Raw genomic sequence first — 144179 nt, 5'->3', positions numbered from 1 at the left:
TTCATTTTTAATCGTAACAATTAATCATGATAAAATGTTATTATTTTTTCTAATGAGTGAATACCATAACTTGTCCTAATTTTGCATGTAGAGTAACTTGTGTTTCTGACCACATCAATCTTAAAAACATTTAAAAGCAAAACGATATTCATTAAAAACAACAAAGTAAGAAACATAATTACATATAATTAATATTACAAAAATAAGAAAAGGCATTATAAGATAAAAATAAATATTAAAATGATAATAATTAAAAGTAAAAGTGTAAGATAATTTTTTATTAACATATTAATTATAGACTAAATCAGAAATATTTTTTTCGGTATGAATAAGTTAAAAAAAATTGGGGGATCAACTCAGTAACAAACATATATAATAAATAGTAAATGAATTAATTGTGTTGAAACTATATATTAATAAAATCTGGTAAATAAATAAACCAAAAAATATTTTTTTTGGTAGGAATAAATTTACCCTTTTCATTATGATAATCTTTGTTGTCGTAACATTTTTCCAAATATATATTTTTTATTAAATTAATTAGACTTTTTTTTAGATTAAGATTTAAATAAATAATAATTTATTTTCAGCTTAATTACAATAATTATGGCTTAAATTGTATATAAGGGGTGACAAAATAAATGTAGAATATAGTTAAATGCTAAAAGAAATTTCAAAGTAATTTCATCACAACTCAAATGTCACATACAAAATGTTAGATTTCTAGTGGCTATAAGGAAACTTTTAACTCCTCTTCTCCATCTAGAATAGAGTCTGAAAGGACTTGTTTTTCATCTATATAAACTTGAAGAATCTCATTTCCTTTCTCCTTTTGGTCCTTCACTATTTCTAGTGCCGAATTCTTAGCAGAGACACTGCACCACACTCTCAAATGAATGGATTGTAGTGTGTTTATATCTCCGATGCTTAAAGGAATCTCTTTCAATCTCATCATCTGATATAGATAGAGCCCATGCAGATTTGGGAAATGGGTATCCTCTGCTTCCCAATGCTCCAATTCCAAACTCTCAATGAACAACACTTTTAGCTGAAGAAATTCCCCATCATTTGGACTCCACTTCGGCCCCATAAATGCATTGTTCAATTTAAGCACTTCAAGATTGGGTAATGAAGAACCAATTATTGTCATCTTTCCCCAAGGAATTTGGCAATACCACAAAGTCAACTTCTTCAGTGAAGTTGGGAAGCCTATGGCCTCCAAACTAGAAATAAAGCATAAACAGAGTGATTCAAGCTTATTGAGCTGCGCGAGAGAATAATCACCTGATAACCACCTAATAATACTTAATTTTTTTAAATTTGGAATTCTTTTAACAACCTCCTTGCTACAACAAAACTCACCTATCCAAACTGTACTTAGGTTTTCCAAAATAGTAGAATCTTGCCCCTCCACTGGATAAGGAAAGCTACCATTATAAACACTGAGATGCCTAAGTTTTGGCATCTCCCAAACTTCAGGCAACCAAAGTGTCTTTGAAGAACCAAGATCCAAAATTTGTAGATTCCAAAGTAAGGAAATTGTACCGGAAATTATAAGTTTACGATTCTCCTCGGCGTGGTCATATCCTTTAACCTTAAGGTACCGCAACTTTGTGTGTAGAAGAGATGTTACATCATGTACCGATTTGAATACCTTCACCCATCTTAATTTATTAAGATTTTGATACATATTACTACAAGCCTCGCATACTGATGGACTGGCAACTATTGTTGATTGCGAGCCAACACCAACTTCTTGAAGATGTATCTTATTCTGTCTGTTCACCTTATGACCACACAGAAAGCAGAGATCACCGTCATTCGATACTGAAACACAAATCTTTTGTGCTTTAGGGACACGAATAAGATGTTCTCTCTTAGATTCTCTAAAACATAGCTCTCTTAGAATATCATGAATGCCACATGCTTTTATTTTCCCACGACGCGTCCAATCACGAATCAAAATCAGATTTCTGTCAGCAAGATCGTTCAAGTATTCCTTTGCGACTTCTTTCACACTTTTACCTCCTACTGGTTTTAGAAACCCCTCACCGATCCATAATTTTATCAACTGAGAGGCTTTAATCCGATCATCTTCAGGAAAAACTCTCATATAAAGAAAACATGGTTTAAGATGAATCGGCAAGTTGTTGTAACTCAAAGACAATATCTTTAAACAATGATCATCATCTCCAGAATTGACAAATGAGGTTACATTCTTTGCAACAAACTCCCAATATTCTCGTGTATGATTGGATTTTGCAAGGAGCCCACCAATTACAACAATTGCCAGAGGAAGCCCGCAGCAACATCTAGCAATATTCCTTCCAATTTCTTCCAAATGTGGATAAGGGCAACTTTTTTGTGCAAAAGCTTTTTCACATAGTAAATTCCAACTTTTATCGTTGTCTAAAAAGGTCATTGTGAAATAATGATTGTCAAAGCCTAAAGAACGAGCCACATCCAACAACCTAGTAGTCAACAAAATTCGACTTCCATTTCCATTATTTGGAAAGAATAACTGAAAATCTTCCCAAGCTTTGATATTCCACAAATCATCCAACACAATCAAATACCTTTTACCAAATAAAAATTTGTGAAGGCGTTCTCCTAATTTAGCTAGGTCTAGTTCATCTGCGGCACTTGCTTTGATCTTTTTGTCATTTATAAGGTACTTTAGAAGAACTTCTCGAACACTATATTGTTGAGATATTGTAAACCAAATGCGTTTATCAAAGCGATCCGCAATAAGTCGATGGTTAAAAACATTTTGAGCTAGAGTTGTCTTACCAATGCCTCCCATCCCGACGATTGGGAGGATCTGAAGATCAGATTCATCTCTAGTAAGCACATCCACGACCTGAAGCAAGCGTTCATCAAATCCCACCATAGTATTCTTGTCATTGGAAGAAGGTGTGGTAGAACCAATAGACGCAGAAGCTATAGGAGGCCGTTCTTGGATGTCAACCCGTTCCTCTTGAACCATCATCAACTTTTCAGTGATGGAATCAATCTTTTTGATAATTTTGTCCATATCTTGACAGAAGGATGAGAGAGCAGCCATATGATGAGTTTTATCTTCAGATCTTTCAAGAAGTTGATTCACGACGTGGAAGTCAATGATATCGTCGGCTTCATCGGCAACAACAGCTAGTTGCCTGGCCAGATCTTCCATTTCTGGGCTAATTCTTTGGGAATGAAATTCAAGAAAGTGCTGCAAGAACAGAACTCTTTGGTGCAAGCTCTGGATCTGTTCCTTGTCCAGATGAAGCCGATGACAACGAGAAGGATGTTGAACATTGTCGAGAACATCTGTGAGAGAAACCAAAGACGCATAAGCTGCCACTGCCATTTGAGTGTGTGATTGATTGTTGTTTGTGTGAATGTAGTCAAAGATAAGGAAGACTACAGACTACAAGTTGATTTTTGTGCACACACAATAATTGAGACAACCATAAACTTTGTAACCTTTTTTGACCAAAGACTTTTGAACTCCTTACACACAACTAACCAAATTCTTGGTACATTAATCACCATTGAATTATGGGATTAAGCTAATATTTATTATGATTGAAAAGCTAACGGCTAAGCTGTGTTGAATACTAAATAATTGTACTTAGAGTGTATTATTAAGTGAGAGTACCCTTTTAATTTATTTTTCTATTTATTAGTTAAGTTTTTTTTTATTATCTATTTCGCACTCTCTCACTATCTTTTGATAGTATCTTCTTCTTTTTTTTTTTTTTTTTTCTGTGTGTTTTGCAGCTTTTTTTCTCTAATATTATATCATTATTTTATTACTATTTTCTTATAATCTAATCTTAATTTATTATTTTATATATATTTTACTAAATAATAAAAATATTAATATCTTATTTTAAATTATACTATTATTTTCCCTAGGCAGATAACTAAAAAGATGCTGGAGGAAACAGTAAGATACACTGAACTCCAAGCACCTATATAGGTACGATATTTTATTATTTGCACAAAATATAGGTATGCATGAACAGATGTATTTTTATACTCTTTTATAATTTTTTTATTTTTCTTATTTTAATTGGTCTGTTATTCTTTTTCCACAGTCTCTCTACAATTTTTACTTTCATTCTTTTTATCACAAAATATTTTTTTCAGCATTATTAAAAAATTTAAGATAAAAAGTTAAAGTTAAAACTATGCAATCACTTTTTTTATGATTTAATTAATTATATGAATATAAAGGTATTCATTAATTTATAGAGGAAATTATGTTTCTGATAGGGGGTCTAACAAGTTTACACTATGAGAAACTATCCCACAAGTTGCAATTCTGTTAATTTCTACCTAAATATAATTACTTGTAAATTAGTTATATACAATTAATACGTTTGCTCATTATTAATTTTATCACATGTAATTTCTAATGTTTAGTAGTTATTCCTTATATGATCTCTGATATATGCAATACTATAACATGTAATAATTATCATATTTTAATCTTTATTTAATATTTAATTTATTATTAATTAATAATAGGTTAAATAAATCTTTTTATAATCAAATTACTCTCGTACATCTTTTTACTTAACCTAACTAAGCAGACTGGATCAAAAATTGCATGTTCCAAAATAAGCTTCTAAATTAATTAGTCTTCAACTAATTATAATTTGTCTATATATATATATATATATTGGTTAGGTAAAGCGTGAACAAAAGATTCACACATAACCAATCAAATTCTTGCTACATTAATCACCATTAAATTATGTGATTAAGCTAATATTATTCTTAACTTTTCGACATCAAGTTGAATATTAAATAAATTTACTTACATTGTATTAATGTGTAATAATTGAGCAAAGACGACTAATTAATCTTCAAATCTTGATCCAGCCCACCTACCCGGATTCCGATTTAAGGAGCAGCAATTCTTGATCAGAGAGATGGCAGTAGCAGCTTATGCAACTTTACGCTCCCTCTCACATGTCCTTGACAATCTCCAGCTTCCTGCTCGTCTCCGTCGGCTTCATGCCGACACAAATCGAATTCAGAGCCTGCAAGAAACTGTTCAGTTCTTGCTAGACTTTCTCGAAGCTCATTCCCGAAGAATAAGTGAAGAAATTGGAGTTGTGGGGAGGCAAATTGCTGATGCTGCTGCAGAAGCAGAAGAAGTTGTTGACCGCCATGTAGTGGATCAGCTTCGCTTTAGATCTGAGGAAGAAAGCCACTGTATGGCAGCCCTCTCATCTTTCTCTCAAGATATAGACAAAGTCACTGGAAAGTTGGATTCCCTCGTAAAAGAGTTGACGAAGATGGTGAAAGAAGAATGGGCAGTCGACGCCCAAGAAGAGCAGTGCATAGTGTCTTTGCCTGTCAAATCACCAAAAGTGCTTCCTTCGAGTGGCAAGAAGACTACTGTGGTGGGATTTGATGAACACGTGGAACGAATCGTGGATAAGCTCACCAGAGGTGAACCTGATCTCCAGATCCTCGCCATTGTAGGGATGGGAGGGATTGGTAAGACTACTTTAGCTCAAAATGTTTTTGATCATCCATATAATGTGCACTATTTTCCTAAAAGAATTTGGCTCACAATATCTCAAGAATATAGTGTACCGGAAATTCTTTCATCCCTTCTTCATAATGGAAAAAAGCAAGAGACTAGTAAAACAGCGGCCGAATTAGGACAACGATTATACCAAAGTTTATTCGGGGAAAGATATTTGATAGTTATGGATGATATATGGAGTGTAGAGGCTTGGAATGATTTAAAGTTGTTCTTTCCAAATAATGGAAAAGGAAGTCGAGTTATGCTGACTACTAGGGAGTCAAGCTTGGCGATTTCTTTAGGTTCTCAGGAATCTTATTCGTTAGATTTTCTAAATGAGGAAAAAAGTTGGAATTTGTTTTGTCAAGAAACCTTTGCACAAAAAGATTGTCCATATTCGGAATTGGAGGAAATTGGTAAGAACATTGCAAAGAGTTGCAATGGACTTCCCCTAACAATTGTTGTACTCGGCGGGTTGCTTGCAAACTCCAACATGACACGGGAATATTGGGAGTCTGTTGCAAAAGATGTAAGCATTTTTCGTAATTCAAAAGATTATGAGGGATGCCTAAAGATATTGTTTTTGAGCTATAACAATTTGCCAGTTCATCTTAAACCATGTTTTCTCTATATGAGTGTTTTTCCTGAAGATTCTAGGATTCGTGTTTCCAAACTAACCAAATTATGGATTGCTGAAGGATTTCTAAAACCAATAAGAGGTAAAAGCTTGAGAGAGGTAGCAGAGAAATACTTAAGAGACCTTATTGATAGAAATCTATTTTTGAGTTTTGAATTTGGGTTTGGTGGGAAAATAAAACAATGTGGAATCCATGATCTTCTAAGAGATTTATGTTTGAGAGAATATGAAAAAGAACATTTCATTTATGCCCCCAAAGTGCAATATGTTGATGTTAGCTATATGAAGGAAATGGAGGACTGGTGCTTCATATGTCACGGTGGGACCCAACTACAAAGGATAGATTTAAATGAAGTGCATGATGCCTCACAACTGACATCTCTTGCAAGTGTTTTGGTCTGTAACACCTGCAAAAATAAGTATTCGCGTCTTAATAAAGCAAGAGTAGTGAGGGCAAGATTAGTGGATAAGTTGGGGCATTTTGCTGAACAAGAAACTCTGCACCCTACTAGCTTGCGGGATCTTGAGATGTGCATTGATTACGAGTTTTCGTTTCCATCTACGATAGCGTTACTCTGGAATCAAATGATTTTTAGTCTTACCATTTGTGTCCATTTCAGAACAGAAATTCTCCCATATGTAATGTGGGGCATGCCACAGCTTAGGGAATGTCGTAGTTTAGATTGTGATTTTGTTTTGCCTGAGGAAGCGACTGCTCAAGATTTCGTTATTATGGAAAACCTACATACGCTTTCTAGTTTGAGAAACTTTAGGTGTACAGAGGAGGTCCTAAGAAGAATACCAAATCTGAAGAAACTACTTATTGGTTATGATAAAGGGAACGAAATAGAATGGACGTACTATTGTCTCTACAATCTTGTCCGTCTGCAAAAACTCGAATCACTTTCTATCGAAGCTTACAAACTTCCATTGGAGAATCTCACCTTCCCGACTTCACTTAAGAAGCTGCACTTGGAACGTTGTAATATTCCTTGGGAAAAGATGATGAGTGTTGGTTCCTTATTGCCTAATCTTGAAAAGCTTGTATTGGAACTTAATTACTTTGAGGAGCAGGAGTGGAATCAAGTTGAAGGCGACTTTCCTCGACTCAAATTCTTGAAAATTTCTTGCAATTATGAACTGAAGCGATGGAGGGCAGAAAATATCCACTTTCCTAATCTTGAGATCCTCTTTCTAGAGCGCATGTGGTGTTTGCAGGAGATCCCTGCAATTCTTGGAGACATACCCACACTCCATTCCATTTATTTGAAACTTTGTACCGATTCTGTCATCGATTTGGCAAAGCAAATAGTGGAAGAACAATATAGCTATGGAAATGAGATTCTTCAACTTTATATAAATGAAAAAAGGTATCAAGTTGGTAGTTCCTAGCCGCTAGGACTCAAACATGATCACTATGTTTGGATTAATGTTTTGGATGTTTTTGTTTTGGTGTTTTGGAGATAGAGAGAGAAAAATAGAGATAAGTAAATATGTGTTTTGAGATAGATGATACGTTTGGATTTGTATTTTGATATAATATAAAATAATGTAAAATAAGTGGTGTATGTTTGATGTCGGGATTTGAGAGACAGGAGTTACTGTTCATTGTCAAATCATGTCTTTTAATATATATATATTTAGTAATATATGTGTATGTATATATAATATTTTGTTTGTTAGTGAAATATTATATATATATTTATGTTAAGAGAAGAATAAAAAATAATAAAAAAAAGTAATAAAAAAAATTAAATTACAATTGCACACCTAGTGAAGGTGTGCAAAACACAAAAACAAACAAGGTCTCTTTACGGGAGGTCTCTTGTTTGTCTTCACTGTTGTCTGCGCGTGTCGGGTTTTTATTAAATTTTCAGTCTAAATTGTATAAAAGGGGTTACAAAATAAATGTAAAATATAATTTAAAAAATAAAGAAATTCAAATATCTAGTACAAAATAATTCAACGAGGAATATAGTTAAATGCTAAAAGAAATTCAGAAATAATTTGTGGATATAATATATATGGGGAGTTCCTATCAAATTAATAGATATTGGTTAGGTAAAGTGTGAAGAGAAAGTCAAAAGATTCACACACAACCAATCAAATTCTTGGTCCATTAATCACCATTACATTATGTGATTAAGCTAATATTATTCTTAACTTTCCGACATCAAGTTCAAAAGCTAACGGGCAATTAAGTAATTTGACCGGAGCACAAGAAACTTACATTGCAGTTGTCTTCTTGAATTATCGGAGAAATTACTATAAATAAAAAAAAAATTGATTTATTTTCTATACTATAAATTACTATAGTTTTAGATTACTATTATTTATTACGATTGAAAAGCTAACGGCTAAGCTGTGTTGAATACTAAATAATTTTACTTACAGTATATTATTAAGTGAGAGTACCCTTTTAATTTATTTTTCTATTTATTAGTAAAGTTTTTTTTATTATCTATTTCGTACTCTCCCACTATCTTTTGATAGTTACTTCTTCTGAGTTATTTATTTTTTTATTATAAAAAAATAAAATTATATTAATATAAATTTTTTAAATATATTAATAATAATGTAACGAGTCACAATTTAAAATCATGACTCGATTAAAAAAATTATTTTTTTTAAAGATTGGTGCCCAAGTCGTGATTACAGATCACGACTTTGGCAATTTTTCTTTTTTTTTTATTTAATTATATATAATTAATATATTAAAACCCAAAACATTATAATATTAAAATTATATTAATTTAAAAAATTATAATTAAGTGTACAAATGTAATAGTGTATATTTTTTTTGTACAATTGTAAAAAATACAATGAAGTATACAATTTGATAATTAATTATAATTTAATTAATAATAATATAACGAATCGCGATTTTAAATCACGACACTACTATTCGCATTTTTTCGCTCCCTGGTCGAAATCAAACATCACATATTAGCAACAAGATGGATTGAGCGCAAACGCGTGCAAGGCAACAATCCCAACAAAGAAATTCTTCTACATAATCAGATGGGTTGTCAAGAATAATTGTATACTTCATTGTATTTTATATAATTATACAGAAAAATATACATTATTATATTTGTCCACTTAATTGTAATTTTTTAAATTAATATAATTTTAATATTATGTTTTTTTAACTTTAATATGTTAATTATATATATATAATTAAACAAAATTATATAATGAATTAATACAAAATTTAATTAAACAAAAAAAAGAAAAATTGCCTAAGTCGTGATTACAAATTACAAGTTGGGCACCAATCTTTTAAAAAAAAAAAATTAATCAAAAATTGCTACTCGTTATATTATTATTAATATATTTATAATAAAAAATAAATAACCCTACTTCTTCTTCTTCTTCTGTTTTTACCTTTTTTGTGTGTTTTGCAGCTTTTTTTTCTCTAATATTATATCATTATTTTATTACTATTTTCTTATAAATCTAATCTTAATTTATTATTTTATATATATACTTTACTAAATAATAAAAAAATATTAGTATCTTATTTTAAATCATACTATTATAAATAAAAGAACAAATTATAGTATTATAAATAAATTATACTATTATTTTCCCTAGGCAGATAACTAAAAAGAAAGAGTTGATCTGCAGTCTATTATATTTTTTATGACTCCAAATTGATGATGATTTTATTAAGAATAATTAATGAATAAAACTAATTTATTCAGTTAATCACTTGTAATTTGGTAATTAATTTTATATTCAGAAAATAATAAAAATGATAAAGGTATTTATTGATGAGATCAATTATTTATTTAAATAGATAATCTTTAACTATTTGGAGCCCCTAGTAATTAACTTTAATTAATTCATCATTTTTGTTTGAAGTTAATTTGATTATTCAGTAAGCTTGATATTATAATAAGTAATATCATTTTATTTTTTTTCATTAAATGCATTTCCTTTATTAAATGTAAGGATATGATATTCTTTAAATTTAAAATTATCGTGTTCTCTCTACATGAGAGAATTTGTTCTGAAAATTAATTAATTACTTTGATATCATTTTAATTGTTTCTTATTAAATGTACTTCCTTTATTATTTAAAAATTATATTTAGCACATCTAAGATTTGCTTCGTCTAACAAATAAGTCCCTCCTTTAGTCAAAATCTCACCGAATTTACTGATATTAATAAAAAAAATTAAAAAAATATTATATTTTTACTCCCAATTGACTTATTATTGACTTATAGTAAATCAAATGAATCTTTTTATGATCAAACTACCCTCATACGTCTTCATACTTAATGCATGTGCGGCGGTATATGTTCACCGTTATAAGAGTATTTTAATCTGGAAAGAATTGTTTAACCTGTACGTAATAAGTTAGTTTTATGTCAATTAAGGATAAATATCAATATTCATTCAGTTTTTTTTGTTAATATTAGCAAATTCGGTGAATTTTAACTACTAGATGGACTTATTTGTTAGACAGAAACAAAACTCAAATGTGCTAAATATAATTTTTCAGATTATAGAGAATTTACGTATAATTATACCAAATCTGATATGAAAAAGAATGTAATTATCCGATTAATTTTTATATTAGGTTGTAATTTTTGTGAGTATAATTAAAATATTTTATTATAGTTAAAAGTCTTTTGGTATGATTATGAAAGAGTTTTTATGATAGTAATTTAAATTTTTATAGTAATTTTTATTTAATCATAATTAATAATAATTATTTAAATACAATTTTAATTCATAGTCAAATAAAGATAGCTAGTAATAATTTTATTTTTCTAGTGAAAACTTGCATATACAACACACTAACACTCTTAACCCTCTCTAAATGCCACAACATCAACTCTTAAATAAATCATTCCACTAAAAGATTCTATCTCAACTATATATGTGATATTTTTTTCTAAAAGAAAAAAAAATTAAAATAATGTAACAATTGACTCGTATAAATTATTTTTGGATTAATTACACTTCCCTCCATTGAATTTAGTGTAATTACAAATAAATTTTTTTTAATTTAAAAAATTACATCTAGCACTTCTGATGTTTGCTTCCATCTAACAAACAAATCCCTCCATAGGTCAAAATCTCACCGAATTTACTAATATTAATATTTACCAATTGACTTATTAATATAAATTATTTTTTCTTTGTAATAATATAAATTCTTAAATAATGGGGTTGTTTGACACGTTATTAAAATTAAGCAAAATATAAGGTTTCAAATTCGAACTTGATTTTCATATACAGAATTTGTACGTTAAGAACAGTAATATTAAATAATTTTTGTTTCTAGTAGTTCTAAAATTAGAACTATTACTATATAATAAATTATTTTAGTCGACTTTTACAATACAACAGTATGAAAAAATTGAAAAAAATAAATAATATGGCACATGATTCATTCCGAAAAACTTTCAAAAAATTCGATACTGGAACGAATAAAATTTTACAATATCAAAAAGTTACAGCAATCTTTTGCATCTTCTAACAACGTAAAGGATAAAATATCAAAATAGCAAGGAGCACATGATTAATCTCGAAAATTTTGCAAGATTTGACATCGAAAAGTTCAAAATTGTGAAATATCAAAAAATTACAAAATTATGTTACAACCCTATATTTCAAATCATCCATTCAAATCTTTATTAATTGTAAAGTTAATATATGGTTTTATTGGTAGGTCAATTATTGTTTTTTAATTTGTCTATTATTTCTGAAATATTTTTTTATTTTGATTTGAGTACCATGTGATGTGACACACAAAATATTTACAATTTTCTAATGGTCAATTCATGTGATGTGCACACATAAATGTTACCACCTCACCACACCGTATAAATTATTATTGTCTGTCTTTTGAATTTGAAATTTAAATTTGATTTTGATCCGCGATAGAACGGGTCCGTTGACTCCATCCATATTATGTCAACTCTCTCGCATAACCTATCAAATAATAATAAAAATATAATATAATTAATATTATCTGAATAAATCATGTGGCAAGTTGCTGCTTTGTTAATTCACATAAATCTGCCGGCAATTACTAAGCACATGCAATGCTGGTTCTCTTAGTAACAACGTATTTTTTTTTTCTTTTTTTTTTTAAAAAAAATATATACGCAACGCTATTTAAGCGATGAAAGTGCTAATATTTTATAAGTTATGGAAGTAAAAATACTACTCGCATAGCGAATGGAACCGAAAATGCTATTTCCATTCCTCCATACTATAGATACAATTTTTGCTACCCTGTTATTATTTTCTTACAAACTTCAATATTGTCTCTAAAAAACTACTGATTTAAGTATCGAAGGGCTATTAACAAAATTTTTTCAATAAAGTTCCAACCGTAATTTGTTTTGTCGGATCGTCTTGGATTAATTGATAAGTACCGAATTCCTTTTTAATGTAATTTACCTTCCGTAAAAAAAAAAAAAAAAAAACGTATAAAATGAATAAGAATATTTATTAGTTTAATCCGTATTTTAATTAGAATACAGCTAGTTTGTTGGATCCATCAACTCCTGAGAATCTTTTGATTTTTTCATTGTTTCACATTATACCTGTTTCCAAAACAAAAATCTTATTTTTGAATGATTATAACTCTTCAGTTCAAATGAATATGTTTCGAATTTGCAATACAAGACCTACAAGTACACTATCGGTAGAACCACATGGAAAAAGTCCCGAAAATGACCATTTGACGCTTAAAAAGTCCCGATAATAAGTATTTGATGTTTAAAAAGTCCCGACGATGACCATTATTATTTATGTCTTCTCTCATCTCTCTTCTCCATTTTAAATCACAAAAAAGAAAACGTCTTTTTATTTATACCTCTACATTTAAAATTTGATATAATTATACATAAATCTCATATAGTTTGAAAAATTATATCTAACACCTCTCAGGTTTGCTTCCACGTAATAAATAAATTTACTTGCTAATTAAAATTCATTGAATTTGTCTATATATACCTTCTATTGACTTATTACTAACTCATTGCAAGTTAATCAATTTTTTCTCAATTAAAATACCCTTATAACGGTTAAAATATACCTTCTCATATATATTAACATATGAAAATGCATGGGGTTTGATCATAAGAAGATTTATTTAACATGCAATAAATCAATAATAATTCAATTGGTGGTAAATATAGATTTTATTTTAATAATTTTTTTATTAATATTAATAAATTTGATCATTTTGACTGACGTCAAAATTTATTTTTTAGATGAAAATAAATCAAATAAATATCAAATGTAATTTTTCGACCCACGGAACCAAACCTCATGACTAACGCATAGACTTACAAATTAATTAAGTACTAAAGCAATTCTTGAAAATGCAATTATTTGAAAATATGCACAATACTGTCTGACCATTACAAATTTGAGAAGCGGTTTCGAGGCCATTGGAATCAATGGGGGAGAAACCAAAGAGAGAGAGAGACGAGGGAGAAGAAGAGACAGAGAGGGAAAAGACGGCTGAAATAATGTATAGTTCTTTGTTTGGTAAAAAATAATTTGTTCTCCAAATTTATCATAATTATAAATACGATCACCCATTTTTTGAAAAATTATAAATACCCTCTTAAAATTAATAGACATCTAACAAATTATACTCCCATAACAGCCCAAATATGACTCATATAAGTTTCAGTTTTTATTGTAGTTCACAATAAATTGGCCCAATATTGTTTATTATTTTGAAGAAGTTTTATAAATCAAAATATTTTGAATTTATAGTTACACATATATCAGTAATTACTACATATCAGATCGTAAAATATCAAATAATTAACATCTTATGATTGTTTAAAATATTTGTTTCTAAGTTATTTTATATTTTTTTTATGAGTCATTATAAGAAAACTTTAATATTGCCCATATTTTAATAGTTATGGGCTAAAAGTTATTAACCATAAGTTAATAAAATTAATGCAAAAATATAGTTTATCTACGATACAAAATATATTTGTCATTCTGCTTGTTGAGATCGGAGAAATAATTTTAAAAATGTAAAAAAAAAATTATAGAATTGGGGTGAATTTGAATTTGTTATAGATATAGGCAGCACCGTGTTTATAAAACACGATGATGGCCCTATCTGCTAATTATGACCCTCGTTTTCTCAAAAAAGAAGACCTTGTTCCTCAATCCTCGGAGAATGCGGCGTTGTACTATTGTAAGTTTTCTGTTCCGAACTAAAAGTAGACGACAAGATTGGATGGACATGGATTTCGTCAGTGTCAATAGGAATGAATAGAAAAGTGTCATGCGCGAGTATCAATTCTCGTTTCCCTACTTTTACGGAATCAAGCCGGGTTGTTTCAAAACATTCTTTAATAAAAAGCAGTCAATCCACTGAGAGAGACTGCCTCTACGCCTTCCATTTCCACTTTCGACAGCAAGACTACATACCTCGGCATTTTGCGCCTTTCCCGGAGTAGTACCTTAAAAGGGGCTTACTTTATGACCTACTTCAATAGAAACTGATATTAGTATCGACTGCCTAAGCTGTAGGGAATTAGCTAATATAATAGAAACTCTCGTACTAAGGAGGGAAACTAGCCTTGACCGACATCGAAATAAAAAGAAAGAAAAACTTCCACAGACTCAGAGATTGATAATCCAAAAAAAATAAATTTCATGCTACCGCGATTTTAGATCACGGTGACACTTTTTGTAATATAAAAAAAAAAATGAGTAAAAAACGATTACTTAACAAAATGTGGTGCTGCCTGTATCTATAATAAATTCAAATTCACCCCAATTCTGCAATTTTTTTTTTAATATTTTTAAAATAATTTCTCCGATGAAATCGTAGAGAGGCAGCACAAAAGACTAAATGGCAGTTGAGTCAATCCTTGTGGAAGTTGCCACCCTTTCCAGTAGGGAATGAACAAAAGTATTTTCCATCTCCTTGAACCATTTTGGATATATTTGAATTGGTAGAATCCAACTCCTTATGAAATGGTTAATGATACAATCAACCAATGAATTGTGACTTAATTATTCCATTGATAGGATTCATCCAGTCGAAGTAACTAAGAACTTCGAATTTAAGTAATACTATTATTGAATCATCAGAACTACTTCGATATCTCTTTTTTGTTTCTATCCCCGGAAATTTTTTGTGAATCCATAGAACTTTCGTTCTTCTATTTCTTCATTCCGAACTGTTATTTCAATTCTTCCATTTTTTTCTTGATTTCATCTCTTTATTCAGTTAATTCACAGTCACAACGATACGAAAGGACTTCTATTCAAACCCACACAGTAGTAGGGCAAATGAAATATATCTTTAATTCATATATAACTAGTCAATATCTAATATCACATATACATGCCTTTCTTTCATAACGTAAACCATTAGATTCAATCGGATTCGAGAATCAATCCATTTTTGTAGGAATCCTATTTTTTGTAAATTCTTTTCTCCCTTCCGTTTTCTTTATCATTATTTCAACCGAATACAATCTAAATGGGCAAACTTAATTGATTAGGGCGAATTATTGAATAGAAATATCATTATTTGATTGATCGAAGTTCATGCAATTTATTATTTATTAATATTTTCTTTTGATCAATTATTGAATAAAATCAACTGTAAGGTAGATGAATTAATAATGTAAACAAGTAAAAATAATTTAATAAGATTTTCCCCAACATTGGTAATTTAATAGATGGGCAATTGAGGAATCATATTTGATTAATTTATATTTACATATATAATAAATCCACAAAACCAACATATTTTGAATGACAAACTATAATTTATCCAAATAAAAATCATGTCACATATATATATATATATGTAATGCCTCGGAATTAGACAGTAACTTGTTTTCCACCTACATAAACATAAAGGCTCTCATTTCCATTTTCTCTTTGGACATTCAGTATTTCCATTGCCGAATTGATGACAGACTCACTGCATTTATCCAAATGAATGGATTGTAGTGTGTTTATATCTCCAATGCTTAAAGGGATTTCTTTCAATTTACGAATCTTTTCGAGAGAAAGGCTCTGGAGATTTGGAAAATGGACATCCTCTGCTCCCCACCGTACCAAATAACAATCCCAAATGGACAACGTTTTCAGCCGAAGAAATTCCCCTTCAATCGGATTCCACTCTTGCCCAGTGGTGGCATCATGTAGTTTAAACACTTCAAGATTGGGCAACGAAGAACCAATTATCGTCATCTTGTGCCAAGGAATAGAGCAGAAGGACAAATCCAACTTCTTAAGTGAAGTCGGGAAGGCTATGTTCTCCAAGTGAGAATAGTAAGCAACATAGAGTGATTCAAGTTTATCAAGACGCGCAAGATTGTAAAGAGAGTAGCGATTATCCTGAGGGAACTCCATATAATTAGCATGTAGTTCCCTCATATTTGGGACTCTTTTAACAACCTCCTCAGAACACTTAAAAGCCCCTGACGAAAGAGTACTTAGATTTTCCAGGACAGTTGATTCTTGTCCTTCCAATTGATTAGTTAGTGGATCAGGCAATCTATGAACTCCAAGCTTGAGATGCCTAAGTTTCGGTATCTCCCAAACTTCAGATGGCACAACTAACATGTCAAAAAATTCATAAACTAAATCGACATCCAAAATCTGTAGATTCCAAAGTAGAGAAATCGTACTAGCAAGTAGAAGTTCTCCTGTAATCCAATATTCATCATGGCAACGATAGTCATTAACCTCAAGGCACCGCAACTTTGTGTGGTGGGGAAATGTGAATGATTGATTATAAATAAGTTCAAGTGCCTTCACCCATCTTAAGCTATTCAGATTTGGATACACATTATTACAGGCCTCGCATACAGATGGACTGGCAACTCCACCAAAAACTTGTTTTATCTTAATCTGCCTGCCCAGCTTGTCACTACACAGGAAGCAATCATGACTTTCTTCGGGTTCTCTAGGAAAAGAAATGTATTGTGTTTTAGGGACACGGATGAGATGTTCTCTGTTAGATTCCATAAAACATAGCTCCCTTAGAATGTCATGAATGTTGCATGTTTTTATTCTGCCGCTGCGCGTCCATTTACTAATAAAAATCAGATTCCTATCCGTAAGATCCTTCAAGTATTCCTCTGCAACTTCTTCCAGGCTTTTACCTTGTACTGGTTTTAGAAACCCCTCGCCGATCCATAATTTGATTAACTTGGACGCTTTGATTGTATCATCTTCAGGAAAAACTCTCATATAAAGAAAGCATGGTTTAAGATGAAGAGGCAAGCTGTTGTAACTCAAAGACAATATTTTTAAACAAGACTCATCATATCCAGATCTGACGAATGAGGTTACATTATCTTCAACAAACTTCCAATATTCTGGTGTTTTATTGGATTTTGAAAGAAGTCCACCAATTATTACAATTGCCAAAGGAAGTCCGCGGCATCCTTTCGCAATTTTCCTACCCATTTCTTCCAATTCTTGGCGTGGGCAACTCTGTTGTGCAAAGACTTTTTCACATAGTAGATCCCAACTTTTATTCTCGTCTAAAAGGTTCAATGTTAAATAATGATTGTCAAAACCTAAAGGACGAGCCACATCCAACAGCCTTGTAGTCACCAATATTCGACTTCCATTCCTATTATCTGGAAAGGACGATTTGAAATCTTCCCAAGCTTTGATACTCCACAAATCATCTAAAACAATCAAATACCTTTTACCAAATAAAAGTTTGTGCATATGTTCTCCTACTTCAGCTAGGTCTAAATCATCAGCAGCACTTGCTTCGATATTTTCGCAATTTATGAGATACTTTAGAAGAATTTCTCGAACACTATATTGTTGAGATATTGCAAACCAAATGCGTATATCAAAGCGATTGACGATATATGGATAATCAAAAGTATTTCGAGCTAGAGTTGTCTTACCAATACCTCCCATTCCCACTATTGGGAGGATCCGAAGATCAGATTCATCTCTAGTAAGCTCATCCACGACCTGAAGCAAGCGTTCGTCAAATCCCACCATAGTATTCTTGTCACCGGAAGGAACCGCAGTAGAACCCACAGACACCGAAACCATAGGCTGTTGTTCTTGGACGTCGACCCATTCTTCTTTAACCATCATCAACTTTTCGGTGATGGAATCAAGCTTCTCGATGATATTGTCCATATCTTGACAGAAAGATGAGAGGGCGAGCATATGAAGACTTTGATCTTGAGATCTTTCACCGAGTTGATTCACCACGTGGAAATCAATGATGTCATCTGCTTCATCAGCAACAACAGCTAGTTGCTTCGCCAGATCTTCCATTTCTGGGCTTATTCTCTGGGAATGAAGTTCGAGAAACCCTTGCAAGAACTCCACCTTTTCCTGCAAGCTTTGAATTTGATCTGTATCTAGATGAAGCCGATGACGACGAGCAGGGTGCTGGACATTGTCGAGAACATGCCTAAGAGAAACCAAAGATGCATAAGCTGCTACTGCCATCTGAATTGGTGCGAGTTCAAAGAAGAAACAAATACAAGATGTGTATATATGATGATCAGTTTCAAAGTAAACAAAGAAGCTTTGACTATATATAAATCCCAGACAATAATTGTGTGTTTTTCCTTAAACTATATTTTTTCAGACAGAACATTTGTCATCCCAACTTCTTAATTGTTTTCTGATGTTCAGCAGCACACTTCACAACGGTGACTTATTAAGTTGGGAAAGCTAAAACCCATCCATTGAAACAAGAGAATGTATTTGTATAAAGTATCCCACAAGTTGCAAATCTGTTAATTTCTACCTAAATATAAAGTTATATACAATTAATACGTTTGCCCATTATTAATTTTATCACATCTAATTTCAAATGTTTAGTAGTTATTTCTTATATGATCACTGTTATATGCAATACCATAACATATAATAATTATCATATTTTAATCTCTGTTTAATATTTTAATTTATTATTAATTTATACCAGGTTAAATAAATCTTTTTATAACCAAATTACTCTCGTACATCTTTATACTTAACCTAACTAAGCAGCCTGGATCAAGAATTGCATGTTCCAAAATAAGCTTTTAAATTAATTAGTCTTCTACTAATTATAATTTGTCTATATATATATATATATTGGTTAGGTAAAGTGTGAAAGAGAAAGTCAAAAGATTCACACATAACTAATCAAATTCTTGCTACATTAATTTTAATCTAATATTCAATACCAATCAATTGGGCAATTTAATAAAATGAGTTTGTAATCTTCATATTTTATTTGTTTGTTGTCGTAATCTCAGCCCATATCCACATAAACACAAACAACAACATGGCATCTTAGTCTTTTCAAAATCAGTAAATGTGATACGCCGTATTTCTGCACATATATATATATCAAATAAATCAAGATACATGTTTTAAAATTAAAAATTGTGATTAATATGAATAAATAATGTATGGTTGATAAATATTAAGGATAAGATAGGTTAAAAAATGAAGTAGGCCATTTAAATCAAATAAGTAATTATATTTACATAAATATTTTAAAATTTAATGTTGTTGTGTAACAGACGACCAGTGATATTTTTTTTTTAAATATAGTGCGGACAATTATAAATAAAATATGAATTATTAATTATATAATCAAAGTGGCCCACCAATAAGACGTAGTCCAATCGATAATTAATTTAATCAACTTTAATTAATTTAAATGTTGTTCTCATAAAAAAATAAAAAGGCGACGGGTAAACCGTCGCTATTAGTGGGCGGGTGAGGGGAGGTATTTGTTGAGAGATCCGATGGATATTCCCCACATTTATGGTTTCAATTGGTGAGCATTAAGGATAATAATTTGTACTACTTGATTCTCATGCATCATCCATTTCTATTTAACATTAAATATATTTTCTTCTCAGATTTAGTGCAATCATACGTAAATTTTTTGTAGTTTGAAAAAATTGCATTTAATACTCCTAAGTTTATTTCTATATAACAAATAAATTTCTTAATTAGTCAAAATTCACTGAGTTTGTAGATATCAACAAATAAATCAGAAAAAATCTATATTAGTCCTCGATTGACTTATTAACTTATTCCAAATCAAATAAATTTTTTTATGATCAAATTACACTCATATGTGTTTTCAAGCATTAATGCATACTGAAGAGGTATATATGACCAAATTATTTGACCTGCAATAAGTCAGTAATCAGTCAATCGAGAGTAAATATCAATTTTCATTCAGTTTTTTTTTTATTTATATCAGCAAATTTAATAAATTTTGACTAACAAGAAACTTATTTGTTAGACGGAAGCAAACCTCAGGGATGCTAGATATAATTTTTCAAACCATAGGGATTTATATATAATTACACCAAATCTCAGGGGAGGAGAGTGTAATTATCCCTAGCATATATTACTATTTTTCATTATCATGCCATTAATATTTAGTTGACTTTTTTTTTAGTGAAAAACGATATACTATTAAATTTTTTGAATAAGTTGATTACAAATTATCAATATTTAACAACTATCAATAACAATAACAATCATATACGATTCATCAATATCATACACTTATATTTAATCAACACCTATTATTAAAGTAAAATTATACCTATCAAAATCTATAATAATATCCCACACGTTAATGGAGTTCGAACCCACAATATCAAAATCGTGGAGCTCAAGTTCGCCAATTATATAAATCGGACCTCATCAACTAACATTTGATTAAATTTACATCAATAAAACAGTAATTAAAATTATTATATTAATATTTTAACAAATTAAGCAGTGTATCAGGTTGATCGATACGTTAATATAACAAAAAATAATAAAATATATTATAATAAATTCATATAAAGTGAGACAAATATTTATATATTTAATAAAACTCTAAATTTATGATTTCAAACTTATTCATAATAATTCAATTTTAATCCCTAATCTAAAGACATAATTATACATAGGGTTTATGGCTATGCCAAAATTCTTTCTTTAATTTACTTTTATAAATGAGGAGTACCTCAATTGGTGAAATTGAAGCATCATAACTATAAAATCATGAGTTCGAACCCCACCAACGTGTAGAATGTTAATTATTCTATTTTAGTAGAAGTTGTTAATTAGATATAGTAATCTAATATTAACTAAATGAAGGGACTTATTTATTAGACGGATGCAAACTTCAGGAGTACTACGTATAATTTTTCAAATCACAAGAGATACGTGTAATTACACCAAATCTTTAGGGAGGAGAGTATAATTGTCCCTTAAAAGTAACATGAATTTTAAAGTTAATGAAGAAATTATAGAGTTATTTAATGGATATAATCACACGTAAACTTTTTGTAATTTGAAAAATTACATTTAATACTTTTAAAGTTCTGTCTTTGAAAATTGTTCCTAAGGTTGAATTTGTCCAAAAAAAATTTATTTTCTAAATTAGAACGACTAGGGGCGGGTTTTGGAATGGATAAATTAATTTTCTCGTGGAACTTTTAGAACGGACTTTGTAATACTCGTACCTGAAACTGTTTTTATTTGTAATTGGAATAAATTTAGGAACGGGTTTTGGAATAGTAATCTGACACGGGTTTAGGAACGGTTTTGCTTGATTAGGAACATGTTTGTAGAACTATTTTAGTAATAGTATTAGGAATAGTCGTTCTTAATTTGGACCACATATTAAAAAGTGGAATAGCAATGGTATTTGGAACGGCTATCCACTAATTTGGAACACTTGGTTGAAATGGTTTTAGCGACGATATTTGTAACGGTTATTTACTTAAATTTGTATCATTTTCTTTACCATTACTAAAAACTTCATAATTTTTGAATTTTATAATTTTTTATAATTTATTAATATATTTAATCAATTTAAATAAATATATATTTTAATAAATTTTCATATATAATAAAATTAATTTAACAAAATTTTAAATAATTGTATTCATAAATTTGATTAATTGAATAAATATAAAATAATAGAATTTAAAAAATATTATGAAATACAAATATAAAATAATAGATATGTAAATAAAAGATACAGTAGAATTTAAAACGAATGGCACATGACTGATATATAAATACTAATCCAAACTTCCAAAACTAAAAATCAATTTTATTAAGTTATAAGTATGGTTCAAAATTTTAAATCAAGTGGTTTCCAACTAATAATTTTATTTTAATATTAATATTAGATAATTATTTTTAGATTGTAATTTTTTCATAATATAATGGATCTATCATTTTGATAATACTAATAAGTGCAATTTACGATTAAATATAAAAAATAATGAGAAACTCTTGAGTGTTTATTCCTATTTTGAAAAAATTTCCGTACCCTTAGTGGGGTACACTTTTAAATTGTACCTTACTGGGGTATATTGCTCATTGTTTATTAATGAAATTTTTTATAAAAACAATCCAAAAGAAGGAGCTTAATTTGACTAATATTTTATTTTACTATAGAATTTTTTAACATTATTATTTTTCTTTTCATATTAATTGGTTTGATACAAGATAATATAATATAATCATTAGCAAATATGAAGTACAAAATTTCAATTTTAAATATTTTTAAGGCTAAAATACACTTTGCACCCTAAATTATTATTGATGGAATATTTTTCCCTCTGAATTAATAAATACAACACTTAACCTCATGGTTGGACAAAAATGGCCCTCGTGTCTTGAATAATTATATTATTCTTAATATATTTTAGTATTTTGCACATTAAATAATTATCAAATTATTTCTTAATTAAATACTTTTATTATATGAAGAATTTAAATTAAAAGTCCAGTATAAATTAATACACAACAAATATAATACAATTAACAACTCATATATGCTTTTTAAAATAAATTGACAAATATATATGCTTAACCAAAAGTTAAACATTTGTAGGAAAAAATAAATAAACAAATAAATGTATTTTATCATATTTTTTAAAGAAAATATATTCAAATAGTCGATATGTAATTATTCACTTTTATCTAAAATAATATAGTTAATAACTTAATTTTATTACCATATTAACAAAATCTTTTCATGATTTTTTTTTTTTTGTATTTATTGTACTCGTGCATTAATTAATTTTGAGTATGTAAAATATAATACAATTTAAACTATTTAACTCACTCATTATATTTTACTTAATTATAATTAAAAGATATTTTCTCCAATTAAAAAATAATAATTAAACTTAAAATGAAAAATTATTTAAAAAATAGGGTATGGATGAAAAATGTTGGTGCAAGCAAAAACAATATACACATTTTTTTCAAATTTTGTCCCTCATGTATTTTTTTAGACTTATAAAGGGATAAATATAATATATATATACATATATATATGAATGATGTTAAGATCTTTACCTTTTTTTCCCTCCTAAGTATAAAATTGTTATAAGAAATTGTAAATAAGGGAAAAAATTAGAATTTTATGCAATTGATTTTTTGCTAATGTCAGCATTTTTCGTTTAAATTCTAACAAAATGGATTAGGTGTAAACAATGAATTTTTTTTAAAGGGTTATAGGTGTGATTTCAAATTTTTTTTGGGCGAAAATGTAATTCAATTTTTAGAGGAGGTCTAAGTGTAATTAACTCTAAATAATATCATGTCCTTAATATTTTTATGGCTAACTATAAATAATATAATTACCTCTAAAGATTAGTTGTAAATGTGCATTGCACGTCATGCTTCCTAGTATTTATAAAAGTATGAATCAGCTAAAAAAATTTATTTTTTTATTTACTTAAATTAACCTTGTACCATTAATTTTTAATGATAAAAATATAAATAATATACTTAATAATTCTTACTGATGCCCAAAATTATTGTACCCAACCTAATTAAGTGATCTAGTCACTCAAAGTTTCAATTTACACAATAAAAAAGTCTGGAGATACCCAGGGCCCAAGAGGGAATGACCCCTTGATGGGCTAGATCCCAAGCAAGTGGGTTTATTAGAGATGGGCTATGCCCTAAATACACTGGCCCAAGACATTTGGTGTTTATAAGGCAGCTGAGTTGACTATCATTCTTGAGTGACGGATAGCCATTTGCACGCATCTAGTGGGAAGGCGCCCACATGAATTGTGATAAGGACGGGAGGATATACCTCACCCCCTAACTGTCTCTAAGAATCTCAAGGCGCATCCCTCAGAGAGCCTATCACCTGCAGCCCTCCCCCGCAACCAGAATGCCACAAAGGTTTCTACTAACAATTCCAGACCCTAAGGAAACTAATCTATAAGCAACCGCCAAGCGGAGTCCTCCAGGAACTTGCCTCTTCATCCGTTAAACTGACCACTATAAAAATAATTGCAAAATATAACGTATAATTCTATTGAAATTGTGTTTTATTTAATTATTGATTATATTCATTAAATAACTCTTTAATTTCTTCATTAACTTTAAAATTCATGTTAGTTTTACCGGACAATTACACTCCTTTATCCTAAGAGTTGGTGTAATTATACGTAAACTCCTTGTAATTTGAAAAATTATATGTAACACTCTTGAAGTTTGCTTTCGTCTAATAAATAAGTTCCTTCCTTTAGTCAAAATATACCGAATTTGCTGATAATAAAATCAGGAAAAAAACAATCTATATTAACCCCTTGTTGACTTATTACTGACTTATTATAGGGCAAATAAACATTTTTACAACTAAATTACCCTCATACGTCTTCACGCGTTAATACATTTGAGGAGGTATATTTTCATCGTTAAAATAATAGTTTAGTTTGAAAAAATTATTCGACTTGTAATAAGTCAGTAATTAGTCAACCGAGGGTAAATATAAATTTTCATTCAACTTTCTTGTTAATCTCATCAAATTCAGTGAATTTGACTAATAAAGGAACATATTTATTAGACGGAAGCAAACTTCAAAGGAGCTAAATGTAATTTCACAGATCATAAGGAATTTACGTGTAATTACACCAAAACCTCATAAAATGGGGGTGTAATTATCTCTAATTTTAACATGTATTTGAGGTTTGTTTGCCATGAAATCAGGACTTTGGTTCTTGCAAGCTAATGTAGTGTCAATAGATCAAGATTTTGGTTCTTGGCGGACAGTGCCTTTACAATCTACTGTATTAATTAAGTCATTGCACTTGTTCAAGCACAATTGTCCCTGTTTGGATCATGAATTCACATCCCTAATTTTCCATTTTTATTTATGTAATTGAAACAATTAAAAAAAAGGAAGATAATTACATTCACACCCCTAATTTATAATTTATTTACATAAATTATTCATATCTTTTACAAAGTTATACATACAGTCTCAGAAATTTCAACATCATTTATACAGATCATCTCTATTTTTTAAAAAATTACAAACACAACCCAAAAATATTAACATTATTGGACAAACTACCATACTTTTTTACTGTCAAGAGTAATATTTGTAATTACACAAAAGTTAGGATTGATTTGTGTAGATAAATCACAGATCAGGATTTTGTAAATACAATGATCCCAAAAAACCAACAGTTATGAAAAAAAAAAGTGAATCTATCATAAGAAAAGTCCAAAAGTTTTACCAAATTCTCGAAAGTATAAAAAATCGTCACGATTAAATCTATTTTTTTGAATGCATAAAGCTCTACAAGTACCGTCTGCCTCAATAAGACCTGTTCCGATGGATTTTCTATTACACTTTGATCACTTATTCTTCTTGAAACTATACATTACTACCATTCTGGTGTGTTAACGAGTTTTAGAATGAAGTTCAATAAATCATTATTATCCAACTTGAATTTTTCATAGGATTTCATTATTTATATATATATAAATATATATATAATAATACATATATATTCAAAACATAATAAAATATTTATTGATGATATTATCCATTATGATGAACCAAAATAATGGGATATCAATCAAACTATTTGTCATCTGCTACCTTTATGGGTTTTGGGGGCCCAAAATAATTCAAAAGCCCAATCTAGAAAAGATATTAAATAGGCCCAATCTGTCCAGCCCATATAGGTTTTGATCCAATTTCAGATAATGAGCTCAAGTAAGCGCCTTTATAGATTTATATGCCTTAAAATTAAAAAGCGCACGACGTAGAGTTTGGTCCTCCTGAAACAAAAACTAAAATCGTGTTTACATCAAATCCCTCCATTTCATCTTCAAGATCTGAAATACTCCTCAATCATTCTCTCTCTCTCTCTCTCTCTCTCTCTCTCTCTCTCTCTCTCTCTCCCCGCTTGAATCTTCGAAGGTGAAATCTCTTCTCAGTTTGTTTGAAGACATCTTTTATTGTTTCTGCTTATTTGCAATCTAAATTTGGGTTTTCGTACAGTTGTGAGGTTAAATGAGATGATAAACGGGGAGGGGGCTGAGGAGAAACCAGCCTCTGCGGTCGCCTCTCCGTGTGATCCTCCCGGCGATCAGGACTCGGACGGTGGGGATGATTTGTCGCACTACTCCTCCTGCGGAGGGGAATCGGAGTACGAGAGGTACTGTAGTGCCAGCTCGGTGATGGGTACCCCTAGTTTTCGTAGTAGCTCATTTCAAGATTCTGATTTTGGGTCATTCAAAAGCTTCAAACTTGGAGGTGAGAGTACTAGTTTTAAGAATCTTGGGGCAGAACGGGTATTATCGAGTTATCAAGAATCCAAGTGTGGAAGTGGCTCCAGTAAGGGGGATGAGTTTGATTGTGATAAGGGTAACGGGACGTTGAATTTGAACGGGAGGATGGAGAGCTTTTCCGTGAGCAATGTTGATTTGCAGGGAAATTTTGATGTGGATGGTAATTGGGGAAATGAGGTTGTAATAGAGAATGAAAGTAAGGGAAACAGTGAGGGAACTGCGAGAGTTTCAGCTGAGTTTGTGGAGTTTGGTAGGGAGTATTGTTATAGGAGTGTGGAGAAAGGGTGTGATAAGGGAGAGGGGTTGGAAATTGATGGAGGTGAGGATGGGAACTTATTGGATGAAGGTGACGCTTCTTCAAGGTATGAACACTCAGAGGGTGAGGATTCGATGTTTGGATATGGTAGTGATGATGATAGGAAGATTGATATCTATTACAGGAAGAATGCACATCTTTTTCACGGTGAAGAAAGTGGGACAAAAGAAAATCAGCTAGTTATGAATTCCACAGTGGCCTTTGGTTCCAATGATTGGGATGACTTTGATCAGGAAAGCAGAGAGACTCCTATTGGATCAATGGTTTGGGATGAAATTCAGGGCGGAAGACAGACTAGTCTGCCAAGTGGTATTAGCTCCTTAAGTTTTGCTACTGCTAATTCTGTTACATATCCGAATATGCTTTTGGAAGAACGACATGATGAAGTCCGAAGTACTCATGCAGCTCCTAACCAATTTCCTGCTGGTGGTCAACTAGTAGAATCTAATATGAATGCTTCATCCACAAATACCAATCTTTTGAAACTTGACAGTCGATTTGAAGATGTAAAAAGAGTACTTGTTTCAGGTAATCAAGTTAGTGATATGGACGAATTGTCTGAGTATCTTGGACTTAGTCCTGGTCACAATATATTTCCAACAAATAAGGATCCACCAGCAACAGAAGCCCTGGAAAATGAGGAGTTGGAAATTGGTGAAACTGAATCTGTAATGAAACATCAAGACACGGCCACCAGTGAGATCACAGCCATTCGTCATGATATTGTCTTAGAAAATCGGGATTTAGAGGAAAAAAAATTGGACCCTCTTTCTGAATGTGCAGTCAATAACCAGAATCTGCTTCCAACAACAAGTAAGGAAGTTAGAGAGGCCAAATTATCTGAAGACAACAGTTCCTTTGAAATGTCATCGATTGCTGATACTACTATGAGCACCACAATGAAGAAAAACTTTTCTTTTGCATTTGATCAAATTGAAGATCATTTTGTGCCAGCAAAGGTAAGTTATCTGCTGAGATTTTTTACTAAAAATTTTGATTGGGTGGTCATTCTCTCAATGTTAAAAAGCATAGTATTTTAATTTTTGTCATTTGATATCTTGCAGAGTAGGGGTTTCGAGTTAAATGATTTCTATGATGAAATTGTTAATGATATGGAAGATATACTACTAGACTCAGGTGATCCCCCTGGGTCTAGGTTCGCCCATGGTGGTAGGATATATCAAACCCAATTTCCTCAGCCATCGAGAGATGGTGGCTCTACTGCTTCTACATCTGGCACAGATTATGCTTATAATTGGAGTCAGCAACCTCTTAAGATTGATAGAATTGAGGTGGTGGGTGCAAGACAAAAGAAAGGTGATGTTTCATTCAGTGAGCGGCTGGTTGGAGTCCAAAAATACACAGTTTATAAGATAAGAGTTTGGAGTGGGGAAGACCATTGGGAGGTGGAGCGCCGTTATCGTGACTTTAGTACTTTGTATTATCGGTTGAAGAAACTATTTGCTGACCATGGCTGGATCCTTCCATCACCCTGGTCTTCTGTTGGAAGAGAATCCAGAAAGCTTTTTGGTAATGCTTCGCCCAGTGTCATTGCTGACAGAAGTGTTCTTATCCAAGAGTGTTTACAATCTGTTATCCATGCTAAATTTTCCTCTGGCTCCCTCAATCCGCTCATTGGTTTCCTCTCTCCATCGGAAGGGATGCCCGATTCTCCTGCATCTGATTCTAATGCATCTCCATCACCATTTTTCAACAGAAGCACACAGATGGAAAATTGTTCGACCTTAGGACAGACTGTTTCCCTTGTTGTACAGAGTCGCCCTTTGAAATCAATGAAACAGATGCTAGATTCACAACATCATAAATGTGCAGGATGCCACAGAAACTTTGATGATGGAAGAACAAGGTTGCAGGAATTCGCGCAGACACTAGGTTGGGGCAAACCTCGTCTTTGTGAATACAGTGGCCAGTTATTCTGCTCTTTGTGCCATAACAATGACACTGCTGTCTTGCCTGCCAGAGTTCTGCATTATTGGGATTTTACTCAATACCCAGTATCTCAGCTGGCTAAATCATATTTGGATTCTATTAATGACCAGGTAATCAGAATTAGTGCTGAAAGAATTGTAGATATGTTGTACTTTTATATGAAGAATCAACGTATGAAAGCTAGCATCAATAACTATGTTTGGACTAATATCCACTCAATTCTTGATATCCCTTTCACACTTCTCGCATTTAACATTAATTTGCTTTATACATTACCTCAAACTGGACCAAGTTGAAGACAGCAACAATTTGTCGACTCTTTTCACTTTGTCTACCTGCTAAACTGACTTGTAATCTAAGGTTGCATTGCATGGAAATTTATTAGATTTAATAATGATTTCCAATTTTTTTTCTTTTCTTGCAGCCAATGCTTTGTGTCAGTGCTGTTAATCCTTTGCTGTTTTCAAAAGTTCCAACATTGCAGCATGTGGCAAATCTCAGAAATAGAATAAGAGCAATGTTGCCATATGTCCGCTGCCCTTTCCGTAGATCCGTCTACAAAGGTCTTGGATCTCGGAGATATCTTCTTGATAGCAACGATTTTTTCGCTCTAAGAGACCTGATCAATCTGTCCAAGGGGGTGTTTTCAGGTGAAAGTTGAACGCACATACTTTGTTCTTCTAATTTGAGAAGAGAATTGAAATTTATTTGAGATGTGTTTGATTCTCCTGCTAATAACATGAAGGTAATATTCTGCATAACCAGATGCTGACATGGTGACATTATATTTCTTCCTGAAATGGAAAATAGGAGTAGATCTCAACTGATCTTTAAGAGGATTTAACAGTTTGCAATGGTGCTTGTTTCAGTGTTTGATGGTTGTTTGTTGGGTTGTTGAGGATGATGTTAGTGTGGTGATTCTTTGGCTGGTAGCTATAGTGGTGGAAATGTAGTGGATATGCTGGAAGGGGTGTATATGGTGCTTGCCATGGCTGGAGGTAGGCTTTGATGGTACTCCTGTAGGCAGATGTGACACCCCATCACAGATTGGCTGTTGGTGGGTGGCTAAAGTGAATGGTTATAAGGCTATAACTATCTCCCACTTGTCATCATATGCCTTACATTATGAGCCAGTTCCCTAGTGCCAATGAAATTGGCATGGCCAGGAGTCTACCCTAGATCCTTGTAGGAGGTGTTAGGTCTGATTCCATGTGTTGTATATTTGGGCCATCCTGCATTTTTGAGTGGACAATTTGTGCGATAAAAAGTGTTTATAAGGCCTTGGTTTTTTTTTCCTGGTCAATGTGGTATTAGCATTTTGAATTATTTGTGGTTGCCCAACAGTGGATTGGTGGTAGGATTGCAATCGAGGATCAACTTATTCTCTTTTCTTTTTCTGTTTCATCTTATAGTCATTGTTGGGCTGGACTGTGGTCCTGCTGATGGAGATAATGGTTCTCTTTCTGGGTCATATGGAATAGTGGTACCCTTTAAGTGTATGGTGGAGGTGGGTGCTTTTAGAGATTGGTCTTTGTTTTGTCTTCTTACTAGAGGTGCAGTGGGTAACTGCATATTAAGAGTTATGAGGGGAAGCCGGGAAGGAGAATTTTTGGGAAGTAACAGGATCTAGAATAATCTGCAGTCTAAAACTTTAGAAATGAACATCTAATTTATCCCATTTTCAAATAGGATAGGCCTTGGATTCCATTCTAAGAACGAATACTCCAGTTCCTTTGTGGACGAGTAAAAGCAAGATTGCTTTTGCACTCAGATGGTCCGAATATAATCCCATCAGCATTAATTTTTCTATGTATTTCTGTATATCATTTTATCAATTTTTCTATCTGGCCTCCCAATTCAAGCCTCAGGAAGTTATCTTCAACATCCATTGTTACTACTTTGTTTCGGTTGGCAATCAGGCTTTACTAAGAATAGCTAAAGAATTTCTTTTGTTTTTAAATCTTATATCATGACATTTAATTTTCTCATTACAGCATTACCCGTGATGGTTGAAACTGTCTCTCGTAAAATTGAGGAACATATCACCGAGCAATGCCTTCTGTGCTATGATGTTGGTGTCCCTTGTAGTGCTCGACAAGACTGTAGCAATCCACTTTCCCTCATTTTTCCTTTCCAGGTTGGTGTTATGTTCCATTCTTCGAGAGACGCTGTAAACAATAGACACACTAAGAGTCTTAATTCATGTCCGTATTAATGTGAATTTGCCTTCTCACTGGCCAATAAAGTTGAAGTTATATAACCACATACTATAACCCTGGGATTGCTCCTGACCGACAAAATTAAATGAACAGGAAGGAGAGGTCGGAAAGTGTAGATCTTGTGAATTGGTTTTCCACAAGAATTGCATCAAGAAAATAGCAAGCTGTCCTTGTGGTGCTCGTTTTAAACTGGAGGAGATGAAGCAAAGTGCCGATGGAGTAACCCGTAGTGCAAATAGCAATCTAAATTTACTGGGAGGAATGGCAGAATCGAGTACTGGACTTCTTTCTGGCTTGTTCGCCAAGGTAATTCCAGGAAGGTCTCAGATTCTGGGGAAACAAGACACGAAAGGCGTTGATAACGTTATTCTAATGGGTGCATTGCCGAACACCTCCCTCTGAACTCTATCATGGGCTTGTTATTTTCGCTGTTCAATCCAATAAATGGGGATTGCCATTGTTAATCCTGGAAGATCCTTAAGCCTTTTTACCTCCCATTTCTTCTTTTTTGAACCTGAGTGTATTCTTTTGTTACATATAGTCTCAGTTCACTCTTGTAACCAAGTGTATTCTTTGTAATGTAGTTTCAGCATAGGAGTGATGCATATATTCGTTCTTCCACTCTGTAGATATGATTTTTCACATTTTTACATATAAATGATTTTCTCAAATATTTTGGCTCAGACGAGACGGGCAACTTATGTTCGTTGGAATTAATTAAGTCAAGCATTCTTACGATGCCTGCCGACTGTGGGGATTGAAATTTGTGGCTATGGTAGTCGCCTAACAATGTACAACGAAATGGATTTCTCAGTTGTGAACTTGAAAACAAACAGCTATCATAATTCAAATTGAATTTTACGAGCAGCTTCAGATCAAGAAATACAGAGGCTAATGCACTGAAGTGAACACAAAAATTAAGAAAGCAGTCATGAATTCTAGTTGGTTGACAAAAGCACATCTGAAAGCAAAAAAAATAAAAAACCAATGAAGGCATGAAACTGGAAGAGAAAGCCAGGGTTACAGAAAATTTTTTACTGTGTATCTTTTCCTTTGAGATCTATATATAGTTACAAACTTACAACAATTATGGCTTCAAACTTTAATGATTCTATCATCAGAGTCAGTATCATCTGTACATGTCCCAAAACGTAAGTCGATTTCGAACAGAATTTGCTTCAGATACTAATGACATGAGATCCAGGAGATCTCCATAAGGGATATAAATTACCGGCGTTAATCTGTGTTTTTGTTAGCTATTGACTGGTATCGTTCATCGTTTTCCTGTACGAGAGTTGCACTGAGCAGAAAAAGCAGGCCGTTTTCCTTCAGAAGCATCGGCTTGCGCCTAAAACTCATCGTTTATTTCAGCAAGAGAATTACTGCAGACACCTGTAAGACTGAGGAAACCATTTTGACAGCAAACAATGCTTTGCCTTCATTATTAGAACGAATATGCCATAGCACGGTATGTGCATCAACGCCACAGTTGAATACCTGCAAAGTTCATATTGAAGAGGCCCTCCATTAGTTTCTATTGAAAACAGAGGGACATACAAGAACCAGACAGTATTCCAGCATGGTATCTGATCAAACATAAATATGACCATGTTGTAGTATTTGCTAACACATTAAAATTTTAAAACTTTCAGCAAGATTATGTATCTATTCACAGCCGGAAATTAGGAGGATGAGATTTTTTCTGGTTACATTTACGGTACATAAGATCAAAGGAGGCGAAGGCTTGCAGCTTACCATAATGGAGCGTATGAAGATGACAAATCAAGAAAAGGATAAGGCCACCTGATTCAGAAAGACTTCTGTTACTAGTGCGGCAAATGCATTTGCATTTAACTAAGAGGACGAGAAAAATGAAACATTACCAGATCGCGATGCAGGCATGGACAATCCATTGGAAAAGAACATAAACGGCAGTCCAGAGGAAAAAGTATCCGATTCTAAACCAAGGGAACCGCTGCAATAATGTCCGCAATGTCAAGAAAACAGTTTATGATAATGGGCTTAAAAATGTGAGATTGTATTAGAAAGCATAAGGGGCTTCTGATTTACCAAGCAATTTAAAGCAGTTTCTCCGAGGAGAAAAACAGCGTTGATTGAGTGCATGTTTATAATCAACTGCAGGGGAGGTTTTATACATTGATCAGAAACCTCAGAAGCAAAATGCTAGCTGGAAACATGAGAAGGCAGACTACAAAACAGAACATATGATACTTACAAAATTCAGATTGTAATCTTTAATGGCAAGAAATGGAACAAGTATGAACCAGAAGACGGTATCTGTCAGAATTACAGCTCCAGCATTCATCTTTGGACAGGAAGACAGGAAAAATTGTTAAAACTTCATTAAGAAAAGAATGTGAGAAACTGTATATCACTGAGATTTACTTGGAAAATGATTTGGAAAACATATGCCAATGATCCAGCTTTTTGGCGAACGACAGGTTCTTGATTGAGGTTCATGGCTTTTGTTGCATTATTCTGTGAAGTTGTAGAAGGCCCATAAGATCCACGTTCGGTGTCAAAATGCTGGTCGCCTTCAGTTCTGTTCCTATACCGACAACATCCGTGTATCGACAGCAAGGATCCGAGCTACAATAGAGATTTTAAATGTCAAAAGAAACAGAAGAAACATAGAAACAAATAGATTAGAGTTCAAACATGGGATAGACATTTACTCACCGCGAAATAAATGGTAATCAGCGTAAAAGTCCACCTGTTCAGCAACATTATGAATTACTACTCAAAACATGACTAATCAGATTAATTCAAATCAAGGAAAGACGACAACTTACTGAGTGTAGAAGTAAAATATGCTGCCTCCATCAACAGCTACATTCAGGATAAGCATCAGCAGAAGCACGAAAAAGGCGAAAACTCTGTATGTAAGCAGCCAACCAGGATGGATGCTCCGGAGACACGGCCTCCACACTTCATCCTCATATACGATTCCGGCCGGCTCTTCTTGTTGCTGGTTTTCTGTACTTCCTTCTTCTGAATTTCGTCGGCATTCATGCTTCGATATAAGAATCGATGCGAAAACCATCGACATTAGAACCCATATGGAACAGAGCAAGACCCTCCAGTTCAGCCAATAAGAAGCAGTTGTTGTGTCAACTGTCATGGCTGGCTGCCATGATTTTGTGGATCCTGTTATAAATGTCAAGAAACTCATGCTGTTCTTCCAGCTCTTCTAGTACTACTTCTGTCTTAATCCCAGTTCTGAAAATTTCCCAAATTCCAATCAAAGAAGTATGTCTGAGGTAGTAAGAATAGAAGCAAAACCTCCTGCCTAAAAAAATTGCCCAAGGTATGAAAGAATTGAACAGAACACAAAGAATAGAAGTTCTTGTTTCTCTAATAAGATGAGCAAGAGCTCTACAACTTCAAAAGACTTCCAACCGTAACGAAGACAGGATCGTTTGAAACAACTGAAACCTCAATTTCAGACAAAATTTTGAATAAAGAATGTGTTAGAAAACTCAGGATGATATAACCCAAAGATGGAAGAAACGAATTCAAGAATCGAAGAGGTTTATGTTATGATCTGTAGCCTATTGAGGTAATGACAACGACGAAAGCACGCAAAGCCGAATGCTCCAAGAAAGAATCAAATTCTTATGAAAAAGCAATGTTCCTAAGGACTTAAAAGAAACCATGAATGCTGAATTAAGACATCAATCCCATAACACAACTGTAGGATTACAACAAACTTGAGGGAGCAATAAGACAGCTGGTCCAGCCATATTAATAACAGCAATGGCTGCTGAAAAACAGAAGATGATGTTTAAACAAATGAAGCAGCATATGAAATTGACCTACATTAACATCTGAAAGCAAGCAGAGATTCCAAACTTTGAGGGGCTATTTGCACAGAAAGATGGGAACAAAATACTATAACATATGTATTTAAATGAAAGATGGAGGAAAAGATGGCAAAGAGAGGTTCTTAATTGTAAGCAAAGAAAGGTTGGAATACTTACAGGAGAAACCTATACTATGTGGAGGTGTGTGGGGAGAGATGCTTTGCTTCATTGAAAAATCTTAAAAAATTAAAGAGGAGAGAGAAAGAGAGAGAGGAGAGAGAGAAAAGAACGGTGTGCTTTGAGCATAAGCTTCCACTTTTTTTTAATATTTGTTATCCCCATAAGATCTTGCAACAGGGACTGGTCTAAAACCTGTTTGCAATAAAACTCTATATTCCCATGCACATATAAAAATACTCAAAGACATGTTAGAAATGTAGGACTTGTCAACTTTTCTTGCACAGTTTTTTGCAGCCTTGATTTTAGTCTTTATGGGGTGGGGGGGGGGGGGGGGGTGGGGGTAGGGGGGTGTTAAAATGTTTGCTTATGTGGATTTTGTGTTGGATTGTTTGTAGATTCTTTTATCAAGAGATAAAAAATTATGCTTCTTGTTCCTCAACTCCCATTAAAGGAATAAAGCAGCTGTAAGAAAGAAGAGCATAGTTTAAATTCAGGCACCCTACTCAATAATCTTCAACTTTTATATGTAGTTTTAAGAATAAAGCACATATATAACATACCCCACCCAAAAATCACCACATCACCTCCCCCCCCCCCCCCACACCCCCCACCCATTCTGAAAAAGAAAAAAATACCAAGTAGTTCAAATATTGTCTACTTATCTCAAAAAGAATAAGTAAAATTGGGAGGGGAGGGCCAGTCTTGAGGTTTTTGGTCCAAACAAAACTTGGGAACATCTTTTAACAAATTGGCCCTCTTTCTTATGTAAAATTGGAAAAGTGGTCCACTCTAATTGTATGACAAGACATTACTCTTGGTTTCTTCACATTTATGTTTTTTTCCCTTCATTTCATGAGATTTTATCCTTTCTTGTAATTTGCCACCTTTTGGGACCAACAAACTATTGACCCACACCAACCCATGATGTCCTACTCCATTCAAATTGAGGTTTTATGAACAAATTTTTAAGGTTGTGTTTGAATCTTATCAGATGTATCGATATTTGTTTCACTTTATATTAATTATTATAATCTGCTTATTATTTTTAGTTAGGGTGAACAACAATTTATCCCCCTGTGATATTTAAAATGAGCACATTATCCCCCTATAAAAAAATTATAGCAAATTACACCCCTATACTTTTTAAAATGAAGCAAAATACCTCCCTATACAGGGAGGTAAATTACTTCATTTTAAAAATCATAGGGGGGTAAATTGCTGTATTTTAAAGAAAATAGGGAGGTAAATTACTATTTATTTTTTTATAATGGGGTAATTTTCTCATTTGTCATATCACAAGGGAGTTGCTTGTATTTTTTTCTTTTTAGTTATATTAACGTATTGCTTAATTTATCAGGATTTTGATGTGGTATAGTTATTACTTAAATTAAAAATATTGAGCCACACCAATATTGGGAATGTAAAAATATCAATAGAAATTTTGGTCTAAAATGGCAATTAAATTTCGAATTTTTGGAAAATATTAAGACGAAATTTCGTGTAAAATAGTGTTGATATTCTGATGAGACACAAATTTTTTTTCGATAATATATTGTCGATATCTAAAAAACTATTTATAAAAGCATAAGTCATACATTGGAACAAACAATTAATGAGTAATATTTCTACATTTATCAACAAATATTTATGGTATTCATTTAAAATTGAAAAGTACTTCAAAAATTATTAATTTTTATTAATCCAAAACATCGTGTAGACAAAACGCATAATTGCTAACGATTTAATTTATATAAGTTATTAACTATCACTAAATATTTTTTCTCAAAATTATGTAATGATTATAAAGAAAATAAAATAACAAGTACAAGCATGACATATAAAAAAAAATAAAAGCATGACATACATATATAAAGAATATTTTTCCGTAAGCATTAAATGAATTCGTATCTTTTTTTTTTTTTTTGGTCAGAACATCAAATAAAATTTTATAATATATTATGTTAATATGTTAAACATTAACTGATATTTTTCTCTTATAACTTAAATTTTCGACGAGATAAGTGCACATTAAAAGGGTGTTTGGTTAAATTTATTTGAAACATCTTATAAGATATTTCAAGAGTCTGAAGATGTTAAAGTTTATTTCAGCAATAAGATCTTAAAGGGGTGACTAGCAATTTACCCCCTTGTGATATTGAAAATGAGCACATTATCCCCTTATTAAAAAATATTTCATTTTAAAAAACATAGAGAGATAAATTATTGTATTTTAAAAAATACAAGGAGGTAAATCGCCATTTATTTTTTCATAAAGGGGTAATTTGCTTATTTGCAATATCGCAAGGGGGTTACTTACATTTTTTCTAATCTTAAAGTATTTGCATAAATAAGATGTCAAAACTTATAAGATAATGGAATATTTGACATAATAAGTTTTTCATACTGTAATAATGACAAAAAACTCATTAAATTGTTGGAATTTAAATTCGATAATTTTGATTTGGGATCGAGGAAAAACAGCAATTATATTTAAAACTAAATTAATAGCTTATAATACAATATATTTAAAATAAGGCGAGTGAAGTTAACTTGTCTTCTGTAAGGTCCAAAATATCTTATTTTGAAATTTTAAAGCTTTTCAAAATAAATAGATCTATTACATTGACATTTTTTAAAGTTAGATTTAATTACATAAATACATCTGCCTTTTGTAGATTTACAAGTAAATATATTGAGGTTGTAATTATAATTACAAGTACATCCTTTATTCAATGGTGAAACTTTAAACAAACACCCCCGTTACACAAACCTTCTAAGGGTTATATTCGTAATTTTTAAAGGATAGGGAATGATTGTGTAATTAGACCTAATTTTAGGAGTATCGATGTAATACATAAAAAAAGAAATTAGTTTGTCGAATAATTTTCTTTTTATTTTTTTAAAGAGAAAACAATGAACTATTATTATTATTATTTTTTTAGTAAATCAATTACAATTATTAATATCAAATATCTATATCTAATAACAACTAGCGACAACTATAACAACCAATTATCAATATGAGATAACTATATCTAATCAATAATTACTATTAAAGTAGAACGACAATTACTATTAAAGCAGAATAGCACCACTCACATCGATGAAATTCGAACTTGTAACTTTATAATCAAATGATTTTTAACAATTTGTACACTTTAAATATCTTATAAAATATTTTAAAAAATTTATAAGCTCAGCCAAACGCCTCCTATAATACTATGTAGAGAAAAATTAGTGAAGAGAATGGGGGAGATTGAGAGGGGTGGGGCCACCGACTAATGGCAATTTGTGAAGGCGTGACGTGAGGGCTAAGTCAAGACTCAAGGGCGAAGGGTTGGACGTGGCCGCGTGACACGCGACGACAGCGTTTTCTCCTTAGGGTTGGACATATTAGCTGGTCACGTGATTGCTCTTTCCACATAAATCGCATACCCTTACACGACCTCTTTATTTATATTTGATGATTTTTATACAAAAAGTCGTACTTTGGCTTTGATGATGAACAAACACATGAAGATGAAAATGCGAGTTTTTGGATAATAAGAAAGTTTTTATTTTTTTTTAATACGGATAATAAAAGAATTGAAAAGCAAAATATATATATATATATGTGAAGGGGCCCAAATCCTTCAATTTTGATCAAATGGTGAATTCTTAGATTTAAATTATAAAAATAATTAATTCATAGATAAATATTAATGGTAAGTATTAATAGCAATATTAATCATTTTTTAAATTATAACATATATATTCACCACCAATTATATTTGTGGTAATAATTACTTTTATTTTAATTTTTAAATGAATTTTATGTTTCGAAATTATTTTTAATTGAAAATTCACCTTAGGTAGCCATATATTTTCAATAGAATCAAAATTACTTTCATAAAATTAATTTTTTTAAATATAATTTAAATTATGATTAAATTAATTCATACATGTTTTATGATAATAATCAAGCTAGTAATTTTTAATTTTTAAAACATAAAAAGAATATCTAATAAATGTATATAGTGATTTAATAAATATTTATGCACTTGGAGGATAGTAACATTATTCGGATGATCACATTTAAGGTTTTCAATTTTTCATAAAATTTTATGTTTTCATTAAATAACAATTTATCTTATTTCGTATAATTTCAAAATTCTACTAAAAAAACGATCTAAGGTGGCATTATCAACGGAGAACACATCACAACGTATGATATTTTATGAAGATGGTTATTCTTTTTTAATTTATTTATTTTATCTATTTATCTCTTCACATATATGCTTCTAATTGTAAATTCCGACAAATTTTATTACTATTGATGTATTATATTCTTTTCCAAAAAAATAATTTTATTTAAAATATTTCTTCATTTAACTTTCCCAAAATTTAAATATTTATAAAATATAATTTTAAATAAAATTAAATTAAATCCGTACATAACACAAATCACACGTTGGTATATATATATATATATGAATGAATGATGATGGCAATCAAATCAATCAATGAATCAGCTTTGTGCTTGCATTGATTTCTCTTTTGCTTGCAATGATTGGTCGTAGATTGAGTAAGCTGATGCCATTGCTTGTTTTAGGGATTGGTTCTTGAAATTCCTCAAAAATACCATTTTATTTAAAAATTTAAATTATTAAAAAAAAATTATTTAATATTTAATATCTTAACATATTTTTTTATACTCAATAAACAGATGAGACATTTTTTTTATGAATAATTGATAATGATATTCAAATTTACGATTTCTTATTTAATCTGACTCTAATATCGTGTTGAAGGACTATCTCATAATAAAACATTCCGTATCAACATAATTTATATTTTTTTATGGTGCAAAAAAATTGTAAATAAAAATGACTGTAATTGTTCATCCATCATCATTCATTCATTAGACAACCAAAAATTAAAATTAAATTCGAATCAATTGTTTAAGTTTATTTGAATTATTGTTCCAATTTTGAAAATTATGTTTCCATTTGATTTGATAATTAATCAGATCAAACTCAAACAAATTTTAATTGGAGCAAATATCAACCGAACTCGAGTAACTAGATATTTTTAATATCATTTATTATTTTTTGCAGTAATTGAATCGAACTCGAGTCGTACTTACAAATTTATCAAATAAAAAACTTTGTTCAAGTTAAGTCTATTTGCTTTAAGAAATTAAATTCAAACAAGTTTTCATTAATTGACTTTAACCGAATATTGAATAATTTCATTTATTTTCCAACCCTGGCAAAAACACTGCAGACTTTCTTCAAATGGGTAGGGAAAAACGTTATTTTATTGAAATTCATCAGTCAATAGTGATCTATTCAATTTCGAACCCTTACCCATTATAACATCTAGTATATGTCGCCTCACTGATGAATCTGTTCATAATTAATTTTAAATTTTAGAAAATAATTATTATTTTTAATGTATATTAATTAAATCAATAAAAATAATAAAATAAATATGAGAAATTATTAGAAAAAGAGTGAGAAAAATGGAGATGTGAAGTTCTTAATTTATAATATTCAAGCACAAAACTAAAGTTCGAACACAAACCCTCCCATATAGAAATCTCATTCCTAAACAATTAGGTTGTACCAAGGAAGGGTGAAATGACATCGATGTCTATTATTGAATTGACCTAACCTAATTCCTATTAGAACCGTCCAATGCCAAAATCACTTAATGGGTAAGCCACCAATCTCTGGACTATGTAATGCACGTTATCCGTTGGGTGACGAACGGACATTATAACGGATATTTTACCAGAAGTTTCTAATCTACCCTTGTGTGATTCCTATGAGGCATATACCCTAGAGTGGGTGTAGGGGTTTGGGAGAAATGTAAAAGTTTAAAAGAGAGACAAAAAAGAAATTGAAAAGAAAGGAAAAAAATAAAAAATAAAGAAGGTACCAAATATTTTAAAGACACAAAAGAGTACTCTTCAATTACATAAGACTATATTTGAATTAATAAATTTAAATTTAAAAAAATATATTTAAAAGATAGTTTCGAAAGCCTTCGTATAAAAAATAAAATAAAATCCATCAATATCCCATGTAGTTCAAAACTTAGAGCTGAATGATTTGAAATTTCTTAAATTTAAGATTTTTCAAAAAAAAATATTTTAAAATTTCGAAATCCATAACTTGCAAAACCTGACTAAAGTTCTGCTTTTCTTCAATTAATCAAGATAGATTGTTAAAAATATTAAATTCTTCAATTAATCAAGATAACTTGTCAAAAGAATTATATAAGAAAATATAACTTATTTTGCAAATGTATATATTACATAAAAATTAAATTAATTAAAAAATTTATAAATATTCTTCGGAAGGGTTCAGGGCGAGCCTTGAACAAGGCCTAAAAACCCACCTCAAATCCGACCGGATCCATAACATAAAGACCTGTCCCTGAACCCGAAATCAGAACGCTAACTCGTTCCATTACGGACGTGTCCAGATCAGAAACTATATCACTCACACTAGAAAAGTTAGAGGAGGAGAAGATGAAGAAACTGCAGCATCATGTTCAATTACGTAAGGGAAGAGAGTAGTAGAGTTAGTTATAGTAGCAGAAATGCATGAACCAGCGCATGGGAATCCAACACTCAACTACACGTCAGTGAAACCATCTCAATACGATTTCTGACTCTAGAACAAGACAAACGGTGTTTCAAGATAGTCATGAACAGAATAGGTAAGAAAAGGAAAGACCAAACGTCTTACACGAAGCACAAGAATGAAATACGAATGTCATCAGTGAATGAAATCTCCAAAACAGATGAACTCTGCCAATGGCAATTAGCATCAATGCCAATTCAAATATACTGCTCCTATTTGCTTATATGACTGAACTTTCATGCAAGGGCAGAGGGAGTTCGACTGACGGATGCAGACAAATGCCTTACTGACAACCAAAATGCTTAGTGATGTGATATTTGGCCAGATATACAAGGTACAGGAATATATGCATTTGGAAAAAAGGATAAATCGGAGTTGCGTTAATAACAGACTGGATGTGATTTCCGAGACATGAGCCAGTTAAATCAAATTTCGAGTGTGTAATGTAGAACCTTTCACAAGCATGACATGTTAATGCTGTAATAATTCTAACTAAAGCAGTATCTGATCCATTATGATCAAGCACACCAAGGATACAAACATATATTCAGAGAGTGGAATGAAAATATACAAGGAAACAGAGGCAATATAGATACAGAAAATGAACAACGGGTAGAGAACGCACCTTTCATTAGAAATATCTTTTGAACCTTAATGAAAGTCCTCCTGAAAGATCTAGAAATATAAAGAAACAAGTGTTGAATCTTGCATAGCATAAGAAAAGTGTGACTGAAGATATAACTGCTCTCAAGTAGTTCAATAACGTGATATTGGGAAAACCTTCATGAAGTTGGGCTGATTTAGACTAATCATTCAGAGAATACTAACACGTCTATATCAACCTTCGCAAGAAACAAAAGGATAGTAGCTCATTACGCAAGTACCCTATCAAAGGTTTATAGTCACTTGCTTCCTGCGACACCAGAATTACATCAGACTTCATGCATTATACACAGTAAATTCACAACAAAAATTGGTTACAGGCTAAGTCATGGCAATGTATTGAAAAAGAAATTGCACAAGGTGGGAATTATATAGTACATACTCTAAATAGTCACACTATCTATACATTTATATTTTACAGTTCACTCCATTTATACATTGACTATATCAACTCATTTAAAAAGTCTGATTAGGCATGCTTACTAACTGCATTCCTGATAGTGGTGAAGAATTTCTTACACTACGATGGCAAGATACATGGGCTTACAACGTCTTCAGAACTGTGCAATTGGTCATCAGGAAAACAATTTCAGTAGCATACAATATAATCGAATTGACACATCTTCCTTGTATATCTAGGTTAGTCTATCAAGTGGTATCAGCGCCATCTCCAAACGTGGACAAAGCAAAGGGGGCAATAGCCACGTTGAATGTTCGAGTTCCTACTTTGTCGATATGCTTCATCTCAAAGTCACCCTCCTGATAAGCAAATAAAGTGAAATAACTCAAATAAGTTATAGTTATTCCACTCCAAGAAACTATATAAAGGACCCCTCATACACGGTTATTTTCAGACGAAAACAACCAACATATCCTAAAATATGTTAGCAAGTCCATAGTTACAGAAACTCATCTACATAGCATAATTATGGAGAACAAAGGATAATTCACTTGCTACTTTTAACACCATGAATTGGATATAAGTACAGCATATGTGACTTCAATTTCAACTGATGTAACATTTGATGTGAACTGAAGGAAAATTTTCCAGCAAAGCTTTCCAAGGGCTCTTATTCAAGCAGAGCAGTAAATGTTTAAAATTGAATGTTTGTTCCAGAAATAACGGGAGGAAACCAGTGACATGTCACCATCATTGTGATTTTGTGTAATAGGAGAGTAAAGTTTGATAAGAAGAGGCAATCAATGGATCAAAAAGCTGCCTCGGTTGGCGGGGCAGGGGTTTCCTATGTAAATGAAATATAATTCACCATCTCACCATTCTGCCACTAGATGTGCTCAATGGACAGGCAGATGAATACTCAAAACCGGTTTTGGGAAGTATCACTGGTTGTTCACCTATAACTCCGACACCCCTGGTCAAAAAGCAGGAAGTTCAGTCACTGGAGAAAACAAATGAATCATCAACTAAATGAAAGTGATGCTGAAAATGTTGAAAAGGTTAAAATGACATACACTTTCAAGAGACTATTGCAATACTATCTGTAGCAACAAAGAAAAAAATAAAAAGGTAAAGTGTAACAACTTACTGGACACTCTCTGTTTTCCCATTGGCATCAGTTATGATCCAGTGCCTTCTAAGAAGTTGTACAGGACGATCTGAGTTGTTGGTGATTCTGATTCTATATGCAAAAAAATAAAGGCCTTTCGAAGGCTGGCTTCTACCTTCAATGTACACACTCCTAACTTGAACTCTAATACCCTGGAAAAGTGCATTAATTAGATAGATATCCAGACATAACTTTCTAACACACACACAACCCCAAAAGAATAAAGAAGAGAGAAGTTTTCAATCCAGCTATTGTGCTCATCCAAAGACTAGCTTAAGCTAAACTGATTTCAGGTGAAGAATCAAGATTCACAATGTGAAGGTGAAAGAATTTTGCGTAGCCAGATTTCTCTCTCTCATAGAGCTCGGGATTCACTGACCATAGTCAATGAGATGCAATTGAAGCTTGATGGCGTCAACTTAGCTAGTTGATTAAACTAGTAGAGGCGGGCATTAACCCGCAAGAAGCACATGCTGACACAAAGTGTATCTCAGATATGGTTACCCCCAACATGATTTATGAACTAGGTCAATAATAGTTTCAGATTACGATCACAGTTGTCGTACCAGTAGAAAGCATGACAGAATCAAGTTAGAAGTATCAGTTGCAAGAGCTGTGATTAAACTGAAAATGGACTCAGTAGATTTATGATGCTCGACATACCAGGGTTGTAGCATCACTTGAGCACTTCAAAAGACAATGAGGAGCAATTTCCTTTAACTCATCACGGTACCTAGCTGCATCCTGGTGTCATAGACAAATATACAAAAAGAAAGGACATCAACAAACCTGTTTAGTTAGAAGAAAAAGAAAGCATTAGACAAATTGGTCAGTCAGAACCAGAGTATCATTAATTTAACTGATGTAAAAAATCAAACAAAGCAGACTTCTTTCTAATTGGTATAGCAGCACACGCAGTTTTATGTCGAGACACTTTTCCGCAAGCAATTCAACATGTTAAACAGTACAAATTGCCAAAGTTTAAGATTCTCAAAACCTGAGTCGATCTTCTATTGGTCAGGGAGAGGCTAGCCATCGCATCCTCACAAAGGGAATTCCTTGCTATAAGCTCTCAGAAAAATGAAGTTTGGGGTATAATGCTTCGTCCAATGAAAAACACATGCCCAATTTTGTAAGCATTTGAATCATGATACAAAATGGATATTGAACTAAGTCTGCCATATGACAGTTTTAAAGACTGCCATGACGTACACAGGCAATCAGGAAAGAACAAGTTGAATAACCATAAATTCCTAAATAAGCATAATCATTTAACTCTTAAATATGCTAATTCAGTGATCCAGAAACTTCAAAAGCAAAATCAATCCAAAATGATTACTCATCTGTCACCATAACCTTCAGAAAATTCAATAGAAAATATAGCAAATAAGAAATGGAAGAAGCATACCTCAAATCTTTCCTGTGCAATAGCCTCTTTCAACAATCTCTGAAGGCGCAAAACTGGCTCCTCCTCCTCAAAGACTCTCAATGAATCACGAAGTCTTGCAGCTTCCTTGTAATCCTAATGCAATTATCAAATGGAAAAATCAATCCGAAGACAAAAAGCGCAACTAAACCAGCCAACACGTTTCAGAAACTATCAGTATAAATGCACAACCATACATAATGTTCTTGAACTAAAGATCTATTAAATAGAATGCTACAACTTTTAATCAAAACATCTTCCTCCAAAACTATTAGCCGTGTCAGCCAGTCTCTAGTACCAACTATCTAAATAACACGCCTCCTTCATACCAAAAACATTCCCAGCACATTACCCCCACACGCCTCAACAACAGCAAACTGCATATCCCAAAACAAGTCTGAATCGAAAATTTCAACTAATACACCAAATCCAATCCTTACCAACAAATTCAAACGAAAAAGCACAATTCGCACAGAGAGAGAGAGCAAGCAATAGTACCTCAGCTTTTGCAGCAACTTCCAGCTGCTGCTTCAGCAAGGCATACGTCTCAGTCCGGGAGAAAAACGGGCTCTGACTCGACCCTTGAACCGGACCAGTACCCGAACCCGAACCCGGCACGCTGCAAGCAACGATTCGATTAACCCGAAAACTGCAGTCTTTGACGCCGCTACTGGCCCGACCCGGCAACGACAGAGAGTGGAGATTCGCAACAGCCTTCAGATTCAAGCAATGCATTCTGCAAAAATTTATTGGGTATTATCCTTCTTGCTGTTCTTCAGGTTGTTGGGGTGCTATTATACTTACCTCATGGAGGAAAATTGAGCAGGTAAAATTACGATAATGGGCACGGAGGTGGGGCTGGATTGACCCGGGTGTGTGAGGGCGATATAGGGAATTCCATCCGCCGATGATTTCTCATTTTTCAGTGGCTTGGAGCCATTCGAGAGAGAGGTGGAGGAGGTGAAGTGAAGAGGCGGAGATTTTTGCGGTCCAATAGTATTGAAACTTGACACGTGTACGGTTCCTATTTTTTTTAATTACTTCATCATCCAACAAATTTATTTTTTAGAAATTTATTTGTTTCCGCTTCACAAATAGATTTCTCTATTAATTAAAATATACTTATAAGAGTGAGAATAAACTTCATAGAAGGATATTTTAATTAACAACAAATATTTATTTAAATATTAATTTTTATTTTATTTATATTAATATTAATAAATCTAGTAAATTTTGGCTAATAAAAAATTTTATTTGTTTGATGAAAAAAATATTAGGGTACTACATATACATTTTTAAACTATAAAAATATAATATAATTATATCAAATATCGAAGGAGGACGATATAATTATATCTTTTTTTTTAAATCCATAAGCATGTCTGCATTATATATCGGATAAATTTAAATGACTAAAATTAATAGCTTTCAATATAAGACTCATGAAGTTATAGATTACTAATACGCGGTTGACTGATAGACTTAATGTGGCATTGGCTGTATATCACGGATACCGACTGCTTTGAAATCTTTCTTGTATTACCCACTATCCATGGTGGAGTGGACTGCAGGACTTGGAGATCACTCTGTACTCCTACGACTGCTTGCATCCTTTGTATCCTGAGACCTCAGGGGCGCAAAGTAGGCTGGTCTTCACTACTCTTAGGTCCGTTTCGAATTCCCAAGCATGTGTTTGTCCTTTGGTTGGCTATTTTCGAGAAACTCTCTACTTGGACAAACTTTGGCTCCTTCAGCTGGGTAGTTTGTGTATCTTATGCAATGATGAAACAACGAAAACACATACACACCTATTTTTCCATTGTAGGTATTCTCGGAGGTGCTTAAGGGTGATCTGGCAGACCCTTAGATTTGACTGGCCTAATCGTGATTGGCCAATGAATGTTTTGTGGGCAGCAACGAAATGAAAAGGCGAGGATTTCATCTCTGCATCCTACCGCACCCTTGTGGCTGCAGCTGTCTACCACATTTGGCGTGAATCCAACCTTCACCGATTTGACAAAGAGGAACATGATCTATCAAGTTTTGCTGCTATCATCATAGGAGACGTGCGACAGAGAATCCTTAGTGCTGACTTACTCTATTCTATTAGCTCATATGGACTTTATAGTTTATGGCGGATCCCTTGGCCTGTCGAATGAGATGCCTAGCTTTAAAACATATTGTATTGTACCTCTGTACTCCTTTTATTTAATGAAATTTATATTTATTGAAAAAAAATTATAAATTAGATTTATCCTTAAACTCAAATACAAATAGGCAATTATAAATTTAGATCGTTTCTTTTCTCTCTTTCTTCTACTTTCAGTCGACTTCTGCCTCGCCTTCAAACCCTACTTCCTTTCGAGCCCAATTTGAAAGGAACCATACAACCCAAGAAGCGTCGAGACACAGCGAGAACGAAATTAAACAACGGGTTGGCTCAAAGCATCCGTCCAGCACATTCAAAAAAAAGAAAATAAAATTATGAACAATTGATTTAAATTTTAAGTGTGTAACTTTTTTGTGAAGCATTGAATGAATAATTTAGGCTACAAGGTTGGAAATTTTGAATGAAACTTTTTGATGAAAAATGCAGGGTATTGATTTTGATTTCAAATAAGATCTAATTGATAATAATATTTATGTATGATTGAGGAATATTAATGCCAGACCTCTATAGAAACTACATTACTACCAAGGCCTAAAAAAAGTAATTGTATTGGGCTAAGCTAATTGGGCACCAAGGCCCAGCAAGTCGAAGTAGGGCAACCCCTTGCATCGCCCTACACGTGGCAGAATCCCACACCCCCCTCGTGTTCGAATGATTGGGCTAAACCTATAAATACTTCACTTTATTTTATTCAACCCTCATTCGTAAATCGTCAGTTGATTTGAGAGTAGAAGTGTCACGATTATGGAACCTGATTATCCCATTTTTAGTGTCTGTAGAAGGATACCTAGGAGGAAAGACTAGCAACTCTCGATTGAGACCATAAATAAACACAAGATTGAATCAAATGCCCCACACTTATGCACGACCCATTAGTTGGCTCGGGTGTTGGAATGCCCTCTCTGGGACAACCCGACTACCACATTTTTGGTGTGTGCGAATTATTTATGGAAAGCACCCATGGAAAAGCCAGTGACCGTCAACTATGATCATTAATAAATACAAGATTGAGTCAGATGCCCGACCCGTATTCACAATCCATTAATTGACTTAGGCCTCGGAATATCTCTACTGGGGCAACCCGACTATTCCCATTTTCATTATTTGCAGCTTGTTCTTGAAGAGCACCCATACCTGAATACTATTGACCCTCGATTGCAACCACAAACAAATACAAAATTGAGCCGAATCCCGACCATTATTCACAACCTATTAATTGATTTGAAAGTCAGAATATTCTTATTGGGCTACCCAAAAATCCATTTCTTAATGTTTGCAAATTATTCTAAAAAAAATATCCAAAAAAAAAATCGATAACTCGATCATATATAAATAAAAAATCAAGTCGAATAAAACAAAATAGCCAGCCGAATTCCACGAGATAAACGAATACAATAAAGAAAGCATATAACTTGGATCTAAACATCAAACTATGGATCCCCAAGTCTCATTCAATGTCGACATGGCCATTCATGCTACCCACCCACCCACGCCAAAGCCAAAGGCAAACACAAAATTGCAAAAGGCACGTGGGGAGTCACATGAGGAATCCCACATGAAGAAGAGTGAGAACTGCAACAATGCCTAATTATGCCATCTCATTCCTCGTGATTCTTCATTCACTTTTCTCGTTTTTCTTCTTTCATATTCTTTTTCCTAATTTGAATCATTTCTCCATTTATGCGTGTCAGGATCAAGAGTTCTAAATAAGTTCGATGTCATAAAAATTTAAATTTTATTAGATATATGAGTATTCGTTTAATTTTATAGAAGTGAATGAATATTACTCAATATATCAAGAAGAATTATTATAATTTATTTATCGTTATTAATAAAAAGAATACTTTCTTGAATTATGGCTTTGAATTTTCACATTTATTTGGGTCGTTGGAACGGAACTGCGTGGATTTTCAACTGAATTTGAGATTTATAGATAAAAATTCATTCGATCTTAATTCGTTACGCTCAATAAACCAAGTTTGACGATATTTTTTTATTCCCTATGCTTTTAAACTCGACTCCCTCTCGATTTTATTAGTAAAAAAATTATAAAATTTATTAGGGGCTATACAATATTATTCAAATTTTACATAAATGCCTCCAAACTTTCTAGTAATATCAAAAAATGGTTAAGACCCTCACATTTCTTAATTTGGTCATGACAGCCTGATCATTTTTTTTAATCATAATTGACGTAAAATTATACAGTTCTTGAATATTTATAAATACCAAGCATCAAAACTCCCAGTACACAATTTTTGCTACACTTAGTGTTCTTACAACCTTTATACTTTCACTTCTTACGACCTTGTTAACTTAGACATTGAGTCAATAAAACTGGAATGTTCCTTTCTCATAGGCCTCGCAATAAAATTTTCAGCTTTCCCAAGCACGTTTGGAGTATTCCCAAATTAGATCTAACCTTAAAAATTATTGTAAATTAATACGAAAATTTAAATTTTGATCACGGTTAATCAACAGTCATTATAATTTTACCTATGATCAAAATATTTGCTACAATTATTAGCTGTGACAAATGTTTTGGCCTTATTTCCAAAAATAATGGTTATTAGTCCTTGCGTCTGTGTGGTTAATTAGTATCTATCATGATATTTTTACTTTTAACCATGATAATTAACTGTCGTAAAAAATTATATTTTTTTCTAGTATTACGTGTAGAATTTCTGGACAACGTATATTTACTTAATTAACAATTAGTTGTAAATTATTTTTTATTTTCAAAAATGTTTTTTTTTATTTTTTTTCATTAACACGATTTTTAGGTAAAGCTATTGGCATGTAGCTAATGTCTTTGATTAAACCGAGGCACAATCTTTAAAAAAACATGTTATCATTTCAAATTTCTGTACAAACCTCATGGACAAAGAAACAAAATCGCCACTTTCTCACCTCATCGTGTTTCACGACTTTTTCCTTTTCTTTCTCAACAATGCATGCATTGCATGTACCCATTTTTTACCTAAATATAATCCCATTTAATTCAAGAGAATTGCTATTATTTTTTCATATGCTATTTTTATTTATTTATTTTTACCTTTACATAATTTTTAGAAAAAAAAAAAATAGTGATCATAAAATCAATTTTAGTAAATCGTTGTTATAATTTTTTTATTTAATATGGGAAGAGGTGTAAAATTAAGAATGACAATGGAGCGGGTCAGAGGCCGGCCCAAGAGTACCCTACTTAATTTTATGGGATAATTGTATTTATACCCATAATTTATGGTCTGTTTACATAAGCCGTTCATGCATTCTTGCATAATTATAAAAATCACCACTGACAGCTAAAAAGTAGGGACAGTTTGTGTAGTGATATTGACGCTTTTGAAGGGGTGTACGTATAATTTTTTAAAAGGATAAAATGCACTTTGCCCCTCTAAATTGTTTGTTATGTAACAAATTACCCCCTAAACTACAAATATAACACTTACCCCCTATAATATAATTTTTAGACAATATTATCCTTATATTATATATATATATTTAGCTCAATTTTTTTTAGTAATTTTGTGTTTTAAATTTACTTAAAATTTTCTTAATTAAAAAAATATCTTTACTTATAATAAAGTAAAATATAATTAGTGAGTTAAATAGTTTGAATTTTATTCTTTTACATACTCAAAGTTAACTAATAAATGAGTACAATAAATAAACAAAAAAAATTTATAAAAATATTTTATTAATTTGATAAAAAAAATTAAGTTATTAACTATTTATTCTTTTAGATAAAATAAATAATAATATGTCATTTTTTAATATATTTTCTTTAAGAAGAATGATAAAATATATTTATTCATTTTTTTTGTAAAAATGTTTACTTTTTGATTAAGCATATATATATATATATATATATATATATTTGTAAATTTTTTTTAAAAAGCATATATAAGTTGTTGGTTATATTATATTTATTGTGTATTTACTATATAAATATTAATTTATACTCTACTTTTAATTTAAATTCTTCACTTATTAAAAAAATAATTTGATGATAATTTAATGCGTAAAATACTAAAATATATTAAAAAATAATATTATTGTTCAAGACTTAAAGGGCATTTTTGTCCAACTAAGAGGGTAAATATTAAATTTGTTAGTTTATAGGGTGAATATTACATGATGAATAATTCAGGGGAGCAAAGTGTATTTTATCCTTTTCTAAAAAGTAGGAATGGTGTTTGTAATGCTATTGACACTTCTGAGTTCTGCATGTATAATTATTAAAAGGTGGGAATAATTTGTATAAACATACCATACATCAAAGAACGTAAATATAATTATCCTTAATTTTATTAGACCCCAAACCCACCACAATCCGTCACAGACCCATCTTGACCCGACTCACATCCGTTGTAATCAGACTTAGGACCCAATTTGGCTTGCCTCAAACTCGTCCCCTACGGTCGACACGTGTCAACTCTAGATCTGGTGGGTCTAATTCATAAAACTTAGTTAATTTTTTAAATCAATTAAACGATTTTTCTAGAAGGCATAAAATTATTACTTATAAATATTAAATAAAATATAATTATGTTAAAAATATAATTTATTGTATAACTATATATATATATTATATTATAAACAAAAAAATAGATATATTCTTAAAATAGTTTTGGGACGGATTTGGAGACAGATGTCAGATCAGCCCCAAATTCTACCAAATCTATAAAATCAAAATCTGACAGCAATTCGGCGGATTGTTCGGTTTGAATGGCCTAATAGAGAGTGGCCACGGGACGTTGAGTTGGCTGCAAGAAAATGGAGAGAAAAACACATCATTAACTTGGCTTATCGTGCACTTCTTGCTGCTTGCATTTACCACATTTGGAGAAAACGAAATTTGAGACGCTTTGAGCATACGAAGCGACCACCGAGCATTATAGCCACCATCATTGTGGAAGATATTAGACAGAGGATTATCAGTGTTAATTTATTTCGTTCTGTTAGTTCATGTGCGTTATATAGATTATGACGTATCTCTTGGCCTGTCGAGGGAGAAACCACCAGTTGAGCACTGTTGTACTGTATGATCTTGCTTTATTAATGGAACTTACATTTACTCAAAATTCATTTTCAAATTTGAATCCAATAACCATTCTTATGTAAAATATGAATATTAATGATATCAAGTGACATATAGTATTAAATATAATTAAATAAGCACTATATCAAGTATTAAAAAAAATGAAATTATTGCATTAAATTTAAAAATAACGTAATTAATAATATTACCCCACCATCCCCAACCATCACATTACCCCGGTCGATGCATGGTTGGTGTGTTGTGCAACCTAAATACAAGATCCAACAATCACGTAACTTTGAAAAATAATTATTATTTCAATATTTGCCTATCTTTTTTAATTTTTTTGGTGAAATTGATTTCACTAAAAAATTATATATATATTTTTTTTGGGTAGGGAGGAATTTGATCGGCCCAAAATTTTTATATTTAAAAAATTCAAATTATCATTGTATTTAACGATATTATGCCTTTTCGCATCTCTCAAACTCATCTTGTCTTCAGATGTTAAATAAAGAGTAAAATTAAAAATTTATGTAATTTTTCTTTTTTTTACTAATATCAGCATTTTTCGTCCGAACCATAACAGAAGTAGATTGGGTGTAAACATTGAATTTTCAAAAGCGTTGTAAGTGTAATTTTAAAACTTTTTTGAGAAAAAAAATAATTTGATATGTAAAATTCTGAATGAGCTTTTTTTCTTTTTCATATAAAATTAAATTGATAATATGATACAATAAATTCACAACTTATTTTTAACACTATAGTGTAAAAATATTTTTTTAAATTCAAAATTTGTGTCCGATTAAATCACTCACATAAATTTAACCTTAATTTTGGGTATGAGGTGGTAGAAATTCAATAAAAATAAAATAATTAGAAATATGAACAATTACATCTACACTTCAAAATTTATGGACTAGTTACATAAATTATTCTACTTTTTAAAAAAGAAATACATATATATTCGTCAGAAACGACAACATTATTTACACAAACCACCTCTATTTTTTGAAAAATTACACGGATGACTCCCAAAAATATGAACAATATTATACAAACTATATTTATTTTTTAGCTCTAATGGGTGGTTTCTATAATTACGCAAAAAATAAAAATAATTTATGTAATTGTTTCCTACGAGTATAAATATAAATATATATATATATATATATACTTAGTTTTTGTAACCTTAAAAAGGAAAAAGAAAAATTCAAAATAGTCTAAAGAGAGGGGAAGAGGAACCAGTAATCCGTAGCCAAAACCAAGAAAAAGTAAAAGAGACGGATTTCAGTGGTTGGGGAAAACGAAAAGGGAGCGGCCGTACAGTCAGACAAACAAACAAACAGTGAAAATGAATGAGAGAGAGAAAGAGAACAAAAATTTAGGCCAAAATATGGAGAAGGTGGGGAAGAAGATTTCTTCAACAGCAACGATTGATTAGTGAGTCAGTCACTCCTCACACCAACTACAAGAAATCATCAATACCAACAGAATGGAATCCGTCTCTTTTCCCTTTTCTTTATTTCTTTGCCTTACCCCAAACAACATCCACAGCAATAACAACTCTTCCCACCACCATCTCCACCACCACCATCCACTTTCATTATTATGCCAATTATTATTCTTATTCCCATTCTTTCTCTCTCTCTTTCATTATTGTTCTTGCCTACCACCATCTCTTCTTTTGCTGCCCATTTCCCTTGAAGCAAGAGGAATTTTTCTTCCTTTTTCGCTTTTTTTGAGTAAATTAAACGGTAATCTCCGGGGGGTATTTTTTTCTTCCTTTTTCTTTTTTAATTTAAAAAAAAAATTCTAGCCCGGATATAGATTATCTGAATCTGAGCTGATTTTCGGTAAGTTATTTGATCTTGTTTCTGGGTTTTTTTTTACCCCTCATATGATTTGTGTGAATCTTGGGATTTCCTTTTTATCAGTTGGTTTTTGGTTGGGGGGTTGATGTTTTAAGGAATGCTGATTTTTTTCTATGGGATATTTCCTATTTGGGATTCCTGGAATAGGTAAATATATAAGGTTTTTGATGATTGATTGATCAGTAATTTCTTTGTGTATAGGAGTATTAGAAAGTGGAGAAGAGATAGTAGTGGTAGTCAATTGCATCACGGTGGTGGGATGTTTTCTGGATCTTGATAGGATTAGTAGCTCGTGTTTGTATGTGTTATATTATGATTACTTGTTCTAAGTTTATGTAGATTGTGTTTCCTTTAAAGTCCTACATGAGCTTTTTCCTGCTAAAAACTCATCTTTTGTCTCTTCAAGATTGATATATTTACATTATATAAGTTGCTTGAATCTGATGCATTGGGTTATGATTTTCAGGAAGATGTTAGGAGGAGGTGGAAATAATAGAAACACAATGTTCCCTGGTTTTATGGAGGAAAATCGTGTTCCGTATGATAACAATACATTGCCTCAACTCCAGTTGTTTGGGCATGGTTAGTATATTTCTGGGCTTCTGTTCTGTTAGAAATATGGTTCTTCGTACTGAATCTGCTTCCTTTGATTCTTTTAATGCTATATGTTATCGATGCTGCTCCTGTGATTGTCCCTCGAAACTCTTACATTGTAGCTCACATCTTGTGCACAGGACAGATAGCTTAAGTTTTTCCGAGAATACACGCTCGCATTGTACATTAGACATCTAGCTGAAAGATTTCCAGCTTTTGTTTTTCTTCTTATCGTTTCTTTGCCAAGAACAGCATAAAGCTGTTATATTTTTGTTTTTCAATATGTTTGGAACTTATTCATATAGTCGGATTTGCATAAGCTTCAGTACTAGTGGGTTAGTTTCCGAATTATATCTGAAAAACCGTACATTTGTTGCTTACATTGTTCTGGGCGGTTGTAAATATACACGGCAATCGTGATATAACTACAGGACAGACATTTCAGTGCTAAGTGAAAAGAGTAAAGGAATTACCAATTCATTAGTTGTTTAATTAATGTGAGGTTCCATTGTATCTACTTATCATGATCATACTTCTGATTTTGTTTTCTTGCTGACGGTTAGCTTGTTTCTCAACTCCTCCTTTTCTTGCTAATAATTTGTTTCTTGGTTTTGAATTATTTTGCAGTTCCAATAGGTGCTGCTGTTGGCACTGTAAACTGTATGGGTAACGGGCAGGCACCCACTGATAGTCGCCCAATCAACAGAGTTGGGGAAGGGGATACTTTGTCTATGCAGCAGAAGCTTCACATATCTTTGAATAACAACTTTTGTCAGGATGAAGCTGGCAATATTGGAACTGTTTTAAATCCTAATCCCGTTTCAACTGGGCTCAAGCTTTCTTGTGAGGAAGAAGAGCGAAATTCCTCTGTTACTTCAGCCTGTGAGAATATGAAAAACAATCTTCCTGCTGTGCTTTCCCTTGGTAACACTATCAAAATGGAGATAGATCGACAGACAGAAGAATTTGGCCGATACATTAAACTTCAGGTATAGAAAGTGTTAAATACTTCGAGTTAGGAATCATCATATACTGTATCGGGATTCATATCCAACAATATTAACATTGCACTCTTAAACGATTCCTATCTTGAAATCTATGGTGTTTCAGTGTTGTTATGTTGGCTTTGTTCTCAATATCCGATTATTCTTGTCTTTGTGAACAGGAGGAGAATATCTTGAAGGGCGTGAGAGAGATAAATCAACGGCACACCGTCTCTTTACTGAATGCTTTGGAAAAAGGCATCAACAGGAAATTGCACGAGAAGGAGCTCGAAATCGAGAGTATGAACCGAAAGAACAAGGAGCTGGGAGATCGGATAAAGCAGGTTGCCATGGAAGCCCAATCGTGGCACTACAGAGCAAAGTACAATGAATCCGTTGTAAATGTCCTCAAGAGCAATATTCAGCAGCTCTTGGCACAAGGCACGGCCCAAGCTCGTGAGGGTTCTGGAGACAGTGAGGTCGATGATGCAGTTTCTTGCTCGAATCATCAGAGAATCATTAGCGGCTCTGGAAATCAAGGGCTCCAAAACCATCCACCGAAATGCAGAGTTTGCAATGGTAAAGAAGTCTGTGTCTTAATATTGCCTTGCCGGCACTTGTGTCTGTGTATCGATTGTGAAGGTTTCATCGACGTTTGCCCTGTGTGCCAGGTAATGAAGACTGCAAGTGTTCATGTATACATGTAATGCAAGAACGTATCGGAGCACTTGCAGTCGTCATTACAGTTCTTCAAATGAGGTTTGTACAAACTTCTTGTGAAGAAATTCTTACATCAAATGGGGTTGATTCATAAGTGTAGTGTTTCTATCTGTTTATGTCGGTGGATGTTCTTCTTGTACCTGTTGTTCTTGGGCATGGAATATAAAATCTGCAACTTGCCTAAGCCCTACTCAAGACACAATTTCTTCTGCAATATAGTCTTAAGTTTTATCCAAATTTCAAATCCATCTGCCTTTCCGAGCATTACATCGATTAAACCAATATATTAATAGACTGAGAACAGCAAACATCAAATTACAATAATTGATCGATTCAACCATTACATCATGATGACGGTAAAGAAATTACAATAAGACAAGCATTCACATAAAGGATTCCTGATGTTTGCTTTTGTCTAACAAATAGATCTTTCTATTAGTTCAAATTCACAAAATTTCTTGATACTAGCAAAAAGAAAATAATTAAAAATCTACATTTACCTCCGATTAACTTATTATTAATTTATTTACATATCAAAAAAATCAATTTATTTGTGTTTGATTGTAATAATAGATTAGCGTAGGTTATATCTACTACATTCTCTGAGATCAAGTCTAATTATACAAATACTTTTTATTTTTTAAAAAATTATAAATAAACTTTCTGAGATTTTATTTGTAATTATAAATAAATCCCTTCTTAGAAGCATAATTTAACAAATACACCCCTAAGTAAAATTACGTTAACGCAATCTTAAAAAGTATACTTATAATTATACAGAACACAAGGAATGTTTGTTAAACATAACCTCAGGGTACCAATCCATTGGGTGGGGTCCGAATAAAATTTATGAAATATTATTACAAGTATTTATTGGGTAATCCTCTTGGATTAATACAAAATCTTCATCCGTATTTTTCATAATAAAAAATCTAAAATAGAAAAAATGATAAAGAAGCATCTTAGCCCATATCTTTCGCAATCAAATTATAATTCGTTGAAGACTAATTAATTTAAAAGCTTATTTTGGAACATGCAAGTCTTGATCCAGTCTGCTTAGTCGGGTTAAGTATGAGATGTACCAGAATAACTTGATCATAAAAAAAATTATTTGACATGCTATAAGTTAGTAATAAATTAATTAGAGATAAATATAGAAATTTTTCTAATTCTTTTGTTAATATCAGCAAATTTGGTGGGAGTTTGATTAGTGAAAAGACTTATTTGTTAGACGGAAGCAAATCTTAGGGATACAAAAATTACAAAGAATTTATGTGTAATTATACTAGACATCAAACCTCAGGGGTGCGAGTGTAATTTTTTAAATTACAAAGAATTTACGTATAATTATACTAATCATCAAAGGAGGGAAATGTAATTATTCCAAAACTAATTAATACGAGTCAATAGGTACGTTATTTTATTTTATTTTTCTTTTAGGAAAAAATATACATGTATAGTTTATTGAAGTGGTCTAAATATTGGACTTAAACTTAAAACTATTTGAAACTGTTAAAATTATTTATAATGAACGATTGTTTTAATCCTTTTTTAGATTAATTTGATTTCTTAATAGGAAAAAAAATTAGAATGTAATTTTTGTTTGAAACTTTGAAACAGAAACTATAATACAGAATGTTAAAATTTGAGTGAAACAAAAAATTAAGAATTATAAAGTCCGAATATTGAAATTTATATGAGTTGTAGTATTAATTAAGAAAAAAGAATATAATTAAAATTAATTTGAATTTAATATATAAATAAAATTTCTCAATGTGAGGAGTTCAAAAGTGTTGGTCAAAAAAGGTTAGAAAGTTTATGGTGGTCTCAATTATTATGTGTACGCCAAAATTAATTTATAGTCAGCTGTAGCTTATCTTTGATTACATTCACATAGACAACAATGGCGGTAGCAGCTTATGCATCTTTGGTTTCTCTTGCAATTTCTGCGTCTATGGGTTCTACCGCTCCTTCATCCAGTGACAAGAATACTATGGTGGAATTTGATGAACGCTATCTTCAGGTCGTGGATGAGCTTACTAGAGATGAATCTGATCGTCGGATCCTCCCAATTGTCGGGATGGAAGGCATTGGTAAGACAACTCTAGCTCAAAATGCCTTTAACCATCGACTTATTGTCTATCGCTTTGATATACGCATTTGGTTTACAATATCTCAACAATATAGCGCTCGAGAAGTTCTTCTAAAGTACCTTATAAATGCCAAAATAATCGAAGCAAGTGATGCGGGTGAACTAGACCTAGTTAAATTAGGAGAATGCCTTCACAAACTTTTATTTGGTAGAAGGTATTTGATTGTTATGGATGATTTGTGGAGTATCAAAGCATGGGAAGATTTTAAAATGTACTTCCCCGAATGGAAGTCGAATTTTGGTGACTACTAGGTTGTTGGATGTGACTCGTCCTTTAGGTTTTGACAATCATTATTTCACAGTGAACTTATTAGACAACGATAAAAGTTAGGATTTACTATGTGAAAAAGCTTTTGCACAAAAAAGTTGCCCTTATCCACATTTGGAAGAAATTGGAAGGAATATTGCTAGATGTTGCTGCGGGCTTCCTCTAGCAATTGTTGTAATTGGTGGGCTCCTTGCAAAATCCAATCATACACGAGAATATTGGGAGTTTGTCGCAAAGAATGTAACCTCATTTGTCAATTCTGGAGATGATGATCATTGTTTAAAGATATTGTCTTTGAGTTACAACAGCTTGCTGATTCATCTTAAACCATGTTTTCTTTATATGAGAGTTTTTTCTGAAGATGATCGGATTAAAGCCTCTCAGTTGATAAAATTATGGATGGGTGAGGGGTTTCTAAAACCAGTAGGAAGTAAAAGTGTGAAGGAAGCTGCAAAGGAATACTTGAAGGATCTTGCTGATAGAAATCTGATTTTGATTCGTAAATGGACGCGTAGTGGGAAAATAAAAGCATGTGGCATTCATGATATTCTAAGAGAGCTATGTTTCAGATAATCTAAAAGAGAACATCTTATCCGTATCCCTAAAGCACAAAAGATTCATGTTTTAGTACCGATCAGTGATGATACCTGCTTTCTGTGTGGTCATTGTGGGGAGAGCAATACGATACATCTTCAAGAAGTTTGTGTTGGCTCCCAATCAAACAAAGTTGTGAGTCCATCAGTGTGCGAGGCTTGTAGTAATATGTATCAAAATCTTAATAAATTAAGATGGGTATCAATACATGATCAATCCGATGTAAGATATCTGCTACACACAAAGTTACGGTACCTTGATGTTGAAGGAGATGATCGGTTCTACAAGAACCAAGCAGTTATAGTTTCCAATAAATTTTTCTTACTGAATCTACATATTTTGGATCTAAATTATTTAAAAACAATGTCATTGTCTAAAGTTTGAGAGATGCCAAAACTTAGGTATCTTAGGGTTTGTAATTACAACTTTCTTGATCCAGTGGAGGGGCAATATTCCACTATTTTGAAAAAACTAAGTACACTTGAGACATCTAGTTTTGTTGTAGCGAGGAGGTTATTAAACGAATTCCAAATCTGAAGAAATTAAGTGCTTGTTCTGGTGATTATTCTCTCGCACAGTTCAATTAGCTTTAATCACTCACTTCAACGTGGTTAGATAATTCTCGGTTGGAGGACATAGGCTTCCCAACTTCACTGAAAGAGTTAAGTTTGTGGAATGGCAAAATTCTTTGGGAAAAGATGACAAAATTGGTTCTTCATTAACCAATCTTGAAGTAGTTAAATTGTATAATGCATTCAAAGGGGCGGAGTGGAGTCCAATCGAAGGGGAATTTCTTCGGCTGAAAGTGTTGGTCATTAGGAGTTCTGAATTGGAGCATTGGGGAGCAGAGAATATCCATTTTTCAAATCTACATGGGCTCTATCTAGAAGAGATGTATGAATTAAAAGAGATCCCTTTAAGCATTGGAGGTATAAACACACTACAGTCAATTCATTTGAGAGTGTGGTGCAGTGTCTCTGTTATGAATTCGGCAGTAGAAATAGTGAAGGACCAAGCGGAGAAAGGAAATGAGATTCTTCAAGTTTATAAAGATGAAAAACAAGTCCTTTTAGACTCCGATGGAGAAGAGGAGTTAAAAGTTTCCTTATAGACACTAGAAATCAAATATGATGTATGTGATATTTGAGTTGTGATGAAATTACTTTAAAATTTCTTTTAGCATTTAACTATATATATTCCCCATCCAATTGCTTTGTATGAGTATTTAACTATATATATCGATGAATTTCAAATTCTTTTTGAATGGAGTCATAATCTCCAAATTTTTTTCTTAAATTCAAATATATCAATCCAAACTTACATAAAAATTTATATTCGGTAAACAGTCAAATTCAATTCGAATTTAACTATTATATTAGTGATGCAGATTTATTTAATTTAATATCAATAGCTTCAATTAAATGAATATACAATTGAATTATCTATAATATATTTATATAAAATTGAAAGTTATATAATATATTTTATATAGTATACATATATTTAATCAATTTAATATCTTAGTGTAATTGCCATTAAAATAATTAACAATCAATTTTAAATATTTCCTATTCGAACTTACGTCAAATTTGACTAAAAAAAAGTCATCTATATGGGTTCTTTTACGACTAAATTAAATTATTATTAAAATTTTTCACCTATTTCTTCTATGTTAATTATATTTTACAATAAATATAGAACTGAATTATATATTATATATTTATATAAAATTAAAATTTATATAATATATTTTATATAGAGATCATATATATATATATATATATATATATAGAGAGAGAGAGAGAGAGAGAGAGAGAAACAGGGAAGGGGTAGTAACTGATAATGTTTTCGCTCTTGCCATACAGATTTCACCGTTATTTTAGAAATTTAGGGGGCATTTATAATTTTTCAAACAATAAGAAAATAATCTTAATTATCCAAACTTCAGGGGATATAATTGTAATTTACCCTATAATTTCAATAATTTTCCTAATTAATCATTGTTTTCTAAAATTTGTACTAAATCCCACCAATTTTCCTAAATTTACTAAAATCCAAAAAATTGAAAGAAATATAGAAAACTCACATTTTCATAACAGAAAAATAAGGAAAACTTACAAAAAAATTCTGAAATTTTTCAGAAAATTACGGAAAAATGAGAAGAATAAAAAAACTACTCATAATTTTCAAAAAATTGCAGAAAAATGAAAGCAAAATTCTGAATTTCTTTTCAGAAAAATATAACAATATACTTTCATCATAATTTTCATATAATCAGTTTAGAAATATTGAAAGAAAAGTACAACAAAATAATTTTGATATAATTTAAGAAAATCCAACAAATCATCCCCATAACCATTTCAGAAAATGAAACTAATTAATTTCAAATAATTTGTTTAAAAAAAAGAGAAATATGATTTATATATAAAAATTTTTGGAACAAAATAGCTGTTTTAAAAACAGTGACAAAAATACTCGACGTTGTTTTAACATCAAAATATTGATATTTATATATAGACGCATGTCTAACCATTCCAATACCCACCTCAAATGTCGATGCAATAATTTTGCATAATATTTTTAAAATTTTGAAAAATGACATCATTTATGTAAATCGCTTCTTAACCCATTCCAAAATCAACATTTTCGTTTAAAATCCCATCTCATATATAATAAATAATTATTCTTAAAATATTAAAAAAAATATCCATTCTGTACACATTAATGTTACATATAACTAATTAGTTTGTGGAGTAACACAAATAAGTATGTCAAAAAAATTTAATTGTCCTAAATATATGTTCACAAAAATAAAATAATTTCATATATTCATAATGGTAAGCCTTATATGGATGTTACTGTCATCCTATATTATTGTATTGTATCGTTTAATCAGACCATTCGATTTTAAATATCATTTGATATGATCACTGACAAAATCAATCTTACATGCGATGTAGTTTGGAAAAATTCGGTTACACGATTGTAGAGATATCATATCTGAAATATATAATTTCTTTGAGACTGGTGCATCGTTGAATCAGACCATTAGATATGATGAAATAGACACAATTATATATTTATCGAAATTTGGTACAAATCCGGCTAACTAATATTGAGATATCATACTCGAAATATAAGATTAATAAGTTTGTCGAATTTTGTAATAGGTTTTAATGCAAATTTTGCAACGAATTTTTAATTTAATTTTGTAACTTGGTAGTTTTGTGACGGCCATTCAAAATTTAATATTCCATCAATGTTTTAAATTTTGGACAATAAATATACATTGATATGTTTTTCGTGATGGATATGATAAAACAATTCACGACTAAATTAAACTTTCACAAATATTTAATTTTTTGTCAAATACATTTCAATTTGATGCGGACTTTCTAATTCAGACAAATTAGGTAATTAATTATGGTCTATATACTTTTTATTTATATCAAATTAACTTAAATATACTTTTTTTTATAAATAACCCTTAAATAGAAATAGGTGAAAAAAAATAAATGTCATGAATGTTATTAAACCAATTTGTTAAACACAGTAAACAATATTTAATATAATAATTATTATATGACCCTTCAATGACCATAATAAAACAATTCCTCTTTTCTCATGTTTTTTTATATTACTGATGAATCAAAGTGAAAATTGTTGTTGTCGTGCAATTAGCTGCAATACATATAACCAATAAATTCTAAAAATAGTTTGGGCATTTGATGTAGCTATTCTTCTTACATAAACTGTAAATTAAATGTAAAAGTCAAATAGTATTACTGAGATGATGTGTTGACACCTGGGGACTAAGGAACATTGACTACTTGTACTTGATTTACATAAAGTTGGAGGGTCTCATTTCCGAAGCTTTGTTGTTCCTCCAATATTTGCTTTGCCGAATTGACGGAAGAATCGCTGCAATCCTCGAGATGAATTGAGAGGAGCGTGGGTATATCTCCAATACCCCAAGGGATCTCCTCCAAGCACTGCATAAACTCAAGATGAAGTCTCTCAAGATTGGGGAAGTGTAGACTTTCTGCTCTCCACCGCTCTAGGTCATTGTACCATATGATTAGCACTTTCAATCGAGGAAATTGCCCTTCAACTGGACTCCACTCAGGTCCTTTGAATGCATTCCGGTACAATTTAAGCTTTTCAAGATTGGGCAAAATAGAACCAAAGACCGTCATCTTCTCCCAAGGAATACAACAATTTGACAAACGCAATTTCTTGAGTGAAGTGGGGAAGCTGATGTTTGCCAATAGCGACACATTTTTCTCGAAAAGATAAAATGATTCAAGTTTCTGTAGGCGAGCAAGATTTTCTAGACCACCTAGACCACCGCTGCCTTTTTTAATGTAAACAATTCCCAGTTTCTTAAGATTTGGAATTCTATCAAGGACATCAATAGTACACCTAAAATCTCGAAAATCAGCAAGCGTCTGTAGGTTCTCCATGATCACTGAATCCTGGGTAACTATTGGGTGAGGTAAAACAATATCTCCACTTCCAATTAGATGCCTAAGTTGTGGCATATCCCAGATTTCAGACGGGAGTACTCCGGAGGAAAGACTCAAAGTTAAAATTTGTAGGTTCCACAGCAAAGATATTGTAGACGGAGATTCAAATTTCATCTTAAGGTAGCACAATTTAGTGGGATGCAGAAATTCCATATCGTCCACATAGGCTTTCACCCTCAATAATCTCAATCTAACCAGATTCGGATACATAATCCGACAGCCGTCGCACACTGAAAGGCTTGCAAGTGATGTCGACTGTGAGGTAACCTGAACTTCAGGAAGATCCATCCTTTGATCTTCATCGAGCTGAGAACTACATAGGAAACAAAGGCAAATTTCCCACCGGGGCTCAAAAAAATCAATACGTTGCGCTTTTGGTACACAAATCAAACATTCTTTTTGAGATTGTCTCAAGCATAGGTCCCTTAGAAGATCATGAATCCTGCATGTTTTAGCTTTCTTCCCTCCATAATTCCATTTATGAACCAAAATCAGATTCCTGTCAATAAGATTTCTCAAGTATTCCTCTGCAACCTCTTCCAAGGTTTTAGCTCTCGATGGTTTCAAAAATCCTTCGGCAACCCATAATTTTATTAGCTCGGAGGCTTTAATCTCGTCATCTTCAGGAAACATCCGCATATAGAGAAAACATGGTTTAAGATGAATAGGTAAGTTATCGTAACTCAAAGACAATATTTTTAAACAACGGTCATTGTATTCTAAGTTAGAAAATGAGTTTATACTTTTGGCTACTGACTCCCAGTGCTCCAGTATCCTGTTGGAATTTGCAAGCAATCCACCAATCACAACAATTGCTAAAGGAAGTCCATTGCACTTCTTTGCTATAGTTTTACCAATTTCTTTCAATTCCGGATATGGACAATTGTCTTCTCCAAAGGCTTTTTGACAAAGCAAATTCCAACTCTTATCCTCATCTAGAAAATCCATCACATAAGGGCTATGAGAACCTAAAGAAATTGCGACATTTGAAATCCTAGTGGTCACCAGTATTCGACTTCCATTCCTATTATTTGGAAAAAACAAACTTAAATCATCCCAAGCACTGATATTCCACATATCATCCATGACAATCAAATATCTTCTACCAAATAAACTTTTATGCAATCTTTGTCCTAATTCAGCCAAAGTTTCTCTACTTTCTTGGTCTTTTCCATCATTAAGAAGGCGCGCAAGAATTTCCCGAGCACTATATTTTTGAGATATTGTAAACCAAATACGTTTATCAAAGTGGTTCACAACATATGAATTGTCAAAAGTACTTTTAGCTAGAGTAGTCTTACCAATACCTCCCATCCCAGTTATTGGGATGATTTGGAGATCAGGTTCATTTCTAGTGAGCTCGTCCATGACTCGAACCAAGTGCTCATCAAATCCGACCATGGTACTACTCTTGCCACTGGAAGTAAATGCTGTGGATGAACTATCAGGCACAGATACTGCGGGTTGTTGTTTTGAGACATGGGTGCAGTCCTCTTGGATCATCCCCAACTCGTTCATGATGGAGTCAATCTTTTGGATTACTTTGTGTATATCTTGATAGAAAGATGAGAGGGCGGCCATATCCTGACTTTCATCCCGACATCCCTCACCAAGTTGATATACGACATGTAAGTCAATGACATCTTCTGCTTCATCAGCAAGAATAGCGATCTGTCTTGCCAGATCTTCCATTTCTAGGCTTATTCTCCCAGAATCAACTTCAAGAAATTCCAGCAAGAACTGAACTTTTTGCTGCAAGGTTTGAAGTTGGTTCCAGTCTAGATGAAGGCGAGTCCGGCGAGCAGGGTGCTGGATATTCTCCAAGACATGCGAAAGAGAAAGTAGAGAGGCATAAGCTGCTACTGCCATTCTGATCTTTGTTGCAATTGCTGGACGAGTTTGAGCAAAGAGATTACAGAGAATGTGAATGATTATGGTTTGTGCAAGTCAGCTAGCAACTTGGCCCTGATTGGGTGAGTGTGAAACGACGAAAAAGTCAGAAGATTCCCTCCAAATGGATCCAATTAATAATGTTCTTATCAAATTAATAATTACTTTTTACATGATTTTGTGTATTTGTTGTACTAATTCGTTATTATTTGAACTGCTTAACTTGAGAATGATATTTTACTTTATTGTAATCAAAACATACATTTATCCAATCAAGAAAAAATTAACATAATTTAAGATGAAAATATGTAGCAAAAGAAAAAAAAACCTTCGTACTATATAATATAAGGGCAATTGTTTTCAAATATTTAATTCACTACAAAAAAAAAAAATTAAATTATTTCCTACACTATAAATTACTACGCCTTACAAGTGATGATAAATTAATAATATCTACAACAGTCAGACAAAATCGAAGCGAAAACTTAAGTTGGACCATGCATGGGTAATCAACATTAAACATAATTTTACCTGTGGTTAAAATATTTGCTATTGTTCTTAGTTGTAGTTAATATTTTAGCATCTCTTGTTTAAAATATCAGCTGATCAAAGCCATTGCACAATCTTGACTAATTGGTATTCACCATATTTTTTACTTTATAGCCATGGTAATTACTCATAGTAAAGAAATTGAGAAATAAAGAAATACTTATGGTGAAGGTCAAGTGGAGTCATCACTCTCCAAGGGGTTAGTTGAGCTGGTATTTATTCTTGGAAGTTGAGGAGAACATGAAAGAAAAATACCCATATTTATTACCTGAGCTTGTAAGTTAGTTAAATTTTTAGGACAAAATTTTTATTATGAGGGGAGAATTGTGACATTCTAAAGATTATAATACATAATTATAGGATTAATTGGTAAATCCTTATGAAACTTAGTGATTAGTAAATAAATTATACGTCACAATTAGAACATAATAATAACTCACATGGATTAAATTGGAGTTCGTTATAATATTTAGGTACAACTTATATTAATTAAGAAAATTCAGGAAGGACGTAATTGATATTTTGAGAAAAATCTAATTAAATAAATAAAATAAAATAATAATATTATTTATATATATATATATATTAGTATATATATATGAAAGAGAGTTGAGAGTGGGAGGTGGGGGCCATCAACCCCCACCGCCTCAACACTCTTCAGTCTTTTTCTTTCTTCTTTATACACACACATACACAACACACACTGCAGAGCACACAATTGAAAAATTGCAATTCTCTGTCGCGAAAAAAAAAAAAGGAAGCCGAGGTATGGAAATTATATTTTTAATTTATATTAATGTGTATAATTATAATATTTAATTAGTTCATTTATTAAATGTTGTTTATATTGAGCGATGTACTATTTAATTGGAATATTTTATGAGTCTGGCTAGTCAAATTAGTGTAGAATTGAATATCAAATCAGATATAAAAATAATATTTTTGGTTCATTAGATTATTAAATTTGTTAGATTTAAATATTACTATTGTTAATTTATACAATTCCATCGGAATTATGAACTAAATACGCAATTCTACATATTATTTTTTAATTAAATTATATAGTAGCGAGGAATTGATAGAAAATTCATAGAAATATTCCAAAAATTGTATTTAAGAATATTATGTTATTAAAGAAGAAAAATGAGGTTTTTAATGATAACCTAATTTAGGGATGTTATTGAAAACGATAGTTATAAATATATACGGGGTTTGGTTAAACGAATCCCTACGAATTAAATGATAAAGTATAGGTATTTTTATGAAGACTAGAGTGTCTAGTTATTAAGAAGAACTAAAGCGAAGATTTATATTTCGGTAGAAATAAAATATAAAAAAATTATTAGAAATTGTGCGAATAATATTTAATATTTTATTTAAAAGAAATTATGATATTCACAATATATTAATTGAATGCGTTATAACTCACTAAAATACGGGGGTAAAGTGAAAGGACCAAACCATTACCTATTGAGTAGATAAAAGAATTGTAAAATCGAGGTAAGTAAATAATTAGTATTACCTATATATATTTTCTTTATTTGTGATATTGTTGTTATATAAATTTGTGATTCATGCTGAAGTCGGTTTATCTGAAATATATGAGTGGTGGATAATTTAATTTGATGGACGATATTGTATACGTGAAATGAGAATATACAATGGTATTATGTTTGTTGTATGATGTGTTGGGGGTGTATAAAAGTGAGAATATATTGGTATAGTTGCTTACAATAATGGTGATATATGAAAACGGGGGAATAGTGAAAATTGAATATAATTGTGATGTGAATACCTCTTGATATTGTTGAAAGCCTGTAAGGCAAAATGAAATGAAAAGAGCTGTGATGCGATATGAGAAAGAAATAAAATGAAAAGAGCTTTGATATGATGTGAAAAAGATGTGATATGAAAAGAGCTATGAAGCGATAAGATTGTTGAGCTAGCTGTCAAGGGGATTCACTTGAACAATATAATAGTGAGGTTGAGTTGATGGGAAAAATACGATATCACCTTTTGATAAGCAAATTAGGAAAAAAGGGAGTTTAATTGGTTGTTTTATTGCGGGTTAGATATGTGGTGCAATGAAGCTGATTATGTTAGAATAAAATTGATTATATTCTATGCATGTTGCCTACTTATCTTGTTTAGGGCTATATTTGATATATATATATATATATATATATAGATAGAGCTGGTTATTTACTTACTGAGTGGCAGACTCATTCCTCTACTGATATTTTTTTCAGAAGTAGACTTTGAGGTGTCTGCCTGTTGAAGGCTAGGTCCAAACACTATATTCAGTCATGTTAGGCCAGTATGCAGTTTTTTCCTCATTGTTGGTTAGAATACAAATCACATTTTGTTTGTGTAAAGAGAACGTAAAAGCATGGGGATTACATATGCATATTGATTAGATAATTATGTGCATATTGATTAGATAATTATGTGCATATTTATATATATGAATACAAGGTTACTTTAAGTATAACGTTTAAGAAAAATTTAGCCCTAGTAGCGATAGAGGGTTCTACAATTATACTATATTATTATTATTATTATTATTATTATTATTATTATAAATAAAAGCATGAATGGCCCTAAAAGTTTTTTTATTTTTTGATTTATTTAAATTAATCTTATAATAATATTATTCCTAAGGATAATATACTAATTACTTCTTATATTTATTATTTACTCTCATTAACTACTTTTTTCAGGGAAAAATATATTTTTAATCCGTTAAATACGTCTAATTTTGATTTTAATCCTATAAATATGCCCAATTTTTATTAACTCCAATAACTTACAAAATTGTTTAGATTTAGTCTGTTTGAGGGTTTTCTACTTTTTTTTGGCCAAAATTTTAAATTTACTTGGAACTTGCCAACGTGTAAATTAGTTGGTCCAATTTCCGATCAATTAACCACGTGTAATGCCACATGGGAGAGTACGTGGCTTGTATGCTAACTGGGCAGACCCTTCTCTCTATACAAAACTAAATTCATTCAAAAAATTTGAAAAAAAATTAAAAAAAAAATATTAGGAAAAAAAGTGAACTTATTACCTTGTAATCTTGACAGGAATGGAACCTCCTTCTTGGATTTTGATTAGTCCAAGAAGTCTGAACTATTGTCTTTTTTTCACAGTAACAAAAAAGTGGTCCTTCCATGGAAGAAGACATTGGAGTCGAGAGATAAAGGAGAGAAATGGGTTTGTGCAAGCATGGAGAGAAGAATATATATTTTGTTGGTTAGGAAAAGTATTTTGGAGGGAAAAATCACATTTCTTCCTATCGAAAGATGGCTAACTTGTCTTCCACCTAATGATTTTAGCCATATAGGATTATAAATCAACAAAAACGCATCTAGGTGTCTAGCCATATCACTTTTTCGGCACAAATTATAAATCCAATCCATCGAAAGACTAAATGTAATCAATTTTATAAGTTACTGAAGTTAATAAAAAATGGACATACTTATAAGACTAAAACTAAAACCGAGCATACTTAACGGACTAAAAAATTATTCTTCCCTTAATTTCACATTATTCATATTTACTCATTAATTTCTTGTCACATTATACTTATTTACTCATACTAATCTATTTTTTTATTATATACATAATATGATAAACCTAGATAAATAAATATCCTTATGATATATCACGAAATAACTAAAAAAATTCATGAAAATTGAAAGGATTAATACATTGAGAAATTTTCTAGCATAAATATAAATGAGAATTAGTTGGATCATTTTTCATATTAAATAGGTTAGATGATAAAATAAATATTTTGAAGAGTAAAATAGGTTAAAAGAAAAATGAGAATCAACTCATTTTATGTAAAAAGCATTTTTTGTAGTAAGATCAACTAAAATATAATTTAAACATTTGAGATGTAATCTTTTTCATTCATCTATAATATAATAGAACAAAATGTCAGTGTACAAAATTTAATGTACGCGAGGAATTTGATTTGTACAAAAAAAAAATATCAAGACTTAAATGTTATTCCTTAACAATCAAGTTATTAACAGAGATATAAGAACAATCGACTTGACACATATTAAAATTTAAATGAAGTACGATTGACCAATCATTTTCAAAAATAATAATTCAAATCAAATAGACTATCAAGTAAATTTATAATTTGAACTTAAAATAATTTTCAAAAAATATTATAGATAATATATTAGTATATTAAGTAACTCAAGCCAAAAAATATATAATAAATGTATGGAAGTTAAGCACGGACTTCCTTTTATAATATATTTTTCTTTTTGCATTTATAAAGATAACATTTATCAAGCATCTAAAGTAAATATTAAATATTTGTTAGTTTACATTATAAAACTTACTTAGGGGCAAAACACTTTTCATGATTTTTAACTATGATTAATATTTTGACTTCGCTTACTGAGATCACTGCTAATGGTTATTGTATAATTGTGCATAATGATTATTTACTACATTTTTTTTTTTGGCTATGGTGATTAGCCATGACAAAAACTTGTGTTTCTTTTAGTGACGTCAACCCAACTTTTTGTAGTAATTAATGACATTGTATGAATTATATTTGGTTTCTCTTGTATTATGGTGAAAAGATATTAATGTTGTGCAAATAAAGAATAATATTAGTGACATCTATCCTTGAGTACACAAACTTGAAAAAAAGATGTAATAAAACTGGTGCAGATCGCATCAGTGACATGTTATAATAAAATCATAAAAGATACAAAATAAATAATAGGAACATCAAATATTGAATCAACTAAAGGGGGAAGAAATAATTAAATATAGAAAAAGTTGCCAATAAAAGTTTTAATAATGAAGGAAGATCAATGAGGTCATGTGGCAAATAAATTAACATTCAATTGTTATTATCCCCCTCTTTTTCTAAAAATTCTTTGTGAGCTAAGTCGGGTCTTAGTGACCGAGAGTGTGGAATTTTGTAATCTGAAAAATCAAGATGTTGTTGAGGTTTGTGGTGGTGCAACTGTGCGTCAGTTTGCTTGTGGGTGCGATACCTAGTGACGGTGTTTCCTTTAAAGGTTTTGGTTCTAGTTATTATGAGCCTTTTTCATTACTATATTGTTCTTCTCATTATTACTCTATTTTTGTTCATAATATTATTGAAAGTTTGTAATATTGGTCTGTAATATCTAAGGAGTTTTGTACTCCATTTATGTAATAGTTGATAGGTAATTTTGAGAAGAAAATACCACGATAAGTTTCTACTCTCTACAGTCTATATATATATATATATATTTTTTTTTTCTTTCTATCAAATTAACTCAAACATACTATTTTATAAATAACCCTTAAATACGGAATAGATGAAAAAAGTTAAATGTCATGAGAGTTAATAAACTAATTTTTTAAAAACAGTAACAATATTTAACATAATAACTACAGTAGCACATATAACCAATAAATTCTAAAAATAGTTTGGGCATTTGATGTAGCTACTCTTCTTACATAAACTGTAAAACTGAAATAGTATTACTGAGTAACTCTGACTACTTGTTCTTCCTCTACATAAAGTTGGAGGGTCTCATTTCCGAAGCTTTGTTGTTCCTCCTATATTTGCTTTGCCGAATTGACGGAAGAATCACTGCATTTCCAGAGATGAATTGAGAGGAGCGTGGGTATATCTCCAATACCCGAAGGGATCTCCTCCAAGCACTCCATAGACTCAAGATGAAGTCTCTCAAGATTGGGGAAGTGTATACTTTCTGCTCTCCACCTCACCAGGTCATTGCATACTATGATTAAGACTTTCAATCGAGGAAATTGTCCTTCAACTGGACTCCACTCAGCTCCCTTGAATGCATTACGGTACAATGTAAGCTTTTCAAGATTGGGCAAAACAGAACCAAAAACCGTCATCTCCTCCCAAGGAATACAACAATTTGACAAACTCAATTTCTTGAGTGAAGTGGGGAAGGTGATGTTTGCCAATAGCGACACATTTTTCTCAAAAAGATAAAGTGATTCAAGTTTCTGTAGGCGAGCAAGATTTTCTAGACCACTGCTACTTTTTTCATAGCGAATAATTCCCAGTTTCTTAAGATTTGGAACTCTATCAAGGAAATCAATTGTACACCTAAAATTTTGAAAATTAGCAAGCGTATGTAGGTTCTCCATGATCATTGAATTTTCGGTAACTACTGGGTGAGGTAAATCAAAATGTCCGTCTGAAATTAGATGCCTAAGTTGTGGCATATCCCAAATTTCAGACGGGAGATTTGCTCCAATGGGAAAACTCAAAATTAAAGTTTGTAGGTTCCACAACAAAGATATTGTAGGTTCAAAGTTCAACGGCATCACATTGTTCATATAAAGGTAGCGCAATTTAGTGGGATACTGAAAGTCTATATCAACGCCCATATGGGAAACTGCTTTCACCCTCAATAATCTCAATCTAATAAGATTCGGATACATAATCCTACAGTCGTTGCACACTAAAATGCTTGAAAGAGATGTTGATTGTGAGGCAACCTGAACTTGAGGGAGATCCATCCTTTGGACTTTGGCACAAGAACTACATATGAAACAATCGTCATTGACCTCGCCCTCAAAATCAATACATTGCGCTTTTGGGACACAAATCATACATTCTTTTCGAGACTGTCTCAAGCATAGGTCCCTTAAAAGATCATGAATGCCGCATGTTTTAGCTCTCTTCCCTACATCCTTCCATTCACGAACCAAAATCAGATTCCTGTCAATAAGGTTTCTCAAGTATTCCTCTGCAACCTCATCCAAGGTTTTAGCTATCGATGGTTTCAAAAATCCTTCGCCAACCCATAATTTTATTAGCTTGGAGGCTTTAATCTCGTCATCTTCAGGAAAAATCCGCATATAGAGAAAACATGGTTTAAGATGAATAGGTAAGTTATCGTAACTCAAAAACAATATTTTTAAACAACGGTCACTGTATTCTAAGTTAGAAAATGAGTTTATACTTTTGGCTACTGACTCCCAGTGCTCTAGTGTCCTGTTGGAATTTGCAAGCAATCCACCAATCACAACAATTGCTAAAGGAAGTCCATAGCACTTCTTTGCAATAGTCTTACCAATTTCTTCCAATTCCGAATATGGACAATTGTCTTCACCAAAGGCTTTTTGACAAAGCAAATTCCAACTATTGGGATGATTTGGAGATCAGGTTCATCTCTATTGACCTCGTCCGGCGAGCAGGATGGAGGATATTCTCCAAGACATGGGAAAGAGAAAGAAGAGAGGCATAAGCTGCAACTGCCATTCTGATCTTTGTTGCAATTGCTCTACGAGTTTGAGCAAAGAGATAACAGACAATGTGAGTGAAATGGTTTGTGCAAGCCAGACAGCAACATGGCCCTTCTTAATATGTGAGCTGAAGCATACAGCCCTCTAATAAAATGAATTTTGCAACAATTGTGATTAATTAATTTGTCAAATTGAAAAGCACCGTTTTCGAAGTTATAAATATTCATTAGATGTAGTGTGAAACGAGGAAAAGTCAGAAGATTCCCTCGACTATAACTTACACAATTAAAACATCTATTTTTCTTAAAACTTTTCATAAAAATCAACATTAAAACTATATAGCTCAATAATTGCATGAAAATAATTGATTTAGTAATAGAAAAACAAACAAAAGTAAATAGATATACAGAAAGATAATAGAATCAATAAAGCTCGCAAATTTTTCCATGAAATAATATATATTTATTAAGGACATTTCTTAAAAAAAATTAATAAATTGCAAGTATTTGTAAATCACATAATAATTATTATATTAGTACTTAATAAGTAAAAAGTTATTATTAATTATAATTTTCAAAACAATTCAAAGTTTGTAAAATATTTATAGCTTTTAAGAAATAGCTTGAAATGACTTAAATTATTCAAGAAAAAATAAAAAAAAAATAATGTATTAAGAAATAGCATAGATATAAATAAGAATTAGTTACATCACCACATTGTCATGTTAAAGTAAGTTAAAAAACAACAAAAAATAAATTAAATAAATTGCCATGTAAATCAAATATTTCAATTGAAGGATTAAATGGGGATCAATTAAATCACGGGGAATTTATTTAAAAAATACAAAAAAAAAGAAAAATTAGAAAAGTAATGTATTTTGTAAAAATTTTAAAAAGTAAGTGGCACCGCGGTCAGTTTTTTATTTAAAAAAAAAAATTTTCTATGTCACCGCGGTTTACCACCGCGGTGACATTGTTTTTTTTTTTAAAAAAAAATTTAATATGTCACTGCAGTTCAAAATCGCGGTGACAAAGTTTTTTTTTTTAAAAAAAATTATTTTATTTCACGACGAATTGCTGCCAACTTCTCGTTAAAATTTCGGTACCATCATGGCAAGTTGTCAACCATTAAATATATCGTTCGACTCCCCTTGCATAATTCAAGCAATTTTTATGTTTTTAATTCTCATTATTTATAAAAAATATTTACTTACTCTATGTTTATGTTACCTAAATATGATAAATTAACTTAGAATTTAACTTTCAATAATATTTTTTGGTATAGTGAAACAAATTAATAAAGAAAAATAGTTGATAATTGATTACCTAAATATGTGTTGAATTTTACTAATTACGAGACTATTTTAATATTTTCGTAAAGTAGATAGCTAAATTATTAAACAACCTGTCCTATTAGACTCAAAGTATAGTTTTGCTCCGATTTGGCATTTTATTCTATTAGACTCAAAGTATAGTTTTGCTCCGATTTGGCATTTTATTCCGTTAAGTTATTAGGGATTCAAAATAGCCCTTCATATTTTAAAATGTGGCTACACTTTGTGCAACACATTGATGGACAACAGATTGAGGCAAAGGAGAACCAACTTTGCGGTCAAAATCCTAATTGATTCCTAGTGACTAAGAAAGGGGAAATATCATTTTTAGTCATATAAATTAGGTCATTTTCATTTTTGATCTTATTCATAACAGAATTAGTATTTTTAGTTTCGTAAATTATAAAAATTAACACTTTTAGTTCTCATTTATTTTTCCATCAACAATTTAACGTTGTCGGTCACGTACCAAGTACGTGGATGTTAAGTATTTTTGGCTGAAGGGAATATTGGTCCTTATTCCAATAGTAGCATATAAATGCTTCATTTAACCTACTTAATTCACTTGTTGAAGATATAATTTTTTATATTGCTTATACTTGACTTCAATTTATAGAAATATGGGAAGGATGAGATTCAATTTTTTGTAAAACATGAGAGAAATCCCTCTTTCTTTGCTATAATTTCTTTCAAAATTTGCTTTTTCCTCTTGAAATATAATTATATTTCCCCCTAAAAGTGGTCCCAAGTTGAAAAACTTACCAGATTTCCCTTCAACAAGAAATCCTCCTGAAATATAATTCTATTTCCATTAATTTCTAAATGAAAAGGGTGCATTTTGCCGTCTTTTTTATAACATGAGGGTTTTTTTTATTGCCTATAAAAATATCATGGGGGCATTTCGAGCTATTTTCACCAATTTTATGCATATCATTTAGAACAATTTTACTCACCCTATTTTCTTGATATATTGTCAGCCATCTATACACATCAAAGTGATTGACTATATATGGATGTTCAAAAATGCTTCTAGCTAGAGTAGTCTTATCAATACCCCCATTCCGACGATTGGGAAGATTTGGAGATCAAGTTCATCTCTAGTGAGCTCATCCATATCATGAACCAAGTGTTCATCAAATCCAACCATAGTACTATTCTTGTCAATCGAAGAAAGTATGTCTCATGATCTGACCGACAACAAAGCTATGGGCTTTGTTCTTGCGGGTCGGCCCATTCGTCTTTGACCATCATCAACTCATCATGTGGCTGCTCTCTCATCCTTCTGTCAAGATATCGACAAAATTATCAAAAAGATTGATTTCATCACGGAAAAGTTGATGATGGTTCAAGAGGAACGGGTTGACATCCTAGAACAACCTCCAATAGTTTCTGCGTCTATGGGTTCTACCGCACCTTCTTCCTGTGACAAGAGTACTATGGTGGGATTTGATGAACGCTTGCTTCAGGCCGTGGATGAGCTTACTAGAGATGAATTTGATCTTCGGATCCTCCCAATCGTCGGGATAGGAGGCATTGGTAAGACAACTCTAGATCAAAATGCCTTTAACCATCGACTTATTTTCTATGGCTTTGATATACGCATTTGGTTTACAATATCTCAACAATATAGCGTTCGAAAAGTTCTTCTAAACCTTATATGTGCCAACATAATCGAAGCTAGTGATGCAGGTGAACTAGACCTAATTAAATTAGAAGAATGCTTTCACAAACTTTTATTTGGTAGAAGGTATTTGATTGTTATGGATGATTTGTGGAGTATCAAAGCATGGGAAAATTTTGAAATGTACTTCCTAGATAATACGAATGGAAGTCGAATTTTGGTGACTACTAGGTTGTTGGATGTGGCTCGTCCTTTAGGCTTTGACAATCATTATTTCACAGTGAACTTTTTAGACAATGATAAAAGTTGGGATTTACTATGTGAAAAAGCTTTTGCACAAAAAAGTTGCCCTTATCCACATTTGGAAGAAATTGGAAGGAATATTGCTAGATGTTGCTGCGGGCTTCCTCTAGCAATTGTTGTAATTGGTGGGCTCCTTGCAAAATCCAATCATACACGAGAATATTGGGAGTTTGTCGCAAAGAATGTAACCTCATTTGTCAATTCTGGAGATGATGATCATTGTTTAAAAATATTGTATTTGGGTTACAATAGCTTGCAGAAACATCTTAAACCATATTTTCTTTATATGTGAGTTTTTCCTGAATATGATCGGATTAAAAAGTCTCTCAGTTGATAAAATTATGGATCAATGAGGGGTTTCTAAAACGAGTAGGAGGTAATTGTGTGAAAGAAGCTGCAAAGGAATACTTGAATGATCTTGCTGACAGAAATCTAATTTTGATTCGTGAATGGACGTGTAGTGGGAAAATAAAAGCATATGGCATTCGTGATATTCTAAGGGAGCTATGTTTCAGAGAACCTAAGAGAGAACACCTTATCCGTGTCCCTAAAGCACAAAAGATTCATGTTTCAGTACCGATCAGTGATGATACATGCTTTCTGTGTGGTCATTGTGGGGAGAGCAGTACGATACATCTTCAAGAAGTTTGTGTTGGCTCCCAATCAACCAAAGTTGTGAGTCCATCAGTGTGCTGTTAAGTTGTGAAGATTGATTTGAAGAAGAAAATGATAACCTGATTCAACTTAGAAATCCCAAGTTGAGTTGGAGAAGGATAACCCGATTCAAAGTTGAGTTGGAGAAGGATAACCCGATTTTAAGTTGAGTTAGAGAAGGATAACCCGATTCAACTTAGAAATCCCAAGTTGAGTTGGGAAAAGGATAACTCATGGCTATATATATACTACTCTTATTAGCATTGTTTTGCAGAGTAGAGTAGAATAGAGTAGAGAGAAAAGAAAGAGTTGAGACGAGGGTGAGTGTTGTCTTTCACGTGTGGTGAAGACTTGCATACAAGTGTGTGTGTGTTGTACTCCTCAATTTTCCTCCTCTTTGAGTGTTTTCTCCTGGCTTGGTATCGCCCCCAGACGTAGGATTTATATCCGAACTGGGATTAACAAATTCGTGTGTCTTTTATCGCCTTCATATTCCGCTGTTGTCCATCTTAACCCAATCCATTTCCTAACAACTGGTATCAAGAGCCTGGTTCAAGGAGTTAAGATGGAGGGAAAGTTTCCAGTCGAACGGTTCAATGGTTCCGACTTTGGGTTTTGGCGTATGCAGATGGAGGCCTACCTGTACGGGAAGGACCTATACGAACCACTTGCAGAGAAGTCCGAGAAGACGAGTGATGAAGAATGGAAGGTGCTCGATCGAAAGGCGATGAGCGCAATAATCCTATCGCTCTCTCGGAATGTCGCCTATCATGTGAAGGGAGCGAAGAGCACGAAGGAAGTCCTACAGACTCTTGCCGATATGTACGAAAAACCCTCAGCAATGAACAAGGTTATGCTGATGAAGAAACTATTCAGGTTGCAGATGGAGGAGAGGAAGTCGGTGGCCGATCACCTCAATGACTTCAACCAACTCATGACACAGCTGGCATCTGTGGATATCGTGTTTGACGATGAGGTAAAAGCGTTAATTTTGCTCTCATCTTTACCTGACAGTTGGGATGTGGTTGTTACTTCGGTAAGCACTTCGTCTGGGAAGGAGAAGATGAAGTTCGACAACATCAGGGACATGATGTTGAACGAGGAAACCCGTAGAAAGCAAACGGGTGGATCATCTGGCTCTGCACTACATACAGAGTCCAGAGGGAGACCTGACACACGGGGTAAATACCGTGGAAGGTCAAGGTCCAGGGGGAAGAACAATGGCAAGAAGGAGATGGTGTGCTGGAACTGCGAGAAGTCCGGACACATGAAAAGCGAATGTCGGGCGCCAAAGAAGGAAAAGGAGGGCCGGACAGCGAATGCCGCGACGGAAGAGATCACGGATGCACTCTTGTTGAGTGTGAGCAGTTCTTCCGATGATTGGGTTGTGGATTCAGGGGCCTCATTCCACTCATGCAGCAACAAAGACATCATGGAGCCATACACCTCAGGTGACTTTGGCTTAGTTTATCTTGCAGATAACAAACCCCTCAAGATTGTAGGAAAGGGAGATGTGCGGATCAAATCAACAAATGGGTCATACTGGACCCTACATGATGTGAGACACATACGAGGACTGAAGAGGAACTTGATCTTAGTCGGACAGCTGGATAGTGATGGATTCCACACGACATTTGGAGACGCGAAGTGGAAGATCAGTCGGGGAGCAATGACTTTGGCACGAGGACTAAAGTCGGGAATGCTTTACATGGCGGGAGGATCCAGTTCAAACATCCCCTTTGCAGGAACTGTATCGCAGGCTAACCTATGGCACAATCGTTTGGGCCACATGAGCGAGAAAGGAATGAACGTGCTGAAGTCGAAAGGACGGTTGCCCGAGTTAAAATCGGTGGAGGTGGGTCATTGTGAACACTGCGTGTTCGGAAAGCAGAAGCGGGTGAGCTTTTTGACCATAGGGAGAACTCCGAAGAAAGAAAAGTTGGAGCTTGTTCACACCGATTTGTGGGGGCCAGCACCAGTGTCATCTCTTGGTGGATCAACGTACTACATGACATTCGTCGATGACTCCACTAGAAAGGTATGGGTGTATTTCTTAAAAAGAAAATCTGATGCCTTTGATACATTCAGGAGATGGAGGGCACTAGTAGAAAATGAGACAGGTCTACAAGTGAAATGTCTCAGATCGGATAACGGTGGGGAGTATAGCAGTGAAGGTATCAAGAATTACTGCGCCAACCATGGAATCCGAATGCAGAAAACAATCCCGGGGACACCTCAGCAAAATGGCGTTGCTGAGGGGATGAACAGAACACTGAATGAGCGTGCGAGATGCATGCGATTGAAGAGCGGACTACCAAAGATGTTTTGGGCAGATGCAGTCAACACGACTGCTTTCTTGATCAATCGAGCGCCTTCTGTCCCGTTGAACAACAGGATACCAGAAGAGGTATGGAGTGGTAAGAAAGTGGATCTTTCTTTCTTACGTACGTTTGATTGTTCAGCCTATATTTTGAATGATGATCGGACTAAGTTGGATGCTAAGTCGATTAAATGTACATTCATTGGGTATGGGACTGACGAATTTGGGTATAGATTCTGGGATGATCAAAACCGGAAAATAATTCGTAGCAGGAATGTTATATTCAATGAGGATGTAATGTACAACGATAGGAAGGTAAGCCCGGACGATGACAAGAAGGAAAGGGAATTTGTTGATCTTGACATTTCAAATTCCGGGATCATGAGACCAGCAGATACGGATTCAGTGGGAGTTCAGACGGACGAAACCGAACAGACGGAGATAGAGCCAGAACCAGTATCGGAGGAACCGATTACTGAAAGCAGCACACCCTTGGCACTGGGTCGAGAACCGAGGCTGAGAAGGGCCCCAAATAGGTACTCCCCCTCTCTTTATTACTTGCTTTTATCTGATTGTGAAGAACCCGAATGTTACGCAGAGGCAGTCAATGATGTCCACAAGAGCAAGTGGGAGCTTGCGATGAACGACGAGATGAACTCGTTGAAGAAAAACAACACATGGGAATTGTGTCAGCTCCCAAAAGGAAAGAAGGCCCTACAGAATAGATGGGTCTATCGGGTTAAGGAAGAATCAGACGGGAAGAAGCGGTACAAGGCAAGACTCGTAGTAAAGGGATTCCAACAAAGATACGGTATTGACTTTACTGATGTTTTTACACCTGTTGTTAAGTTAACTACTATTCGTCTTGTGTTGAGCATGGTAGCGGCAGAAAACTTGGAGTTACAACAGATGGATGTGAAGACAGCCTTCCTACACGGGGATCTTGAGGAGGAGATATACATGGTACAACTAGAGGGGTATAATGGAGATGATCAGCAGGTGTGTCGCCTGAAGAAAAGCCTGTATGGATTGAAACAGGCTCCGCGACAGTGGTACAGGAAGTTTGACAACTTCATGCTAGAGATAGATTTCTCTAGATGCAACGCTGATCATTGCTGCTACGTGAAGAGGTTCGATGAGTTTTTTATCATTCTACTCCTGTATGTTGATGACATGTTGATAGCAGGATCAAATGTCAAGGAGATCAATAGGCTCAAGGATCAGTTGTCGAGGAAGTTTGACATGAAAGATCTTGGCGAAGCAAGACAGATATTGGGCATGAAAATCACAAGAGACAAAGGTACTGGTAAATTGTGGTTATCTCAATCTGATTATATTGAGAAGGTATTATGCAGATTCAAGATGGAAAATACAAAACCGGTTGGAACGCTATTAGGAAATCAGTTCAAACTATCCAACAGATTCGCCCCAGACTGACTCCGAACGTGCAAAGATGAGAGTCACACCGTATGCCTCAGCAATTGGGAGCCTGATGTATGCTATGATCTGTACTCGATCGGATATAGCACATGCAGTGGGAGTAGTTAGCCGTTTTATGAGCAATCCAGGAGTGATGCACTGGGAAGCTGTGAAATGGATTCTTAGGTACCTAAGGGGTACTAAGGACCGAGCATTGGTGTTTGGTAAGGGCAAGCTTACCTTGTTTGGGTTTGTTGACGTTGATTTTGTAGGGAGTGATTGTGACAAAATGAGGAGCACTACAGGGTACGTATTCACATATGGCGGTACAGCCGTATCCTGGGTCTCAAAGCTGCAGAAGGTTGTCACACTGTCCACGACGGAAGCTGAGTACGTGGCAGTTACTGAGGCGGCTAAGGAGCTCATTTGGCTGCAACACTTCTTGGGTGAATTAGGGAAACCTCAGGCAGATGTGATTCTTCATAGCGATAGCCAGAGTGCGATCCACTGGCAAAGAATCCTGCGTTCCATTCGCGGACAAAGCACATCGAGATCAAGTACCATTTCATCCGACAACTTCTGGAGAAGAAGGCACTGCAGCTGGAGAAGATCCAAGGAGAAAAGAATCCTGCGGACATGCTGACCAAGGCGGTTGCGATGGAAAAGTTGAAGCTGTGTACGACTTCGACTGGCCTTGATGACTAGAGTGGACGAAACCCGGCGGTACCAAGAAAGAAGTGGAGAAAAGCTAATCAATCTTCAAGTGGGAGATTGTTAAGTTGTGAAGATTGATTTGAAGAAGAAAATGATAACCTGATTCAACTTAGAAATCTCAAGTTGAGTTGGAGAAGGATAACCCGATTCAAAGTTGAGTTGGAGAAGGATAACCCGATTCAAAGTTGAGTTAGAGAAGGATAACCCGATTCAACTTAGAAATCCCAAGTTGAGTTGGGAAAAGGATAACTCATGGCTATATATATACTACTCTTATTAGCATTGTTTTGCAGAGTAGAGTAGAATAGAGTAGAGAGAAAAGAAAGAGTTGAGACGAGGGTGAGTGTTGTCTTTCACGTGTGGTGAAGACTTGCATACAAGTATGTGTGTGTTGTACTCCTCAATTTTCCTCCTCTTTGAGTGTTTTCTCCTGGCTTGGTATCGCCCCCAGACGTAGGATTTATATCCGAACTGAGATTAACAAATTCGTGTGTCTTTTATCGCCTTCATATTCCGCTGTTGTCCATCTTAACCCAATCCATTTCCTAACATGTGCAAGGCTTGTAGTAATGTGTATCAAAATCTTAATAAATTAAGATGGGTATCGATACATGATCAAGCCGATGTAAGATATCTGCTACACACAAAGTTGCGGTACCTTGATGTTAAAGGAGATGATTGGTTCAACAAGAATTGAGCAGTTATAGTTCCCAATAAATTTTTTCTTACTTTTGAATCTACAGATTTTGGATCTAAATTATTTAGAAACCATGTCATGATTTTAAGATTTTCTTAAAAATGTTTCGACTATTGTGGTACAATTGAATTTCGGTATACATCAAAAGTATAATTATTATTTTTAATATTGATTTTTAACTATTTCCTATATTTTAATAAAATGTTCGATTTATTAAATACCACCTAAAATACAAAAGAAAAAGTTCGATAATTATTGAGATCAAATGGACCAACTCGTTTCAGTTTAGCATTTTGGCAAACGAATTTTTGATTTTTCAAAATTTCAATTTAATTCTATTTTATCGAATAAATACCCATATTGAACCTCGATACAAGCTCGAGCTACTTTATCAACCATTAATTTTGTCCATGGTTTAATTTGTCCCATGTGGCATTAAAGAATGACTTGGCACTTGAAATGGATATTTATTTTATCTCATCCCCCACATATAAAAAAAATAAAATAAAATTGCATAAAAATATGCTTTGAATTTATATTTTATACTAATTTTCGTGATATGTCATCCATGCATGCATGTAATAAATAATCTTATACACTTTAAAATATATTATAAATTAAAATAAAATATATAACTCAATAAACCAGCTTCAATAAAAATATATTATGACACAAAAAAAAAAATACAAACACATAAATTATAGAGTAAAAATACACAAAATTATATAACTAATTATTATTTTATAAATAAGTATAGATTATGAAAAAAATTAGTATTTTATATAATATAAAAAAAAAGCCCTACCCCCAACCCTGCCATAAATTATATACAATTAAGCCATGTGTGGGATTTCAATGTGCCAAAATGCCCATTTTTAAGTTCGTTTCAATTTTTTATTATATAAATATATTTATCTTTTTTCATTTAATATCGTACTCTTCTACAATTCTTCTTATTTTTTCTCTAATTAAAATATTAAATTTGAAAATTATAGTTCTATAACTTTTGAAAATTAAATTTGAACTTGCACTATCACATTATTTTTCGCTGCTTCTCTTGATGATCTTTCACATAATTTCTTTTCAACCATTGGTAATTCCACATCAACCCCGATCAGAGTCCCATTTTCATAATTAATATTGTCCAATTACAATATGTTTTCACCGCTTATTTATCCAATTTATTAAATTAAATTAATAATATCTAAAAACTTATTAAAATGTATAAATTTATTTATTCTAATTTATTAAATATATTAATAATTTATAGAAGATTATAAAACTCAAAACTTAGGAACGGTTTAGTAATGCTAAAGATAATGTTACAAATTTAATAAAAATCCTTTCTAAAGACTGCCCCAAAAAATTGGTCCTAAACTAGGTGAATCATTCCAAATAGAATTACTAATCAGTATCTAATATGTGTTCCAAACTATACAAACCGTTCCTAATTCTATTACTAATACAGTTCTATACATGTGTTCCAAATTCAATAACCCATTGCAAAAAAATATTACAAAGACCATTCTTAAATTGATCCCAATTAAAAAAAAAATGGTTTCAAAATTAATCACGAGTATTATGGATACCTTTGTAAAATTTCACCTAAAAAACATAAGTAACCATTCCAAAGACCATTCCCATCCGTTTCAATTGCTAAATTAATTTTTTTTGGGATTAAATCGATATTAGGAATGATTTTTAACGACCGATATAATAACCGTCTCAAGTTGACACCGTTTCCCATAAATCGTTCCTATATTTTTGTAACGCCAACTGTAGGGGCGGATTTCCATCCGTTCCAAATTCGTTCCTAAGTTCGGTCCAAATAGATATTGTGTTCTTAAAATTGTTCCAAAGAGGAAAAGAAAATCATTCCAAAACTCGGCCCAAATTTCAATAATGAAATATTTTATATTTTGAACTGACTAAAATTATCTTATGTACACTTATCGAGATAACATAAATAGAATCATTATTGATAATATTTGATGATGTCTATGATTGTATGCATGGTGTTATATATACTGTTATGGATCAAATCGCATATATCCATTTGACATTTCCTTTTTTCAACCAAAAATAAATTCGATAATAAAATATAAAATGAAATAATTAATACAATAACAGTATTATTTTTTTTTTACACTCAATTCACCAGACACGAGCTGACGACATTAAAGACAAACATGAGACGTCCCATAAGATTAATTGAGGTGCTGTGGGACAATATGATACCTTTCTCTATCTATATAAAGTTGAAGAATCTCATTTCCATAGCTATGTTGTTCCTCCACTATTTGCTTTGCCAAATCGATGACAGAATCGAGACAATCATCGAAATAAATGGAATGGAGTGTGGGTATATCTCCAAGAATTGCAGGGATCTCCGTCAACTCCAGCATGTCATATAGAAAGAGGATCTAGGAAAGTAGATATTTTCTGCCCTCCACCGCTTCAGGTGATAATTGTTCGAAATTTTCAAGAATTTGAGTCGAGGAAAGTCGCCTTCAACTTGATTCCACTCCTGCTCCTCAACGTAATTAGATTCCAATACAAGCTTTTCAAGATTAGGCAATAAGGAACCAACTCTCATCATCTTTTCCCAAGGAATACTCCAACCTTCCAAGCGCAACTTCTTAAGTGAAGTCGGGAAGGTGAGATTCTCTAGCGGAAGAAACTCAGCTTCGATAGAAAGTGATTCGAGTTTTTGTAGACGGACAAGATTGTAGAGACAATAATACGTCCATTCTATTTTGCTCTTTTCATCATAGTAAATACGTAGTTTCTTCAGATTTGGTATTCTTCTCAGGACCTCCTCTGTACACCTGAAATTTCTCATACCAGAAAGCGTATGTAGGTTTTCCATAATAACGAAATCTTGAGTAGCCGCTTCCTTAGGCAAAACAAAATGAGTTGAACCAAGAAAATGCCTAAGCTGAGGCATATCCCACATTACATTGAGAAGGTGAAGAGAGAAAAGTTTAAAAATCTCTTGATTCCAGAGTAAAGCTATTGTAGATGGAGACGAAAAATCGTATTCACTCGTATTCATCATTTCAAGATACCGCAAGCTAGTAGGGTGTAGAGTTTCTCGTTCAGCAGAATGCCCCAACTTTCTCACTAATCTTGCCCGCACCAGTCTCGCTTTATTAAGACTCCGATGCTTATTTCTACAGGTGTTACAGACCAAAACACTTTTAAGAGATGTCAGTTGCGAGGCATCATGCACTTCATTCAGATCTATCCTTTGGAGTGAACTCCCAAAGCGACATATGAAGCATTTGTCCCCCTTCACACCGCTAGCACCAATACATTGCACTTTTGGGGCATAAATGAAATGTTCTTTTTCATATTCTCTCAAACATAAATCTCTCAAAAGATCATGGATTCCACATTTTTTTAATCTCCCATCAAACCCAAATTCAAGACTTAAAAATAGATTTCTATTAATAAGGTCTTTTAAGTATTTCTCAGCTACCTCTTCCAAGCTTTTACCACTTATTGGTTTTAGAAATCCTTCAGCAATCCATAATCTAGTTAGTTTGGAAACACGAATTTCAGAATCTTCAGGAAAAACACTCATATAGAGAAAACATGGTTTCAGATGAACGGGCAAATTGTTATAGCTCAAAGACAATATCTTTAGACATCCGTCGTAATCTTTTGAATTACGAAAAGTGCTTACATTTTTTGCAACAGACTCCCAATATTCCAGTTTCATGTTGGAGTTTGCGAGCAGCCCGCCGAGTACAACAATAGTTAGTGGAAGTCCATTGCAACTCATTGCAATGTTCTTACCAATTTCTTCCAATTTCGGATATGGACAATCTTTTTGTGCAAAGGTTTCCTGACAAAACAAATTCCAACTTTTTTCCTCATTTAGAAAATCTAATGAATAAGATTCTTGAGAGCCTAAAGAAATCGCCAAGCCTGAGTCCCTAGTAGTTAGCATAACTCGACTTCCTTTTCCGTTATTTGGAAAGAACAACTTTAAATCATTCCAAGCCTCTACACTCCATACATCATCCATAACTATCAAATATCTTTCCCCGAATAAACTTTGGTACAATCGTTGTCCTAATTAGGCCGAAGTTTGACTACTCTCTTGCTTTTTTCCATTATGAAGAAGGGATGAAAGAATTTCCCGTACACTATATTCTTGAGATATTGTAAGCCAAATTCGTTTAGAAAAGTAGTGCACATTATATGGATGATCAAAAACATTTTGAGCTAAAGTAGTCTTACCAATGCCTCCCATTCCTACAATAGAGAGGATATGGAGATCAGGTTCACCTCTGGTAAGCTTATCCACGATTCGATCCAAGTGTTGGTCAAATCCCACCACTGTAGTCTTCTTGCCACTGGAAGGAAGCACTTTTGGTGATTTGACAGGAACAGACACTATGCACTGCTCTTCTTGGGCGTCGACTGCCCATTCTTCTTTCACCATCTTCGTCAACTCTGTTGTGAGGGAATCCAACTTTCCAGTGACTTTGTCTATATCTTGAGAGAAAGATGAGAGGGCTGCCATACAGTGGCTTTCTTCCTCAGATCTAAACCGAAGCTGATCCACTACATGGCGGTCAACAACTTCTTCTGCTTCTGCAGCAGCATCAGCAATTTGCCTCCCCACAACTCCAATTTCTTCACTTATTCTTTGGGAATGAGCTTCGAGAAAGTCTAGCAAGAACTGAACAGTTTGTTGCAGGCTCTGAATTCGATTTGTGTCGACATGAAGCCGACGGAGACGAGCAGGAAGCTGGAGATTGTCAAGGACATGTGAGAGGGAACGCAAAGTTGCATAAGCTGCTACTGCCATCTCTCTGATCAAGAATTGCTGCTCTAATTTGATTTGCTGCTCCTTAAATCGGAATCCGGGTAGGTGGGCTGGATCAAGAATTGAAAATTAATTAGTCGTCTTTGGTCAGTTACTACACATTAATGCAATGTAAGTAAATTTATTTAATATTCAACACAGCTTAAGAATAATATTAGCTTAATCACATAATTTAATGTAGTAAGAATTTGATTAGTTGTGTGTGAATCTTTTGACTTTCTCTTTCACACTTTACCTAACCAATATCTATAAATTTCAAAGGAACTCCCCATATATATATATACACACAAATTATAATTAGTTGACGACTAATTAATTTAAAAGCTTAATTTGGAACATGGAATTCTATTTTCGCACACACTAATCATCCACAGTACTGTGCATATTTTCAAATAATTGCATTTTCAAGAATTGCTTTAGTACTTGATTAATTTGTAAGTCTATGCGTTAGTCATGAGGTCGAGAAATTAAATTTAGTATTTTATGAGATTTATTTTTTTATCTAATAAATAAATCTTTGCCTCAATCAAAATTATTAAATTTATTGAAATTAATAAAAATATCATCAAAACAAAATCAATATTTACTCCCAATTGAATTATCACTAATTTATTACAGGTTAAATAAATATTCTTATGATCAAACTACACTCATACGTCTTCATGCGTTAATACACGTGAGAAGTTATATTTTAATCGTTATAAGGGTATTTTAATTGAAAAAAATTATTTAATCTACAATAAATTAATAATAAGTTAATAAAAGGTAGATATAAACGAATTCAATGAATTTTGATTAGCAAATAAATTTATTTATTACATGGAAGCAAACATGAAAGGTGATAGATATTATTTTTCAAATTATATGAAATTTATGTATAATTATATCAAATTTTAAGGAAGGAAATTATAATTATTCCCAAGATTTAAGTGTAGAGATACAAATCAAAAGACCATTTTTTTGTGATTGAATAATGGGGAAGAGAGATGAGAGAAGACATAATAGTCATTGTTTAAGCATCAAATGGTTATCGTTGGAAATTTATGAAGTATCAAATGGTCATCGTGGGGACTTTTTAAGCATCAAATGATCATTTTCGAGACTTTTTCTATGTGATTCTACCAATTGTGTATTTGCAGGTGTTGAATTGAAAATTCAAATCATATTCATTTGAACTGAGGAGTTATAATCATTCAAAAATAAGTTTTTGTTTTCGAAACAAAGAAAAAGTCAAAAGATTGTCTGGAGTTATTGGATCCAACAACCAGCTGTATTCTAATTAAAATACGGATTATACCAGTAAGTATTCTTATTGATTTTATACGTATTTTTTTTTATGGAAGGTAAATTACATTAAAAAGTAAAAATAATGTATATAAAAAACTTATAACGAAGCGTTCTCCCAACCCATCTTTCAAATTCAATAAACTGCTAGCACTTATATAGAATCCGGTCTATAATGTGCTAATAATTTATTAAGTCTGGACTCGTTTTATAACTTTTTACAATTTTCTAAATTTGTCAAAAATCTATTTCGGTCTTATGAAGGGATTGAAATGAAAAATCCTCTCTCAAGTTTCTAATTTTCTTTCGATTTACTTTGTCTATATATATACATGGATGAGAGAAGAATAAAAATATTTTTGATATTATTAATTTTTAATTATAAGATTATTGACCGTATAAAAAAACTAGATTAATTTCATAATAACACTTTAGTCACAAGAACAAATGAGATAAATATTAAATGATAATAGTTTTGATATTATTAATTTTTAATTATAAGAATTATGCATGAAAATATCATAGTATATATTTAGAGATACATTTAGAGTGACAACACAATATAATGACAATAATTATTTATTATCACTATATATATGAGTTAGTATTAATTAACTTTAAATATAATTTTATACCACTATTTCTTACCAATAATAATTATTATCAAAACTATAAAATTCATAATTATGATAAAATAATTTTTTTATTGCTAAATTTTTCTATTTAGTGGATAAATTAATTAATATGCTCATTATTTTTTATTTTCAATGTCTATTTTGTTTCAAGGTTTTAATGATATCATGTAGCCGACGGACATATTATATTTTCTGTTAGCGATTGACAATTGCTTGTAAGTAATGTCTAAATACTCTTATACATAATAACATGTTAGTCGAGTCGTGTTTTCATGTGATATCGTCTACAATTATAAGTGTAATATGTACATTTTTTTTATATTGATGTATTGTAAAAATTGACTAAAATAAATTAAAAAAATATATATGATATTGGCATGCATAAGAATTTCAAAGATACTATGAAATAGTAAGAAGGCAGGATGATAGTGTATTATAACAATAATATTGACATTCAACTTGCCATCTAATAAAACAATTTTTCTCTGTTTTTTATTCTAATTTATTCTTTTAAGAAAATTTTAACATTAGTATTGTCAACTTTTAAAGTAAATTTTTTAGCAAGTAAAAATAAAGGTCATTTTTTAAAAACCTTGCAAACCGCAAAGAATTCTTTCTCGTTGATGTGCCAAATTTTGGCTTATTGTTCTAAGAACAACCATGCTGTATATCTACAAGGTTCTTCCCCTATAGTTGTCTTCTTCATGAGCACTACTGTCCATCTGTAATCATTGGCGTCTGTATAGACTACCAATTCATACTTGTTCTGCTATATAGCAAGCTTTAACAGGTTACTGCAAACCTGTTTCAGCTCACGAACCCTTTTTGTGTGGATTTCTTCCCTTTCCACTTTGAACTCTCCATTTGTTTCAAGAGTGGTCGGAAATCCTTTCTGTATCTTGCAAGATCCTTAACGAAGATACCTGCAAAATTAACAACTCCCAAGAAGCTCTTCAAATGCTTCTTGTCTTTGAGCACATCTGGAAAATTGTGGATTTTCTCCACTATATGCTCATGTGACTCAATACCTGTTTCGTCAATAAGAATTCCTAAAAATTCAATTTTATTGACAGCTATAGTGGCTTTCTTTTCAGAAAGTACTAAACCTTCTTTATGACATGCATCGAAAAATATTTCAAGATATTTAATATGTCCTTTCATATTTTTGGATGCAATTAGTATGTTGTCAATATAGACAAACATGAACTCAAAATAATCTTTAAAAAGATTATCCATTTTTCTTTGAAATACCTGAGGTGCATTAGCTAAACCCATTGAAAGCAATTCCAGATATATTGTCCCTGTGGTGTGGAGAATGCAGTAAATTTCTTTGATTCACTCTCCATCTTAATATGATAAAACCCAAATTTGCAATCGAATTTAGATAACACTTTGCCCCTTTTAATGCAATCAATGAAGTGTTCTCTACTAGGAATGTAATAACCATCAAACTCTAATATCTTATTAATGCCTTGATAGTTAATTACAAACCTGGGTTTACCTCTCTTAATCTCACCATGGTTCCTTACCAGAAAACCAGGGCTGTTGTAGGTAGAGATTACAGGTTCGATGAGTCCAAGATCAATATGCTCTTTGATAATCATCTGCATATCTTTCTTGTCTTTCATGTTCATTTGGATAGGTTTGTATCGAACATACTCATACTTGCACTCTTCCTTGAGCTTTTAAGTAGCTTCGATCTTGTTCCTATCCCACCATGCCAAAGAGTTTTCACTGAAGTTCCTCTGGATAAGCCTCTTGACATTTTCAAGCTCGCTAATATCTAGTGATTTCATTTCCAGTAGTGCTTTTTTTAATGTTCACAATCTCCTCCTCGGATTCCTTATAGAAGTTATCGCTGTCTATGAGTCTCTGTTGCTTGAAAGACAAAAGGACCTTACCAAATTTCCTCTTATCCTGCATTTTTGGATGAGTTAATCTGGCATCAAAATCACCACATTTGTTGCGAAAATTTATTGGCATTATCCTGTTAAATGCCTTTTCTCTTCTCAACACCTGTATCTAACTACCACAGTTAGTAATGAAGATTAACATATTCCTCTGGTTATCTTGCATATATCTTGCAAATATTTGAATAAAATTGTTACTTAGCAAGATATCATCACTTGTATCATGAAAATAAATAGGAGGTGTTTTACCCTAAACCAGGGAGATCACAATGCTTCTCCGATCATGATCTTGGCTTCCCGTATTCCCTTATTGAGAATTAGAATTGTTTGTGAAAAATCTCTTCCTGAAATAATGGGTAAAGTTTCCCTTGCTTCTTTAGGGAAAACTCCAGCTTTTGCCATGCAAATTCCTGATCTTGAATCAATATAAGCTGCAAAATACTCTGTCTTATTGATCATACAACATACCTACAGATATGTATATAGAAAAGGGACTCATCATTCAATCTTTATGGTAACACCATCAAGACTGAGTTCCATTCCGTTACCTTTTTTCCCCCATAGTTTATGATCTTCGAGAAAACTTAACCCCAAAGTCATACTCCCTTTTTCCGTCCGGCAACACCTGTGACTAAAATTTCATGGCCCGTTATTTCTAACATACCTTCACAATTCCCAACAATAGGTTGTTGTAAATGATATAAGTCATCACAAGGGAAAAAAAATTTCTTTCTTAGTGATGTCAAATATAACTTGTATTTCTTTCTATCCTTTAGGGCATCTATGTTTTACGTTATCTACCCAAATCTCTTGAGGAGTTAAAGTTTTTAATAAATCTTTCTCTTTTCTTTTGTAGCCTATAATCCTATCTTCCGAAAAGGACATGCTGCTACTAAACTCAGTTTTACAGCTAGTGTTCTATCTAAAACTGGGTGATCTTTTATGATAATATCAACATCACCACCTATTATGGGTATCCTAATAGGATCTGGTGTCATTACCTTGGCGAATTCCTTGAAAATTCTAGGAATCTCTATATAGTCTTTCCTAAGGAACAAATCTGAATGATGAGTATTGGAAATGACATAAGCTATTCTATAAGTTATAGAATATGGTCTGTTACCTTCTTTCATTAGATCTTTTCTCTTAAAATCTTAATGAAGGGTTAAAACTCTACTGAAATCTTGGTCTACTAGGTTGTATGCAATCTAGGATGAATGTCAACATCAATTTTCCCGCATATAAATTACCTATCATTATTCCAAGACAGTCATCTCTTAAGTTATTGATTCTTCTATCCATTATCGTTAATGAATTTCTAAATCAATTCCTTCCTTAAAAGTTGCTTTTATTACTACTTCAATAGTTCTTATGTGGATCTATTTCATAGTAACAACTACTTCTTCCCTAAGCTTACTTAATTCTTAAAGAATTTCTTCTTTAGTAATTAATTACATCTCCATCACATTACCAGTAAGTTCCATAGGTAGAGCGAACTCATGTGAACTTACTTTGTAGATTATGTGATGCTTCCTTTGGTTCAGTCCTATCTGGTTCAGGACTTTCTCAATTCCTCCAATCCTAAATACATCGTATGGGCTGAGGTTGGGATCTTGTCGCATGATTGTTTCCATAGTTTTGTTTGACACCATCATTCTGGAAAAGAATCCTGATAGGCTTTTGGAAGTTTGAACCCTATCTCCCTCGTTGTAATTATTCTGACTCGGTTGAAGATCCATCCGAATCAGTCTCCATTTCCTCCTCATAGACACTTTCGTCTGAAGGAAGATCTTCGAATTGGTAGATGGGTACCAAATCGTCATAGTAAACTGCATCTAGAATATCATCCGTGGTTTCAATTTTTCGCAATTCACCATGTTTCTGCAGGTAATCGGGAGATACATGTCCTTTTTCTCTGCAAGTCTAGCAATTGCAGCCTTTGAAACTTCCATTGGCTCAGGTATGGGCCCATCTGAAGTTTTTCTTGTAGGGATTCTTCCGGTGTATCTTGCATCTGGTCGTCTAGATCCTTGGCATGAAACCCTTGTTGGTCCTATTCTCTATCCAGATTTATATGTTCTGGCTTTGGACTTGGACCACTATGATCCCCGCCGGGAAAAGGTTCTCCTGGACTCCTAGGATAGGAGTTACTACTTTGCTTCCTCCTTTTCCTTGGCTCGCTTGATTCTCCTATTATAGTTGGAAAATCATTATTATCACAACAGAGAGAAGTTCGTTTGATTTTACCTCTCAGTCTTTTCATGTTCTTCTGGATGGATGCTTGATAACATCAATCCTTCAGTTTGTCTTTAAGAAAAGACATTTTTCACGCCACTGAATCTAGCTGTCCTTCAGGTACTTTGTATGACTGAATCAACATTTTCCTCCATGGATGGCATATTTTTGCGAAGAACATTGGAGCTGCTACCTCTGTTTCTACTCCACTTTAGAAGAAATACTTGCAGAACCAATAGATATATTCATATACTGCGCAAATACTTCTTAATTCAAGGCTAAAGAGAGCCTGTGCATATTCTCTAGTCTTTTCTGGTCTACTTACTTCGAAGTATTCATCTCCGATAAAGTGTATCTTGATAAGACTTCCTAGTCGGTCTGCTATCGCCCCTTTCGAATCTCCTGCGAGGATGCTGGCTTTGGTATCTTCTAGGGTATTATCTCATCTGATCTTCACTGATCCCTCCAAGCTTAACTCCACAAGCTTTATGAAGTTTTCCTTGTCGAGCTCCAGGGTGGTTGCTGCTATCTTGATGGCTGCAACCCATCTATCAATTTCTCGGTGTTTCAGAAATCAATAATATCTAAGTTAAGTATAGCGCCGTATGAATGTAAGGGTTGGAGTTTGGTCCTTGCCCAAGATGTATTTTCAGGCACTCTATTTGGATTCCTTCCTGGATTTTCTTTTAGCCTGGTTCCCACAACCGTTGGAGTGGCATTAGTGTGGAAATCAACACTTTCTCTCATCGGTTGATCCTGTGGAGAATCATTAGAACCTGTACTTCCCTTCGGCAGTGGTAATGATGGAGTGATTTCATTTGTCTGGATATTGACTAAATCCACAAGCCTAAGTTGGGAAAAAGACTCTGCCAATTCTTGTAGATCTGATAGATTCGCTCTTGTTACCTCCATTATTTTATAGATATGATAGATGTGATAATCAGATCTTCTCTGGACTTCGGCTTTTGGAATCTCCATGGCCTTTCCTTTCTGGTGTAGAAGAGGTATTGTTCCAAGGGCGTCCTGATTCGCTTTTGTCTGGATCTAGATGTCTCAAGGCTCTCCCTTTGATTTTTCTTCAGATCTATAATTTTTGCCTTCAGATCTGTAAGGCCCTTTTGTAAATCGGAAGGATCTTAAGGACCTCGTCCAACTTTTGGCTCAAGAATTCTATTTTCATAGGTATACGGATTAACCTATGTCTATAGTCTTGAACCGATTTTTGTATCTCCCTCAAATTTTGGGAGATCTTTGATGTATCCGACTCAAATTCTTTCCAATTAGTCATAATTTTTAGAACTGAAATTATGCAGGAATTTATCCGTTTCGCTTCTCCTAGTTGGGATTCTACCATGAACTTAAGTGGAGTGTAGACGTCTCACTGTATTCCTTGGTAGCACTTGTCGAACCTCAAAATTTTCTCAACCATTCTTTTTCTACTTCCGGCGTGAGAAAACTTGGATCAATCCTCTTGGGACCGTTGTAACACTTGTCAAGAATTTTCATGAGAAATTCTCTTCTTTGTATTTTCAGAATCTGGAAATATTCCTTGTTTTTAGAGTAACTCGAACTTTCGTTCGGTTCCATTTACTCTTAAAAGTTTCCTCCGTTAGTGGATAAATAGTATCAAAATATAATATAATCATCTATTTTTTCAATAAACCTAGGCTCTGATACCATTCTATTCGCCAGCCCCTTGTAACTCGGGTGTCCCAATAGAAGGCACCTATCAGTTTGCTAACCCAGAACCGGTGGCTTCTTGGCAAGGCCCTTAGAGGTCACCCCCAACAAAGAGCTGCGCTTCGGGACTAGGCAAGGTCGCCAATGTCACGCAGCAGAGGATCAGGATTTTTATAAGCTCTGATACCATTTTGGCGAGCATAGATGAAAAATTAGAATTTTAGTGTAAACAGACTAAACAACTCTTTTAAATCTGCACAGGGGTAAAATTGTCCAAAAATCCGTCTGTGGTCCTAATTTAAGCGATTCTCCAAGATACTGGACTTAATTGAAAATGTGTAAACATAATGGACTAAAATTAAATGCCGAAAAACTTATTGGACCAAATTAATCTTTTTCCCTACATTAAATTACATACCATCTTAAGCTTGTGGGCCCTAACAGAGGACAACCCCGCAGTAGATGGTACAATTGCATGCGGGTTGCCTACCCGATTGACTTTATTTTTCATTGATTGTGCCTGGAATTCTAGGCTCGCCCAATACTCCAAAAGCAAGCTCCAAATCTCCTCGGCCAGCCACAGCGATCGGGCCAATTGGTTTCAAGCCTCGGTGAACCTCTTTCCTAGGATCTTACTTGTCGCGACTTGACGACTTTGAACAACGACTCATCGCAGTGCCACCAGTACGATAGCTGCAAATTCCATACAAACTAGAAAGAATATAACTATTAGACTAAAAATATAAGTATTACTTAAAATTAAGTGTCATTCCTTTTAAATTGTTAAACAAGAATATATGGTGCTCCTGCGGAATCTGCAAAATGTTCCTTTTAGTGACGTCAACCAAACTTTTTGCAGTAATTAATAACATTGTATGAATTATATTTCGTTTCTCTTGTATTATGGTGAAAAGATTATTAATGTTGTACAAGTACTGATAAGTACTACCATTGCCTTCATAACAAGTAAAATTTATTTATTTTTTGGAGTAGGAAGAATTAATACATTATTTTATAAATAAAGAATAATAATAGTGACATCTATCCTTGAGTACACAAATTTGAAAAAAAAATGTAATAAAACTTGTGCGTAGGCCTGTCAACGAGTCGAGCTCGAGTCGAGCTCGACCATTTTTGTCGAGCTCGAGCTCGAGCTCGAGCTCGACTCAGGATCTTCGAGCTCGAGCTCGAGCTCGAGCTCGACGAGCTGGCCGAGGTCAAGCTCGAGCTCGAGCTCGAGCTCGAGCTCGAGCTCAAACTCGAGCTCGCCAAGCTCGACAGCTCGAGCTCGATTTACCTTGTTTTGAATTATGAGTTTGAGCACATTTATACAATAATTTATTTTTAATCAACTAATCATTTAAAAAGACAAACAAGCCTACTAAATTCACGAAACCAAATAGAAACCACAATATGAGATCGAATCATAAAATTTTGCATATATATAGTTAATTATGTTCATACCATCTAATGTGATCTAATTGACGCAGTCTTGACTCTTGTATATATTTAAATTTCATTTGAATCGGGTGCCCCGAATTTTAAAATTTCATAATTATTGATTAAACTTTTTTAATCTCATTATATATATAATAAAATAATAATTAGAATTGTTCAACCATCATCATCATCATCATTATTATTATTATTATTATTATTTTAAATAATAAAATCGAATCATCATATTTTTACATAGATATAGTTGAAATTAATATATGTTAACAATTTGCAAAATTTATATATTTATAAATGTTAGTATAACATTGATCTAACTATCATCTTATATTGTTGAAAAACATGGATTAATCTGGCCATCAAAATTCAGATCTGACCGTTAGATATGATAAAATTTACAATAAAATACATTTGGTAAAGTTTTAGATTTATTGGATATACGGATGTTGAGATATCGTACTTGAAACATAAGAGTAATCATTCAAGACGGTGTATCGTTGAATCAGGCCATGTGATTTTAAATCATACCGTCGGATATGATCTAATGGGCACAGTCTTGTATATATTTAAATTTCTTATGAATCAGGTGTCCGGATTTTAAGATATCGTACTTATTGATTAAATTTTTTAATCGCATTATATATATAATAAAATAATAATTAGAATTGTTCAACCACCACCATCATCATCATCATCATTATTATTGTTGTTGTTGTTGTTATTATTATTATTATTATAATTTTTAGATTAATTCATAGGAATTACTAAATTTTGACATAAATTTATAAATAATAAAAAATTATAAGTGAATTACTTGTCAATTTAAGAAAAATATAATGTAAAACAAATATATATCAAAATATAACATAAAATTTATATATGTCATATTAAATAATAATTTTAATTATAAAAAATTATAATTTACTAAGTTGTTGATTAAATTTATTTTTATATAAAGATTAAATGTATAAATAAAAGTAACATAATTTATTACTATCCAAAATAAAATGTATAATATTGATTAACAATTATAATATATGGTCAATTTTAATTATAAAACTAATCGAATATTAAATATAAAATTAAATATATAAAAAATTTAAAAATAAAAAAAATATATAAAAAAAATAAAAAAATATTCACCAGCTCGCGAGCCAGCTCGCGAGCTGGTGAACAACCAAATATGAGCTCGAGCTGGCTCGACTCGAGCTCGAATTTTTCGAGCTCGAGTCGAGCTCAAAGTCGAGCCGGCTCGCCGAGCTCGCGAGCCGGCTCGACTCATCTGCCACCCCTACTTGTGCGGATCCCATCCGTGACATGTTATAACAAAATCATAAAAGATACAAAATAAATAATAGAAAAATCAAATATTGAATCAAGTAAAGGGGGAAAAAATAATTAAATATAGAAAAAGTTGCCAATAAAAGTTTTAATAATGAAGGGAGATCAATGAGGTCATGTGGCAAATAAATTAACATTCAACAATTATTATCCCCTGTTTTTTTTTAAAAGTTCTTTGTTAGCTAAGTCGGGTTTTAGTGACCGAGAGTGTGGAATTTTGTAATCTGAAAAATCAAGACGTTGTTGAGGTTTGTGGTGGTGCAACCGTGGGTCGGTTTGCTTGTGGGTGCGATGCCTAGTGACGGTGTTCCCTTTAAAGGTTTTGATTTTGGTTATTCTGAGTCTTTTTCATTACTATACTGTTCTCATTATTACTCTATTTTTGTTCATAATATTATTCAAAATTTGTAATATTGATCTGTAATATCTAAGGAGTTTTGTACTCCATTTATGTAATAGTTGATAGGTTATTTTGAGAAGAAAATACCACGATGAGTTTCTACTCTCTATAGTCTATATATATATATATTTTCTTTCTATCAAATTAACTCAAACATACTTTTTTATAAATAACCCTTAAATACGGAATAGATGAAAAAAGTTAAATATCATGAGAGCTAATAAACTAATTTGTTAAACACAGTACACAATATTTAACATAATAATTATGGTAGAACATATAACCAATAAACTGTAAAAGTGAAATAGTAGTATTGAGTAACACTGACTACTTGTTCTCCTTCTACATAAAGTTGGAGGCTCTCATTTCCGAAGCTAGCATATACACAAGATGAAGTCTCTTAAGATTGGGAAAGTTTATACTTTCTGCTCTCCACCATACCATGTTATTATTCCATATGATTAGGACTTTCAATTGAGGAAATTGCCCTTCAACTAGACTCCACTCAGGTCCCTTGAATGCATTATCGTACAATGTAAGCTTTTAAAGATTGGGCAAAACATAATCAAAAACCGTCATCTCCTCCCAAGGAATACAGCAAGTTGACAAAGTCAATTTCTTGAGTGAAGTGGGGAAGGTGATGTTTGCCAATAGCGACACATTTTCCTCTAAAAGAGAAAGTGATTCAAGTTTATGTAAACGAGCAAGATTGTCTAGACCACCGCTTTCTTTTTTAAGGTAAAAAATTCCCAGTTTCTTAATATTTGGAACTTTATCAAGGACATCAATTGTACACCTAAAATTTCAAAAACTACCAAGCGTCTATAGATTCTCCATGATCATTGATTCTTTGGTAACTTCTGGGGGTGAGGTAAAATAATAAATCCGTTTGAAATTAGATGCCTAAGTTGTGGCATATCCCAGATTTCAGACGGGAGATTTACTCCGAAGGGCAAACTCAAAGTTAAAGTTTGTAGGTTCCACAGCAAAGATATTGTACATGGAGATTCAAAGTTCAACTGCATCTCACCGTTCATATAAAGGTAGCCCGATTTAGTGGGATGCGAACATTCTATATCAACGTCCTCAGAGGCTATCACACTTAATAATCTCAATCTAACCAGATTCAGATACATAATCTTACAGTCGTCGCACAGTAAAAGGCTTGAAAGTGATGTCGATTGTGAGGCAACCTGAACTTTAGGGAGATCCATCCTTTGGACTTTAGCCCAAGAACTACATATGAAACAACCGTCTTTGACCTCGTCTTCAAAATCAATACGTTGTGCTTTTGGGACACAAATCAAACATTCTTTTCGAGACTATCTCAAGCATAGGTTCCTTAAAAGATAATGAATCTCGCATGTTTTAGCTTTCTTCCCTACATCCTTCTATTTACGAATCAAAATCAGATTCCTATCAATAAGGTTTCGCAAGTATTCCTCTGCAACCTCTTCCAAGGTTTTAGCTCTAGATGGTTTCAAAAATCCTTCGGCAACCCATAATTTTATTAGCTGGGAGACTTTAATCTCGTCATCTTCAGGAAACATCCACATGTAGAGAAAACATGGTTTAAGATGAATAGGTAAGTTATCGTAACTCAAAGACAATATTTTTAAACAACGGTTACTGTATTCTAAGTTAGAAAATGAGTTTATATTTTTGGCTACTGACTCCCAGTGCTCTAGTGTCCTGTTGGAATTTGCAAGCAATCCACCAATCACAATAATTGCTAAAGGAAGTCCATTGCAATTCTTTGCAATAGTCGTACAAATTTCTTCCAATTCCCGATATGGACAATTGTCTTCTCCAAAAGGCTTTTTGTCAAAGCAAATTCCAACTCTTATCCGCATCTACAAAATCCATCACATAAGGGCTATGAGAACCTAAAGAAATTGCTACATTTGAAATCCTAGTGGTCACCAGCATTCGACTTCCATTCCTATTATTTAAAAAAAACAACCTTAAATCATCCCAAGCACTAATATTCCACACATCATTCAAGACAATCAAATACCTTCGACCAAATAAATTTTGATGTCCTACTTCAGCCAAAGTTTCACTATTTTCTTGGTCTTTACCATCATTAAGAACGCGCACAAGAATTTTCCGAGCTCTATATTCTTGAGATATCGTAAACCAAATACGTTTATCAAAGTGTTGCACAACACATGGATTGTCAAAAGTATTTTTAGCTAGAGTAGTCTTACCAATACCTCCCATCCCAATTATTGGGATGATTTGGAGATCAGGTTCATTTCTAGTGAGCTCGTCCACGACTCGAACCAAGTGCTCATCAAATCCGACCATGGTACTACTCTTGCCACTGAAAGTAAATGTTGTGGATGAACTGTCAGGCACAGAAACTACCGGTTGTTGTTTTGAGACATCGGTGCTCTCCTTTCGGATCATCCCCAACTCGTTCATGATGGAGTCAATCCTTTGGATTACTTTGTGTATATCTTGATAGAAAGATGAGAGGGCGGCCACATCCTGACTTTTATCCAGAGATCCCACACCAAGTTGATATACGACATGTAAGTCAATGACATCTTCTGCCTCATCAGCAAGAATAGCGATCTGTCTTGCCAGATCTTCCATTTCTAGGCTTATTCTCCCAGAATCAACTTCAAGAAATTCCAACAAGAACTGAACTTTTTCCTGCAGGATTTGAACTTGGTTCGAGTCAAGATTAGATTAACCTTTGAGAATAGTTAACTAAATTTGTCATTACATTACGAGAATAGACTATTGACTAATTAAATTTTGTAATTTTGAACTTAACAGAAATTCTTAAAAAAGTTCTAAGAAGAAATGAAGAATGTGGTCATGTGGCAAATATACTATCATTTAAAAAATTGTATCATGGTAAGTTTTCTTGCTTAAATTCTTTTATCAATTGAGTTTATTTGTATTTTGATTATTAAATTTAGTTTTAGTTCTTATAACGGTTAAAATAAATTTGTAAGAAGTTAAATAAGATGTAATTATAAGAAAAACCATATATACTAAGAAACTACAATTATGAAATGATGATGTTATTATTGTAAAATTAAAACTATGTTTAAAACAAAATCATATGAATGGTTTGAATATGTGATAGTAAATAGCAAGTTTTGTTGAGTAAAATTCTAGTGCACTAAAAATTTGCATTTTTGGTCTCAATATTTTCTTAAAAGAGTTTGAATTTTAAAATAATGAGAATATATACTAGAAGAATTATTAATTGATTGTTTAAATTTAGAAAACAGTTTAATCTGACTATAAAAGACCCAATAAAAATGAATTTAATTGTGTCAAAATTGAATGAAGTTGAGCATAAGACATAATATATATATATATATATATATATTTTAGTAACAAGTACTCAAATTAATACTGTTTAGATTAAAGAAAGGGAAAAATGCAAGCAACCCCTTATGATATCGCAAATGAACAAATTAGGTAAATGTAATTTTCATTAAATAAATAGTACAATCGTACAGTACAACAGTGCTCAATGAGTGGCGTCTTCCTCGACAGGCTAAGGGAAACGCCAAAGTCTATATAACACATAAGAAATAATAGAGTGAGATAAAGAAGTACTAAGAATCATCTGTCTAACCTCTTCCACAATGACTCCAGCAAGTGCGGTCGGTTCTCACTCAGACTGCTCAAAACGTCTCAAGTTTCCGTCCTTCCAAATATGATACACACATGAAGCCAGTAGCGCACGATAAGCCATAATAATAATGAGTTGCCCTCTCCATTTTCTTGTAGCCCAATCTATGTCCATTAGCCAGTCTCGGTTCGGTCAATTGAAGTGAACAGATCGTCAAATAGCTATAAGGCACCGTCGAGCATAGCGGCATCGGAAGAATAAGTTCCTATGCGTCTCATTCGCGCCTTCATCACATAAACCACACGCACCTAGGTAAGAGAACCATGGTTTATGAGTTATCAAAAGCTTAACCAATATAGTAAACTATAGAATAAAATTATGCTTGAGAATCTTGAGAGAACCCAAGAGTAGTGAAAACCAACCTATCTTGGGTCCTGGAGGGAACAGTGACCCGTATACGATGTGGATGTAGGACCACCATTTTCATACCGCCAAATGATGCGATCAACACTGCCATGAATCCGAGGCCGTGACTGTAGAATCTCCAACCACTCAATATCTATAATGAGGGGTCATTGTCATTGTCATTGCCCCTCTATGATAACGCTGCTGAGCTTGGTAGAAATTCCAAGCTCAAGGAGTGGTGGTCCATGGGGAAATCTAGCAATGAGGGGCCTAAGATGGTGCCAAGGATCCTGCCAAAGATAGAACGTAGCCCCATTACCAATCCGAAAATCCAGCATCAGCCGAATAAGGGATCGTAGATGAAGTAGTTTCAGCCAACCCCACGAACCCCCACAGTCTAGAATCGCCCAAATCGATGTATTTCGCAACTGCCCGTGATAGAGCCACTCCATCCAAATAGACATCCTATCACACCTTATAACGTCACAGAGCTTCTTACACATTAAAGCCCGATTTAAGGTAGCAATGTCTCGTAAGCCCTGCCCACCTTTAGATAAAGGCTTACATACATCTTGCCATGCTACCTTGGCATAGCCCCTAGTCGTCCCCTCTTTCCACAAGAACGTTCGAAGTCGCTTCTCAATCTCCCTTATAACACCTTTAGGCAACAGGAACGTTGAGGCCCAGTAAATGTTCAACGCCATAAGAAGAAATTTGATGATCTAAATCCTCCCAACATAGGACAATGCCAGACCTTCTCATCCCTTAATGCGTTGGTCAATTTTCAACAATAATGGCTAACAATTTGTTATCAATAATCGAGACGAGAGGATTTATTAATAGTTAATTGATAACAATTTATTAATAGTATTGAAAACAAAACACCCAACATATATATCAAGTAACACTCCCCCCCCCCCCCCCAACAAAGAAAAATAATAAATTTGATAGTAAAATTTATATAATTTAGTACGACCTAATTAAGCAGTTTATAAAGTTATTTTTTAAACTTTCTATATAAAAATCAAATTTTAGAATTGTATTTTTTATTATTATACACAAAATTTGTTGGCTTAGTGATGCAGAAACAAACAAAAGTTAAGAGAAAAATTTGAGAAATAAAATGAAAAATAACTCACAGACAATGAAATGAAAGTACATATTCATTAATAATATTTCTTAAAAAAATCTTAATACTTACAGTTATAATTATAAGACATATATTAATAGTTATTATTATATTAGTCCTTAAAAAATTAATTATTATTAACTATATTGTTTGGAACAATTCAAAAAATTATAAATATTTATAATTTTTATAATTATATTTTTAAAAAATTAACGAAAAAGTAGCTAGATATTAATTAGTTGTCCACACGCAAACGCGTGCACCTCACCGGAACAATTAAAAGGATAAATTGCTTATTAAAAAAATAAAAAATAAAACTTCAATTAATGCACTTAATCTAATTTTGATTTAAAATTCCAAGTAAAATTAATAAAGTCAATGCATCAAATTGATAATTAGGAATAAAAATTGATAATTCTATTTCCATTAATTTCTAAATGAAAAGGGTGCATTCTGTCGTTTTGTTCATAACACGGGGGTTTTATTGCCTATTAAAATATCATGAAGGGATTTTGAGCTATTTTCACCAAAACGCATACTACTTATATAATTACAAATAGCCTTCAATAACATATGCACTATAGCCTTGACATTTATATTCATATGGTTGAGCATATAAGTGGTGAAGATAGTTAAAATGGACTGCAGAACTTCAACTTTGGAGCAATAGAATTGCAGAATCCCTCTAGACCAAAGCTATACTCTAACTTAACAAAATTCAAGAAAGAAATAGTACAATGAGAAGATGTTTGATTCCTTGAGACTAGGAAACACAAACTTGTTTTTCATCTACATAAAGCTGAAGGCTCTCATTTCCGTAGCTCTGTTGTTCCTCCAGAATCTGCATCGCCGAATCCACAACGGAATTGTTGCAGCTTTCCAAATGTATTGAACGGAGTGTGGGGATATCTCCAATAACTGATGGCATCTCCTCCAGTTTCCACATGAAACTCAGAACCAGGCTCTCAAGATTCGGAAAGTTGACGTTTTCTGCTCTCCACCACACCAGCTGGCAATCGAAAATCGTCAAGACTTTTAGTCGAGGAAATTCCCCTTCAACTTGATTCCACTCCCGCCCCTTGTACGTATTCTTGGACAAACTAAGCACTTTAAGATTTGGCAATAAAGAACCAACAATCTTCAGCTTTTCCCAAGGAATACTGCACCCATACAAACGCAACTCCTTAAGTGAAGTCGGGAATCTGAGATTCTCTAACGATAACAAACCGTTGCTTCCAACAAAAAGAGATTCAAGTTTACTTAGACGGGCAAGATTGTAGAGACAATAGTACGACCATTCCATGCTTCCTGTTCCTCCATAATATGAAACTTTCAGTTCTTTCAAATTTGGCATTCTTTGGACGATCTCCTCTGTGCACCTGAAATTTGTTATATGGAAAAGCGTCTGTAGGTTTGCCATACTAACCGAACCTTGACTACCTGTTTGATCAGGTAGAAAAACGCTTTTTCTGGGTGCAATGAGATGCCTAAGTTGTGGCATATCAAAAATTTCAGGTGGTAGAACGGCTTTTGGGAGACCACTTTTCAGTCCAAAAGTTAGAACCTGTAGGTTCCAAAGTAAAGCCATTGTAGATGGAAATGCAAATTCCCAATCAGCTGAACTTTTGACCTTAAGGTACCGCACGTTAGTCGGATGCAGAATTTCTTCATAGGATTCACGGGAGAAACCCCTCGTTCTAACTATTACTCTCACTCTCACTAATCTTACTCTAGTTAGTCTTGGATACATATTTCTGCAGGTGTTGCATACCGAAACACTTACAAGTGATGTCTGTTGTGAGGCAACGTGCACTTCATTGAGATCTATCTTATGGGATGTGGGGTTACGACCACACGCAAAGCACATGTCGTATCCACTGCCAATATAAGCACGCTGCACTTTTGGGGAACGCATGAAATTCTCTTTCTCATTTTCTCTCAAGCATACGTCCCTTAAAAGATCATGAATTCCACATGTTTCAATGTTCCGGCCATGCCCATATGTACGAACCAAAATTAAATTTCTATCAATAAGGTCTCTCAAGTATGCCTCTGCTACCTGTTCCAAGCTTTTACCTCTTATAGGTTTTAAAAATCCTTCAGCAACCCATAATTTGGCGAGCTTGCTAACAGTAATCTTATAATCTTCACGAAAGACTCCCATATAGAGGAAACAAGGTTTAAGATGAATTGGCAAGTTGTGGTAACTCAAAGACAATATCCTTAAACAATAGTCATCATCTTCTGAATTAGCAACTGAAGTTAAATTTTTGGCAACAAGCTCCCAGGATTCTCGTGTCATATTGGATTTTCCAAGCAGCCCCCCAATCACAACAATTGCAAGAGGAAGTCCTTTGCAACCTTTTGCAATATCCTTACCAATATTCTCCAACTCTGGATATGGGCAACTTTCTTGTGAAAAGGTTTCTTGACAAAGTAAATTCCAACTTTTGTCCTCATCTAGAAAATCCATCATATAAGATTTGTTGGAGCTTAAAGAAACTACCACATTTGATAGCCTAGTCGTCACCAAAATTCGACTTCCAGTCTTATTCTTTGGAAGGAACAACTTTAAGTCATCCCAAACATTCGTATTCCACACATCATCCATAACAATCAAATACCTTCTACCAAATAATTTCTTATGCAATAGGTTTCCTAATTCAGCTAAAGTTTTTTTGTTGTCGTCTTCTGTTTTTACATCATTTAGAAGGTCTAAAACAATTTTACGGACATTATTTTCTTGAGATATTGTAAGCCACTTACACATATCAAAGTGATTGACTATATATGGATGTTCAAAAATGTTTCTAGCTAGAGTAGTCTTACCAATACCCCCCATTCCGACGATTGGGAAGATTTGGAGATCAAGTTCATCTCTAGTGAGCTCATCCATAACACGAACCAAGTGTTCATCAAATCCAACCACAGTACTATTCTTGTCAATCGAAGAAAGTACGTCTGATGATCCGACAGGCAATGAAGCTATGGGCTTTTGTTCTTGCGGGTCGGCCCATTCCTCTTTGGCCATCATCAACTCTTTTATGATGGACTCAATCTTTGCAATTACTTTGTCTATATCTTGACAGAAAGATGAGAAGGCCGCCTCACGATGACTTTCATCTTGAGATCCATCACGAAGTTGATCAACTACATGGCGGTCAACGGCATCTTCTGCTTCTTCAGCAGCATCAGCAATCTGTGTCGCCAGATCTTCCATTTCTTGGCTTCGTCTTTGGCCATAAACTTCAAGAAAGTCTAGCAAGAGCTTAACTTTTGCCTGCAGACATTGAATTTGTTTGGTGTCCAAACGAAGCTGATGCAGACGAGCAGGAGATTGGATAGATTCCAGCATGCGTGTAAGCGAAAGCAAAGATGCATAAGCTGCTACCGCCATACTCAAAAGACAACTCCCACTGATGATGATCTCTGTTGGATTTATTGCTCTTGAAATTGAGTCACTTACAGGGGAAAACAGATCGAGCAGAATGTGGATGATTATTGTTTGTGCTTGGCCTTATAGGAAGTAATTATTGCTTGTGCTTGTATATATATGTGTGTATATATATATTACAACTTGCCATTTCTTAATGGAACCTGAGGAGCAGACTTCAAGATCGAGAACTGTATTTGTCCATTGATCACTTTAGTATTCAATTAATTTGCCCAAGGAGCAGTGTTTTCCAGGTTATAAAATATTGGTTAGGTTTAATGTCGAGGGAACAAAAAGTCAAAAGATTGACACAATATCAGGGCAAATTTATTTAAATAATACAAAAAAAAAAAAAAAAGTTAGAGATTTGGTGCTGTTTGAAAAGCTTCAGAAAAGTGAGCGGCACCGCATTTTCGTACCGCGGTGCCACAATTTAAAATTTAAAAAAAAAAAGCTTTTCTTTTGTCACCGCGGTAAGTTACCGCGGTGACAAAGATTTAAAAAAAATGTATATTTTAATAAGCCACCGCGGTTCATCACCGCGGTGGCAATAAAAATAATTATTTTTTCTGTGTCACCGCGGTGGCTCACCGCGGTGACACAGAAAAATTATTTTTTTATATGCCACCGCGGTGATGAACCGCGGTGGCTTATAATATTTTAAAAAAAAAAAAACAACGAGCCACCGCGGTAAGGTACCGCGGTGGCTCATTCTTCACGTTGTACTTTCGCTGCCTGACACCGCGCTAACATAGCGCGGTGATTATCAACTTTTCTGCTTTTTCAGTCTGTGACACCGCGTTAAGCTAGCGCGGTGATAAATAATTTTTCTGACACCGCGGTTGTTTATCGCGATTTTTTCAGCTATATATATCACACTCCATTCCCTCAGTCATTCACATTGAAAAATCGAACATCAGCTTCAAAAACTTCAACATTCATTTCTTATCCCGCATAAACTCTAAAAAGCAGTCATCGAAAATTTCATATTCCACCATACCGCGCAATTCTTCTCAAATTTGTTCACTTTTTATTTGAAGATTTACAAGAAAAAGGCATCTAGTAAGTTATTTATTAAATTTTTGTGTTATTTGTTGCTTTTAAATATCTTGTTATATTAGAAAAAACAATTTATTGATGTGTAGTTTATTTTATTTTGAAGATATGGCGGAGCAAAATACCGTTGATATTGTTATATATTTTGGAGGTCAACAAATTAATTCGAATGGTTCTGTAAGTTATGATCGTCCTCCACTCGGATTCATGCAAATTTCTCGTAGTACTACATTTGCTGAGTTAGAATTAATTTTGTATGAAGAAATTGGTATGGATAGGAATAATGTTAAGTTGAATATATTTTTTAAATACATAACATTTAATTTTGGCCAAAGGAATGAGATGTTGTTGGCAATTAAAAAGGATCGTGATATGAATTTTTTTTTAAATCCGATGAATGGATATGTGTCGATTGATATTTTTGTCGAAGCGGAGAAAGTTCTGCAAGATGCTGTACCAGATGACTCAGCCGTTGGTGATTGGGGAACATATATGTCTATGATAACCCAAGATTTGCCGAGCTTACCAGTAGTAACACAAGAAATGGGGCGGATTGGTCTTAATGAAGATTATGCAGGTCCATCATCGTATGCAGGTCTCAGAACGATGATTTAATTGTCCGTACAAAACACTGCTATCGATAGGGCCAAAATTAGACATTGATTTCAAATATTTTTCAAAATTAACTGAGAGGAAGAACAAGAACAAATTGCCCAAAAAGAATAACAAAAAAAAATTAACTAGAAGAGGAAGATGAAGGTAAACCGAGAGAAGGAGGAAGATGAAGGTAAACCGAGAGAAGGAGGAAGATGAAGGTAAACCGAGAGGAGGAGGAAGATGAATTGAGAGGAAGAACAAGAAAAATTTGGAAGTGCTTTGCTTTGCTTGTGGTGAAATTTGCATTGCAGCTCACACTATAAAATAGTGTGAGCTGCATGTGAGGACAAGCATTATTGCTGAGCCACCGCAGTCCGTGACCGCGGTGGCTCAGCACTGCTTGCTGCAGCCTGCAATTTTGCAGGCTGCTTTGACCCAATTTTTTTTTCTGAAACTGGTGAAGAACCGCTATCTCTGATAGCGGTTCTGAAACCAGTTTCGTTTTTTTTTAATATTTTATTGATGCCACCGCAGTGAGACACCGCGGTGGCATATTATATATATATTTTTTTTTTTAATTCTGTGTCACCGCGGTCACGCACCGCGGTGACACATGAAAAATTTTTTTTTTAATTGTAAACTGTGGCACCGCGGTACGACAACGCGGTGCCGCTCATTTTTCTGAACCTTTTACAACAGCACCAAATCTCTAACTTTTTTTTTTTTGTATTATTTAAATAAATTTGCCCAATATCAGTCCAACCTGCACTCTAAACCCCTACAAGTTTCACCTCGTAACTTAGTTTATTTAATATTTTTATTTTTTAATTTTTCAGGGTAATATTTTTTATTTTATATTTTTTTAATTTTCGTAGTTTTAGTCCTTTATCCACTTTTATTTTTTCACTGAAAAAATGCATGTGCTTCTCACGAGACATTTTAAAATTGGACTTTTACTCTTATTGGTCTATTTATGCCAATATTTTTATCCTTTCACTTTTTAGGCTAATCTTATTAATATATATGCTATGAGTTTTGAGTTTTCTAAATGAGATTAATTGAATTATAAGCAAGAAATGAGAGGTTTAACTAGGGTAGATTAGTGACTCTAATCATAATGTTCTTTTGTTTTTCCACTATTTTAATTGGCTTATTCAGCTAATAAGTGTAATCAATAATATCTTACCCTAATCATTAAGATTGAAATTTTATAAACAAATTTACATTCGAATGTTAACAAACATATAAATACGTATTTCACTTTATATATTAATTTATTGTAATTTGTTTCATACTGTTTAGTTATGAACTTTTATGGTCGTTTTATATTATATCGTAAGGGTATTGTTTAGATTTAATAAGTAAATTATATTATGAATATAATACGAACATAATAATACATAAGGATAATGTGAAAATAATTAATAGGAACAAATATGAATAATGTGAAAACTAATTAATAAGAGTAAATAAATATAATAGGATATTTTTTTATCTAATAAGTAAATTATATTACGAATATCTCATGAAAAAAATAATAATAAATAAATACAATGTGAAAGTCATTAATAGGAGTAAGTACGAATAATATGAAAGTAATTAATAAAGAGTAAATAAATGTAATGTGAAACTACTTAATAAGAGTAAATAAATGTAATTCAAAAAAGTAATTAATAGAACTTAATGTTTTACATTTTTGTCCTTAATTAGTAAATAATATTATAGGAGTTAACTTAGACGAATAAAAAATTAAAAGAAATTTTTCGGCACATTCATACTTCTATATGCGTTACATATGTAGAAATATATATATGTAGAGGTGACTATATCTTATTAGCTACAAAAAATGTTAAAATTCATGATTTTATTTTACTAATATTTTGTTTAATCTTATTACTGCAGATGACCTACTGGTGGGACTGTGATAATGAGTCCATGTCTTGGGTCCTCCACATGTAGGTCAGAAAGTACATTCGGAAGACTTTCTCCATTGCTCGGTTCAGCCTGGTTAGGCCACTATGACTGGCCAACGAGGTTTGTCTCCAGCTCCAGGCGTATTGGACCAGCGAGAACTCAGGAGTCCTCCAAGAATAAGGCGAATCGGACGGTGAACCCCACGGCGTCCTCGACTGTATACCGAGGGAGGGGGTCTCCCTCAGTCGGCATGCACAAGAAGAAGTTGGTAAGTAAATATAAATTATTTATGTGTTAAATCATTATTATTAAATATTATGCTAATTAATTAACTATTTTTCCTTATACAAGAGACGGAGCTCGGTCGGCCGCCCAAGCAGATGGAATTATTCGAGTGGTGCTATAATAAAAAAGAGAACAGCGGATGGAGCGAATCGAGAGCAGCGGAGGTGGCGGTAAGTAGCTAAATATTTTATATTATTTTTTTAATAATTAATTTTTTATTTAATAAAGTACTAACAATTTTGTTTGTTTCATAGGAGATGTTCCAAAAGATATTGGAGGATCGTCAGCCCCAACCCACAACTGACGACCTCAATCCCCCCACCAAGTCCGAGGCTTCGGTAGTGATGGCGGAGCAGTAGATGTGGCTGGCTGCAATCGGGGACAAGAACAAGGGCTAAGTATTCGGCTTTGGTTCTGTGGCCCACGTCTCTAGCCGCACATTCACATCGCCATCGCCACCGCCGCCTTCAAATCCAGCCATGGAGGAACTAACATGACACTTTTTAAAAGTAAATTTGTTAGTCAATACTTTTCTTTTCTAATTATTTCCACCCACTTAATTAATGAGATTGGGCCAATTTTAATTAATTAAAATACAAGGCTCAATAAATCTTAATTAACTCAAATGCAATTAAAATCCACTTAATTAAGTCCATTATATATTTAATCCAATTAAATATATAAACCCAATAAGTCTTTATTAAATAATAAGTCCAACTTATTAAATAATAAAGGCAAGCCCAATATAACTTAATCCAATTAATTTATCATTGGACTTATCTATCCAATGGATCCCTCTCATATATAAGTAATCCAATTACTTATGGAATTAATTCTCAATTAATTCCTCGTCCCTTCTAGGTGATTTGCGTGTGGCTCTTGATGTTCACCTTTCAGCTAGACTTGGACTAGTGCCAACACTAGTACATCAACCGTCTTGAGACGATAATGACCGACATTATGGACATAATGCGAGATATTCGAGCCTCCTCGTCGACTACAGCACCGCCTCTGATGAATCCCCTGGCCGAGAATCGGGAGGATGATGAGGAGCGTCTAGATTAGGTTTTATATTTTTTTTATTTTTTAATTAAATATATTTTTATATTAATATAATATTTTTAAAATTATTTATATTTCTTAATATTTATTAAATTTATTATTTTATATTTATTTAATTAATCAATTTATAGATAAAATTAATTCAAATTTTATTAAATTAAATTAATTATATCTAAAAATTTATTAAAATGTATAAATTTATTTATTTATTCAAATTTATTAAATATATTAATAAATTATAATAAATTTAAAAGTTCAAAACTTAGGAACTGGTATAGTAATGCTAAAGAAAATATTACAAATTTTATAAAGTCCCGTACCAACGATTGCTTCAAAAAAATGTTCCTACACTCAACGAATCATTCCAAATTAATATATAACCATTCCAAATAGCATAACTAATCAATATCTCATATTTGTTCCAAGTTATACAAATCGTTTCTAATTTTATTACTAACGTAGTTCTGCAAATGTGTTCCAAATTCAATAACCCGTTGCAAAATAATGTTCCAACAATCGTTCCTAAATTTATCCCAATTACAAAAATAAATAGTTCCAAAATTAACTCACGAGTAATATAAATACCGTTGAAAATTTTCACCTAAAAAACATAACTAACCGTTCCAAAGACCGTCCCCAACCATTTCAATTGCTAAATTAATAAATTTTCGGACTAAATTAATATTAGGAATGGGTCTCAAGAATCGATACAGTTTCCTTACCAATTTCGAACAGATTTTCGGAAATCGTTCTTACATTTTTTTGTTATGCCAACTGCATAGATGGATTTCGATCCGTTCCACATCCGTTCCAAATTCCGCTCCAAATAAATTATGTGTTCCTCAAACAATTCCAAAGTAAAGAAATACAGTTCCAAACTCGAAGAAATCTCACCTTTTTTTATAGTCTTTCTTCACTGACAACATTAGCATCTTTTTTATTATTATTATTATTGTTACTCCCATTTTTCCTTTCTGGTTTCCTACACTCTTTTATATAGTGACCTTTCCTCCCACAATTATAGCACCTTCTTCTTTAACTTTTTCAACTCTATTTCTATCATGTCTGGTTCTAGACCTTGACTTACTCCTACTTCTGCTTCTATTCCTACCTCTGCTATATTTCCTATATTTGAAGTCTGAATTTCGATTTTTAGTCCTACCTCTTACATAATTTACTTCATTTTGACTTTGACTAAGTTTATTTGTTTTAAGATCCATTTTCTTACTTTTAAGAATATTAATAACCATATCTAAATTCACATTATCCCTACTACGTTTTATAGTTGCTTTTACATCACTATAAGCTTCAAGGATAACATTTAATAAAATAACTAATAAATAATCATCTATATTTTTAACACCAAATAGTTTTATATCTTCAACTTATTTGGTAAGGTCATCTAAATTTTCCTCAATATTTTTAGACAAATGTAATTTATAATGAAAAAAATTTTCTAGCGAAAACAATTTGCTAGGCAAGGAGATTTCAGTATAGAGTTCCTCTAATTTATTCCATAAAATTTTTGCTGAATATTGCTTTCCATCATTTCTTAAATAATATCAGATAGATTTAGAATTATAAAAGAATAGGCATATTCATCATTTTAAAGTTTCTTTTCTTCAAAAATATTTTCAGCATATTTACCATCAATTGCTTTAAAAATATTTTGTTGAATTAAAATGCCTTTCATTTTTTGTTGCCATATAGAAAAATCAGACTTACCATCAAAAGGTTGCAAATTATAACCAGCCATATTATAATAATAGAAGTAGGAAAAATATAACAGGAATAAATGACTAAGAGATATTAATAGTACAAATAAAAAATATCAGCAATAAAACCACCAAAGCAGTTAAGCCAACAGATTAATCAGAAACCGAACTAAAATCTCGACCAGATACCTAACAGCCTCAAGGGCTCGGCCAGGTGAGGAATTAACAAGTCGGTTTGGTCTTGGTTTATAAGAAACAGTACTAAACAGTAAGCAGCAGTTTAAAAATAAATCCAACATACAGCAAGTTTAAGAATGCACAAAGTAGTACCCAAAACAGAAAGCAGCACAAAGCTAGATTAAAACAAATCTAAAAAGGGTTAGAGAAGATGTTACCGCATCGGAGTCGAAGACATCCCTAAGTTCTAATACAACTGTTGGGAGTTAATTCCACCAGTTATGAGCCCAGATCTCACAAATCCTAACCAACTATTATAGAATAATGATGGGTACAAAACCCTTAAATTACAAGTCAAATATACATAAGAATATAGCAATTATACAGATCTTAGAAAGAGATTTACATATCTAAAAAGAAGATAAACAGAAATAAAAGATGTTTAGGCTCAGAGAGTCAGATTCGGAGAAAACGTAGCCCACAGCCACAAAAGGCCTGCAACCACTCCCAATTGCTCGAAAAAAATAGCCAACAATTAAATAGCCACGACCACAAAGACCCACTCAAGAAACCACTAAGGTTTTTCACAACTTACAGTTCACAGAGAACTATTGGTAATCGGAACAGAAGCGGAGAAGAGATAAGTAAAAATCATTATTAGGTTAGAAGAAAGCCAAAAACCACGGGGGCTTTTATACAGGCGATCTATTAGAGAGGGAGAGTGAGATAGGCGGCTAGGTAGCAGTTTTGCAGCCATGGGAATCAATGGAGGAGAAACCAAATAAAGGGAGAGAGACGAGGGGAAGAAGAGACAGAGAGGGAGAAGACGGCTGAAATAATGGGGTTAGGGTTTCAGCCTTAGATATAGGTAGGTAGTGTTATCGAGTCAGGTAAACGGGCCAAGAGAAATCGGCGAGCGAAGCAAGACTAGTCGGCCAAGTGGCTTTGTTCATGTTTTGGTAAATATTGTATATAAGATGTCAAAATTTTCTCAACTAAAGCTTCTATTTAAAAAAAAATGGTGGAAAGTTAATTATTGAAGTTCTATAATGAAACAATAAACTAAAGGGAGAAAAAAGGGGTTTTTTTCCCCTCCAACTCTAACTTCTATCTATTTTAACACTTCAACTAATGGAAAGGATGAAAAGTGTTAAAAAAAAATGGCAAGTTTGAAGACTAAACCTGTTACTTAAGGGTGATATTATGAGGACCAAAAGTGAATAAGTGGTCAAGTGGACCAAAATTATAATTATGCCTAGATTGATTCATAGATTGGATTTTGATAGAATATCTTTTATTCCTTTATATTTTTAATTTGACAAATAGCATGATATTCTATGGATTCTAGGTCTGATGGTGTATTTGGATTGATATATTTAAATTTAAGAAAAGAATTTGGAGATTAAATTTCAAAGGACTCCATTCCAAAAAAAATCTGAGATCCATCAATATTCAAATAAAATTAATTCAAATTAGAATGGAAAGATTTTAATTTTTTTGTTTAAATTTATATTATATGAAATAATAATTTATTTTCATAATTTATAATTTTATATATAATATAATTCAAATTTATTTTATGTCATTTAACATTTTTTTTTCAGATAAGCGATTATGTGGCAGATGAAAAAAAAAAAAAAAACCCAATCAACAAAATGTTATATTTAACATTTTCTATACTTATTCATTTTTAATCATAATAATTATCATGGTTAAATGTTATATTAATTATAGGAAGTGAATACCATAACTTGTCCTAATTTTGCATGTAGAGTCACTTGTGTTTCTGACAACATCAATCTTAAAAACATTTAAAAGCAAAAACATATTCATTAAAAACAACAAAGTGAGAAACATAATTACATATAATTAATATACAAAAATAAAAAAGGCACTATAAGATAAAAATAAATATTAAAAATTATAATAATTAAAAGTAAGAGTGTAAAATAATTTTATATTAACATATTAATTATAGACTAAATCAGAAATATCTTTTTTGGTATGAATAAGTTAAAAAATTTGGGGGGATCAACTCAGTAACAAACACATAATAAATAGTAAATGAGTTAACTGGGTTGAAATTATATATTAATAAAAGCTGATAAATACATAAATCAGAAATATTTTTTATTGGTAGGAATAAATTTACCCTTTCCATTATGATAATCTTTCTTGTGGTAACATTCTTTCAAATATATTTTTTTATTATATTAATTAGCCTTTTTCCGTAGATTAATATTTGAATAAATAACAATTTATTTTCAGCTTAATTACATTAATTACAGCTTAAATTGTATACAAGGGGCGACAAAATAAATGTAAAATATAGTTAAAAAAATAACGAAACTCAAATGTTTCATACAAAACAATTCGACGGCAAATGTAGTTAAATGCTAAAAGAAATTTCAAAGTAATTTCATCACAACACAAATGTCACATACATCATATTTGATTTCTAAAGGCTCTCATGAAACTTTTACTTCGTTCTTCATCAGAGTCGGAAGAAACCTGTTCATCATGGGAGTCTAAAAGAACTTGTTCTTCATCGACTTGTTTCCCATCTACATAAACTTGAAGAGTCTCATTTCCTTTCTCCTTTTGGTCTTTGAATATTTCCACTGCCGAATTCGTAGCAGAGACACTGAAACGTCCTCTCAAATGAATGGATTGTAGTGTATATATATCTCCGATGCTTAATGGGATCTCTTTCAATCTCCTCATATCTTCTAGATAGAGCCCATGCAATTTTGGAAAATGAATCTCCTCTGCTCCCCAATGTGACAATTCACTGCTCATAATGACCAGCACTTTCAGCCGAAGAAATTCCCCTTCAATCGGACTCCACTCGGGGCCTACGAATGCATCATACAATTTAAGCACTTCAAGATTGGGCAATGAAGAACCAATTATCGTCATCTTTTTCCAAGGAATTTCGCAATCGGACAATCTCAACTTCTTCAATGAAGTTGGGAAGCCTACGTCCTCCAAACCAAAATTACCTAAGTATAAAGAGAGTGATTCAAGCTTATTGAGTTGCGCGAGAGAATAATCACCAGATAACCTCATAGCCATAACACTTAATTTTTTTAAATTTGGAATTCTTTTGACAACCTCCTCACTACAACAAAACTTTCCTATCCTAATCATACTTAGGTTTTCCAAAATAGTGGAATCGTGCTCATCCATTGGATTAGGAATGCTACCATGATAAACATTGAGATCCCTAAGTTTTGGCATCTCCCAAAATTCAGATAACCAAAGTGTCTTTGAAATATCAAGATCCAAAATTTGTAGATTCCAAAGTAAGGAAATTGTTTGGTTCTCCTTGCACCAATTATATGGTCCAACCTTAAGGTACCGCAACTTTGTGTGTAGCAGACATGTTACATGGGGTTCGTCATTTTCCAATTTCAATACCTTCACCCATCTTAATTTATTAAGATTTTGATACATATTACTACACACCTTGCACACTAATGGACTCGTAACTGTTGTTGATTGCGAGCCAACAATAACTTCTTGGAGATGTATCTTATTATGTCTCTTCATCAATCGACCACACAAAAAGCAGATACGATCTTTCAATGATACTGAAACATAAATGTTTTGTGCTCTAGGGACACGGATAAGATGTTCTCTCTTAGATTCTCTAAAACATAGCTCTCTTAGAATATCATGAATGCCACATGCTTTTATTTTTCCACTACGCGTCCGTTCACGAATCAAAATCAAATTTCTGTCAGCAATATCCTTCAAGTACTCCTTTGCAGCTTCTTTCAAGCTTTTACCACCTACTGGTTTTAGAAACCCCTCACAAATCCATAATTTTATCAGCTCAGAGACTTCAACCTCATCATCTTCAGGAAAAACTCTCATATAAAGAAAACATGGTTTAAGATGAATCGGCAAGCTGTTGTAACTCAAAAACAATATATTTAAACAATACTCATCATCTCCAGAACTGACAAATGAGGTTACATTCTTTGCAACAAACTCCCAATATTCTGGTGTATTGTTGGATTTTGTGAGAAGCCCACCAATTACAACAATTGCCAAGGGAAGTCCGCGACAACCTCTAGCAATATTCCTTCCAATTTCTTCCAAATGTGGATAAGGGCAATTTTTTCGTGCAAAAGCTTTTTCACATAGTAGATCCCAACTTTTATCGTCATCCAAAAAATTCATTGTGAAATAATGGTTGTGAGAACCTAAAGTATGAGCGACATCCAACAACCTTGTAGTCACCAAAATTCGGCTTCCTTTTCCATTATTTGGAAAGTACAACATAAAATCTTCAAAAGCTTTGGTATTCCACACATCATCCATAATAATCAAATACCTTTCACCATATAAAAGTTTGTGCAAACGTACTCCCAATTCAGCTACTCCTAATTGATTTTTGCAGAAGTCCTTTTCATCTTTGAAAAAGTATTTTAGAAGAATTTCTCGAACGCTAAATTGTTGAGATATTGTAAACCAAATGCGTATATCAAAGCGATTGATAATATATGGATGGTCAAATACATTTTGAGCTAGAGTTGTCTTACCAATGCCTCCCATCCCGACGATTGGGAGGATCCGAAGATCAGATTCATCTCTCGTAAGCTCATCCACGACTTGAAGCAAGCGTTCATCAAATCCCACCATAGTATTCTTGTCACGGGAAGAAGGTGCGGTAGAACCCATAGACACAGAAACTATAGGAGGTTGTTCTTGGATGTCAACCCGTTCCTCTTTAACCATCATCAACTTTTCCGTGATGGAATCAATCTTTTTAATAATTTTGTCGATATCTTGACAGAAGGATGAGAGAGCAGCCACATGATGAGTTTTATCTTGAGATCTTTCAAGAAGTTGATTCACGACGTGGAAGTCAATGATATCGTCGGCTTCATCGGCAACAACAGCTAGTTGTCTCGCCAGATCTTCCATTTCTGGGCTAATTCTTTGGGAATGAAGTTCAAGAAAGTGCTGCAAGAAGAGAACTTTTTGGTGCAAGCTCTGGATCTGTTCCTTGTCCAGATGAAGCCGATGACGACGACCAGGAAGCTGGACACTGTCGAGAACATCAGTGAGAGAAACCAAAGATGCATAAGCTGCTACAGCCATTTGAGTGTGTGAATGTACTCAAAGTTAAGGGAGACTACAGACTATAAATTGATTTTGACGTACACATAATAATTGAAACCTTTTTTGACCAAGACTTTATAATTCTAAATTTTTTGTTTCTCTCAAATTTTAACATTCTGTATTATAATTTCTGTTTCAAAGTTTCAAAAGAAAAAAAAAATACATTCTAATTTTTTTTCTATTAAGAAATCAAATTAATTAGTTGAAAAAAAAAGATTAAAACAATCGTTCATTATAAATAATTTGAACAGTTTCAAATAGTTTTAAGTTTAGGTCCAATATTTAGACCACTTGAATAAACTATATATGTGATATTTTTTTTCTAAAAGAAAAAAAAAATTAAAATAATATAACTATTGACTCGTATTAATTAGTTTTGGATTAATTACACTTTCCTCCTTTAGATTTAATATAATTACACATAAATTCTTTGTACTTTAAAAAATTACATCTAGTACCTCTGAGTTTTGCTTCATCTAACAAACAAGTCTCTCTGTAAGTCAAAATTTTACCGAATTTACTGATATTAATTAAAAAAAATTAAAAAAATATTTTATATTTATCCTCAATTGACTTATATCTAACTTATAGCAGGTTAAATAAATCTTTTTATAATCAAATTATTCTCATACATTTTCATACTGAACCTGACTAAGCAGCCTGGATCAAGAATTGCATGTCCCAAAATAAGCTTTTAAATTAATTAGTCCTCAACTAACTATAATTTGTGTATATATATATGGGGAGTTCCTTTCAAATTTATAGATATTTGTTAGGTAAAGTGTGAAATAGAAAGTGAAAGGATTCACACACAACCAATCAAATTCTTGGTCCATTAATCACCATTAAATTATGGGATTAAGCAAATATTATTCATAACTTTCCGACATCAAGTTCAAAAGCTAACGGGCACTTAAGCTCTGTTGAATAATAAATAATTATTAATGTGTAATAATTGGCCAAAGACGACTAAAGTTTGATCCGAGCACAAGAAATTTTTGTTAATATCAGCAAATTCGGTGAATTTCGACTAACGGATAGACTTATTTGTTAGATTGATGCAAACCTTAAAGAAGCTAGGTACAATGTTTTAAATTATAAAAAATTTACGTATAATTATATCAAATCCCATATGAAAAAGAGTATAATTATTAGGTTTTAAAAGATAATATACTTTGTGGAAGATTGTTAATTTACTTAAAGTAAAATTTGATAGAGGCACATGGGGATTCATCATAACTTTAACCTGAAAGTTATTGATTATGATCAGACAATAACTGTTGATCGTAATTTTTGTAAGTATAATTAAAATATTTATTATAGTTAAAAACTATGGCAAAATAATTTTTCATGACTATGAAAGAGTTTTCCTGGTAAATAATTTAATTTTTTATAATAATTTTTATTTAATTATAATTAATAATAATTATTTAAATATAATTTGTAGCGAGTAATAATTTCTTTTTTATAGTGAAAACATGCATATACAAACACTGACACTCTTAATCCTCTCTAAATACCACACCATCAACTTTAAAATAAAAGCCACTCTTTACTAACAAGACTAGACATAAATCATTCCATGGTTAAAAACAAGTAATTGTAGTAAATAGTTATTGACTAAGTTCATACAATGGTTAATTGTTGGTTACGGTATTTATCAGGGTGGCTAAAATATTTATCGTGACTAAAAGTTATGACAAATATTTTTACCATTTCTCCTAGTCGTGGAAAATAACTTTTTTTTAGTGAAAAATATATTTTTTTGCATCGATTTTATTTAATTATGGCCAATAAAAATTATTTATCATAATTTTTAGTCAATGATTATTTGTTTCTAGTGTGTGTCGGACCGGTATGGTGGAGGTTGGTTGAAGATGATGTTACGCGGCGTTCGGAACCAATCTTGAAGTGAATGAATTAGAAAGAACGAAGAAGTAAGGAAATGAGACGACTCTTTCTTGAACTTTATCATAAACAGATCTTCTCCTCTACGCCAATCACTAGTTTATCTCTATTCCTCTCGTATATCATCGTAACGCCCTTAATGCTAGGTTCTGAAAAAGACTTTTCATATCATTCCCATTTAGGTCCGATTCGGATCTCTCCGTTGTTTCCTTTTCCTTCCGCACCTTTTCCTCAAAATGAGAAAGAAGATGGTACACTTAAATTGTATTATTTAAGCGCTTATTGCTTTCAAAAAAATCCTACTTCTACAATTGGTAGATCACCGAGTTATTCAAATAAGTCGTATTTTCCGTGGTATTCTCATAAATAAAAAGGTTTCAAATAAGTCGATTATACAGAACTCATTGTTTTAAAAATTACTGAAGTTTAAAGTAATATTTTAAATTGACATATTTTTTTTATATGTTATTCATTTCAAATTTTACTATACCCTACTAAATCAATATTTTCTAAAAGTATTCAACATTTCTTCTAGAAAATTAATTGCATTGAAACATTATTTCCCTATTATTCATCCTCTAAGTAGTCCACAACAATTATATATAGTACATGTAGTTTCACTATTAGAAAGATCTTCTAAAATTCACATTTTTATATACAATATACGGTTAATTACATTTAGGTCCCTCTAAATATATAAAATTATGTTTTCTCCTTAAAAAAATTTTAAATTTACACTTATACCTCCTTCAAAAATTCACTATTTATACCTAACCCCTTTTTATCAGGGTTTGGAAGAAAAACATTTACCTTAACAAAAAAAAATTACATAAAATCTTTAATTTTACCCCACAATTGCAGTCCCATGTAATAATTTTGTACTTATGAGGAAAAAAAAATATAAAGATATTAACCTCAGTTCATATACATATATATATATTATATTTATTCATTTATAAGTATAAAAATATGCATGAAAATGTTAAATGATGGGCAAAATTAAAAATTTTATGTGGTTTTTTGCTAACATCAGCATTTTTCGTCCACACCCTAATAAAATGTGTCAGGTCTAAATAAATAATTTTCAAAAGAAATGTAAGTATATTTTTTGATGAAATTTAAGTGTAATTAGCCCTATGGTATAATACAGTATAGATATGAGATATGATTCCTAAATTTAGAAAGTAGATATTTTTTTTCACGTTTGAGATAATTTAGCAACTACGTCATTTTCTAAAAATTGGTAATAATTAATCCCTCACCAAGAAATATTTATATTATATGACCTATGTAGACCCAAAAAATAAATTAATTTATTCGATATTTAATTGAAATCAATTGCTGAAAACTCGTTTGAAATCAATTTATTGACTTAATAAACCAAACTTAAATAAAAAAAAATATTTAATAAAACTATCAAATTCGATTCGATTAGTAAAAAAATAATAAAATATAATTAAAAACATGAGATTACTCGAGCTCTACTTATATTTAATTCAATTAAAGTTCGTTTGAGTTCGATCAATCAAGAATCAGAACAAATTCAAACTCGATTTTTAAAGCCCGATAATAATTCGAATAAGTTTGAATAATGATGTGTTCGATTCGATTCGAATCATTTTGTAACTTTAAATTTATGAGTTGGATTTTAAATATTAAAAATCATAAAATATTTGAAAAATCATTTCATAATGATATTATGGATTCACTTTCCTAATATATAAAAGGTGAGAAGAAGAAAGAAGAAAATCTGTCGAGAGCAGAATATCCCATTTCCACATATATATACACACATTTTCCCATACTGATACTCTCACTTACACTTTCCGCCCGCCTTTCTTCCTCTCTTTCATTTTCTCTCTCGATCTAGAGGAAAAATGCAGAGCTCGGCTATTGGATTCTCCCCTTCCCTTTCTCTCTCGGCCAATCCTCGCAGGCTGTCAAGGAATGGATTCAACCACCTCTTGCTATCCCCATCGGACCGATTCTTTTCCAGCTATGCTTCGTCTCTGTCTATTGCGTCAACTTCTTCTTCGCGACGGAAATTAAGCGTGATTGGATGTTCTCTCAAGCAGAGTGGGTGGGTTGCGAGCCTGACTCCTGGTGGTTCGGAGACGGCATCAGATGGTGTAGTGGTTCGGGCTACTGCAGAGAGTGCGGAGGCGCCGGAGAGCCCAAAATCTAAGAGCTTTTCGGATACTTTGGTGCTCGGAACTCTATTCGGGCTCTGGTACCTTTTTAATATCTACTTCAACATCTATAATAAGCAGGTAGTTATTTCTCTGTTTTCATTTCTTATTTGTTTCTTAATTTTTTTTATTGTCAGACAGTGGAATTTTTGGTTTTTAAAAATTTTTGGTTGGTAAAATACTACTGAAATAATTACTGCTTAAATAATGTTAGTTTTGCAGTGATTACAAGTTTGTTTTCGTGTAATACTGGAGTGTTGAGTTCTAATTTTTTAATAATTGATTTGTGGATGTCTGAAGAATTTTACTTAATGTCTATGACTTGCTATTATAGTTTTACCCGATTCGTTTTGTACAAAAGCAAATTTATGGTTATTTGAGTTCCACATGTCGAGAATTCTTTCTGTGATGTGATGAGGTTTTACTGTTGCGACTGAGATTTCTAAAAGCTAAAATTCTTGATTTTAGGCTTTTAGCATGTGTTATATGTTAATAAGAAGTTGCATAACTTTTAGTCAATTTATTGTCCTTTCTGTTTGTATGAAAAGAAACTGTAGAAATAGAAAGTATATGAGTTCTTTTATTGCTTTTCCTCGTTAATTTTGATGCGTAAACAAAACAAAATACATTTACTTATTTTTCTGTCAATGTGATTCTTGCTACACCACCTAAATTAGTAATTCGCTTTGAGTAGCTGCTGACCCTGAAGAGATATAGACAAGAATAAAGTTGTGCATTGTAACAGTTACACGAGGGAATTGGTTTGTGTTTTTAGTATTTATGAAGCTTAGTTACTAAATAGTATTTGCGGCATGGAATTTTTTTGGGAACTGAAACTATTTTCTTGGCTTTCAAATTTAAATTATTTATTCCACAGTTAAACAAAAGAAAAACACGATAGGTGTGCATCTCTTTATTATTGATATTTCATGTTGTTGTTTGTTTGTAATAGGTTCTCAAAGCTTTTCATTACCCGGTTACAGTTAGTCTTGGTCAATTTGCTGTTGGGACTGTACTTGTTATTGTGATGTGGACCTTCAATCTCTACAAACGGCCTAAAATCAGTGGTGCCCAGGTAGGTGGTAGCATGCAGGAGTTCTTTGTTCAATGTTTTTCCTGTACAGTTATTTCTGTTAACTATGAGTTATATACTATGTCTAAAACTCGCAGCTCGCCGCAATATTTCCATTGGCGGTGGTGCATACTTTAGGCAACCTCTTCACTAATATGAGTCTTGGAAAAGTTGCCGTCTCATTCACTCATACAATCAAAGCTATGGAGCCTTTCTTCTCAGTTGTCCTCTCTGCTATGTTTCTGGGCGAGGTGAATGATTCATATCTTCTCTAGTCACTCAATTCTGTTAAACTTGAAAAAACTATTGATTTAAGACCTATAGCTCAGCAACATATGAGAGAAATCCAGTTATGGCCATTGTGACATGTTCTTGACCTTCAGTTCAATTACCTTGTGAAAAGTTAAATTTTTCGGTTCATGATGTTTAAGTTTGGTTGCCTAGGCTTGCAGTGATGATATATTTTCTTTGTGTAAGTAATCACTTAATGAAATATTATTTTCTGCTTACCCTTTTTTGTACAGTTTCCTACAATATGGGTAGTTTCATCTCTGGTACCGATTGTTGGTGGAGTCGCTTTGGCATCACTGACTGAGGCCTCTTTTAACTGGTAAAGGACTGTGGAACAATTTCAACAATCATTCTCTGTCATTGTCTTTGTCTTAATTGCAAGCTAACAAGTGCTAATTTCAAGACTTTTGCACAGATATTTATACTATTTTGGTTTTTGAAGGGCTGGTTTTTGGAGTGCAATGGCCTCAAATTTGACAAATCAATCCCGTAATGTCCTTAGCAAAAAGTTTATGGTTAAGAAAGAGGTATATTTGCACTCAATTTTATCTTTTTTTATATCAGAGCATGCTGTATTTGTGACTTCAGTGTGAGTGCTGCAGTTTCAGTTAATAATTGGTTGGTCTCATTCACGTTTGGAATTCGTTATTGCAATACCTGATCTTCTTGAAAAGACTCTGGAAAAAAAAAAGTTTAAGCTAATTTTTCTATTAGTGTCTTGGAAATAGGCATCAGCTTCACTTTCTCTCCATGCAGGAATCCCTGGACAACATTACTCTATTCTCCATAATTACTATAATGTCCTTCATCTTGATGATACCGACTACATTTTTTATGGAAGGCATCACGTTCACACCTTCATACCTCGAAGCTGCTGTAAGTGAATTTTAAATGAGAATTTGCTTTAAACTTATCTGAATTGACCCTTTCCTAGAGGAGCTTCTTTCATTTTGTTAGTTCATTGGCTTCTGTGGCTGATTTGATTAAGTTCATTATTCTTTACTATGACCAGGGGGTGAATGTCAAGCAAGTTTACACTAGGTCACTCCTGGCAGCTCTCTGCTTCCATGCATATCAGCAGGTAGTCATTGTAAAACCTACTTTTAGTGCATAAACTACTCGTGCAAGTTTATTTGGAAGGTATTTTGAACGACATACTTTTGCTGTACTAAACCTGGTGAAGTTTTTAGACATGATACCAATGAAGCAATGCTTTTAGGAAATTGGAAATCTGTATTAATTATGTGTCATGTATCTGACTGAGACAATAATGATTTTCCTGTGAAATCTGGGATTCAAGTAACTTCTCTGGATATCCCCCAGAACCTGGTTTTATGTTAGGAGATTGCAAACCTACTGGTAACTTCTTTATATGTTATTGTTTATAAAGCTATCAATGTAATTAGAACCTCTAGATCTATCTTGAATGACCATGATGCTTTCTTGCTCATGCGAATGCCTGAACATTCGAATTTTGAATTGAATTTTGAACCCAGAAGATTAAAACTATGTCTTTGCTAAAGGCTTATGTGTGTCGCACAGTAGAAACTTAGGTATGAAAAACTTGAGCTGCTAAAACTTTATGATCTTTTTATGTAATTAATTTATCATAAGAGGAGCATGTATTAGACCACATATTTTGCTGTAGGTCACATATCTAATTCTAGTTAATTTATCTGCATTTAGTGAAAAATAATCCATCCTTTGCAAACAGCCAGACTAATGTGAAGGTATTCTCCAAAGACTTAAAATGAAAGTATTCATCAAAAGGTTGCAAATGAAAAGATATACGATTCTGCATCCTTTCCAATTCTATCAAGTTAATGATTCCAGCGTCTTTGTTTGCAGGTTTCGTACATGATATTGCAGCGTGTATCTCCTGTCACCCATTCTGTGGGAAACTGTGTTAAGCGAGTGGTGGTTATCGTCACTTCTGTTCTCTTTTTCCGCACACCAGTTTCACCAATTAACTCTCTTGGTATAACCGATGTACTCTTATTTCATTAAACACAAAGGTTAACTACAATTAAAATCAATCTCAATTCTTCATCTCTGTGTTTTCTTGGTTCAGGTACTGGAATAGCCCTTGCTGGAGTTTTCCTATACTCGAGAGTGAAGCGTATTAAGCCGAAGCCAAAGACGGCTTGAATTTCTCGTGTTAGAAAGTTTTCGTGCAACATTTTGTGATATAGATTAGAAGCTACTGTTGAAAACTCTTGGTGGTGTGTTAGTCAAGACAGGGTATATTTGTGGGCTGAAGCCGCGTTCTTCTGTCAGTTCCGGTTGCTTCAGGTATTGGCTTATTCTTTAATGGATGTCCATAACTAGTTGTTTTAGATGAATTTGACAACGTAATATCAAGTTTTCTTCCCAGCAGTAAAGTTTGTATCATCATGGTTAAAATCTATTCATTTTAATTATTTACCTGCTTCATATTAAGCAAATTTTCCATGTTGCAGGGAAGAAAGAAGAGAACACAGAAAAAGAGCCCTGCATATTTTCTGTTAATATATTGTTTATATTAGGAGCGGGCAAATTGTAATTTACCTGTATGTGATACAGAAAATAGACAATTAACCCTCTTGTTAAAAATAAAATAGCAATTTACCCCCTCAATATTTAAAAAATATTGAAAATACCCCCTTCACGTGATTGGCTTTATGCCTATGTGGATTTTTTTCTCTTTTTTTTAATTATTTTATTTTTATTTTACAACCGTTGGATTCTATATAATATAAATCAACGATTTAGATCTTATATATTATTACAAGTATATATAAACTATAAAAATACAAATAATTAAAAAAAAAAAGAAAAGAAAAAATTGTCGCACCGCAGCACACCCCCACCCACCCACCTTAGCCAACCCCTTTTTATGATTTATTTTTCAAATTGTAATTTAAATTTTAGAGTAAAATTGCACATCACAATTGGTTTGATTTCAGTTTAGAGTTTAAAAAAATTGTCAAAAATCAAACCGCACCTCTAAATATATAATTAATTTTTTAAATTATATATAATAATATGATAAAATAATTATTTTTTTATAAGAATTATATTCAAATTATATAAAATCAAAATTCATATATTATTAAAGATTCATATTACAAAGCCCATTTTTATAAAATTTATATTTGGATTTTATACCAAAAAAATATAATTAGTTATTTAAGTTCATTCAAATTTTAAGCTCATTTGACTATTACCTAATTTTTTATTTATTTTTCCTCTCATTTTTTTTTCCTCATTTTTCTCTTACCGTCTTTTATCTGTTCTGTCTTTCTGTTCTTTTTCAATTTATGCTTTTAAATATTTATTAAATCTACTTATAATGATTTTTCCGTTCTTAAAATTGGAAGGATCAAGCTTTTGTGCATGATAAGTACACAATCATGATTTGATGATGATTGTATCTTTCTTTTTAAGCTAAAATATTTCTAATCACATGGATTTATTACATTTCCAATTCAAAAGATTTGATGAGTAAAGATGGCAAAATTGAGCTAAAAAGGAAAATTGAATTCAAAAGCATTTAAGGAAGGAAGGAATAATCCTGGCATATTTGTTGATCCGACTAGGCGTGCCCATACTTAATGCTCCGGTCAACTCTGAAAAAAAAAAAAAAAAGGAAAGATGCGATTTATGCTGAAAAAAAAAAAGGAAGAAATGATTGTCTTATGATCTTGGAAAGAATCTCTTGGGATAGTTGGTTGATATAAAGGAATGATTTATTAACTTTTTAGAGCCGATTATGTACTTAACCATCCCCTATGTCTAAATTCGTAGGATGCTTTTAGTATAAATAGGAGGACCTCTCAATTCCATGGTATCAACGATTTTATCTTCAAATTCTCCTTTTGTTTTGTTACATTGCCTAGTTAATGGAATTACACTTTTTTTCAGTGTGTTCTTCTATTAACATATTAGACTAATTTTATTATTTTCTAGTTAAGATTAAGGCGATTGCTTGCTCCTAAATGTTGTGAGATCTAATTCATGCTTACTATTCTAGTTAAAATAGGTATCCATGTTGTTCTATGTGGTCTTACTACAAACATATAATTTATGAATAATGTAGTCACTTGTTCATTATCAAGAAAGTTTACTTTGCCAATTGAATTTTGCAAATTCGTGTAATTGTTTATTTAATTCAACACTCAGTAGCAACATAGCATGATTGATTATGTCATATAATTAATTATGTTATGGGAAATATATGATCTAACTTAAATGAATTATCCTCGTAGGAATTTGTTGGTTAGAATCAGCTCTTTCTAACTCTTAATATTGTTGATGGACTGAATCTTGTCGACATTTTCAGGGTTGTCCATTGATTAGGGATTTAGCCAACGATCGTACCTTGGTTAACGAAAAGGTAAGAAAAGGTGAGGTCGTTAGGTCATTCCAATGACTATAACTGATTTATTTATTTAAACGAGTGTTATATTTGCACCAATGATCAAACAAAGGAATCAAGCATGAACCCGACCTTAATCGGAAAAGTCTTCTCGAATATTTATCTCTTCTAATTTTATTAGCTCTCTAGTTTAATTTACCTTTTATTCTTCTTCACAATCAAAACCCCCAACTATTTTGTATTTTTTAAGGAATCCACTTGAAGCCAATCCGTGAGAAATTGATCCTACTCCCAACAGACATATACAAATAGTTTAGAAAAGGAATCTTCATTAGGATACAACTAAATTTGATTACCTAGAATATTATCTAGTACTATTTATCAAATATTGATTAAGGATACAATTAAATCTGATTACCTAGAGTATTACCTAGTACTATTTATCAAATATTGATTAAGGATACAACTAAATTTGAGATATGCTTTCTTAATAATATATTTAATATGTCCATAACCGACCCTTAGCCGTTGTTGAATTAAGTATTTTTTTATTGGATTACTATATATATTCTTATATTTTAATCTACTTAAGATTGTGTACAGTATTGATGGTTTATGGTGTATAATGTTGGTCTTTCTTGATTACTACAAATAAGTACTTATTTTATTTTTTTTATTTTTGTTAGCCTCGACGTCTAATTGTTATTATAAGTATCAAAACCACCAAACTATCCAAAACCCCACCGTGAGCACCCCTATTTAAACCTGTAAAATGGCCATAGTTCTAAACTTCAGAATGAAAGTAATTCGTTTTTTTAGTAGAGATGGATAATTACATGAAGACGTTAAACAAAAATTCAACACATTGTTCTAATAATAATCAAATTTCAAATAACAAATTACAATAAATTCAATTAAAGTTAGATAAGTAGCAAAAAAATTGACACTGATGTGGGCTTGTTCCTCTAAGGCCGAATAGCCTGTTAATCACATCAGCCAGAATCAATCACATCCCAAGAACATAGGGATAAAAATCCCTCATCTATGGAGGTTTCAGATATCGAACCACCTTATTTATTATCTTTTAGCTCTGTTCTTTAGGAAAAAAAATTCCTCTTTGGTAATACATACCTTAAATCAATGGCATGGGGGTCGATACTTAGGGACCATCTCATGGTATTTCTCCTTGGATCGAACATGAACATGAAGGGCCTCATTTCCCAGGCTTTCTTGTTCCTCCAGTATATATTTTGCTGAGTTGATAATGGAGTCACTGCAATTAACTAGATGAATTGAATGCAATGTCTCTATTTCTCCAATACCTGAAGGTATCTCTTTCAAATTTATTATGTCTTCAAGAACAAGGCTCTCAAGGTTCGGAAAGTTGGCCTTGTCTGCGCCCCAGCACACCACGTCAACATCCTTCAGTAACAAGAATCTCAAACGAAGAAATTCTCCTTCAACTGGATTCCACTCATGCCCTTTGAAGGCGTTATAGTACAATTTGAGCACTTCAAGATTAGGCAACGAGCCAATAGCATTGATATCTTCCCAAGGAATTCCGCATTTCTTTAAAGGTCAACTTCTTGAGTGTGGGTGGGAAGGTTATGTTCTTCAAGAAAAATCTTTCACATTGTAACCATAGTGATTCAAGTTTATGTAGATGCGGAAGATTGTCAAGGCAATAGTACGACCATTCTCTGGAGGTGTAATCATAAAGAATTTCCAGTTTCTTTAAATTCTGGATTCTCTCAATGACATCCATTGTACACCTAAAATTTAGTATGAGGGAAAGCGTCTGTAGGTTGTCCAAAATAGTCAAATCTTCATTAACTACTAGATCAGGTAAACCAACTTTTTTGAGTACTAGGTGCCTGAGTTGGGGCATCTCCCAAATTTCAGATGGTAAAACTATTGAAAATACGCAGGAGTCCGTATCCAGAATTAGAGTTTGTAAGTTCCAAAGTAAAGGTATTGGAGAAGGATATACCAAGTTCAAGTCTCTGAAACATTTGATAGAAAGGTACCGCAGTTGAGTAGGTTGTTGAAATTCTTCAAAGGACTGATCATCAACCGTATCCATTACCATCACCGATCTTAACCTAATGAGCATCGGGTACCTAATTCTACAGACATCACATACCAATGTCCTGGAAAGGAATGTTGACCGCGAGAAGCGGAGGACTTGAGAGAGATGTACCCTTCTGGATGTCTTGATTTGATAGCGACTACATAAGAAACAACCACATGTGTGGTATCTAAAGTCGATACATTGTACTTTTGGGACGTGAAAAGATTGTACTTTTTCAGATTCCCTTAGGCATAAGTCTCTAAGAAAATCATGGATGCTACATGTTTTGATTTTGCTCCTACATCCCAGTTTGCCAACTAAAATCAAATTTCTATCAATAAGATCTCTTAAGTATTCTTCTGCTGCCTCTTCTAAGCTTTTGCCTCTTATTGGCCTTAAAAATCCTTGAGCAACCCATAACTTGATAAGTTTAGAGACTTTAATATCACGATCTTCAGAAAAAACTCCTATATGGAGGAAACATGGTTTGAGATGAAGAGGCAGATTGTTGTAACTCATATATAGTATTTTTAAACAATGCTCATCATTTCCTAAATTAGCATAGGAGCTCACATTTTCTGCTACAAACTCCCAATCTTCTCGAGTCATCTTGGAGTTTGCAAGGAGGCCGCCAATTACAACAATTGCTAGAGGAAGTCCTCTACAACATTTTGCTATATACTTTCCAATTTTCTCTAGTTCTGGAAATGGACAACCTTGCCTTGAAAATGCCTTTTCACAAAATAAATCCCAACTTTTACTCTCGTCCAAAAACTCCATCATATAAGGGCTTTGGGAGCCTAGAGAAACTGCCACATTAAACAACCTAGTCGTCACCAGAATTCGACTTCCGTTCTTATTATCCGGAAAGAGTCGCTTCAAATCATCCCAAACATCGATGCTCCAGACATCATCCATAACAATCAAATACTTTCTACCAAATAAATTTTTGTACAATCGTTGTCCTAATTCAGCTAAAGTTTTACTATTTTCTTGGTTTCTTCCATCGTTAAGAAGGTGTACAAGTATTCCTCGCGAGCTATATTCTTGAGATATTGTAAACCAAATTCGCATATCAAAGTAATGGACAATATATGGATGATCAAAAACATTTCTAGCTAGAGTAGTCTTACCAATACCTCCCATCCCGACAATAGGGAGGATCTGGAGATCACATTTATGTCCAGTGAGCTCATCCATGATTCTTTCCAAGCGCTCATCAAATCCCACCATAGTACTACTCTTGGCACTGGATGGAAGCACTGTTGATGAACAAGCCGGCAAGGAAGATATGGGCTTCTGTGCTTGGAGGCTGGCGCGTTCCTCTTCAACTACCATCATCAATTCACTCTTTACACAATCAAGCTTCTCAATTACTTTGTTTATATCTTGACAGAAAGATGAGAGCGCAGTCATATCATGACTTCTGTTTTTCGGTCCTTCACAAAGCTGATCCACTACATATAAGTCAATTATATCTTCTGCTTCATCGGCTACAACAGAGATTTGCATCGCCAGATCTTGCATCTTTTGGATTTTTCCTTGGCAATGGACTTCAAGAAAATCTTGCAAGAAACGAACCTTTTCCTGCAGAATTCCAATTTGGTTTCTGTCGAGATGAAGCCGACGACGGGCAGGATGCTGAACGTTGTCCAGAACATGCATGAGGGAAACCAAAGATGAATAAGCTGCTACAGCCATTCTCCGACCTATGAATGTTGGACTTGCTCAAGAAATGTGGATGATTATTGTTTGAGCAAGTAAATCAACTTCTTTTTCATTTGTTAAGGGAACCTGACCAGAAGCCATAGATAAAGAATTCTATATTTTCGATAAACTAATCCATTCCGACAGGCTGGTCTGTGCTTAATAATTCATGTCCGGTGGATGAAGTCTGCAATGTCAACTTCAATTTCTCTTGAACAGCAAGCAACCTGAATTAAGAATTATGTACAAGTTATAGTATTTGTTTTGACGAAGTTGCCTTCAGAGAATTGATCTTATGTGGATTAAATCCTGTCCGGTTGTTAAATTCTTGGACGAAAATAAGAGTGAAAATCGCTTACACTTTCCAAATTCTAGTTACTCGATTTAGATTTTTTATTTTAGAATTACGTGGCATCTTTTATTTCATTTAAAGGTGAAAGCAAATTAGCCCTGTAATATTGAAAATGAGCGCATTATCTCTTATGTAAAAAATATAGGAGAGTAACTATTGTGTTTTAAAAAATATAGGGACGTAAACCGCTATTTTGTTTTTTCATAAAGAGGTAATTTACTCATTTGCGATATCACGAGGGTATTGCTTGCATTTTTCCCTTTCATTTTGTATATCTGTATATATACAAAATTATGTTACTTGTTACATTTAACAAAAGATTTTGTACACCTATGGTGCAGAGTCATTTGGACCATCTTACTTGGTATAGAACAAAGTTGGAAATGGCCAAAATAAGTCTATTTCAACTAGTGCAAACAATCCGAACCCAAAAACTTCGTGGGGTTTCGATCTTTATAACAGTATAAAACAGCAAACACATGACCTTTGGAAACATTAATAAAACCACAAATCTGAGAATAGACAACAAATTCTCAGTATTCATATCATAAAGAAACTGAATTTGCCACATGAATTAACTATATGTTACTCATGTTATACAGCAGGACAATGTTGCAAGAAGGCTTTTTCAGGATGTTCTGCGTCAATTTCTGAATTTGGGGGGAAATCATACGGCAAGTCCGAGAATCCGGCTTCGTCGAAAATCTTGACAACTTCACTGAACACAACTGCATTTCCTTCAGGCGTCAAGTGCAGGCCATCACTGCAAACGAAAATTAAAAGTTGGCATATATATAAGATCGGACAAATTTTGATGATTTAACAGTTTGCTCAGGTAAACCACAAGAACTGCTTCTGGTATAACAAGATATAAACATTACTTGGTCGATACACTCAATATAGATGTCTGTGATCGACAAACCTTAAGAATTTCTTCTGCCAGCCCTCAGTTTCTTGCATCTTCGACCATACATCGACCGAAGGGAGACCAAGTTCGTTTGCTAAGGTAACACACTGCTTGGCGTATACACCAGTTGCTTCGTTTGTCCTATCAGGCGTTTCCGAGGCCTTATCGCCATATAGAGACCTGCTTGGGTAAATAGATAGAATAATTGTTAAGAAAATGGCAAGTTTTCCAGGGACAGACTAACCTATCTTACGTCGTCCAAATAAATTACAGAACTAGGATCGAGTTCGGCATCTAAAAGGCGAGTAAACAGATGCACTAGCAAGGACCTTAGAATCTATGACAATGACGGGCGCTTGCAGTCAGAAACTTTGTCTAGGGACTTCTAAATGTATAGGAATTTAAAACCAAAAATTTTGATACCTTGCATATTCTCGGCGGCCTTCCACATCAATGGGAGGTGGAGTTATAAGAATGACAAGTGTATTCGGGGATCCGCTCTGCAATTGTCATTTGAACCATATTAAAATGCAATAACAGGAAGTGCTTTAACCACTCAAACTTATGGTTTAAATTTTTTGGTAACTACCAAAATAATTCAGTCAAAAAATATACACCAAAACAAGGACTTAAACAAAGAAACAGATAGACTGATGAAACAGCTGAATGCTATTTCACACTTGTTCTGTCATCTTTTAGGATTTCGTTTCAGGACATTCCTCTTTCTTGAGGAGTGATGCACAAATAATTAAGGCACAATGAGTTCCAAGATAAAAAAACCTTAATATGCTGAACTATTTTTCTCAAATTGTCCTTGTATTCTTCCACAGGGACGTGCTGTCTTTTACCCGTTCCCTCTAACCGAGCAGCATCATTAGCCCCAAAAAATATAGTGACAGCAACAGGAGGTTTCGCAGATCCCTGTTTGTGAGGTAAAAACATAAAAACTCCCTCGCTTAGTTTAAGCAAAATCAAATAGAATCATGTATTAGACAAAATACATCAAGATATGTATTCAAATAACAAAATTACCAGGGAAATTAAGCAACAAATCTTCTCTTACCATTAGATATTAAACATTATTCACCATGTTTTTCAATACAAAAGATACTACAAGATTGAAAAGGGCATTTTTCAGGGCCAATGGCACTTCCCGTCACTTAAAAAGGGCTATATCCAAAGATCTTAAAACAGAATAGCCCCACAAAATCTATGAAGAGTATCTCCAAGATTCCATGGTTATTTCTAGACTCCCACTTTCCATTAACCTATAAATTGGCTTTGCAAATCGTCCGTGATTAGATAGAAAAGCATTTCTGTTTCACGGGCAAAGAATGACTTTTGATCTGAAAATCCTTTTATCAACATAGATGAGAATGAATAATACACTACCATCAGACATCAACAAGACATCCAGCTCTTACCGTTTGGTGTTGGCAGGAACAAACCTGGAAGTACAGTTCAGGCTCCTGAAATTTGGAATGATTTTCTGATCCAATAAGCTGAGACTTTCGTCAGTTTTGTATAAAAATCAAGCTGTGTTATTACTAAAGATAGACACCATCCTACAAGACGTGCGTAGATGCTTTGGCATTGAATTCAGACTGTATTACTAGCCAGAATGAAGAACACTGAAGAGAATTTTAATACATCTGCGTTATTCTCCAAACGGACTTTAATTATATTTACTAGGTAATTTCTACCAAAAATATTGACAGACTATTTCACTCTGGCACCCTTCCAAATCTTCCAAATTTCACATCAAGTAATTGGGGGAGTCCTAAAATGCACCAAACTCCTACTGGCAAAGAACAAATATATCTAAAACGCTGACTGGTCTTCTGCAGTTGGCTCTGGAAACAGGGCTTCAATATTACAGATAAATCCAATGAAAACACCAATGCAATGTGACATCAAGAATTATACTCAAAACACAGCAAAGAGGCCAAAATCCTTAACTAAATTCCTCATAGATGATAAATGACAACACATCTAATGATGTAATATACATAAACCAATCAAGAACTAAGTCCAAACAACACAAACAGAAAACAGAAAAATTGTAAAAAACCCAATTACACAAAGGTTGTAAGAATCATGATTACCAGAGGGAAAATCTGATTCAACATCAACAGCGCCCACCTGGTGTTGTACCCACCATACCCACGAAGCACTACATCAACCTACACACACCAGTGGGTGATTTTACACACATCAATGAGCATGCCTAGATCAATATACACACATAAACAACAAAAAAATGCAAAATCTTGGAAAAATACAGAGCAAGTAACGAGAAAGATTAGACCTTTCTTGAATAAATGTCTGCGAGAGCAGCACCCCAACCCCCTGATCTGAAAGATTGCTGTGTTATTGAGTCTCCGAACAACACTATTTGAGGCCTCATTCTTTCTTAATAGTTAACAAGTTCTCCCTCCTTGCCCTGTGTTTTCACAAATTTTCGACCACTGAAAAACAACTGGATGAATTTGTAGGAAATTCTTGCTCATGATATCAGATTTAAAAAGACTAAACTACAATTAAATATCTAGATAAATACTAGCAATTGACCACACTCAACACATGTCTAACATATCAATGATATATTAATCCAGTGCTTATGTTTGAAATTTTTGGGTTTAATGAATTAGTTGGAATTTATGGATATAAGTAACAATATATTTGTGAGTATTTATTATTAAAATATCTGTATCTTTCAAGATTTTAGTTATGAAATGTTTTGAATTTACATGTTAAATAAATATTACAATGATGGTAGAATGGTAAATAAATTATGCCCACACATTATCTTTGTTCATAATTTTTATTAGTATTTTTATGTTATTGGAATTCATAATTTGTTTCCATATATTAAAATTTGTCATTGTCTCAGAATTCCACGTACAAAAATTATTTAATAGCTTTTTCTAATGCATTAAATATCAATTATTTTGCTCAAATTAAAATATCTTATAAATAACAATGATTATATATATATATATATAACACAAATGCTAATATTTATCTCTGTTTCAATTAACAATAAATTTAAATAAAATACGAGTAAACTTAAGTTTTTAGTTCATGTAACCGCATGAAATTAATTTTCTAAATGAACTTAATTGAGCAGTTAATTCAACATGAGCTGGAATTTGGGAAGTTGAAGAATATTTTTTGTATTATAATAATTTGGTGTAGTGGTATCCAAACTATCACTTTGAGTCGAAAATTCCCTTTTTCTTTATAATAGTATAGATAATTATTTTATAGGGTAAATTACAAGTATCTCCCTGATATTTGGTATAATTGTAAATACATTCTCATTATTTGAAAAATTATAAATACTTCTTGTTTTTAATGTATGCATAATGACAAGCTCATTTCATAGGTTTCATCCAATTTTTATGGTAAACTGTTCAAAATTACTTTTTGAATTTTGTGAATTATAATTTACATACGTTTTAGAGTTCTATAAACATTTTAGAAGTCATTTTTACCTGATAGTTTAAGGACTACATAATTATTTTTCATTTGACAAGAATATTTGAAAATTTTCAAACAATAAAGGAGTATTCATAATTATGTTAAAGTGTAGGAAAGGTAATTATAATTTACCCTACTTTGTATATAAAGTAGGATAAAATACGCTTTGCCTCCTGAACTATTCTTAATATAACATTAACCCTCCTAAATTAATAAATATAATACTTACCCCTTGGTTGGACAAAAATGCCCCTCATCCTTGAACAATTATATTATTTTCAATATATTTTAGTATTTTACAAAGTTAGACCTCGGGCTATATGAAACAGTTTTAATATAGTCTTAATTTAGACAAATATTTGGATATAGACCTAATAGGAAGAATCATTAATTTTGTCGGGGTGATCCTCTAACTATAATTTTTCAATACTTAAGTCAGTATGAGTTAACAGATTTAACGGTACGGGTTGGTGGAAGAATGGCAAAATTGTGGGCCGGAAGGTCCATAAGTGAATGGGCCTTGAGAGTCGAGACCTAACTAATAATGGGCCATGATCTTGGCCCAAGCTGGTCCAATCCAAAGTGACAATGGGGTTGAGAATTTAATTTTAGAGTTTAAGACCATAGAAGTTGGGCTTTAGAAATGAGTTGAGCCCATAAGAAGGACTCATACCTTATATGTATATATAATTAGTAAGATAAGTTAGAAAGAGTTGTTTTGAAATTTAGTATAATTATATTATACCTTTTTATTATTTAAAAATTATAAATAATTGCTGATATTTGATAAAATTATGTGATTTTTGGATGAAAGTTTGAAATTATCAATTTTTTCATTGCTATATTTCTTAAAAAAAATAAAAATTAAAAAATGAGAACAAGATGGATAGAAAAACTTTAAAAAATTTAAAAAAAATATATACACTTAGTTCATAAAAAAATTTATTTTTTTAAAATAAATAAAATTATATTTTATTGTCACCAGGGTATTTAATTCAGTTCATCACAAGTGGTAAAATATTAAATAATAATTTTAAAAATTATCACTAAGAATTCATTGAGTGAAAGCAATTTTATGATTAATATAATTATTAGTGATAGGAATTATATATAAAGTTGTCATGTCATTATAAATAATTAATGACACATCTACAATAATAATACAAATATAGTAACAATTAATGCACAACATTTGATCACCAATTCTTGCTAATGATAATATTATTATTAAAATTATGATAGAAGTATATTTTTATTATAATTTCAGCGATATCTTGCTAATTTTTTTAAAGCCAGAATACTCCTAATCAAGTGTTATATTGCAAAATTGGCTTATAAGAATTGATGGGATGAAAAAGAAAGAAAGAGACCGCAATCAACATTTTGACACATGAGAACGACCAGTTAGGTATGCCCACGTCTGAACCTGCGGGAAAGCAGCTGAAAAAGAAAAGTCTAAGAAATGAATTTTGGGAAGATTTGTGGTTGATTGGGTTACCTATGGCTGATTGAAAACTCACCTTATTGGAAGAAACTCTTTAGGATAATACTTTTAATTCCTTAGGTCTTTTAGCTTTATTAGGAATCTACCTTTTCTAGTTCTGATATGATTAAATAACTAGTTAAGATAAATATTGATGTAGTTCATCATATGTACAACATTTAATCTGGAATCCTTTGATCTATTTTCTCTAAACATTCTCTGTGTTTTATGATATTTATTTCTTTTCTTCTTATGCGTTCTTCCACGAGCATGTTTAACTAATTTTTTTAATTTCGATTAAAGACTTGGTGAATGCTTAATTTCAATTAGTTGTGAGATCTAATTTATGCTTTATACTTTCATTCATATTGGCAATGTTGTTCTCTATTCTTTTATTATAAATAATCTAATTTATGAATGACATGGCTAATTGTTCATCGTCAATAATATTTGTCTGGCCAATTAAACTTGTAAATTCATAATTGTTTGTTTAGTTCAATAACTGGTGGTAATGCAACATAGTTTATCATATCGTAATAGTTGATTATGTTATGGGGAATGCACAATCTAACTTAAATAAATCATAGTAGAAAATTATTGGTTAAAATTGGATCTTTCTAGTTTTTAATATTGTCGGTAGATTAAATTTTAAGTACGTTCCCACTGTTGTCTACTGCTCAGAGAATTAGTCAAAGGACGTTCCTTAACTAACGACAAGGTAAGGAAAGGTGAGTCGTTAGGTTGTACCAGTAACCATAATTAATTTATTTATTATGAATGATTGTTATCGTTGCATCTATGATCAACTGTGGGATCGAGCATGATCTTGTTTTTAACTGAAATGTTCCTCTCATATTTACTCCCTCTTTAAGTGTTTTCTTTTTATTTCATTTTAGATTAAAATTTTAAACAAACTCCTCCCTTTTACTTCTATCTCTTGAAGGAATTAATTTAAAATTAATCTCTTGGATTTAACCCTACTCATTACTTTCACAAATTTTTAGTAGGATAATATTTTTGGTGAATTCGACACTCATTAAATAATAAAATTTATGATTATAAATAAATTAAAATTCTTTTTTTTCTTCTTTTGTTGCTTAGTCTTCTATATTTTTACAACGAGGCCACAATTCTTGAATATTTGATCAAATATATAGGTAAATTATAATGAGTTATTCTAAAATTTGACATAATTACGAATACTTCTATATTAATTGAAAAATTATCAATACGCTCTAATTTTAACGATCATATAATAATTTATTCAATTAATTAGTTTCCATTAGATTTTCATCCATTTTTTGGTGATGAACTGACCAAAATATCCATATGGGCTATGAATTATAATTTTAATTTTTTTTAAAAAATATTTATGGACTAAATAGATAATATTTTTAATAAATTTTCCATCCACCTCATTCGATTTTTTTTTAATCTTTTATTTTTTTCAAAAAAAAAATATATACAACAAGCGTAAGGTTACAATTCCAGACTTCCCTTTAAGAATTACATAATTTTATCAAATATCAAGAAAGTATTTATAATTTTTCAAACAATATAAAACTATTTATAATTATGTCAAAACTTAAAAAAGCTCGTTATAATTTATCATATATATATATATATGTGTGTGTGTGTGTGGCTGCATGCACAAGATGGCTAGTTGGATATATATTTTAATGCATCTAACTATCAACATCACCAAGACAAGCAAACTTTAAACAAGAACCTAATTAATACTAAATGATATCTCACTCCATTCTTTCTTCCAATTCATTGTCAAATCTTATTACATTATTCGGATTAGTTGTCCTAACTCCTAATTTATAAGAATTAAACTTATCAGGATCTTTGCTTATTTTAATAGGTTAGGGTAGGCTTGCAAAAATTAGGTAAGACAGGGTTTTGAATCCGACAAAATTCATCTCATTATCTGATAAAACTCGTCTCGTTGTTATTTTTAATTTTGTCCGATAATTTTGTTGTCGAGTGACCAAAGCTAAAACGTGCGGAAAAAGAGAGCCAATCAAACATCGAATTGTGTGAACCTTTTTCATTCTTTTAGGATATGATATCACCATTGATGAAGGAAAAGTTGGGGATGACAGTTGATCAACTAGGAAATTGTTTAGAATCTTCTTATCCTCAACCCCTGACACTATACCTAGCTTTATGATATCATCATTTATCACAATCAAAATTTTAAAAAAAAAACCCATGTTAATCAATTAATAGAGATTAAAATTGTTAATAATCTCTGATTTAACGTCTGAATTGGGACTACGAATTTAAGTAACTTCTTGCTTCGATCTCAAGTTTTGAATTGCTTGGGTTCACCTACGTCCACAAGCTCGATGAAAAGATAAGACCTGGCTATAATCTTTTAATACTTAAGTCGGTAAGATTAAATTGAGGTGAAATTTGAGGGAATAGTAAATCCAATTAAAAAAGTATATATGTACCTGACAGATGAAGGGTGAATATTTATGGGCTTTACTTAGTTGTACAGCTCATCGTGGATCGCCTACGAATCTTTGATTGAACGGTCTAAGAGAACAAGTATAATTATTGTATTTGGTTTGGGCCGGTATGATCCAAATATACTTTGGGGATTTTTTTGGTCATATTAAGGGGTCTGAGTTTGGCCCTCACATCAATCTCAATCTCCATATCAAATCAGAATTAATCTAAAAAAGAAAAAATTCTATAGACAAAGAGGCCTTCGATGGGGTCGTTAAGATGATGCTCGATAAAGCTAGCAAAGAAGATAGAGGTTCAAGAACTTAAAAAAAAAAAATTTAAATCACTAAATAAAAAAGAAGGGGCTTATCTCTATCAACATGATTGAAGGATATTTATAACATGATTTCATCTACGCGACCAATATAAAAAAATTAAGAAAAAGTGAAAATTTGGGTCAGTCCTAAATCTGGCACGAACTATATAAAAATTTTATGGGAATTTGGAGTATTTCATAAATATATATATATATTGCAAAGGTAAAATGGTCTTTTAAATTATGATAGCAAGAAAATTTGTGGCTAGTGAAAGATGTATTATTGATTAATGGGATGATTATATTTGCACTGATTGACATATGATAATCTACACAAACCATCACAGTCTTTTGAATTATATATAAATTCACCAAAAAAACGTCAAAATATAATTAAAAAACAAAAGAGTAGTGTCTTTATGCTGTTAAAAGAAGATGGGGGGTACAAAGGCTGTTATGAATCTCAATCATCTGTCAAAGGTTTGCTAAAACTGATGAAACAATGGTCAGAAGATATTGGGGAGAGTTGCAGAAAAGACAGTAATTGTTGGGGTCAAAAGTACTAATAAGTGAAACTAGTGGTGCTCTTTCTATACAGTCCACTAACTTGTGTGCCCTAATCATTGTCTCAAGCCAACATTCATGCACCACCTCTTCATCATCTTTTTTATCCTTTGTTCTTTTTCTTGATTGATTGATGGCTTTTTTTTCCTTTTTTCTTGAATCTTGGAATTGATAAGATTTTTTTTTTGTATAATTGGATTGAAGGGTGTTTGGTTAGATTGGTTTTTAAGAAAAAATGTAAGTTTTTGAATTTTGTAAAATATTTTTTGAGCTTATAAGATATAGTATTCAAATTGAATAATGAAAATTATAAGAGGTTATTGGGATTTTAAAAATGAATTGGGAATTATTATTTACTTTTTTGAAAAAAACAAATATTGAAAACTCCAACATTGTAAGTGACATTAATATGACTACAATGACAAAATATTTACTTACATCAATACGTCATTGATGTTAGATCGAATTACACAAATATTTTTTTATTTTTTGCCAAATTACAAAACTGCATTTACATTGACCTCGCTCATAGGATGTACTCATAATTTTATAAAAAATAATGAATGTTTGTGCAATTAGATATAATGTGAAACACTATGTAATCTACCCAAAAAAAAGGGTAAATTACGAAGGGCCCCCTAAAATTTTCTACAATTACAAATCCTCCCTCATTGTTTGAAAAATTATAAATATCATCTTGGCATTGACACTGTCTAACAAATCCCCCCCATGACAGCCCATTGTAGGGGATATTTATTAATTTTTCATTAATTTCAAGAGGTATTTATATTTTTCAAATAATGAGAGGATATTTATAATTATAACAAATTTCAGAAAAAACATACTATAATTTATCAGGGAAAAAAGAAAAAGAAAGGAAAAAAAAAAAAGCAAAGGCAACAACCAGCAGAAGATAGACAACATTTGGCTTTTGCTAAAAATAAAAGGGGAAGAGCCAAAGGAAAAGGTTGAGAATTTCATGTTTTTGTGCAATAGGAATACCAAAGTTTTGGTAGAGTGCAAGAGAAGAGTAGCACTTGCTGCCTTCTTTTCCTCTATTATTGAGGGCTCAACTGAAATGGACATGCATATATATATATATATACATATATATGTATATATATCAATTCCTTCAATTTTTTGGTTCATATATTTGATCACACTCTTTAAATCTTTTGGTGGGCTATTCTAAAATTTACATATATTGATGTGTGTCCCAGATGTGTAATACGAATGACGAATAAAATCATAAAATACATGCAGAAGAAAAATAATAGATATCTCCATTCCTGTATTCGTCTATGCTAACCCTTGCACTTGAATATTTTTTAAAACTCTTTTTGAAATCAGACTGAGAGGTCATTGTCGAAAAAATTCTGTACGTTTTGAACGTGTATTCTTGTTGTAAGCTGACGCCAAGAAAGAATTTAAATAAAATATTTTAGATGTAGTCTAATATTACGTCAAATGTAAATGTTATAAACTAGTTTGTAATTTATTAATCAAACTTAGAGAGA

General features: G+C 32.6%; 14 protein-coding genes, 1 long non-coding RNA gene and 2 pseudogenes across 24 annotated transcripts; 6 read left to right on the top strand and 11 right to left on the bottom strand.

Annotated features, from left to right (window-relative positions):
- Window positions 1-654: 654 nt before the first annotated feature.
- On the bottom strand, window positions 655-3452 carry LOC105157432 (putative late blight resistance protein homolog R1A-3). The gene has a single exon (XM_011073842.3). It carries the CDS (start codon window positions 3350-3352, stop codon window positions 731-733), a length of 2622 nt encoding a protein of 873 aa, XP_011072144.1. The 5' UTR covers window positions 3353-3452; the 3' UTR covers window positions 655-730.
- Window positions 3453-4727: 1275 nt separating this feature from the next.
- On the top strand, window positions 4728-7742 carry LOC105157431 (putative late blight resistance protein homolog R1A-10). Its single transcript, XM_011073841.2, has one exon. The coding sequence runs from the start codon at window positions 4926-4928 to the stop codon at window positions 7557-7559; it is 2634 nt and encodes an 877-aa protein (XP_011072143.1). The 5' UTR covers window positions 4728-4925; the 3' UTR covers window positions 7560-7742.
- Window positions 7743-15849: 8107 nt separating this feature from the next.
- Window positions 15850-18868, bottom strand: LOC105157430 (putative late blight resistance protein homolog R1A-3). Its single transcript, XM_011073840.3, has one exon. The coding sequence runs from the start codon at window positions 18626-18628 to the stop codon at window positions 16010-16012; it is 2619 nt and encodes an 872-aa protein (XP_011072142.1). The 5' UTR covers window positions 18629-18868; the 3' UTR covers window positions 15850-16009.
- Window positions 18869-26236: 7368 nt separating this feature from the next.
- LOC105157232 (Phox (PX) domain-containing protein) lies at window positions 26237-31914 on the top strand. Its single transcript, XM_011073583.3, has 6 exons — window positions 26237-26387; window positions 26469-28033; window positions 28139-29134; window positions 29449-29674; window positions 31019-31161; window positions 31337-31914. The coding sequence occupies exons 2-6, from the start codon at window positions 26486-26488 to the stop codon at window positions 31643-31645; spliced, it is 3222 nt and encodes a 1073-aa protein (XP_011071885.1). The 5' UTR covers window positions 26237-26387; window positions 26469-26485; the 3' UTR covers window positions 31646-31914.
- Window positions 31915-32239: 325 nt separating this feature from the next.
- LOC105157231 (UDP-N-acetylglucosamine-N-acetylmuramyl-pyrophosphoryl-undecaprenol N-acetylglucosamine protein) lies at window positions 32240-35263 on the bottom strand. Of its 2 annotated transcripts, none has more exons than XM_088878651.1 (9): window positions 35245-35263; window positions 34057-34483; window positions 33944-33977; window positions 33650-33853; window positions 33480-33569; window positions 33314-33379; window positions 33127-33218; window positions 32999-33046; window positions 32240-32740 (listed from the first exon to the last, which is right to left on the bottom strand). In XM_088878651.1, the coding sequence occupies exons 2-9, from the start codon at window positions 34434-34436 to the stop codon at window positions 32623-32625; spliced, it is 1032 nt and encodes a 343-aa protein (XP_088734777.1). In that variant the 5' UTR covers window positions 34437-34483; window positions 35245-35263; the 3' UTR covers window positions 32240-32622. The 2 variants fall into 2 exon arrangements, with proteins under 2 accessions (XP_088734777.1, XP_088734776.1); XM_088878650.1 differs by lacking the exon at window positions 35245-35263 and adding an exon at window positions 35084-35208.
- Window positions 35264-42856: 7593 nt separating this feature from the next.
- On the bottom strand, window positions 42857-46507 carry LOC105157230 (uncharacterized). 2 transcript variants are annotated; one of them, XM_020692227.2, is made up of 7 exons: window positions 46373-46507; window positions 46035-46272; window positions 45519-45632; window positions 44774-44854; window positions 44090-44262; window positions 43819-43915; window positions 42857-43301 (listed from the first exon to the last, which is right to left on the bottom strand). In XM_020692227.2, the coding sequence occupies exons 1-7, from the start codon at window positions 46453-46455 to the stop codon at window positions 43191-43193; spliced, it is 897 nt and encodes a 298-aa protein (XP_020547886.1). In that variant the 5' UTR covers window positions 46456-46507; the 3' UTR covers window positions 42857-43190. The 2 variants fall into 2 exon arrangements, with proteins under 2 accessions (XP_020547886.1, XP_011071881.1); XM_011073579.3 differs by having other exon boundaries at window positions 46341-46482.
- Window positions 46417-47710, top strand: LOC148788608 (uncharacterized). The gene is made up of 3 exons (XR_016064988.1): window positions 46417-46551; window positions 47108-47202; window positions 47362-47710. It is a non-coding gene; the product is annotated as an uncharacterized LOC148788608 (long non-coding RNA).
- Window positions 47711-54044: 6334 nt separating this feature from the next.
- Window positions 54045-57105, top strand: LOC105157429 (E3 ubiquitin-protein ligase BOI). Of its 3 annotated transcripts, none has more exons than XM_020692252.2 (4): window positions 54045-54507; window positions 55091-55206; window positions 55846-56207; window positions 56384-57105. In XM_020692252.2, the coding sequence occupies exons 2-4, from the start codon at window positions 55095-55097 to the stop codon at window positions 56906-56908; spliced, it is 999 nt and encodes a 332-aa protein (XP_020547911.1). In that variant the 5' UTR covers window positions 54045-54507; window positions 55091-55094; the 3' UTR covers window positions 56909-57105. The 3 variants fall into 3 exon arrangements, with proteins under 3 accessions (XP_020547911.1, XP_020547910.1, XP_020547909.1); XM_020692251.2 differs by having other exon boundaries at window positions 54047-54606; XM_020692250.2 differs by lacking the exon at window positions 54045-54507 and adding an exon at window positions 54646-54771.
- A 6447-nt stretch (window positions 57106-63552) lies between these two features.
- Window positions 63553-66342, bottom strand: LOC105157428 (putative late blight resistance protein homolog R1A-10). Its single transcript, XM_020692296.2, has one exon. The coding sequence runs from the start codon at window positions 66328-66330 to the stop codon at window positions 63748-63750; it is 2583 nt and encodes an 860-aa protein (XP_020547955.2). The 5' UTR covers window positions 66331-66342; the 3' UTR covers window positions 63553-63747.
- A 6141-nt stretch (window positions 66343-72483) lies between these two features.
- LOC105157427 (putative late blight resistance protein homolog R1A-3) lies at window positions 72484-73767 on the bottom strand. The gene has a single exon (XM_011073836.1). It carries the CDS (start codon window positions 73765-73767, stop codon window positions 72484-72486), a length of 1284 nt encoding a protein of 427 aa, XP_011072138.1.
- Window positions 73768-76827: 3060 nt separating this feature from the next.
- LOC148788607 (putative late blight resistance protein homolog R1A-3) lies at window positions 76828-78110 on the top strand. The gene is made up of 2 exons (XM_088878054.1): window positions 76828-77595; window positions 77742-78110. Exons 1-2 carry the CDS (start codon window positions 76828-76830, stop codon window positions 78108-78110), a joined length of 1137 nt encoding a protein of 378 aa, XP_088734180.1.
- A 7123-nt stretch (window positions 78111-85233) lies between these two features.
- On the bottom strand, window positions 85234-88319 carry LOC105157425 (late blight resistance protein R1-A-like; annotated as a pseudogene).
- A 16434-nt stretch (window positions 88320-104753) lies between these two features.
- LOC105157424 (putative late blight resistance protein homolog R1A-10) lies at window positions 104754-107776 on the bottom strand. The gene has a single exon (XM_011073834.2). The coding sequence runs from the start codon at window positions 107525-107527 to the stop codon at window positions 104894-104896; it is 2634 nt and encodes an 877-aa protein (XP_011072136.1). The 5' UTR covers window positions 107528-107776; the 3' UTR covers window positions 104754-104893.
- Window positions 107777-116685: 8909 nt separating this feature from the next.
- On the bottom strand, window positions 116686-119514 carry LOC105157229 (putative late blight resistance protein homolog R1A-4). 3 transcript variants are annotated; one of them, XM_011073577.3, is made up of 2 exons: window positions 118920-119513; window positions 116686-117371 (listed from the first exon to the last, which is right to left on the bottom strand). In XM_011073577.3, exons 1-2 carry the CDS (start codon window positions 119479-119481, stop codon window positions 116815-116817), a joined length of 1119 nt encoding a protein of 372 aa, XP_011071879.1. In that variant the 5' UTR covers window positions 119482-119513; the 3' UTR covers window positions 116686-116814. The 3 variants fall into 3 exon arrangements, with proteins under 3 accessions (XP_011071879.1, XP_011071880.1, XP_088734735.1); XM_011073578.3 differs by having other exon boundaries at window positions 116686-117224; XM_088878609.1 differs by having other exon boundaries at window positions 116686-119514.
- A 3667-nt stretch (window positions 119515-123181) lies between these two features.
- Window positions 123182-127609, top strand: LOC105157228 (phosphoenolpyruvate/phosphate translocator 1, chloroplastic). Of its 2 annotated transcripts, XR_847431.3 has the most exons (10): window positions 123182-123680; window positions 124552-124674; window positions 124770-124922; window positions 125196-125281; window positions 125405-125489; window positions 125719-125838; window positions 125975-126043; window positions 126811-126940; window positions 127034-127254; window positions 127422-127609. XR_847431.3 is itself a non-coding variant. In XM_011073576.3 (9 exons), exons 1-9 carry the CDS (start codon window positions 123288-123290, stop codon window positions 127108-127110), a joined length of 1236 nt encoding a protein of 411 aa, XP_011071878.1. In that variant the 5' UTR covers window positions 123182-123287; the 3' UTR covers window positions 127111-127343. The 2 variants fall into 2 exon arrangements, 1 of the variants encoding a protein (XP_011071878.1); XM_011073576.3 differs by lacking the exon at window positions 127422-127609 and having other exon boundaries at window positions 127034-127343.
- Window positions 127610-130173: 2564 nt separating this feature from the next.
- On the bottom strand, window positions 130174-133202 carry LOC105157423 (putative late blight resistance protein homolog R1A-4; annotated as a pseudogene).
- A 671-nt stretch (window positions 133203-133873) lies between these two features.
- Window positions 133874-136954, bottom strand: LOC105157227 (SGNH hydrolase-type esterase superfamily protein). Of its 3 annotated transcripts, none has more exons than XM_011073574.3 (7): window positions 136665-136954; window positions 136462-136539; window positions 135781-135825; window positions 135137-135277; window positions 134780-134856; window positions 134372-134536; window positions 133874-134212 (listed from the first exon to the last, which is right to left on the bottom strand). In XM_011073574.3, exons 1-7 carry the CDS (start codon window positions 136761-136763, stop codon window positions 134044-134046), a joined length of 774 nt encoding a protein of 257 aa, XP_011071876.1. In that variant the 5' UTR covers window positions 136764-136954; the 3' UTR covers window positions 133874-134043. The 3 variants fall into 3 exon arrangements, with proteins under 3 accessions (XP_011071876.1, XP_011071875.1, XP_011071877.1); XM_011073573.3 differs by having other exon boundaries at window positions 135781-135858; window positions 136665-136953; XM_011073575.3 differs by lacking the exon at window positions 135781-135825 and having other exon boundaries at window positions 136665-136943.
- Between the last annotated feature and the right edge of the window lie 7225 nt (window positions 136955-144179).

This window comes from Sesamum indicum, linkage group LG3 (genome assembly GCF_026168435.1).
Source record: "Sesamum indicum cultivar Baizhima isolate 11 linkage group LG3, ASM2616843v1, whole genome shotgun sequence".
Classification (NCBI taxonomy): Eukaryota; Viridiplantae; Streptophyta; class Magnoliopsida; order Lamiales; family Pedaliaceae; genus Sesamum; species Sesamum indicum.
This window is presented reverse-complemented; position numbering and strand designations above follow the sequence as displayed.

What these genes read in the sequence shown, in the direction of transcription:
- LOC105157432 (XM_011073842.3), bottom strand. Translation starts at nt 3,352, where the DNA reads ATGGCAGTGGCAGCTTATGCGTCTTTGGTTTCTCTCACAGATGTTCTC.
- LOC105157431 (XM_011073841.2), top strand. Translation starts at nt 4,926, where the DNA reads ATGGCAGTAGCAGCTTATGCAACTTTACGCTCCCTCTCACATGTCCTT.
- LOC105157430 (XM_011073840.3), bottom strand. Translation starts at nt 18,628, where the DNA reads ATGGCAGTAGCAGCTTATGCATCTTTGGTTTCTCTTAGGCATGTTCTC.
- LOC105157232 (XM_011073583.3), top strand. Translation starts at nt 26,486, where the DNA reads ATGATAAACGGGGAGGGGGCTGAGGAGAAACCAGCCTCTGCGGTCGCC. An exon ending in ATCATTTTGTGCCAGCAAAG is followed by an intron (nt 28,034 to 28,138) that starts GTAAGTTATCTG and finishes GATATCTTGCAG; the next exon opens with AGTAGGGGTTTCGAGTTAAA. An exon ending in CCCTCATTTTTCCTTTCCAG is followed by an intron (nt 31,162 to 31,336) that starts GTTGGTGTTATG and finishes TTAAATGAACAG; the next exon opens with GAAGGAGAGGTCGGAAAGTG.
- LOC105157231 (XM_088878651.1), bottom strand. Translation starts at nt 34,436, where the DNA reads ATGAGTTTCTTGACATTTATAACAGGATCCACAAAATCATGGCAGCCA. An exon ending in TGATTACCATTTATTTCGCG is followed by an intron (nt 33,854 to 33,943) that starts GTGAGTAAATGT and finishes TCTCTATTGTAG; the next exon opens with CTCGGATCCTTGCTGTCGAT. An exon ending in AAGATTACAATCTGAATTTT is followed by an intron (nt 33,380 to 33,479) that starts GTAAGTATCATA and finishes CCTCCCCTGCAG; the next exon opens with TTGATTATAAACATGCACTC.
- LOC105157230 (XM_020692227.2), bottom strand. Translation starts at nt 46,455, where the DNA reads ATGAGAAATCATCGGCGGATGGAATTCCCTATATCGCCCTCACACACC. An exon ending in CCACCTCCGTGCCCATTATC is followed by an intron (nt 46,273 to 46,372) that starts GTAATTTTACCT and finishes AAATTTTTGCAG; the next exon opens with AATGCATTGCTTGAATCTGA. An exon ending in GCACATCTAGTGGCAGAATG is followed by an intron (nt 43,302 to 43,818) that starts GTGAGATGGTGA and finishes TTTGCTTATCAG; the next exon opens with GAGGGTGACTTTGAGATGAA.
- LOC105157429 (XM_020692250.2), top strand. Translation starts at nt 54,722, where the DNA reads ATGCTGATTTTTTTCTATGGGATATTTCCTATTTGGGATTCCTGGAAT. An exon ending in ATTTGGGATTCCTGGAATAG is followed by an intron (nt 54,772 to 55,090) that starts GTAAATATATAA and finishes TATGATTTTCAG; the next exon opens with GAAGATGTTAGGAGGAGGTG. An exon ending in GCCGATACATTAAACTTCAG is followed by an intron (nt 56,208 to 56,383) that starts GTATAGAAAGTG and finishes CTTTGTGAACAG; the next exon opens with GAGGAGAATATCTTGAAGGG.
- LOC105157428 (XM_020692296.2), bottom strand. Translation starts at nt 66,330, where the DNA reads ATGGCAGTAGCAGCTTATGCCTCTCTACTTTCTCTTTCGCATGTCTTG.
- LOC105157427 (XM_011073836.1), bottom strand. Translation starts at nt 73,767, where the DNA reads ATGCGGATTTTTCCTGAAGATGACGAGATTAAAGCCTCCAAGCTAATA.
- LOC148788607 (XM_088878054.1), top strand. Translation starts at nt 76,828, where the DNA reads ATGGTTCAAGAGGAACGGGTTGACATCCTAGAACAACCTCCAATAGTT. An exon ending in GGGAGTTTGTCGCAAAGAAT is followed by an intron (nt 77,596 to 77,741) that starts GTAACCTCATTT and finishes AAAGTCTCTCAG; the next exon opens with TTGATAAAATTATGGATCAA.
- LOC105157424 (XM_011073834.2), bottom strand. Translation starts at nt 107,527, where the DNA reads ATGGCGGTAGCAGCTTATGCATCTTTGCTTTCGCTTACACGCATGCTG.
- LOC105157229 (XM_088878609.1), bottom strand. Translation starts at nt 119,481, where the DNA reads ATGGCTGTAGCAGCTTATGCATCTTTGGTTTCTCTCACTGATGTTCTC.
- LOC105157228 (XM_011073576.3), top strand. Translation starts at nt 123,288, where the DNA reads ATGCAGAGCTCGGCTATTGGATTCTCCCCTTCCCTTTCTCTCTCGGCC. An exon ending in TCAACATCTATAATAAGCAG is followed by an intron (nt 123,681 to 124,551) that starts GTAGTTATTTCT and finishes TGTTTGTAATAG; the next exon opens with GTTCTCAAAGCTTTTCATTA. An exon ending in AGTTTATGGTTAAGAAAGAG is followed by an intron (nt 125,490 to 125,718) that starts GTATATTTGCAC and finishes CTCTCCATGCAG; the next exon opens with GAATCCCTGGACAACATTAC.
- LOC105157227 (XM_011073573.3), bottom strand. Translation starts at nt 136,763, where the DNA reads ATGAGGCCTCAAATAGTGTTGTTCGGAGACTCAATAACACAGCAATCT. An exon ending in TGAATCAGATTTTCCCTCTG is followed by an intron (nt 135,859 to 136,461) that starts GTAATCATGATT and finishes CGAAAGTCTCAG; the next exon opens with CTTATTGGATCAGAAAATCA. An exon ending in GGCCGCCGAGAATATGCAAG is followed by an intron (nt 134,537 to 134,779) that starts GTATCAAAATTT and finishes TTACCCAAGCAG; the next exon opens with GTCTCTATATGGCGATAAGG.